We start from the raw sequence: 144,179 nt of genomic DNA, 5'->3' as shown, positions 1-144,179 counted from the left end.
GGCGTGGAAAGAAAAATGCCTGAGGATAGCTAGTGGTTATTGGTATGATGCAGTTTTGACAAAGTTCCCATGGTCATTTGAAGGTATAATGATAGATGTGAGTATTCAGATCAAATAAATTATTTTTTTATGCTTTGAAGAGAACAAACCATACCTGGAACAGTATGTTTTGTCCTGGCTATCACAGTGATGAGGAAAGTAGACAGCATTATGAATATTTGCATCTGTTAGAAGAACCTCATATTAAAAAAATATTCAAAAACATTTTTAACAAAAAATTTTAAACGTACAGCAATATTAAAATAAATTTTTAGTGAACCCCTTTAAACCCACCGGCTAGATTTTACCATTACTATTTTCCTTTGCTAGTTTTGTTGGATATCTGTCCATTAATCCATCTTTGACACAATTCAAAATGAATTGCAGGGATCGGTACCCTTCCCTCTTAACAACTTCACTATGCATATCAGTTAAGACTACACGACTTGTAAAAAAAAATAGTACACTACATGCTTACATTCTTTTCTTTTTATGTAAGCTTTGCAAACTATGATATGGATAAATTTTAAGTGCGGATTCACTGTCAAACCTCAGTTTGAAAAGCGTATACATCTCTGAACCCAAACTCCTGTATTTTGACCATTAATTATTTTATATGTGACTTGCTTCTTCTTTCTAAGAAATACCAGATTTCTGGCTTTCTGTGGTTTATTTTTTATTTGCTTCCTTTTCATCCCCAAAGAATAGTTCATAACTATACAAGAGATAGTAATTTAATTATTTACTCAGTTATGGCACCTGAAATAAACCTTGAAGTAAATGGTAGTCTTAAGATGTAAGTAAAGGATGTGATTGAGGAAGAAAGGGTAGACAGAGTGGCACAAGGTGGTCCAAGAGGCATTCCAGGTCAGACAGAATAGTGTGGTGGAAATACACATTTTGTGTGGACAGCTGACAGGAATCTGGCCTGAGGGAAGGGGACTGCTCCAACAGGGAGAGAGGAAGAGTGGACCACATTGGGAGGGATACGTTTAAAGATGTACAATGACTCAGTTTCCCAACTACACATAGTGTCTTCATGCCTCCGTTAGAAATAATACATTACTTCAGGGAGTAAGAACTAAACAGGAGAAAAGAACTGAATTTCCCCAAGAAGCAGGGCACTTAGAATACAGATAAAAAAAAGGACAGAGAAAAAAACTCACGTGATGAGAATTTTCAAAAATGTTAAAGGAACAGAAGGTAGAAAAAAACTGTAAATACTGAGAAAAAGAACAAAAATATCCTGGGCAGTGAAGAAGTATAATGCTGAAATTGAAAACAGAACATAATAGCAAAATCTACTGATTTTTGACCTCTTGTTACACATCAGAGATCATTTAACTGCTTACATGCTTCATTTTCTTAATCTTCATGATAAATTTAGGACATAGATACTAGTGTCTCCATTTTACAGGTGAATACATCATAAATCGAAGAAATCGAATGACTTGTTCAAAAACAAATAGCTTATGTGAGAGTCATGACTCACATTCTGGTCTGTGTGACTCAATGGTCCACCCTTTTATTACCCTAATTATATATTATATGATCATTTTTCTCCAGCAAAAGGAATAGTCTGTAAGCACGGAAGAGCACAAATACCACACTTGAAGAAGTAGAAGGTGTCTATCTTCCCTAGCATAACTTAATCCACTCCCAGGCTCTTTATCTAAATATTAGATGCATCCCCCAGTTTAGTTAGGTCCTATTAAATTGTATAAATAAAGGGTAACATCTATCTGCATAAGTCCACCACTCCATAAAGATGAGACAGCTGGGGTCTAGAGAAGCTGAACGTTTTATTTTTATATAAAATATTTTTCCTGAAATTAAGAAGAAATGATATTATGTATTCTACAGCTTAAATAATAGATACTGTAAAATAACTGTAAGCCTAATGTAGTATCACATTGTTAAAAATACTTTACCATCCACATGGCAACTGTAAGAATAAGAGAGGGGAAGAGATTTTCCCAAGATCCCACAGTGACTGCTTGGTTGATTTAGATCCAAAAAAAAACCAGGTCTTTTTATCCAAGTTTATGCCAGTCAATAAGCCATGTAATTATCTGAATGTCTTCTTGATCTCAGAGTAAAAACACAAGAAATGCTCCCACAGAATTTACTTTATTGACAAGCAAATCCAGGGAAATAGATATGTATTGAGCTACCCAAGAGCCAGGCAGAGTAGGTGTGTCTTATAAATTTAAAGGATCCATTAGAGAAAAACAGAAGTGAGAAAAGCAGCAGCTGGAAGTCAGCACAGACACTGCACAAAACTTCAGCATTTTCCTTGATGCTTTAGGTTGATCTTCCCACCACTTTTCCTACAAAAGAGAAAGATGAATGCATGGTCAGTGCAGTATCATCAGTATTCCTCACAAAGGTTGGAAAAAGGTTTGCTTTCCATAGTTCATGTAGTCATGTGATTCTACATTTCTCCACATTTACGACAAGGCAGAGGTCAATTAAATGTACTCAGAGAGGACATCTGGACAAATTACAAACAGCACGAAATGTAAACAAATTTCAGAGTTTTGCCCAGGCTTAGACCTTTTGGTTTCAAGTGTTCATTGTCTCAGAGTAAGTATGTACACAGCCGGAAAAGGCAAAAGTGACAGGAGAGATAATGGCAAAGATTCTAGTGTCATAGTTCTGATAGAAGCTGTAAGGAGTTGAACCAAGTGTTCAGGAATTTGGCATTTTATAGCAGATCATATATTCAGTTCTTCTCAGTAGTAGGCATCCATTAAATCAAATCTCATCTTACCCTACTGCTTTTCTTCTGGGAAAAGTTTGGTGTTAGTCAGATATGTTACATAAGCAAGAGGCACATATTTGTTATGTGTTGATTCACTATTTATTAATTTCACTCTGTATGCTTGGCTTTCTTATTATTAATAGGGAGTTATATAATACCCGTGCTTAGGAATTTTACAGCAAAGTTGAGGGTAATTAAGACATTCACAGAAGAAGCTCTAATACAAGGAAATGAAGACAGTGGTGAGGAAGTGAGACAACTTTTATCTGGCTTAAACAAAGGTTATAATTCCCTTGGTTATAGAGTAATCAATCAGACTAAAAGATGGACTGATTGGTTGGATAAATTTTTATTAATTATAAACTGATCTACTGGGACGGTCACAGTTTATTAGCTAAAATCTACAGCATCTGTTCTGTTCCTTATAAATGTGGAAATTCAATAAATATTGGTCCTTGGTAGAATCTTCCTAGTATACTAACTGTAAAGTTTGAATAGTCTGAATAATAAAGGATAATCTTTTACTCTATTCTTTCCTGAAAGGCTCTTTCCATTAAAATAAAAGAGAAGAATGGATGGAAATTGGTACCTTAGTAACATATAATTTGGTATAAAATGAAATGTCTGAAAATAATTTGGATAAAAGAATATTTTTATTGATGATAAGTTTTCTCCAAGCTTCTCATGTTTCTGATTTTGATGAATACTTACACCACCGCCTTACAGAAGGCACATTGATTGCCGTATGTCTGGCCATCAGAACCACAGTGGGGATTAGATTCCCGTGTGCAATAGACCTTGGGATCCCGGAACTCACCACAGTCAATCTACCAACACAAGCACAGTGACATTGACATTAATGCATTCTGTCTAAGGGACTGTCTCTTAGAACAGAAACTTTGGGTAAACTTACACACACACACACACACACACACACACACACCCATGATATAAAGCTTCCTGAAATAGAAAATAGCTTTCCTTATCTGCTTAACTAGAATTTATTAAATGTAACTGAGACTTTCCCTTTGAGACACAGGAAACCCATTCTGTAGTTATTATATTCAGGAGAAAGTTAATGGTGTACAGCAGATGCTTACTCATCATATAAGGAGTGAGGCAAATGCTATAGGTAGGACTTTTTGCTCCAACACTAAATTATTCTAAATGAGAATCGTTTTTGGGCTTTACATGCTGCTTGCTTTTTCTTTTCTTCCTTCTTCCCTCTTTTCTTCCTTCCTCCTTCCCTCCCTTCTTTCCTCTCTTTTACTGTATTAATTTAACTCTAATAGCACTCCTGCATTTCTATAAAGATATGGATGCTATTGCAAGGAACTCCTTGCAAGCAAAGAGTTCCCAGATGTTATCTGATGGCTTGTTAGTTTTCTCCATGGCTGCTACATCCATTTATTGTCTCTTGAAAATACCATTCTAATGTCTTTATTAGTACTTCCTCTATCTCAGAGTCTATTTGTGGAATTTGAACTTTTGTGCCTACTGTAAAAACACAGCAATGGCTATCTAAGCTGCTCTATTTAGAAGGATTCTGAGGTTGCATCCAGCCTTGATGAAAACATATGCTATGACTAATTAGTAAATCTTGTCATGAGTTCTATGGAAGGAATGGTGGTACCAATGCCACTAATATGTCTCCTTACTTATAGTGGTCTCTCAGAAGTAGCCTGGAGTTTTAAGATTCTTTTCAATTCAGTGTCAACTGAGTTAGTATTTGCTGTGCAAATGACATTTGACTCATTTTATTACAGGGTATGGGCAATATGTAATAGGTCAAACTGAGCTCTTCCAAATGTCAGCTGTGTGGAATGAAGTTACATTTATTTATTTATTTATTTATTTATTTATTTATTTATTTATTTATTTATAAGTAGGCTTCACACCCAGCTCAGAACACAACACCATGCTTGGACTCATGACCCTAAGATCAAGACCTCAGCTGAGATCAAAAGTCTGATACCTAACTGACTGAGCCACCTGGGCGCCCCTGAAATGAAGTAACATCTAAACATGAACACAGGGACCATCCTTTCCTCCATCTATCTTATGTTTATTAATGGATTCATAATATTTAAACTATTCTTATGTGGATTAGTTAAGTCTCACAATAACCCTGAGATATGCATTGAATAATGTTATGTTACCCAGTTTATGGATATGAATAGTGATCCTCAGGAAAATTATGTGGCTTACCAATGCCACATAACCAGGAGGCACTGAAATCAGTGCTTGGACATATTCCTTCTCATTGCTGATCCAAATTGCCAACAATCTGCTATGGCTGATTTCCAACACATCCTCATTGAGAGAAAAAAAGAACACCTGTCGCTAGGCAACCTTGACCACACTTACAGTCAAGATATACAGACTTTATTGAAGTACCTTATGAACGGAATGTAGGGGCAAGGTGAAATGAATCATTTGTTCAAGATATTATGTAAACAATTGTATATTGACAAACCTCTCTGAAGGTTTGCATGGAGAAATGCTCAGCAAAAGAATCACACAACTGAGTTTAAAAATATCACATATATCAGGTTTAAGGCATCTGAGACTATTAAATATAGATTTTTGTTGAAATTAGGCACTTGTACTGTTGATGTTGGGCAGTATGGTATTTATCAGAGATCTTAGGGCATGGTTGCATAGGAGATAGTTTCACCTTGAGTCCCACTTGCTCCCACAACTCTTAAAGAAAACGCTACCCTTTCTTAATACCTCCAGGAGAGTAATCTTCCCTGTAGGTCTCCAAATGGAAAAAAGGCTGGAAAATCTTTGGGGCATTATAAATCATAGGACACTTCCTTCTCAAAAGCTGTTTTGCATTTTACATTTAAGTCGTTGATGTACACATTTGCAACTGTGTGCTTGGGCCGAGAAAGAACTGTAAACCCCCGAATCATCATTAATATTTTCATTTATTCCACAAACAGCCAATGGGTAGCTAGTAATTTGGAGGACACAGTGCTGGGTGCTGATGATACAAAGAGGAATCAGTCACAAACACTCTCAGCAGCTCACCATCTCATCTGCATCAGGGAAGCAGAGACGACATAGATCATTATGGCACAGTGTGTGATAGATGCCACCGTGGGCCAGGCACAGGCAGTATGGAAGCTGAGGACAGCACATCTCAGTCGGAGGTATGTGTGTCTCTACTGTCAGGTCAGTGAGGTAAAGAAAAAAGAAAGTCTCTTACATGAGAGAGACGCCTCCTTAAGACACCTTTCCCTGGCAGTCGGCCCTCTGATCTTGCAATCCACCCTCTTTTGTCCTTTAGAAAGCAGATATGGAAGAGGCAGTTGGGGGCAAATACGGAGAGGCAGTTGGGAAGACACCGTGAGAGTGTCTAGACCCCACCTCCTTCCCCAAGGTCACTTTCCCCTTCCACTGCCCCCTGGAATTACTAGGAAGAATAAAAGGTTTCAACAATTAAAAGCAAATCAATCAAATGGCATATGAACACACTTCCTTAGAAAATAGACACACCTCACACTTTCAGATTGTAGTGGCTTCCAACCATCCCTGAACTGGAGCCAAAGGATCCCATTATAGGACTTGTTCTGCTGCTTGCCATTAACTAGTTGTGCCATCTTAGACAAAGTACTCAATATCTGTGCCTCAATTTTCTTCATTAAAAACTTGAAAAAAAAATAACAGTTTCTACGCTTCACTGCCAGAGTTGCTATGAGAATCCAAGGTGGTCATGTAAAAGTTGTAGAAAGTCAGGATAGAATATTTGAAATAGCCCTGGGCTAGGAGTGTGGAAAATAAGCTTCTTCTTGCAAGCCTGCCCTAACTCTGATGACAAATCCTTTGAAAACACTTTGTAAAGCTCCAGGTATTTGGAATATTGCTACTACAAATACTAACAGTGTATACTGTATCACAATATACAATTTCTGGAGCCCGTTATTTCTTATCCTATTTTAGTGAATTTTGGGATGTTTTTAAAATTGGTGATGGATTTAACAAGCACCTCCATTTATTTCCTTAGTTCAGCTTCCAGAGACTGCTTCTAGGCACTTGGGTGATCCCTTGTGGTTCTTCAAAACACTGTGCCCTCTAAAATTTGGAATAAAACGACACTTTAGTACCCGAATATGTTTTTTTGCTAATAGTGACTACCAAATCCTTTAACTTGTCTGGAAAATGAGCTCATATAGTTACTAAATCAACTAAAGAGTCAAGATTATTGATATTTTAGTCCAGCATTTTAGTTCTACAAATAAAGCCAGTAAAAATTTGCAAATACATACACAATCACACACACACACACACACACACACACACACACACACACCAGAGTGTAGGACTTCTTAAGCAAAAAAGTACTATAATGAAAACAGTTGTTTAAAATCAGCACATACAGCAGGGATTTTGAAACTTGGAGGAATTAGAAACAGAGAGCAGAATTCACTGCATTGGCTCAGGAAAGAAATGTTGAGGACGGTGTATTTCTGACAATGAGGAATTAGTCTGAGATTTTGATGGAGACTAAAGGGATAAAAGGTCTGGAACTCATCAGTATCATCTGGGAAAATACATGTTCTGAGAGAAAAAATCAAATACATAGAATTTTCTTGAAAATTCCCATAGTGAATACTTGGGAAGAAAACAGAAAAGACAATAAAGGGAATAGAAGAGAAATAGTTGGAGAGCCAGGGTATTGATGTAGTGTAGAAGTCAGGGGAGAGTTCCAAAAACATTTGGAGTGATCAATTATAGCACATAAAGAAATCATGAATAATGGCTATGTCCTGAAAGCAGCCTTTTTTTTTTTTTTTTTTTTTAAAGAGCACTTTTGGTGTGTGGAAGGAGTGTGAAGACAGGGGAAGCAGAAGCCAAGTCAGGGAGGGGTATGATAAAGAAAGGAGCTGATATATATGCATAGGGAGTATTTTTCAGTAAAGGCGAGAATAGGTGAAATATATAGGGCAACTTTAGTCAATGATTTCATTCACACTTCATATTAAATTATGCCAAACTATAACTCTTTATCTCTCCCTCCAAATTAGTTCTACATTTCGTTGTTTTTTTTTTTTTTCACTTCTTACCATAGCACCATTCTTCAGATTCTTCAACCTACCTCAGGTTAAAACACTGCCACTTCTTTCCCTTTGCAAGTATCACCCTTCATGTATTTCTTTACCCTACGTCCCTCTTCACCAATTCCAAATTTATGACCTGTCACCACCCTCAACGTTTCTTTCCTGAGCCAAGGTAGTGAATTATGCTCTCTGTTTCTAAGTCCTCCAAGTTCCCAAATCCCTGCTGCACGTGGAGACAAATTTGCTTATTTTAAATGACTGTTTTCATTATAGTACTTTTTTACTTAAGAAGCGAGGATAGTAAACGATAGCATGTATTTGTTTAGAAAATTATGCTGCTTGGGGCACCTGGGTGGCTCAGTCAGTTAAGCGTCCAACTCTTGATTTCGGCTCAGGTCACGATCTTGTGGTTCGTGAAATCGAGCCCGGAGTTGGGCTCTGCGCTGACGGCGTGGAGCCTGCTTGGGATTCTTTCTCTCTCCCTCTCTCTCTGCCCTCCTCCACCTCGTACTCTCTCAAAATAAATAAGCAAATAAACATTAAAAAAAAGAAAACTATGCATTCACATGTATGGCACAATGGCTTTCTACTGCTGATCAGAGGTAGTGCGCAGCTACAGAAGCTCACTCAATGTGGATGGAGTCTGGCATCCGAAGATGCTGACTGCACAGTTTTACTGCTGTTGGTAACTTGAAGGAGATAGGTCCTCTTTCTAAAGCCTGAGTTCTCCTATCCGTAGTTATAGATGCTGGTTAACACTGCCAAGTTGTATTTAGTTATTCTGTCAGTATCTTAACTGTAAATTAATGCAAGCTAATTAGGAAAAATGAACTGTCCCAAACATATTTTAGCCATAGACCATTGTTTTACTAACTATACTAATATTTACCATGCCTTTATCTTAACATACTAACAGAAATAGGGGCACTTGGGTGACTCAGGTGGTAAAGCATCTGACTTTGGCTCATGTCATGATCTCACGGTCTGTGAGTTTGAGCCCTGTGTCAGGCTCTGTGCTGACAGCTCAGAGCCTGGAGTCTGCTTTGGATTCTGTGTCTCCTTCTCTGTCTGTCTCTCTCTTGCTTGTGCTCTGTTTCTCTCACTCTCAAAAATAAATAAACATTAAAAATAATTTTAAAAATACTACCAGAAATAAATATATGTATCTTAAAATTATTGTAAAAAGGAAATGGTTGACGATTATTAGTTTTCAGCAGTTTGTTATGTTAATTTCAATCTGGAATATTCTTTTAAACAGATCCTTAAGATTATGTTCCTAAATACACAGCTTGGTAGGGAAATAAGAAAAATAAAACAATGCAGGGAGTAGTTCTAAAAGAAAAATCTATTCCATTAAAAAAACTATGCTTGGGGCGCCTGGGTGGCTTGGTCGGTTAAGCGTCTGACTTTAGCTCAGGTCATGATCTCACAGTCCGTGTGTTCAAGCCCCGCGTTGGGCTCTGTGCTGACAGCTCAGAGCCTGGAGCCTGTTTCAGATCCTGTGTCTCCCTGTCTCTCTGCCCCTCCCCTGTTCATGCTCTGTCTCTCTCTGTCTCAAAAATAAATAAACGTTAAAAAAAATAAAAAAAAAACTATTCTTATTTTGAGATTATGTCATTCAAGCACTTTGGTATGATACAATAATTTCTTTAATGAAGGCTGGTGAGGGCAAATAGTAGTTTTACTTTTAATTATTATTATTACTATATTATTTTTATGTTACTTAATGTTCCTACTTGGCAAATTAAAGAGCTGACAGCATATTAGTCATTTACATTTATGGGGAAAATTTTACAAGACTCTGAATTCCAAAAGTCCAGGAACATGCTTTTTGTTTAGTTTGAACACTCTCTTTGAAAGAATGTGGAACTTTTACAAGTCAATAATTTCAGCTGCTCACTCTAACTTCCCATCAGGTGCTCCATCATGGAGAGCTTTCTTGGCATCAGAAGAATGACTTTGATGTCAGAGAAAATCTTTCTCCCTTTGTACTGGCTAGATCAACTTGAGTAGGCATGCTCCTAAAGACAGTTTCAACTTCTGTCTGTTGATGGGACTGTCACCATCCTTCCAGCCACGCAGAAGAAAAACAGTAGCCTTCATAGGATTCAGATACCTAAGGCCAGAAGAGGCTTTAGAGATCATTGAATCCATATTTTCATTTTAGGGATGTGGAAACAGAGACAATGAGAAGGCAAGAGACAGCCTGTAAGTATTCGAACAAGGACTGGTCTATGTTGTCTCTAGTGTGTTTGAATGTTTGAAAGTCACTGCTTCCTAGCATCAGATAATTACCTAGAATGTAGATTCAAAACTCCCCAGCTGTGTGATTATTATTCAATAAGTCTGGCATGGTGTCTAGGGATTGGAATACTGAGGAAGCATCCCCCGTGATCCTCGGGGAAGCAGACTCTAAGATTTGGGTCCATCTAAAGGGATAGAATTAGTAAATTGCAGATTTTAAATGAGCCCTAGAAAACACTAAAAGTCCCATCTGGAATTCCAAGCTGAAAGAAGAGGAGCAACTTGTGTGTTAAGGAGAAAGCTGGAGTTAAATTTCATATATTTTAAACGTATGTATAATAGCCTTATCACATATCACTACCTAATGGGATATGAAATGTTTGTCTTGATCTGATGTCCTTTCTCTGTTTGTTGGTTTTGATATTTAACATAGACTGTGCTACCATATATATTTAAACATAAGAATAAATCAAATTTAGAATGTACGATTATGTATATAGCAATACAAACACGTGCACGTGCACTAGGACACAAGTGCATGTGTTTGTGCACACACACAAAGACACACACACACTGGCAGTTAATTGTAAGGCATCATCGATTGTAAGGCATGCATCAATTTCTGAGATGCTAAAATTTGAAATAAAAAAAAGTTTTATGCAAGTGGTAGGTATACCAGGGTTGGAAAATATTTTTCAGCTCCTTTGCTAACTCCAATCATTTGGCAGTGGTATCTGGAAACTTTGGACGCCAAGAGTTCTTGAGCACAACAAGGATAATCAAGAACCAAGGCCAAAAGTCACGTAAAAATGTTCAGTATAGACACAGGGACAGGATTGGCAGAGCGAATACTGATGATCTGTGTTGTCTTTTGGTAGAACAAGAAAACTGGAAAAAAGTTGGTGGATTAATCAGCCAAATCTTGAAGATAACTCGTGTCTGTTCCTATTTTTAACCCAAATTGTATTTCAGTTTGAGTGAATCAGTGTGTGTATCCTCAGTGCAAAACATTAAACAAGCTGCCTCCGCCGGCTGCCTTGCTTCCAAACAGAAAGTAGCAGCCTCTGTCCTAATAACTCCTTGATAAACTGGTAACGATTAATCGCTAAGTCATCCTTTTACCAAATGCTCCCACATAGTTTATTTAACTTAAATCTAACTCTATGAGGTGAATAATATTATCCCTTTTCTATAGTTGTGGAAATTACAGCTCAGAGAAGCTGAGTAACTTGCCCAAGATCACACAGTGAAACGAGTGATAGAAATCAGTGCTATCACAGATTCATCCTGTTTTTATTTATACTCATTTCACTTTAACAAAATCTGAGAATGGGCATTTAGGCTCTTTTAAGTGGAACACAGTATATTCGTAGAGATGCTACAGTTGAAAAAGGATTTGCTTCTGATTTCTGCATTCGGTCTGCTTGTTCATTGTTTCTGCTCTTTCACCCACAGGCAAACCTCTCTTTGGTTTGGGAATTCTAGCCAAACACCACCCACGTCTGAATAAAAGATAAAAAATATGTACTGACCTTTCCTTCTTGACTGAAGACACCTGAAAAAAAAAGCACAAAATCCAAACAAGGTAGTCTCTGAATGTGCAAAAAAGAGAGATTTGCAAAATTAGGACACGCCCAAGCCCAGCATGATTCTTGTTCTTGGTTCTTGGTCATCTCAACAAATCATGGCATGGTAGTGTTATTTTTTATATGTGTTCACTTCTTAGGGAGCAGTAGAAAGTTTGAAAGGGATATAAGCACACGTACTATGATGGGGTAATATTTTCTGGAGGTTGGGATGAGGCGAGAGGAAATAATTTAAGGGTCTGGAAATTCATGTGACAGCCCTGGTCGAGTCACTCATTTACTCTGGAAATGACCTTGTCATCTCTGGCTTCACTGGGTTGGAAGCTGGGTTGGAAAATTTCCTCTAACTTTGACATTCTAGGATTCAAGTGCGTGGAGTCCCTCCCCAAAGCCTTTGTTACAGGCAGTTGGGGAAGGCACTACATTTGTTTGTTCTTTGAGCCCCACATTGCACTTCTGCCCTTTATACTCAACCAGCTTTCAAGACTTGGCCCAAATATAGACTCTTAAGGACAAACTCATTCTCTTCTCTATGACTCATTCTCCTGCTACATCTTTCTAAATTCCTGAAAGAGAAAAAAAGTCCATAAATACAGTCTTGCTTCTCTCTCTCCCTCCACCTTTAAGATTATGTGTGTGAATTTTAGGTTGTGGCTAATTCGCTCAGTGGTTTAAAATACTGATATAAAAGTCTTAGGTTCAGTTCTGGTAGAAGCTGCTGCTGATTTCTGGCCATTTCTGTGGAACTTCTATGTCAACAACACTTCTCCCATGTAAGCCCAAGGCCACTTTGATGACAGAAAGTGGATGAGTAAGTGTGATCCTTCTCTAGCTCTGGTCAGCACAAGGCTTTTAAATTTAAAAGGAAGTTAATGAACATCTGCTGTAGTGATTACCAACCTTACTGCGGTAAGCTGTGTGGTGGGTTACTAGATGGTAGCTCCAATTGTGGTGAGCAGAGCATAATGTATGCGACTTGTTGAATCACTATGTTCTACACCTGTAACTAAAGTAACACTGTGTGCCCACTATATTCAATAAAAAAAGAGGATTTCTCTACTAAAAAAATAAGTAAAGCACAATTTCAACAACAAAAACAAAACAACAACAAAGTATAGATTCTAAGTATAATCATTTGAAAACTCCATTGTATAAGATCACATGGGGCCTGGAAGCCTATATTTTTATGACCAGTTCAAATGATTTTGATGACAATACATTGTTATAATTTTTCATCATTTCTCCACTGTACAGATCTTTAATCAGAAGAGGAGAGATTTCACCAAATGTCTCCCAGGTAGGAAATGTCAAGGCAGAAGCAGAATTAATATTTACAATGTCTGAGTCCAATCCAGTATTCTTATTATTAAACTTTAATAATGGCAATATTAATAGGCATTCGTCGAACTCTCACTATGCCCCACTCACTATGTTAAGGACTTCACATGCATTTTCTCATTTAAACCGCCATGTAGGGCCAGCCCTTTTACATTCTCATTTTATAGAAGGGGAAAATGACACACAGCAGTGTTATCACACAGCTGTAAAAAGGAAATGCCAAGACTGATCTTCATTTCCCTTGGCACATTAAGACTCTTAGGCCCAGTGCTTTCCCAAATACGGATAAGTCTGTGAGGGACTCAGTTTTGTGTTAGTGTTTGGTGTTGGCCAATCAGATCCAATGAGAATATCCATTAGCTTTTGTAAAGAGAAGCAATAAAAGGATATCAGTTAATTTCTGAAACTATCTTTGTAAGTAAATTTTAATGTAGTTATAGATCTATTTTTTATGTCACCTTAGCAGTTGACTGAACCACTCACTCAAGCTGTTTGGCTTACGTAGTCAAACTCACTCAATAGCATCACTGAAATCTTGTATCCAATTAAAAAAAAATATTTCTAAGTGTATTTATTTACATAAATATGACCAGTTCCCGGCAAACCATGACTTGTCCATCTGCTTAGTTTCAATGAAAAATTCTTGTTTTTTTACATGTTCAGCCATTTAAAATCTCTGATAGCAGCAAAATTCAACCACTTTTGTCACTGGAAAATGTTGTATCAGACATGGAAGTTCCCAGAACCCACACATTTCTAGTATTCTACAAAGGAGAGAAGATCTCAAAATGTTGGGCTATTTCTCCAGGTGACACAGGCCATTAGTGGCAGATTTGGGCCTAGGTGTTGGGTCTCGAGTCTCTAGCATGTGCTTTGTCCACTGTAACAGCAAAGAAGAGAATAATAAAGAAGGAAGTAAATAGGTACAGTGGCCCTGTTTGTGCACATGATCCCGTGATGAAAAATACCAGATTGAACTGTAATGACCCTGTAAACAGTCTGAATTGATAGAATATATGACCATTGCTCATTAAAGTGACAAAAGATAGTCCCCTGCCTGAAGGATTAATTAACTACCAGCCTATATGTTTCTGCATTTTAGGATTCATTCACTTTTCTGGAGCATTCTCTGAGTGGCCTTTTTCCTCCTGGCTTCAATTTCAGTTATTTGCAGTCCAGTTATAAGAATAATAAGGACAGGAAATCTTCCTTTTGTCTCAGAAGCCAAACTAATAGTTACAACGATTACTCATCCTCCAGACTAGTTCTGTGGAACAAATATCAACTGTAATGTCTAGGAGTCTTGGATTCAAATTCTAAATTCTACTTACTAGTTACAAGTCCTTTGGCAATTTTCTTAAGTTCTTTGTGCCATGTTCTTCTTTTTATATATAGAATATAGATACCTTGCCATGTGTATTGGAGATAATGCATAAAAGCCCTTAGTACATGCCTGGAATATGGTATATGCTCAACACAAAAGTTATGTTTATCATTACTATCACCATTTTCATTATCACAATCATTATCATTTTTATGATCTCAGAATTTTCTAAATATCAAAATCGTGAGAATTGTGAAATATGGTAGAGAAATACACTTATTTCCAGTTAAGTATAAATACTGGATTATAATTTTAAGAAAAAAAAACTCACCTGAGAAAATGCTGAAAAGAGCCAGAGACAGGAGCAGAAAGACACTCAATAATTTCATGGTGCCAGTTAGCTCACTCAGGTCAAGAGTGCTTTGTCCAGCTCAGGTTCTGTGTCAAGACACTTCCCAGAGCACTAAAACACACAATGAGACATATATATATATAGAGAGAGACGATCAAGGGAGTTGGGATCTCCACCTTCTTTATAAATCACATTCTAAAACCACATGCAAATCTGTAAAGTTTAGGCATTTATTGGGACCTCTTACCAACTTAAAGAAAGGCTTCATGCTCTCCATCATGCTTAAAAATTAGAACAATTATGTGACTCGCACCTTGGGTCTTATTAATAATTGAGGATGTCATTTTCCACCTGTAGCCTACGTTTTCCTAACAACCAATATATCCTCCCTGCTCTTCCCTCTAAGGTTTTGCTGTATTAAAGGGATGATTCACTGGTGGAGCCCGCTTGATGCCTAGGTCTCTTTCAGACAGGTCCTGCATGTCTGTGGTCCAGATGAGTAACTACCAGGGAATGGAATCTTGGGTGTAACTTGAATTTTCAAAGTCCACATCATCCAAGGTGTACCCCAGAGAAATAGGTATCCTACACTGTCACCAGGACTACATATGAAAAAGCACTTTCTGGGGAGGGATCAGCTTGTTAATTTTTAAAATAATTGCCGTTGTCAAATGCCAGTGAGTTTTAATTCTGAAGTCAAATGAAGAAGGGAGTCCATCAATGTATGTTTTTTATTTGCAAAAACTATGTTTGGAACCACTGGTGATGTATGGAAGTGTTGAATCACTATATTGTACACCTGAAACTAATAATTATACTGTATGTTAACTAACTGGAATTTAAACAAAAAACTTAAAATGTTTTTTTTAAGTTACCCAATCGAGAAATATTTGAAATACAGTATATTAAATATTTCCCTTTTCTCTGTAAAGTAAAAAAAGAATGGTCATACTAAAGCTTTTTGTTTTAACTCCTTGAAAATACACTGTCCATATACATAGACCCATTGACTATCATGGCCAATTTAATTGCAAGAGAGATCAAAGAGTTGGATGCCATAGCTTTCTTTATGGGAATAACAACAAAAATAAACAATGGGTATAATGATAATGAGAAAGTTTCAAATCATAAACAGCTACTTAAAATATCATGAAGAAAAGTACAACAATTTAAAGTGTTGGAAGAACATGCCGAATGTGCCCAGTTTAAACACTCCTTTGTGGAATCTAAAAACAAAACAAATGAACAAACAAACAAAAAGCAGAATTAAGTCTATAAATGCAGAAAACAAATTGACAGTTGCCAGCCAGAAAGAGTGTGGGTAGTTGAACAAAATGGGTGAAGGCAAGTGGGAAATACAGGCTTCCAATTATGGGATGAATAAGTCACAAGAATAAAAGGCAGAGGGAATAGAGTCAATGACATTGTAACAGCATGGTATGGTAACAGTTGCTAGGTTGGTGGAGAGGACAGCGTAAGGTATAGAGAAACTGAGTCATTATGTTGTACACCTAAAACTAAGTAACACTGTGTGTTGGCTATAATCAAATAAAAAAATAAAAATAAAAAATAAACACAGGTGACTGATTTGTTGGTTCTATAAATAACTTAAAATCATACTTCTAAACAATGGAATTCCTTTTATAGTAATAGCTTTGAGAAAAATATACAGAATTCAGGGTTGCCTGGGTGGCTCAGTCAGTTAAGCTCCTGACTCTTGGTTTCTGCTCAGGTCATGATCTCATGGTTTGCACGTTTGAGCCCCACATCGGGCTCCATGCTGATGGTGTGCAGCCTGCTAGGGATTCTCTCTCACCCTCTCTCTCTCTGCCCCTCCCCTGCTCTCTCTCTCTCTCTCTCTCTCTCGCTCAAAATAAATAAATAAACTTAAAAAAAGAAGAAAGCAAAGAAAATACATATGTAGTTCACAAATTGTTCCTTTTATTTCAGGATATTTGTTTTCTTTTGGAGAGAACATATTTTTAGGAATTTTAATTTGATTAATCTCATAATTTAGGATGCATTTTCTGTCTTTGGAAACGGTCAATATATTGTATTGAATTTGGTAATCAGGTAAGATATTGCTGTTTAATCAAAAGTGAAGCAAAAGAACAAAATAACAAAAATAAGAATTATTTGCTTTTAACTGCTTCCCTGACAGTTTTGAAAGACGTGAATTTCACGGGTGGAGGAAATGGGGAGTGAGGAGTACGGATAGGAAAGAGAGGAAAGGAAGAAGAGGGAACGAAAGGCATGTGTTGGGCAAGCATTCAGTATTTTCATTCTAAGGAGTGTGGTGTAACACACACATAGACATATACATGCTCCCATACACATAATCTTAAAGTCTTTTACAGAAAGTTATAGGTCAGATGTCAGACACTAAAAATTTCAAAGGCAACCAATGAAGAACCTTAAAAACTATATTTAAATTTTTCTTGAATGCTTTATGGGAGGAAATTTCCTGGTATCTACAGTACTTCCAAATATCCTTAGCAATTAATAAGCGCTCAGAAAATGTTTGTTTTATAACTGAGATGGAAACACCTTTCATTGGCAAAACAAGTGTATTCTGCTATTATTGTGAAATGAAGAAAAGAACAATAGAAATAAGAACATTTCATTCTTTGACATAGAAACCTTAGCTTATGTACAATTGGATCCACTCTACTGAGTATATTAGGTGCAAACTTCTTTATTGTGTTATCAGAAAACAATAAAACATAGATTTTTATAATTAATTATGACCTTAAAGGACATTTACCTCAATCTCTCACTCACTACACTCACTACAAAATATAAGCTAAAGTTCTCCTAAGAAAAGTACCTGGTACTTTTATACTTACTGTTCTGTGCTGGATAAGAAAGAACATAGACTTTGATTCCAGATAGACTCAAAGAATTCATTCCACTTCTGCCATGAACTGTATGATATGAGGGTTGTTCATTAGTTTTTCCAAATCTTAATATTCGTAATAAGGTGGATTTCTGGGTTCTTTACATGCATGTTATACTTATTTCCTTAACTTCCTCAGCTCCTCCTTTAGTGTTTTATCAAAATTTTGCATTCGGCCTCAAAATTATTTAGGTTTGAGTATGACATCACATTAGTGATCCCTATCAACTTTATATCAGCTATAAATCTAGTAAAAGTCTTCTTGATCATCATCAACATCACTGACAAATGTTGAACAAAACAGGGTTGAAGATATCTCATCAAGTTATCTCCAAGGTTACTCTACTGAAATCAATGTTCACATTTTTTGGCATGGTATCAAGCTCCCACCCTTGTGAAACACGACGAGGCATATTGGACATGACTTGCTTTGAAAGAATCTATGCACACTCCTGACTACCCTCACCTTCTTTATTAAGTGCTCATATTATCATATTTCCTGTTCCTCCCCATCATAGACTCAGCACCCCTTTCAAAATAAGTTCTTCATAGTTTCTCATTTATTTCCATTACACTTGTATTTTCCTAACTTACATCATGATGTTGCTTTTGCTTGGGATGTTCTTTTCTTTAATTGCTTCATGCCTAAATTCTACATGCCTATATTCTACATATCACACAATGAGAAGTGCAAGTTATATTACACTGCACAGAACATTTCTTAATCCTCTAAGGTAGACATCTTAAACCGGTAGCATGAAGATCAACTCTGATTTATTGATGCATTTCATTTGACCCACACAATGGTTTAAAAAAATTAAAAGAGTCCATAACTTTAAAATTTTGAATATTTAACAAAATGTAAAACAGAAGATTGTCTCAAACTTTTTTTGGACCCCTCATTGCCAGGGTGAAAGTTAAGCTGAAGTTTAGGGTAAGGGCTTCATTTAAATGTGTCATTGGTTCACTCATTCGTCTTGTTTGTTGCTGGCCCTAGCAAGCATTCTGAGTTTGAGAATCTTGTGCTTTGACAGTAATTCTACTTATTCTTTTTAATTCTTTTGATATGTATCTTTACTTTTTTTGTAAAACTGTGTTACTTTGTAAAATTATGCCCATCTGACATCTATTTGTTTGTCTAGATCTATTTTACTAATATTTTATCCTCCAAATCTCTGTCTTGTATTTAGCATTTATTCCACATTTATTCAAAAAGCAAAGAAGAATTTTTAAATGTTTATTTATTTTTGAGAAAGAGAGAGAGACAGAGACAGAGTGAGACGGGGTGAGGGGCAGAGAGAGAGGGAGTCACTGAATCTGAAGCAGGCTCCAGGTTCTGAGCTGTCAGCAAAGAGCCTGATGTGGGGCTTGAACCCACAGACTGTGAGATCATGACCTGAGCTGAAGTCAGACACAACCGATTGAGCCATCAATCCAACAAAGAAGATTTTTACAAAATAAGCACTATATGTTCACCAGAGATCACTAGTTACCATTGTAAGGCAACATTTCTCAAAATCTATCCTCTTCCTTCCTTTACACATGTAGATGTTTGCTCTCTAGTTTTCTACCATTCCTTTCATTTTGTTGGTTTCCTACAGATATATTTCAACAGGACTGTAATGTCATTTACAATCCCCTATATACTTACTTACCTGCTTTCTATTGAGAAAGAGGAACTAGGTCCTAATACTCGCTCTCATGCAAGAACACATGGACCGCCGATCAAAAACTGGGAGTCAGATTTTGCAACCAGCAGATCATTGAGTGGCAATTCTCTCTCTATTCAATTCATATAACTTTCACCATTCACTGCCTTTGCTCCACCAACCACACTCCCTTCATATCCCATTTCATTGTGATCAAGGCTACCTACATTTCCTTATATTACTCTTGCCACAATGGAAATCGAACTAAGTCATAAAGTAAGGACTTTTGCAAGTTAACTGATGTTATGAATCTTAACACAGTATTAAGAAAATTTCTATTTCATTCAAAGATTTCTGTCTTCCTAATTTTCTTTCTTTTTTATGTTTTTGTGTATTTCTTCATGAATTCACAGTTTTTGCAGTTGAATTTTGCACGTGTGTTTTCTTACTAAGCCTCCCCAAACCTCTTTTTTTACATTTAAGTGTTGCAGCTCCATATCAATTCAGATAAGATTCAAGAAGACGTGACCACAGCATAACTTTAGGAGCACCAGGAAAGGGCGACATTGTTCCTTAGGAGTCCAAAAACAAACAAACAAACAAAAAAAACAAAAGAAGTTCAGAATAACCTCATTTTCTTCTTTGACAAGGTAACTAGACTGGTAGATTTCAGGTATAGAATAGACACAATGGGTTGAACAGTCTCTCGTGCTGTAATTGTGAAAGTATAAAGATACAGGAGTGGACTACTGTAACTGGTTCAACAACTGAACACAAAGGTGCTGATGGATGAATTCACACACCTGGGAAGAACACACTACTGTCCCAGTCAGTACTTTAGAAACTGACACAGCGGACACACAGAAAGCACGCTTTAAATAGGAAATGATCTCCATGTTATCCTCTCCTTTTGTGGTTCATTTCCTTGACTCCTATCGAGAGCATTTCATCTCGCTCATTTTGGCCAGTCATCACAGCATCACCTTGGGTGATTGCATCAAGTTTATCAGTTCGAGCGCTCAAGGTGACACGGCTGGAGTCCACACGGCTGGTCATTCATCTCTCTCTTAGAACCTCTATACACCTGTTCCCCAGAAATCAGTACTGGATTGCTCTTCTATGCTATTTACTGAGGAGTGTTGTTCTGTAGCTTTTTCTACAACACAAGATTATAACAATCTTGAAAGCAAGATGGGGGTTTATCTTATTTTGTTTTAAATTCTCCTACAGATATTTTCATATTTACTTACATTCTTTACTTATTAATCTTTTGGCCATCTTATCTAAGCTGCCTCCTAACCTTCTATGCCCCTCTTTGAAGTTGACATTTCTCAGTGGTTTCTGGAGGTTTGTGTGGCTTTCCTTCCTCCGCCTCCCAATGGCAATCTGGTACGTGCAACGTTGGGCCATCCCTGTACTCCAAGAGCTCACAGTTTTGCAAGTCAGATACATATAACACAATTCAAATTTCATTTGGAAACAGTTTAGTTTTTGAAGTGCTATGAGTGCATAAGGATCCAGTTAATTTTTCTAAGTATCATCAGAGAAGGTCTCATTTAAAGAGGATAATCTGCACAACCATGAGTCTTGAAGGATAAATAAGAGTTCTGTGGTTAAGTGAGGCTGGTTGGTAGTGGAGGGGGCATGCTGGAGAAAAGGAGGACACACAGGTATGGATACAACTGAACTAAAAGGCAGGCAAATAGACATGGATGTGGGAAGACAATGGACTGTATGAACACTGAATAGCTCTGCAGGCTGAAGCATGGTCTACCTGGTCAGGATGGTTGAAGGGCACTGATGAGGGGACAGGACCAAGTAGTTCCTGGAATGTCATGGTGTTTTTGGAGTGTGCAGTGGCCCAAGGTGATTCAGAGCTAGCTCTGAATCAGATGGCAATAAAAATTCTTGCTGGCATACTTACTTTTCCTACCATCCTAAATTGAAACATTTCTTTTTTTTTTAATTTTTTTTTTCAACGTTTATTTATTTTTGGGACAGAGAGAGGCAGAGCATGAACGGGCGAGGGGCAGAGAGAGAGGGAGACACAGAATCAGAAACAGGCTCCAGGCTCTGAGCCATCAGCCCAGAGCCCGACGCGGGCTCGAACTCACGGACCGCGAGATCGTGACCTGGCTGAAGTCGGACGCTTAACCGACTGCGCCACCCAGGCGCCCCCTAAATTGAAACATTTCTTCGCCCTCTGGAAAACATGATGGGAAACAAGCTAGGGTGAGTTGCACATTGGTAACAATGGAAAAAAGGAAATCATTTCAGCCCAACTAAATGTCTGGCTGTGACTGTTCCCTTTGAAGCTTAATTATAACTGTCAGAAGCAGCTTCTTAAATGTTTGCCAACATACTACAATATGAGGGGAAAATTCGCCAAAGTCTTAAAATGACAAGGAAGCAGTATTGCCCAGGTCAGGTGATTTAGTTCAAACAAATCATTATTTGGTTTGCCCTAAATTTTGGGGAAATGCCTCTGCAAGAATGTTTATTTCTAAGTTCAACAATCCCATTATTTCTGCTATACACGTTGTCTTCCAGGCCTATCAGCTCCGGGCAGGCGGGGCCGGGGCGAACTACCTCAGGGAAAAATAAATGGGAGTGCCTCCTCATTGCTTAACAAAGTTTAGCCAATAAAATTAAATTTGCGTTAGCTTGGGATTCACTGTTCTTCGGTGATCTGGCATACCTTATGTCTCAATTTCATCTTCTAGTTTCCTTGCCGAAGGTCAGAGGCTGAAAACACTAAAATCCCAAGTTATCTTCATTTTTCTCTTCCTATATTAAAAAAAAATGTTTATTTATTCTTGAGAGAGAGAGAGAGCATGCAGGGGAGGGTCAGGGAGAGAGGGAGCAGAGAATCTGAGTTAGGCTCTGCACTGATAGCAGCAAGCCCAATGAGGGGCTTGAACTCAATGACTACGAGATCGAGATCAGGACCTGAACCAACGTCAGGCACTTAACTGACCGAGCCCCCAGGTGTCCCATCGTCCCTCTCTTCCTAAACTTCTGACCACTAATATTTTCTCTTTCTAAAACACATTGTTGCTCCTTCTGCCTCTCAGAATCTGGCTCAACTTTGCTGACTAAGCTGAGGTAAAGCCTATTATAAAATGTTTTCCTCAGTTGCCTGAGAAGGAATCAGTCTTTCTCTTCTAACTTATAGTAAAATTTAAACATTTTATTTATAATAAAAACAGCATTTTATCTTTCATGACATATAGCACATGGGTATATTATGAGTATGTATCTACTTCATTATTACTTAAAATACTATATGGCCTTTTCAGGGTGGAGATTTATTTGACATTTGACAGTCAAAAATAGTGGGAGCTATAACTAAGAGTTTAATAATAGAGGGGCACCTGGGTGGCTCAGTCGGTTAAGAGTCTGACTTCAGCTCAGGTCATAATCTCACTGTTGGTGAGTTTGAGCCCTGTGTCGGGCTCTGTGCTGACAGCTCAGAGCCTGGAGCCTGCTTCCAATTCTGTGCCCCTCTCTCTTACTCCTCATGCTCTGGCTCTCTCAGTCTCTCAAAAATATATAAACATTAAAAAAAGAGTTTAATAACAGTAAGAAAGATAGGAGATGCTAAATAACTAAGTTGGGTGGAAGAATCAATGTTTGCATGAGTGAGTTTTCAAAAGCTAGATTTATTTATCTGGTTATGTTTCATATATGTATGTATGACTTGGGCTCATTGCCTGAGTATAAGAGAAACAATCCTGTATCTATCAGATAGTACAACCCAGTAACTCCCTTATGTAGGTAAATTTTGCACCATACCTTTTATTACAAATTGTTTTAAGATAATCCCAGTTGATACAACAAATTACTTCTACGTATAATAACTTACACAAGATACACAAGATACAACAAAGATACAACAAAGATAATCCCAGTTGATACAACAAATTACTTCTACGTACAATAACTTACACAAGAAGAAGTTACCGTCTCTGATATGTAGAGAGTTTTTCTCCAAGCAGTATTGAAAGACCCAGTCTCCTTTCATTTTGAGCTTCCGCATGTGGCTCAAATTTGCTATGCTCATTTGCATCGAGGTAGTTGGAAGAAGAAGAATATCGTGAAGCTGTTCACACATGATTCTTCACCAACTTGGCTTAAAAGTGAAACACAACACACACTCATCCTTGTTGAGAATTAGTCACATTGATCACAGCTATATGCAATGGGGGTAGAAAAATCACTTTGCTTGTTGGGCCTTCTCTTCCCAGCACTGATTCTATATTCTATCAGTGGAGCATGAATTTTATAGACAATTAGCCCCCAGGGCCACCAGATACCATGCACACCCCTTTTCCCACTCTTAGGACATACTCACTTGATTCCTCATAAGAGACAATCTAAAGTGTTATCCAGTCATTGCAACCAGCAAACAGTTCTGACTTCTGAGAGAAGCTCCCTACGGAGACCTGTACCTTATGAAGTGTGCTGCCAGCCCTCATCTCCTCTCCCATACTAACACGTAACAGAGGAGCTTGAACACGGTCACCACAAGTCAGGCTCCCAGTGAAAAAAAGAGTGACGAGATACTACATGACCATCACTGGCACACAGCATTGATAAAATCTGCCTACCTGGACCAATGAAGTCTCCTGTTTGTAGTGGGGCACATTCTTTGATGATACTCTGACTCTGTTATTTGAAAAAATGCCCCTTTTCCTAGTTCTTGGCAGTTCCTGGCTCTGCCTTCTAATAGGATCTTACTGGCCTTTGTTTCATCAAGGACCAATCTAAGATGGAGTTTGGGAAACATGTTTACCTTTGGAGCTACATTACTTTAAAATCTACTTCTTCATGGTCAAGTTCAGGGGCTTAAACTTTATTTAAGCTAAGTGGTTCTTTTAACTTGACTTATGGTTTCTCTGGCAATACAAATCCTCAAACTTTAGATGTTTCCTAAACTATTTCCTTTAAATTGCTTCCATTTTGGGGCCTGCGTTCAAAGTTCTTACCTATAGCCATAATTCTAAGGCCTACATTATGTCTTTATTTTATTTTATTTTATTTTAGTTTAGTTTAGTTTAGTTTATTTAAGTTTATTTATTTATTTTGAGAGACAAGAGAGCAAGCAGGGGAGGGGCAGGGACAGAGGGAAAGGGAGAATCCCAAGCAGGCTCCACGCTTGGTCAGCACAGAGCTGGAACTCACGAAACTGTGAGATCACGCCCTGAGCCAAAACCAAGAGTCAGATGCTTAACCAACCGAGCCACACAGTGCCCCTGTCTTTTCTTTCTTGATCTCCAGTCCCTGTCTCTACGTTTAAGGGTGGATAGCTTGTGACCATCTGAAGCAATAAGCTTAGGCCGGGAAGCAACATTTCTAATATGATCTTGGCAACAAACCTGAGTGACTTTATTCAATGGAGGAAATGCATGTGTCTTTTGTTACTAATGGGGCTTTTTCAGTCTGCTTCTTACCATGCAGGTGTTTAGAAGCAAACAGCTTTTCAATCTCCTCGGAAGCCTCACATTTCTGAGGGTTCTCTATGTTCCCTTTAATTTCTACTGGTAAGATTCCAAATACTTTTTTCAACTCATGTCTTTCTCATTATATGTTAAAATAAGAAAATAAAACTCAGAATATACTCTCACTGTGACTCTTTCTGATCTTTCCCCCTAGAATTACAGGCTCAGTAGGATAGCCTGGGATAGCCTGGGATAGCCTGGGATAGCTTTTGATTCATCATGGTGCGGCAGTCGTGACAGCCAGTCTCAAAAGTGTTCACACTCATTGAGGGGTAAGGCCCTTAGCCTGTCTCCTTCAGTCTGGGCAGGTTTGGGAGTCAGTCACTAGAGTATGCCAAAGTGAGACTATGTAAGCTACTAGATGTTATAGGTCATGTAAGTCCCCACAGTGTGCACCTGTCAAAACACCTGTTCTTAGGATGCTCCTTTTTGGTGTGCACTTTGAATAGATTTGAAGTGTGACTTTTGTTCAATAAAGTGTTATGCAGACTGATGCATAAAGAACCCAAAACATTTTTGAAGAAATTGAACAAGCCTAGAATGAAAGAGATAGTAAGAAATGTAGAGGCCATGTTTTGTGCCCTGCAATACAAAACATCTATGGGCAGGAGGCAGGCTGCGAAAACTACTTAGCTGTAAACACAGGCCATTTTTTACAGGAGTATGTGCTAGGCGTGGGGGAGCAGAGAAGATAACTCAGAGAATAATCAAGAGACCAGAGGACAGGGCAGAGAATTAATCCCAGGTAGCAGTGTGGGACCTTTATCAAAAACTAGCAACTTGTAGGGGCACCTGGGTGGCTCAGTTGGTTGAGTGTCTTACTCATGATTTCGGCTCAGGTCATGAGCTGACGGTTGTGGGATTAAGCCCCGCGTTGGAATTTAAGACACAAAACACACTGGGTGTGGAGCATGCTTGAGATTCTCTCTCTCCCCCTCTCTCTTTCTCCCCCTCTGTCCCTTCCTTGCTCCCTCTCACTCTCTCAAAAAAGAAAAAAGGAAAAGAAAAAGAAAAACTAGCAACTTGTGCCCAATTACTGGAGATTTATAATGAAGGAAGTGGCATGATGAAATTATATTTATATGGAATTATTCTGGCTGAACATATTGTGCTGATGTGTAATGTTGAATGTTGAATGCGTCCTGAAAGAGTGGAAGCAAGATGGTGATTAGAAGATTACTGTAATAATTCAAGTGAAAGAAGACAGTGGTTGCACTGAGGAATTAACAGGGAGGTGATGAAAAGTGGTTAGCTGTAGGATATATTTTGAAGATGGAGCCAAAGGACTTTGCTGACAGACTGCATGCTGGGTGTGAGAAAAAGAGTGCAGTCAAGTATGATTATAAGGTTTTTGGCTTAACGACTGGAAAAACTGGACTTGCCATTTTATGAGCTGGTGAGCAATGAGGAAGAAACAATGGTGGAGGGAAAGAATGTCAGGAGCTCAGTTTGGGACACAATAAGTTTGAGATTCTGACTAGATATTCAAATAAAAGTGCTGAGTGGGCTGTTGTATACAACAATCTAGATTTCAGGGAAGAGGTACAGATTGGGGGCACAAATCTAGTGTCAGGTGAGATCACTAAGGGAATAAGTATGGGGAAAAATCTAGTATGGGTTCAAAGGCTGAAACCCTGTAGGTGCCACCTGATGAAGGGACTCATGGAGACTGAACTGGAGCATCTTGGAAGTGTGATGGGGAAAAAAGTACTTTATAGAGGAGGGAGTGTTTCATTACATGAAATGCTGTTGATATATGTAAACTGAATCATGGAATGTTATTCAATCTTCAAAATGAAGCAGATCCTGCCATTTTCAACATGTTATAGCTGCCATTCTTCATATTGGTAATTCATGCCTTCTCTTTTTTTTGTTTTCAGTCAGTCAGACTAGAATTTTATCAGTTTTACTAATCTTCTCCAAGAACTAGGTTTTGGTTTTGCTGATCTTTCTGTACGATTTTCTGTTTTGTTTTTCTTTTCACTTCATTATCTTCTTTGCTATTTCTGACGTCCTCTGTTATGCTTACTTTTGTTTTGTTTCTTCCACTTTATTTAACTTCTCAAAGTGGAATTTGAAGTCACTGACTTTAGATCTTCTTTCTTTTAACAAAAGAAGAAAATGTTCAGAATCGGGTTGAGTGTTGTACCACAGTAACGGGCCAGAGTGCAATCTGCAGGTTGATGGTGGTCGGGGGCTAAGCAGGCCATTCAGAACTGATTCTACTTTCTCAAAGAGGAAGTTTCCTCATCTGAGAGCGAGGATGCTGAATGAGATTCACCTAGTGCTTTCTGACTTGATTTCAGCTTATATAGTTTTGACATACTTGGTGTTTTTCAAATCGTTATGTATAGCTTCACATTGCTTTTGTAACGTGACTTTTGTAACATTTTCATCTTCTTGTAATTATACTAGTATATTTATTATAATGATTGCTATTTGAGGTATTCCTGTCATCTTAACTATTTGCATTTGAAAAAGCAGATTTGGTGTTCTGGATGTCACAGACGAATGATTTGAGTTTGAGTATCTGAGACAGGATAGCTGAGAGCTCAGAGCACATTTCAGAACACAATACTTGTGAAAATGTGAGAAAAATAGGACAGTTGCTTTTGTGTCTCTTCTTCTCTATAAAGTAAGGTATTCCTATGCATTCACCTTTCTTTATGCATTCATTCAAAAAAGCACAAAAAATAAAAAACACAGGAAACAACAGTATTGGCTAGGATGTGGAGAAAAGGGAACCCTCTTGCGCTGTTGGTGGGAATGCAAACTGGTGCAGCCTCTCTGGAAAACAGCATGGAGTTTCTTCAAAAAATTAAAAATAGACCTACCCTATGACCCAGCAGTAGCACTGCTAGGAATTTACCCAGGGGATACAGGAGTACTGATACTTAGGGGCACTTGTACCCCAATGTTTATAGCAGCACTCTCAACAATAGCCAAATTATGGAAAGAGCCTAAATGTCCATCAACTGATGAATGGATAAAGAAATTGTGGTTTATATACACAATGGAGTACTACGTGGCAATGAGAAAGAATGAAATATGGCCCTTTGTAGCAACGTGGATGGAACTGGAGAGTGTGATGCTAAGTGAAATAAGCCATACAGAGAAAGACAGATACCATATGGTTTCACTCTTGTGTGGATCCTGAGAAACTAAACAGGAACCCATGGGGGAGGGGAAGGAAAAAAAAAAGAGAGGTTAGAGTGGGAGAGAGCCAAAGCATAAGAGACTGTTAAAAACTGAGAACAAACTGAGAGAGGGGACGGTGGGTGATGGGTATTGAGGAGGGCACCTTTTGGGATGAGCACTGGGTGTTGTATGGAAACCAATTTGACAATAAACTTCATATATTGAAAAAACAAAACAAAACAAAAAAACCTGAGAACAAACTAAGGGCTGATGGGGGGGGGTGGGAGGGAGGGGAGGGTGGGTGATGGGTATTGAAGAGGGCATCTTTTGGGATGAGCACTGGGTGTTGTATGGAAACCAATTTGACAATAAACTTCATATATCAAAAAAAAATTAAAAATAAAATTATTCTATGATCCAGTCATCATACTACTGGGTATTTGCCCCCAAAATACAAAAACACTGATTCAAAGGGATACATGCACCCTTATGTTTATTGCAGCATTATTTGCAACAGCCAAACTATGGAAACATCCAAATGTCCATCAATAGATGAATGGATAAAGAGGATGTGGTATATATATATATATATATATATATATATATATATATATATAATGACATATTTTTAGGTCATAAAAACAATGAAATCCTGCCATTTGCAATAACATGGATGGAGCTACAGAGCATAAAGCTAAGCAAAATAAGTCAGCCAGAGAGCTACAAATACCAGATGTTTCACTCATATGTGGAATTTAAGAAACAAAACAAACAAGCAGAGAAAAAAAAGAGAGAGACAAACCAAGAAACAGACTCTTGACTAAAGAGAACAAACTGATGGTTACAAGAGGGGAGGTGGGTGAGGGGATGGGTGAAATAGGTAATGGGAATTAAAGAATATACTTATAATGATAAAAAAAATTAAATTAGAAAACGCACATTCGTTGTGTTGTCTCACTTTGAGTCTCACAATCTGTGGGGGTACTTATCGATAGGTGAGCTGCTATCTCGTTTTACACATGCTGTAACCATGTGCAATGCCTGACTAGCAAGATTGTAAGTAGCTTCATAACAGATATGAAACAGCCAGGATTTCCTAGAATTAGCCCAAAGGGCACTACATTGACACAGTATCACCTTGTGTAGAATTCTTATGTGGAAGACATATGAATTATGTGAAGACAAAATATGTAGTCACTTAACAAATGTGTTAGGAGGGTATGGTAGATACCTCCATGAAGGGTACACTGACTTTTCCCCTTACTCGGGAGTTATTCTAAAAGAGTGAACTCTGCACAACTTCACTGAAAATAAGACACAAAATTTCTGCTTGACTCATTAGGATGAAACCCTGAAATATGGGGCCTTTCCTCTCCTAAAACTTAGTCACGATGCTAACAAGTCATAATTTCCCTTGGCATGCTGACGTAGGAGGAGGTTGAGTAAATGTGTAATCATTGGAGCTAAGTTATGATTACATACACACACCTTAAGAGCAGTTTCCTCTCTCAATGTCAGAAAGTGTTTGGCAAACTAAGGAAAGCCCTCGCCACAGCAATGTACCTATTCCTGCCTTACTTTTGGTCATACACATATTTCTTTTTTATTTCTTAAATGTTTATTTATTTTGAGAGAGAGAGTATGTGTGTGAGTTGGAGGAGGGGCAGAGAGAGAGAGAGAGAGAGAGAGAGAGAGAGAGAGAGAGAGAGAGAGAGAGAGAGGTGAGAGAGAGAATCCCAAGCAGGCTCCGTGCTGTCAGCATGGAACCCCATATGGGGCTCTATCTCACAAACCGTGAGAACATGACCTGAGCTGAAATCAAGAGTTGGACACTTAACCGCCTAAGCCACACAGGCACCCTTTGGTCATACAGGTATTTCAACAACACCAAAAAGTTAAGAATTGTTTAGCTATGTTAACGTATAAATACCTTCTGCTTTATAGTCCCAGGGGCTTCTAAGCTATATTATATCACAACCTAAACCCCTCTTGATTGCTACTGAATCTGCCTCTTTTCCATGTCTTTTTATTTGATTAGCAGTACCTTTATAGATGAGTGTTCATCTCAAACTTATATTTGTTTTATACCTCTATACTAGCTAGTCATTATGATGGCATATTATTCCTTAGTAATCATCTCTAAGAAAGGAGGAATCATAAATCATGAAGTTTGCAAAGGTCTGATTTCAAAGATATTTTTTATTTTTTAATTTTTAATTTTTTCAAAGATCTGATAGTAATCATATAGATGTTGAATAGGTCACACAATGCAGAACATTTTTGAATATGTAAGTATTCTATAACTTTTAAATCAATTCCAAATACTTAATTGCTTTCTTAATTTTATAATCATTCCTTGATAATTATTTCTATTTCTATCATTTTCTGAATCCTGCCAGTAAGGGCCCGATCTGCTTACAAGCAAGTTTTAGGAAAGTTGAAACCTTCAAAATATAAAGTAGAAGTTCTCCATCTACCAAAAGAGCAGATAATCTGAGGAAGTTCCTCCTTCCTACTCCTATTGTTAGGCAACTGCCATCATAACAAGGTGAGATGAAGCACAGAGGCAATCTGAGAAGATTTTGCCATGTCTTAGTTTAAAACATACTATGAAAATGTTTTAGAGCCAGACATCATATTGTTAGTTACAGCTTCACTGGGGTGATAGATCTCAGGTGGTTAAGTCCTTTTCATTTATTTCTTCATTCGTTTGTTGAATAAACACCTACATTAGGCCAGGCATTAGAGTAGGTATAGGGAATATTACAATAAACAGTGATATAAAATGTCCCTGCTCTCCTGAAGCTCATGGTCTAGTTATGGGAAAAGAGGTTAGTAAAAATTATCCTTGTGATATGATGGGTACAATAAACAGGTTAGACAACAGAAACATCCATGAAGAAAAGGAAGCCTGAGGAAAGCTTCTTACCGCCTTTTCTTCCCCATAGCTACAAGCAAAAATATTATAACCTGCTATTTTATTTCCCAGATTTAGCTTGCATCCTATACTTTTTTCTTCTGGGAACCAGACTGTGATTCACAGGTTTCTGCTTCCCCTGAATACTACCCAAGGTATGACATCAACCCTAGCTTAACAGCAGGCACAAGGAGATTCTTCTCCCACCCAGCTTCTCATGAGAACCTGCCTCTGGGGAGCTGGTTTGCGACAGGAAGAATTGGATAGCAACAGAATCTGTCCTCCTCAGGTCACTGATCAAACTCTGTTCTGTACTCAGTTGTCCTAAGTTTTGTCTCATGTGGTGCAGTTGCATGCATAGAGAAGATAAACATAATTTCTAACGGCTGAGAAACATTTTAGATATACAAAGCTTGCACCTGGCTGCAATCTTCCCACAGCCTCTGTAAGAGCAGTCATTAAACCTTTACTTGACAATTAAGACGGGGACTTTACTCCTTTGCAGCGAAGCCCATTCCTTTGTTAGATTACACAGTTAGACAAAGCCTCCCTAATTTTAATTGAGACCTGTCTTTCTAATGATTCAATTACCCTAATTTTCTACCTTGAAGCCACACAGATCACAGTGTATCTCTCTGTCCCTTGATAGGATCTCTCCCTCTTTTCCTTTCTCTCTCCCATATCCTTTCTTTGTTTATTTCTTTCCTTCCTAAACATATCTCATGCTCTCTATCAATATTCTCTCCCATGAGCTAAATGTCTGCAGTTTTGCCTTTTATTTTTAAAATTATTTTATTTTTAAGATTTTATTTTTTTAAAGTAATCTCTACATCCAGCACAGGGCTCAAACTTACAACCCCGAGGTCAGGAGTCACATGCTCTACCTACTGAGCCAGCCAGGCATCCGTGCAGTTTTGCCTTTTAAAAATGGAATAATTTTTAGCACTTTCATTATTTCGATCAAGTTTTTCTATACAATTTCCAATGTCCCATATTTTTCATTAAGTTTTCTACCTATACAGGTGCACACACACATACATAATATTCCTGTATATATAATCCTATATCTATTATGAAATATATGATATTCCAGAAGCCACTTCATCAAAATAGAATTTAGCAGGGGTAACTTCTGGCCACGCCCGCACTCCAGCTGACCCCACGGGAAGCAGATGAATGAAATGGCTAACTCCCCAAATTGTGAAAATAGCAAATTGTTATTGCTTTAAAATGCTCAGTTTTGGAATATTTGCCATTCAGCAGTAGATAAACAAAGCAGGGTGGCACAGCAAAACCAGACCACAGAATTGCCTTCTTCTGAATTTTAACAAATGAACCGCAAAAACAAGAAGTGTGTCAAAATTTCATGTCAGCGTGTTAAAAAAAAGAATGCTTGGGGACCAGGTCTTGAAGTACATTGCAAAATTTGAAAATAAGAAAAGAAGAACAACCTGAGATGTCAAAGCTTAAGTCTTAAGTTGAAACTTACCCTCAGAAGCAGAAATTATAAGATTACAAATTTCTCCACAATTTCTATTGAAAAGACTATTTGAAGAGTAGGAAGAGGGTTTTTTTTTTTAAAACTGTTTTCCTCTTTTGATAGATTGGATAGGTGAGGAAAAAATGAAAAAAGATGCTATGAGATGAAGGATGAAAAAATCCAATTTTAAAAAGTAGATTCACTCATCTCTGATGGAAACTTACACTCCAAATTCCCACATCCAAAAGGGGAAATAAATGAATCAATACAAAGCTATTCTTTCCATGTATATAAGATAAATTGCCACTCATGTCAACTGAAAAAGAGAAGAGACAGCAGAGAGGGCCTAATTCTTCCAGCAAAGGCCCTATTCTTTCCAGCTGAGCTCTCCCTATTTAATCACAAACTTCTCACCACAGGAAAAAAGGAGAGAGAAATAAAATAAGCCCTTATTTGATAGATCAAATGGCAAGGCAATAAAGCTGCATTTAGTAGTATACAGATGATTAAGGAAAATTAATTCACTCTATGTCAAAGAGAAGTATGGCTAGAGCTGTACATTTTGAGGTTGAAATTAAAATGGGAAAGCTGAAAGGTATGGCAGTCCCTGATCATAACATAGCCAAAGAAAAATTAAGGAGAGCTGTGTTATATGAAAGAAACATGATGATGACTGTCTGAAAATAAATATAATCCAAGGAAACAAATTACGTTTGTCTTCAGAACTTCACCTTAGTAAAAGAACAGGACTTATTATAACATAAGATCAAAAGCTAGATAAGGAAAATGCAACTGAAATGTAAAGAAAAATGGAGGTAATGTATAACTTATTAGCCTTTTGATAACTTCTTCCTTTATTTTGCACATTTTTCTATTGGGATGTTGTGTTTTTCTTATCATCTATAGGAGTTCTTCATGTATTTCTAAGAGCCTCTTGTTGGATACATGTATTGGAAACATTTTCTCCTAGTAGATGGTTTACCTTTTACTTTACTAATCTTACTAATTTAATTTACTAATTTGCTAAAATTTTGATGAATTTTAATTTTAATATTGCACAGTTTACCATATTTTTATTTACACTTCATGCCTTTTTTTGCTAGTTTAAGCAATATCTGTATTCTCTAAATTCATGAAAGTCTATTTCCTTCTAAAAGATTTTCTGAATTGTTTTTTTTGAATATCAATTCAAATTGACATTGTTGAGTCAAGATTCACTTTCTCCCATGTGCATATCCAGTTGATTCAGTATAATTTAATAAAGAGAACATGCTTTCAAAATTCTACTACTACTAGGATCTTTTTGTCATAAATCTAATGACCATACATGTGTGTATCTGCTTCTGGACTCTCAGTTCCATTCCACTGGTCTATTTGTCTATCTTTGCAGCAGTATATTTTCTTTATTATTATTGGTTGAGAATAAATCTTATTACCTGGTCATGTGAATCCTCCACCTTTGTTCTTCCTCAAGATTATCTTCTTTATTCCTATTACATTTTCATACAAATTTGAAAATAAAATTGTTGTTCTCTCAAAAAACAAAAAACCAACACTCCAGCTACCAAAACAAAAACAAAAACAAAAAAATAATTCCTGCCACATTTTTGAGTCAGATTATACTGAATCTATAAAACAATTTAGAGTGAATGTATTTCTTTATAATATTGAATTTTTAAATTGATGAATGGGTATGTACTTCCATTTCTTTGGGATTTCTTTACAATCTTTGATTAATATTTTATAATATTCAAGGTATAGATTATACATACCTTTTGTTAGAGTTTTTTTTCCTTATACATTTGTTATTTTGATATTCTTGGAAGTAGTATCTTTAAATAAGTTTCACTTTAATGTACTTATTGCACCCATTTAGATATAATTTCTTCTTCTTCAATGGCATATTGACCTACTATTCAGTACATTCTCACTTCAAAAGTAGCATGTGTAGTGTGATCCTATTTTTATTTCTATCACAGTCATTAAGAGAGAAAGAGGAGGAGTTCAGAAAAGATTTTAATGTAAAATCAGTGACAGTAAGTCTCGATTGTAATGTTTTGCTTGCTTTTACTTTTTTAAATTAAAATGTATTTTTCTGTATTTCTGAATTCTTTCTGAAGAGTACATATTACTATCACAAAGCAAAATAATTTTAAATTACAAATTAAAAATTTCAATTAAAGAAAATGAACCAGGGTGTAGATTGGTCTTGTAGTTTGCATGGTATTTCAATGAATCTCTTTGGCTGCCTACACATACCCATACTCCAAGAAATTCCTAATTTTTGTTTGGAAAATATATGATAAACAATTTACTCAAGTTTGTGCCTTTGAGTTGATTAACTTTCTTTGGATAAAAAAAATCTAATCAGAAAAACAAAAGAACTCCACAGAATTCTAAGAGTAATATTTAGATAGATACAACATTTAGATACAACATTAGATACAACATTCGATACAACATTTCCCAACTCTCTCATCCATAGAGAGAGCTCTTCATGCACTGTGATAGGAGATTTCACCTTCCTGGGGGAAAAATAGGACAGTAACATCAGAAATTGCTGAAATCCTTTTTCATCTCAAGTTCTTCCCCTTCATTAGGTTCATAAACAGGGATTCACATGCAGGCAGTGAAGGAGATCTCTCTTGCTTCTACCCGAGGTCTTGCCCCCATTTGTTAACTCACCTGGTCATCCCTATTTAAACATTTTGGAGCTTCACTTCTCCTCAAAATCAGGTGTGTGCTGTTAATATGATCAGTTTAAATGATGATAAATCTGTAGCTCATAGAGCATTAGAACTTGTCCCAAATCACATGGTTGGTATGCGAGGAGTCCTCTGTAGGGCTGGTCAGTTATTGGTCTAAATGGCAGTGCTTTACTGCCACCTTCTGGGTAAATAGGGTTTGTTGCAAGTCCTAAGTGTTCCTTATGGCTAAAGTTAGGCTTTAGGCAGTGCCTGTAGCAGATGAAACAAATATCTTACAAGTCATACTAAGATGTTTTTTTTCTATTATAACTCACAGGAGAGAATTGTTTTTAACAGGTCAGGTTTAAATGATTATAGAATGGAGGCAGGATTATAGTTGAGACAAGAGAATGGAGGTAATTCCAGGAGCCAATGAAATTAAGATGTCTAATATCTGATACTAAGTATATGGGTACAGTCTTATGTGAATATACAAGTTATGAGTGTATAGACAGTAGAATAATTGCAGATGTGAGTGGGATCATCAAGCAGAGCAAGATGGGGAAAGGGAAGATAGCAATGACAAAAACCTGGGACTGATAAATAATTAGAGAATACAAAGTAAAGGGAATGTGACGGCGGGAGTTCAAAATTGAAAACAGGTGCCGGAACTAGGAGTACTACCGGGAAGCTCCCTTAATGTTGGCAGTGAGAGCATGTGTACGACAACGACTAGGTTTTAGAGACAGCACTGAAAGGAGGGGAGTCCTGAATTTGGATAAATATGCTGCCCTCCTTTCTTTCTTTGGAGATGTCTACTGTCAAGTAACAGAAAAAATATCAAGTAACAGAAAAAATATACACAGTACTGCTGTGTATTGAACATTGAAGTAAATATTTTATTATCCACTGAAAAATTTTGTATTATTACAGAAAACGAGTCTAATCCTTTAGAATTCTTAGAAAAAGGAGAATAATGACAACTAAGTACATTGACTAAGCTACTCTAGACTTCAGAAGGTGTCAGAGGAAAACCTAAGTCTCATGACATGATAAAGATGAAGCTGACTTCTACCTTCAGATAATATATAGTAAGAGAAACCAGATATACCTCCTTCTTGGAAAGACAACAAAAAATCAGACAAAATATATGAAACAATGACACTAGACATCAGGCGCTGAAGGATGCCAAATCCTGAGAGATGGGAAATGAACATGGTGAGCTCTATGATTGGCCTTGATTTCAGCATTGTGGGAGATTCCCAGGAAAGGAAAGAGGATCCCAGAAGGAGCAAGTAGATTCCCTGAATTGAGGAGACAGAGCTGAGAGGAGAGAGACCAATGTGGCCATAGTTTGCAGGACGACAGCATGAAAGAGCTGGACAGAAAGCTCAGCATATCACTGATCAATGCCTGTGCGTGAGGAAAATACATAAAGCCAGGAAAGAACCACTAGAGAGGATTAGAGGTAACAAAGCCCAGATCTCATATAGGGTAATAGTGGCTGTTCCTGTTAGCCATACTAGAAAACTTATAATTCAGGGAACATTGATTAGAGTACCCAACAGGAGCTTGCTTCAATAATGACCAACAATTAGCCACTTAGTGAATACTGTACTGGTCCCACCTAACAACTCTTAAAAATAATATTCCAGGGGATCAGACTGTTTCCAAGTAATTGATCTGTGTCTCAGAACAAAACTCAAGATTATTTCTATAAAAATCAAAATATTTGGAGTCAAACAAGATAAAATTCATAAAATTATGCATTCATAAATTCATTCATAAATGTGCATATCCTAAGATATCATCCATAATGAAAAGAAAATCGACCATCCCAGAATTGACACAGATGTTAGAATTAGCATTCATAAAAATAGTTATTATAATTATATTCCATATGTCAAAATGTTAGAAACATGAAAGGTAAATCAAACTTGTAGAGATGAAAATTAAAATGTTTGAGATGAAAAATCTACTGCATGGTGTTCATGGCCAATCATTACAGAAGAAAAGATTTGTGAACATGAAGTCAAGGCAATAGCATTAGAATACAATCCTCCTCAGAGTTCTCAGTGCTCCTGCATGACCTAGGACTTAGAGCGGTGGAAATGGACATACATAAAGATAGAGTCTATTTCATTTCCCCCAGAGCAATTTGCTTTTCATATTCTAGACCAAAGGTGATTTTTTCCTTTTTACTGGAGCCCTGTGTCTACCTTGTAATTAGCATAGTAGTTAAGGTCAAAGAGCTAACAGAACAGATAAACACTGACCACAGTCATACAAGGATATTCAGAGGCAGAAGAGATGATCTTCCCAAGTCAGCAGGGAGCAAGCTGGCTGAGGGGAAGAGAGCATATTAGCGTATGTTAATCTTCTCTCCATATTAGGAATGAATATATACACAGAAGAAATAGAGCCCAGAGAAGAACATGTCCCAATAGGTTTCAGAGGTTAAAATGTGTCAAGAGAATTTTAAAAAACCACTGGAACATTCATGGATGCCACTGATGTAGGCCTCCTTCTATGGAGAAAAGTGGGGCCAGTGGAAAGGTTGGGTCTTGCAGAGTCAAACCAGATGTGTGTAAATGTCTCTGTTTCAAAACTGAGTCTAAAAGTGAAGTTGTTTAACAAGGAGTTTGCAGCAAGTGGGCAAGAGGAATGGCCAGGAAGAGCACGATGCTCCATAGTTCCTAGTAGTTGTTTTTTTAAGAAATGCTATAGGAATATGGAAGAAATTTCTGTTGTGTTCCTTGGAACACAACTTGGAGCCTTTATATAGATTCCTTCGCCGTTCACAGTATCAAGAAGCTGATGAATCCCACTGTTTGGTTTTGACCTTTGGCTCAAATGTTCATTTTATTCTATTTCTGAGAATTGAGACACAGATCTGAGGACCAAGTTAAATCAGACTTTCAGAAAAGTTCATTTATTAGAATATGGAAGGCAGTGCATCAATGAGGAAAGAAGTCTAAGGAAGGAATCTTTAGTTATCTGATACAAGCACAGCAGGGGCAGGTCTCTGTCACTATCAAATGCAAGGAAGGGTTGTCATGATAGAGAAAAAAAGATATCTTCTTTGACATCCAAGTTCACTCAGCTAGCATTTTCCATCATTTTGAAACCTAATCTTCCCATGAGATTTCCTAAAGGCAACAATCAGAATCAACATTGCATTAATAAAAAGTCAGACCTACAAAAACTTTTTAAAATTATTTTATCTACCATCCTTATTTTATATTTAAGGAAACTAAGAGCCAGAGCATAAAGGGAATTGACTACATACAAAAACTAGGTTATTGGATTTTCCTTTCCAGTTATCCTTCCGTGATTCTAAGATGCCATGGAAGATGTTATGGGCTATGCTGCAAACTCTTTGAAAATAAGGTATTTGGGGTTCCTGGGAGGCTCAGTTGGTTGAGAATCCAACTACTGATTTTGGTTCAGGTCATGATCCCAGGATCGTGGGATCAAGTCCTGCTTCGGGCTCTGTGCTGAGCATGAAGCCTACTTAATATTCTCTCTCTCTCTCTCTCTCTCTCTCTCTCTCTCTCTGTCTGTCTCTCTCTCCCTCTGCCCCTCTCCCCTGCTTACTCTCTCTCTCTCTCAAAAGAAAGAAAGAAAGAAAGAAAGAAAGAAAGAAAGAAAGAAAGAAAGAAAGAAAGAAAATAAATAAATTAGTCAGGCCTGAGCTTGTGATCTATAAGGCGTATCAGTCCTCATCTTTTTCTATTAACACCCTCACACTTTGGCCCAATTCCTCATTAGTCAGGATGATGTGGAATTTACACATTCCTGACACTGATCCTTGTATAAAATTACAAAATGCTTGTTGGCATTGTGATGCCATGAGGAGCATTTTAGTCCCTGTGAACTGCACTGGCTTAAGCAGAGGTCAAACCTGAAGGTGTGGTTTTGTGAGATCTCAGTGTCTAATCACTGATAATCATGTCCCATAAATCCAAAAACCTAAACAGGGGCTCTTAGCAAAAAGACCCAAACCTTGCAGTCACCTCATCATAGCTCAGAGTTTCAGACACATAAAAGATTGAAGGTATCTTAGAGAAGGCAAACCGGAATTTCAAACCAAAGAATTTCAGGACTCAAAGGAATAACCAAAGCTTCATGTAGCATAGGGGATTTGATCCATCACTTGGCATATGGGAATGTGAGGGCTCAGACAGAAGGCCCTGAAACACCACAGAGTACACTGAGTCTGCTTTCTACCCCAGTGGGCTTTATATTACCACATGCTCTTATGACTGGGGACTGATTATTATCTCTGCAAACTGGAGCAAATTCCTGGCTTCAAGGCTGATACACTTGGCAGAAGAGGTACATGGTAACTGTGGTGGACTAAGTTTGTCTTCCTTCTCTTCTTTCCCAAATAGTACTCACATGCTCTCGACACACAAGATGCAGGGGTTTTCATAGGTTACAAAATTAGTGCCACAGATGGGTTGATATAAACCAGGGCAGGGGTTCACTGTTCCAGTGAACCAACTCAAGTTTACTTTCTTATATGGACATTTCACCTGAAATTGATTTGAAAAGAATGACATTAGAATCACACAAACAGGTAGGTCACATCTGGACTTGATTAGGAAAATCTAAACATAGTTAGCATCCTATCACAGTCACACAAAGCTCTTACAGCTGTCCCTTCACAAAGCAGTGGAGGCCAAACCTAAATTTATCCTGTCTGACAACCACAACACCTTCATTGTGAGGACCTCCTGATGGTAACGGGGTACAGAGGCCTGCTACACTATGGTGGGAAAAAGAAGAGTAGATGCATTTGTGAAATTTAGCTTCTCTCTCAATCTCCTTCATTCCCAGAGTATTAGACATGGGAAAAGTCTTAGAGATTTCTGGGCCAAGTGGGCAAAAAACCCTGAAAGCTCATAATTGGAAAGAAATGCTTCACTGACATTCATAGGCTTCAATTTAAAATATTTATCATATTTTATCCACTCTCAAAATCCCCAAGTCAACTCTCTTCTTGAAGTTGTGAAATGTGAAAGCATTTAGCATAATGCCCTGATTTTTTAGGGAAAACTAAAAACAAAAGAAGGGACATGTCTCATCAGGGATGAAAACCCACATCCAGTCACAATGCTGGTGTCAGTGGCAGCTTGAAGATGTGACTCTGTTTGCTGGAACTTGAGGAGATGGTCTCAGGGGCTCTATGAGTGTCATAGAAAGATTGGTAATGTGCCTCTGATACAAGGTGGGAGAGAGTTTCGGCTGAGTAGAGAAAGAGGGATCATATTTGAGCTTAGAAACTCTTTTCCATCTTCCTTATCCAACACCACCACCATGGCCAGGCCACCATCATCTGCCTCCTGTATGTCTGTCACCCAGCTAATCCCTCCACTTCCTCTATCCCCTAGCAATTGTTGGTAGTCATTTTCTAGGCACTATGGAGGGCTATCTGGTGTCCAAATGACCAAATCTCATCTTGGTTCCCAGTTTGGATCACTCTACTTGGGGCTCATGTATCTACAGTGTACCTGCCATGTTCATGTGAGTGGACTTTGGAGAACATCACAGATGACCTTCCTGAAGTAAGATTCTAAAACAGCAAACCCAAAGAAAACTCAAATTAGAATCTCAATCCTGAGAAATATAGTGAAAGATTACCTTAACAGCTCCATGTGGTGGCCACCAGTGTCGAGGTTCTAAAACCAAGACATAAATGAAAATAGTTGCAGAGTGTAATACCTGGTAAACCATAGCTTAATCTGTTGGCAGAATTAAAGAATTCTAATTTATTACCAAGAAAGCTTGCAATAACAGAAAACCTTTTTTAAAATTTTATTTTATTTATTTATTTATAATTTTTTTAGATGTATTTATTTTGAGAAACAGAGAGAGAGAGAGAGAGAGAGAGAGAGAGAGAGAATCCCAAGCAGGCTCCACACTGTCAGCACAGAGCCTGACACAGCTCCTGAACTTACAGACTGTGAGATCATGAGCCAAAATCAAGGGTGGGACACTCAACTGACTGAGCCACCCAGGCACCCCCAAACTGTTTTATTTACACATGCATTCATTTTTTTCCCTCAAAAAGTGTGGAATAACTCTTCTACTCCTGATGGATAAGTAGCAAGCAATCACTGGTCTCATATATGTTGCCAGTCTAGTATAACAAGTAAATTTTTGATTAACCTGTAGTTAGCCTGGGCTTGAGAGGATTCAGAACAGGCAGCCAAAAAGAAAAGACATTAAGAAATGTTAGTACTTTAAAGAGGCCTTTAGCTAATCCCCATATTTTACAGAGAGAGGAAAGACAGTTGCTACTGCCCAGGATTTCATGGTAGATGGGTAAAAAATCAAGTTCTTCAGTCCTTAAGGCTAGGTCTCTCTAAAACTCCCCACAGGACTCTTTTATAAAGGAGGACAAAAAAGGTAATGATCTACTGAAATTCATGGCAAAGCATTTTCAAAAGTTTTGCATTTTTGAGATGTGGGCATATTGCCAATCACTTTCACATTCTACCTTGAATTGCCCAAGCCCCCTGGTCCCCATAAATTAGGTTTCATAATCTGCACTAATAGATGGGGAAACAAAGGCCCTTGCACATTGGCTCGGAGTCTTTTATTTGTGGACCAATTGCATAGTCTCTCTCTATAGATACAGATATACAGATATAGTAAAATGATACTCCTACACAAATAAAAACAAAATAATTCTAAAGCATTCTTTCAGATTACAGTGTCAAAGCTCACAAATCAACTTTACATAAATGCCAGAACCAGCCAAATTACTCACCAGAAGGTAATGCCCCATGTATCAGGATGAAGAACAAAAGCGAGCAGAATACTGGATGACATTTGGTCATTTTTCCTCCTGGTGCATATGTCCTTAGAGTGATGCTCTGAGATATTGCCTTGGGATGTTCCCCTCTAGTATAATCACTAAAGCAGAGGTATTCAAGATATTAAGACCATCTTTAGGGTGAATATCCATCTCCAGCCTGCCCACTGTAACCTCTGTATACCACACTTGGAAAGCCTATTATTTCACTCTTCCCCAAGAACAAATGCTCAGGAAAATGCTAAAATCGGCTGGTCATAAACAAACGTCTAGAACTCAGTGACATACCTGTGACTACTTAGAAGACAGAAGTCAATCAGAGGTTACTCTTTGGGCATAATTATATTATTTTAGTATGGAGGTATTTTAAGTGTCTTTAAAAGGCAACCCCTTACCTGAAGATTAACCCAAATTTGTTCTTTGAGGGGATACAAAGAAAATGAGGCCACTAGAAGCTTCCAGAAAATAAGAGCTTCTCAACAGGGGAAGCAGGTCCGTACTTGCTCATGAAGCTGAGACTGTCTCTTTGGAGTAAGGCAAAGGTTGTAATATTCCAGACTTACTTGGCTGTGCTAGAATCTTCTGGTGTGGAATGCTCAGCTCTCCTGGAGCACTCTGAGAGAGTGCACAGGGAGAAATACCATTCCACACTATCTCATGGGGGCCCCAAAGTTATTTTCATTTAGACATCCAGAAAGGGAGAAATCACTGAGCAAATCCTCCTGTGGGAGGATCCCTTTCTGACGCTAGAGAATGGTATACAGTTTCCAGGCCTGCGCAAGGACCACATTGAATCCCCCTATCTTCCTAATCCTACGGAGGTGACCTGATCCTCCCTATGCCATCAGGCCTTTTTCTCTGCTTTGTAGCATATGTGAATAGGCAACTGACATAAACCATTTGCAATATGCTGTGGTGTGATAGGTGTTATGTGAGACATGGTAATGTCCCTAGGGTACTCTACTTCCCAAGACGGTTGGAGGTGCTTGGCACAATGTCCAGGGCTTCCTACCCTGCCTGCTCCTGAGACAATGGGAGCTCCTGTGCTTTTTGCTAAGCACACCCCATCTCTTCCAGACATCTTCCCTGGATTCCTTTGGGAATGGAGCTGCAACAATGAAAGATCTAGCTGCAGTAAAGCAGGATGCCAGATGCCCACTCCCCCTACCACACACACGTCCCCTTCTTTGACCCACCTTGGAAAGAAGAGAAAGGAAGAGAGACGTGGCATGTTCTCTGTGGTTCTTGCCTCTTTTATGAAGCAGGTATCAGGGCCTCAGGAGGGGGTGGAATAGCTATGTAAGAGAGAGAGGTCACTGAGGCATTGTGTGCTGGGAGGAGCAGCCCCTGGAGGCCCAATATTCAGGGTAAATCAAAGTCAAACCTCAGCAGGAGGCATTGGGTAAGGAAGCACGGAGCTGCCTAGAGGACTTGAGGGTGGGGACAGATCACTGGACAGGGAAGCCTGTGGCAGGCAATCTAAAGGGGCAATGGCATGAAGAAACACATCACGGTAGAGGAGAGCGCAGCAGAAAAAGCAGAGTATGTTCCACAAGAATTAGTACCTTTGGCCAGCATGCAAAACGTGGAAAGAGCTGAGTAAGGAAGGACATTGGTGATGAATGAGGTCTCTAGACACCATTTGCAGTGAGTCCTGCCTGGTTCTTAAAGTAATCCACAGCCTTTGCAGCTTTGTAACATGGAAGATATGTTGTCATAACCGAGTTTCCTCCTGTTGTCTGAATGCCCTGTGTTCATCTTCCTTTCTGTAAAGAACAATTGTTCTTTTTAAAAAATTTTTAATGTTTTATTATTTGTTTTTGAGAGAGAGAGAGAGGGACACAGAGCACAAGTGAGGGAGCGGCAGAGAGAGAGGGAGACAGAATCTGAAGCAGGCTCCAGGCTCTGAGCTGTCAGCACAGAGCCTGAAGAGGGCTTGAACCCACGGACCGTGATCTCATGACCTGAACTGAAGTCAGAAACTTAACCGACTGAGACACCCAGGCGCTTGAAGAAGGAAAGATATGTCAACTTTAGAAAATTGGAAAAATAGAAATTTAAAAAAAAGAAATAAGAAGACATGAAATCTCAAAACCCAGGCATAACTGTTAAACATATACTGAATTATATTGTTCCAGTTGTTAAAAATCAAACTTTTGTAGAACTGTATATTGTTTTCTGTCCTTTTCACTTAGAAATGTACTGTGACATTTTCTTGATCTTCAAATATAATCATATAGAATATGAATTTAGAGGCCTGGTGCCATATTTTGTCACACATTTGGATTTTTATTATATTAATATTTTTCTGGGCACCTGGGTGGCTTAGTTGGCTAAGCATCTGAGTTTGGCTCAGGACATGATCTCACAGTTATTGAGTTTGAGCCCCACAAAATCGGGTGAGCTTGAGCACTACTTCGAGTGAGCCCTGTTTCTCTCTCTCTCCCCCTCTCTCTCTCTGCCCCTCATGGGACTCTCTTTCTTTCTTCCCCTCTCTCTCTGCCCCTCGCTCACTTGCTCCCTCCCTCTCTCTCAAAAAGAAATTCTTCCCTTGTTGCTCAGTTAGGTTGATTCCACTTTTCAGTATTATTACCATGCTAGAACAAATTTTTATTTACCTCACTTAATGTGCTTTTTATTAAATAATTTTAATAAGTGCCAAAAACAAACCTACTGGAAACTTCCAGAAGGACCTGAGTCACCTAGAATATGAAAGCGGTGGTTTTCACCCAATTAGTGGGCTCCATGCTTGTAATCTAACATGGAGCATTTTGAAAATACAAGGCCACCTTACTAAGTGAATCATTTGTCCCCCAGTTCAGAGAGGTAGAGGGACTCCATTGCATAGAAAGGATTGCAGAGGAAATAAAACATCATAGGAAAGAAATAAGCCTAAAAGAGCTTTAGCTTTTCCAAACTCCCCCAAATTCCAGTTGAACTAATAGTATTGGGTGAGGAGAATACATAAGATTAAGGGATCACATCCCCGTCAGAAAATCCTTAGTCTATGACTTCCTCATCATCTGTCATATCCCTGGCTTAATCCTAAATTATTTTTTAATGTTTTTATTTTATTTTTGAGAGAGAAAAAGAGAGAGAGACAGAGCACAAGCAGGGGAGGGGCAGACACAGAATCCAAAACAGTTTTGCTCCAAGTTGCAAAACTACCTCCTGTCATAAAGATATGAGTTTATTTTTCCCTTAGATAAAGCCAATGAGCTAACACAGATGGCCTGTAATTTCCCCCTACCCTCCTCTAGTACTTTTTCACTAGCTCACCCAGACCTTAAAAATCCTCCTTCTTGTATTTCAACCCCGCTGAGTTCATTCTGAGCTCTGGCCTCTCTTACCTATTGCAACTGCATTGAATAAAGCCTTCCTTGCCTATTTAACTTTGTCTGATGTAGTTTTCGTTTTGACAGGACCATCCCACATGCCCAGTAAAATGAGTTTTCTTGTCTCTTTCATTTGGGCACAATTACTGTTTTGCGGCTATTTCCTATTAAGACCAATCCTCGACCTTGTGTAGTTCAAGTGTCAATCTCCCTACCTTGAAGACATGCAAATACTCCAGTGTAAAACGGAAGCACTCACTTCTTGTTAACCTTACTTCTTTCCTTAATTGCCCATTTATTTACTCTTCTCTGGCATTCAGAAGTCTGCCCTGAGCTACCCACTCACTGGTCTGCTGGTCCCTGTTGGCAGCTTCTAGCAGCTACTGCCTGTCCTCTAGGACTAACCAACAGGTGGAATTGAGTCAGGCCACGCTTCCTTTTTATTTGCCCTAATCCTTTGTTGTCCCTAAAATCCCTCCCCTGGCTGTACAGATGTACGTGAATTTCTTTACTAACAGGTTGGAGAAAGGAAAATCTTTAAAGGGAATTACCGAGAAGGGGGAAAGCTAAAATGCTATAACATAGAGATGAGATTCCTCAGAGACAAGAAGGAAAATAACTAAGAAGTCCTGAAGGCAAGGCCCTGATGGTGAGCTCCCCCATTGTCTCATCTGATTCCTCTTCCCTCAGGCTTTTCAAAGACTGATTTGCTTTTCTCCATTTCTCTTTGAGGCAGCAAATCCTGCCCACAATATCTTATGGAATATTTGGAAGAGAGGCTCTGACAATTGAAATTGTGAAGGCCCAGGTTAAGTGTGGGCCCTTAGGGTCAACTCTCCTTTGCAATGTTCTGATCAGTGTGAGTTGAAGATATCCCTCTTCCTTTTCAGTGTTGCACCTAACACATACACAGACACACATACACAGACGCAGATTTATGTTTGACAAAATTAAGTGTTAATTCTCAGATGGTACAGTACAGTAGAAGTTTTCAAATTACGAATTGTGACCCTTTCGTGGGCTGTGAAACTTATTTTGTTGCCATCACTATTTTTTAAATAAAATATAGTAAAAAAGAGTAAATAGAATAAAATAAAAATGACAATGCAACTTCAATAGTGTGTGTGTGTGTGTTTCTAGGTGGTGAGATAACATATTTTGTTCACTGTGGGTCACATTCAATAAAGTTTCAAAGCCTCTACGATACACCTACAAGTAAGGAAACAAAAATTTGCTATTTGCAAGCTGTGTACCTCTTGCAAGGAGAAAACAAGTTTTTTGGGTTTTTTTCTTCATATTTTCTGCCAAAAGCATAATATAGTGCTTTGCTCTTATTGGAATAGTAATTCAACAAGCATTTCTTATGTCCCTACTTTGAACCCTTCTCTCTTCCTCTTCATAGTTAACTGGAAAATCAGAGGCACCTAAGCTTATGTTTATTGAAGAACTGAATGAAAACTTGGGCTAGTTGCAACATACCGTACTACCCCCAAGAATCAATCTAACTTATACCAACATTTGAAAAAACCAAAGTGTTGTGGTGAGTGTTTCAAATGACACACTGATGTTATGAAAAGTCTAAGTGTAAAGTCTAACGCAGTTGGCATAAGAGGAAAACAGCAGATGGGCAATCGTAATTCAAAATGTGTCATGAGAATAGGTTTTCAAATCAAGTGTTACTAGCTAGTAATGCTAGATAAATATATTTATACTTGTTTTAAGGCACAGGATATGTTCCATCTTGGTAATTTTTTCCTTAATATACATATTTAGTAATATAAAATTTACCCTAACTACTGCCGTAGGGAGAATTTCACAAATAATATTATTCTCTTTTCTTTTCATTTACTTCAAAATGCTTCTAGTTTCTCATTTGATTTCTTCTTTGACTCAGGGCTTATTTATTGGTGTGATGTTTATTTTCCAAATACTGGGGATTTTCCAGAGACTTTTTTTATTTTTTTGTTTTCTTATTCAATTCAGATGTGGTCAGAGGACAAATACCATTGTGACTTGAATCCTTTTAAATATATTGAAATTTGTTTTACAGACAAGAAAGTGGTCTTTCTTGGTAAGTATTTCTTGTTTACTTGAGAAGAAGGTTCACACTGCTCTTGTTGGGGGCAGTGTTCTCGGGTCACGTGGTTGTCAATCAGGCCACATGGTTGATTGTATTACTCAATTCTGCTGCACAATTGTTGATATTCTACTTACTTGTTTTATTAATTTTTGAGAGATGGATATTGAAATCTCTGATCATAATCATGGATTTGTTTATTTTTCCGTGCACTTATATTCATTTTTGATTTGAAAATCTTGAGTGAGTTTCATTAACATGTAAGATTTTTGTATCTTCTTAATTAATTGAGAATTTTATCATTATAAAATATAACTCTCATCCTTTGAATAAGCCTTTCCTCTAAAATCTATTTTGTTTATGTCAATAATGCTACTCCAGCTTTCTTTTGACTAATGTTAACATGGTAATCCTTTTATTTTTCTCCTATTTGTGCTTTTATTTTTAAAGTGTATTTCTTACAAACACACTTACTTTTTTAAAAATCCAGTCTGCAATCTCTTCCTTTAATTAGTGTTTAGACCATTCATATTTAATATGATAATTGATATACTTACTATAACAGTTAATTTTATATGTCAACTTGGCTAGGCCACAGTGCCCAGATATTTGGTCAGACACCAGTTGAGATATCACTGTGAAGGCATTTTTTCTGCTATGATCAATATTTAAATCAGATCTCATTGTTATTATTGTTGTCTGTAGTTAAATTATTTATTATTATAAGGTCAGCATCTATGTACCCATCATTCTAGTGACGAGCTAGAACGGCCATCATCCTAAAAGCCTCCCACATGTTATTGCCAGCTATACACCGAATATTTGTGTCCCCAGTAAATTTATATGTTGAAGCCTAATCCCCAATGTGATGGTATTAAGAGGTAGGACTTTTAGGAGGTGATTAGGTCATGAAGGCAGAGCCCAGAGAGCTCCCTTGCACCTTGGTCTTAGACTTGCCAGACTCCAGAACTGTGAGAAATAAACGTTTGCTGTTTAAGCCTCCCAGTTTATGGTATTTTTGCTATAGGAGCCCAAACAGACTGAGGCACTGCCTAACTACAGCCCCCTCTCACAGACTCTATTCTGACTTCTGTGTTAATCACTCACTTGCATTTTTAATAGTTTTACTACCTATATATGCCTCCCCAGAGAGAGATATTTTAACCTTTGGGATTTCCTCTTTGGTGAGGTGTCTAAACCTGTAGACTCTGAGTGAAGCATAGTATTTTCTGTAATGTGGGTGGGCCTCCTGTGATCACTTGAAGGCCTTAAAAGAAAAAGCCTGAGATCTCTTAGGGAAGGAGCATTCTGCCTCTCGACTTCCTTTAGAATTGAGCTGCAACATCAATACTTCCCCTGGGTCACCAGTCTGCTGACCTACTGTGCAAATTTCACACTTTCTATAATCACATGGACCAATTACTTAAAATAAATCTTTTTCTTTCTCTCTTGTCTCTGTCTCTTTCTCTGTCTCTGTCTCCCTGTCTGTCTGTCTCTCTCTCTCCACACACACACACACACACACACACACACACACACACACAGAGTTGGTTTTGTTTTTCTGAAGAATCCCTAACTAACACAATTACCTTGAGTCTGCCATCCTGCTACTTGCTTTCTATTAGTCCAATCTGTTTTTCCTCTTTACCTCTTTTCTTTGTCTCTCTTGCACAAATATAGTATTTTTTTTCATTATTCCATTTTATCTTCATTGTTGGCATATTTAGTGTTGCTTTAGGATTTATAATATACATTCTTAACTTTTCACAGTGTACCTTTAAGTGGTATTATATCATTTAACTCAACACAGAATCTTATAATAGAATACTTTCATTTCTTCTCTCTGTGTTTATGCTGTCATGCATTTTATTTTCACATATGAAAAATGAAAATAAAGTTCTGGCAACCTAGCTGCTATGGATGAAATTGTGTCCCCTCCAAATTCAAATGTGAAAACATTAACCATCAGTGTGACTGTATTTGGAGATAGGGTTTTAGGAGGTAATTAATGTTAAATGAGGTCATAAGGGTCAGGTCTTCCTTTCAGTTTTTACTGAACCTTTAATGATTCTTGATTATAGTCTTTTTTCATTGCATAGTAATCAACTCTTCAAAAGATTGTCTCTGACTAGTCTACAAACTCCTTACTGACATGAAATCTTTGCCCATTTGTATTGCCTCTCCCTACACAACACACTGCTTGACCCATAGTGATCTTTCTATATGTGTTGTTAAAAAACACACACAAATCTCCACAAAATAGCTGGCAAGCATTTAACCAGACTTTACTACAAAAGCAAATTGTATTGGACTGATGAACTTATAGGGCATAACTTTGTTCCTATTTGCAGATGTACTGTTAGAAAATTCTTCTCTTTATGTAAGCAAAATATCTGTCTTTGCATATTATGTTAATGACATGACTCCTTTCTAAGGAGCCCCAGAAATGAGAACGTTCTGATCTCTCTTGTGATAGTCCTGCATATGTCCTCATCTTTCCTAGTTACCTTGAACTTTCCTTGGGCCTTTTAAAGACTTCAACAACAGTTTAATCAAATTCTATTATTTTTAGTCTCTTCCCAACATGACCAACAAAATGCCTTCCTTTGTGGATTCCCACCTGTGACTGAATCCTCTTTAAATAATGGTATCTAACATCTAATGTTATTCCTGGTCTGATTAGTTGATAGTATTATGGATTCTTACTCTATCTTCCTCCAAAGCTGAACTTTCCACTTTTCATTAGTGTTGCTAAAGGTGCTAGTGTTAAGACTAATGGTCAGATCTGCCCCTTGACCCATGTTTACTTAAAAATTGTGAGTTTTTGTAAAATGGGATGCTATGAACAGATTTCTCTCCCATTAGTGTGTATATAATCTCTCCAGCTCCCAACTTGAGTAGAAATAGAAGAAATCTTTCCTTGTCACTTATTGAGAGAAATGACCACAGACATTTTCCTTAAGAGACTACAGTTGCATCCAAAGACATGCCTGAAAGCTTTCTGCTAAAAATCTTTTATTGAAGAATCAAATCCATATATTTGCCCCACAGCCATCTGAGAGTGATTGGTTCTCTATGTGGAATCTGCCAAAGGGAACTTGGTGCCCTTGAGCATCAGGGAGACTCAGCACTGTCCATACTTTGCCAAAAAAAGTGTACCACGTCTCTTCCTACAAGAGAAATCATTTTTTTTTAAGGGAAGGCTTTGGAGATCTTAAATTGAAACTTTTATATTCTAAAATCAAGCCAGCCAAATGAGCACAGAGCATGAAAGGTGAGCAATTAGTAACTGAGATCCAGCAAGGGGGAAAAAGGAATTCAGTGTGCTAGTGAAAGCCAGTGTTAGGAGCCAAAAAAGTCTTTAAATATCTCTTGCTATTTGCCATTCAGTAATACTATGATGTTGATAAAGTCTCCTTTTCGAGCTTCATTTTCTTCCTACTATCCACTATCGTTCTTTCTCTTGCCTCTTTCTCTTTATTTTTGCTTCTTTTTGTAAAATATTATAATTATCAGCAAGCTATACTGATACACTTCATAGCAGTGTAGACACTCATACACTTCATAGGAGCAGCAAGCTTATCAAGTAGCTAAGATGGTTTCAAGCTCTGCAGGAGAGGCCATTACTGCAAATAATATGTTAAATTCAGCACTTACACAACTTCATTGCAAAATAAGCATTTGTTAGAATATTCTTGTCCATCAGATCCGCAGAGAGGGAAATATTCCATAGTACAGATGGCAGAATAATTGGTGCACTCAATTTGCTCCAGTCCAAAAAAAGAAAAAAAAAAAAAAGAAAGAACAATTTTGAATTGTTAAATCACAGAAAATGAGCTTTTTAAAGGTCTTGAGAGGTCATTTAGTTCCAAATCTCACTCGTAAAAAGACAAACCCTCTTCAGTTTACAAAATCTGACCCAAAATGGTGGCACTCTCATCACAGAAAGAGATGGCTTAGCCTGAGATTACGGCTTCCCTCTCCCTCATTCTCCTCAGGGAACTGATGAATAGAATACATCTTCTATCTTGTACTTAGTTTTTGAACCAGTCTTCTCCTTACCATGCTGTCATCCATTTTATCCACGTCCTCATGGTCTTGCCTGCATAGTCACAGTTGCCTGCCAGTTTGTTGCCCTAAACCTACCTTCATCTGAGATTTCAATCACCCTCCACACTGACGCCAGAGTGATCTTTCAAAAAACAAAATCAGTTTTTGTTTTTTGATTACTTAACCGATTCCCCGTCAACAGAAAGTCCCCTCATGAGCCTGGCTTATCTCTCTTATCCTCTGCCTCTTACTCTAGCTAAACGTAACAACTGAATTCCCGGAGTGTTTCCTGCTCCTATACATCCCTGTGCCCTTGCTTAAGGTGTTTTTCCTATCTTGCATCACCTTACCCCTTTCTCCATCAGACTGACTCCTAAGACTCTTAGTCCTTAAAAGTCAGTTTAACTACTTTTTTAACAGTTTCATGATGATATTTCTCTCCCTCACCCATCAAATTGGTGTAGATGCCCCTCCTTAAAATATTTACTACCTCAATCCCATGTGTATAATTCTCTTGTCATGTTTCAAACTCTATTAAAATTATTTTAATATTTTAACCCACTCACATAGCTCTTTAGCCCTGAATTGTCTTTACACGTGTTCTTGAGTTTTTTGGTCTATACATAGTCATAGACAGTTTCTAGAATACCTATTTTAAAATTTTCATAAAGTGAGAATTATAACATTTTATACTGAGCATAAATGAAATTTCTGTGTATACTTACACATTTATTATCATGAAGTTTTCTGAGTTGAAATCGTTTATTTCTGAAAGAAAAGATTTTATTGAATGGGTAATGCATTACTTGATATTTCACAATCTATAGAGTAAAATACAGACATATGTTATTCTATGTTGTCTAACCTGTACTAAGAATGACGAGTTCTGGTTAAATTCTACTCTAGTCGGCTAATACTGACCGTTAACATCTTTGATGGGTGATCATTTTGTAAACAAATAAAAGTATGAGAAAATACAATCAGCACTAAGAGGAGATTGGGCATTTAAAAAATGAATATCCACATGAAAATCAAAGGTGTAATATAGTGTGAAAACATTTTTTTTTTTGCAGTTAAGAAAAAGAAAATATGTTCAAATCCATCTCTGGCACTCACAGTCTGTGTAATTTTGTTATAGTCACTTCCTCTTTGTATTAGATTCCTGTTTCCTAAAAAGAGGTTAGGTGATGCTATAATCAATAAGATCTCATCAGTCTTTAATCTCTTGTGTTTTTTTTTTTCAGCACATGAGTTTGCGTATCCTGAGAGACTTTATTCTGAATAACACTTGTTATTATACTTGACTATAAATTTTAAGAAGGGTTAGAAAAGAAGGGGAAGATGATAAGAAGGAAGAAGAGCTCATTTCTGTATTAGCTGCAGAACTAAGGTTTGATATGTTTTATCACAGTGAACCCTAAACACCATTATAATTTCTATCTTACAGGGACTCTTGGGTGGCTCAGTCGGTTAAGTGTCTGACTCTTGATTTTGGCTCAGGTCATGAACTCATGGTTTGTGGGATGGAGCCCTGGATTGGGCTCTGCTCTGACAGGGCAAAGCCTTCTTGGGATTCTCTCTCTCCCTCTCCCAATGCCCCTCCCCCACTGATGCTTTAAATAAATAAATAAATAAATAAATAAATAAATAAATAAATAAGCTTTAAAAAATAATTTATATCTTACAAATGAGGATAGTGAAGTATGTAGTGGGTTGGGTATTTGTCTGATGTCACATATTTACTAAGTGCAATCTGGATTCTAATCCAGATGTGTGACACCAAAGCCCATGATTTAACCAGTAGTCATAAAGTGGTGAATTCAAATTTATGGAATGGCTAGTAATAATGTTTCTTTCATTTGCCTAGAGGCTGAGATGTTGTTCATAGTGAGGACTTCTTGTGTAATTTGTGGGTCTGCTGGTGGGGATTCCAACTATCCATTTGTATTTTTAATCTCTTCCTTAGACTTTTCCAGATAATTCTAAGAAGGAACATGGATTTTCTCTGGGTTATAAAAGATAGATCAAATTCTTATAATAGTACCCATGGCAAACAGCCTAAATAGAGAGAGTTGTCTTCTGAGCTCTCATTATACAATAAGAAAGATATAAACAGAAGATTATGGAACTTCAACCAAGATACATTTTCTGCCTGAGACTCAGTTTCCTCAAATGTAATGTGAAAATAAAAATGTCTCTATGTAACAGCTAATGCCTGAAGGATAGTGTATAATGTGAATGAGAATTTGGCTGGATAGCAAAGAAATATATATATCCTTAGAGATATTTATTTATTTATTAATTTATTTACTTACTTATTTATTTTTATTTTAACAAAGCAATGACCAAAGGGTATTGGAGGAGTGTGACAAAAGGTAGGATTTATTAAACCATGTTGTTAGAAACCAAGTAGATTTTAGCCAATGTGGACTTTGTAATCTTTAAAAAAAGAGGGGCTCCAAACTGGGTATTATACTTACTGGTTCAGTTGGCAAAACATGCATTCATTACTGTAAGTTTTATGATCTATGCCACATATTGGTTTCCACTCCTTTGAGCATGTAATCCCAGAGCCTTTTCTGTTGTATTGTGAGCAGTTCACCTATAATTAGAATAAAAAATAATGGCCTACGTTGTTTTCCTTCAATTCTATAACCATTCTTCTATCAAGCTGGGAAGAAAGAGAAGAGAGTGAAAAGAGTACCATAGCCTGTTCAACTTTTTAGCAAATATGTCTAGAAGACCTTGTATGGTCCAGGCGCTGTGCTACACAACTAGGCCAGACCTGAAATAATCTGTAAATAAAATGATAATTAACAGGTTAAGAAGGAAATGTTAATCTCTCCTTTTAGAGAGAGACAGCTCTGCTGACAGCTCAGAGCCTGAAGCCTCCTTCAGGTTCTGTGTCTCCCTCTCTCTGCCCCTCCCTCACTCATGCTGTCTCTCTCTCTCTCTCTCTCAAAAAAATAAATAAATATTAAAAAAAAATTTTTTTAAAGCTACCTAAGGTAAAAGTTTCCTTAATCTGCTGTTCCTCATTTGCAAAGAGATTCCTTTTGCAGCCTTTAAAGAAAAAAACACCAGGGCGCCTGGGTGGCTTGGTCGGTTAAGCGTCCGACTTCGGCTCAGGTCATGATCTCACCGTCCGTGAGTTCGAGCCCCACGTTGGGCTCTGTGCTGACAGCTCAGAGCCTGGAGCCTGTTTCAGATTCTGTATATCCCTCTCTCTCTGCCCCTCCCCTGTTCATGCTCTGTCTCTCTCTGTCTCAAAAATAAATAAATGTTAAAAAAAAAAAAAAAGAAAGAAAGAAACACCACCAGAAGAAGTGGAGTTAGGACTGGTTTTACCTCCCTAGGAATTAGTTCCATCCACAGTGATCCAGGTTAGCTACTTTCACAGCTCCATTTACGAATTAGCTCTGATTTTATTTTTACAAAGGCCCCACAGAAAGGGGCTATACTCACCTCTATGATCCCCAGAAGAGTGTGGCATGGGACGCATTTGAACAGAAGGAAGTGGAGAAAGAGCAAATTCCATAGTTAGAAATGCAAGGTTGAATTCACTGTCTACAGTAACTAAAACCCATTTCTAACATCCCTTGCCCCCATCAGACCTAAGAGGTCACTTCTTTACTTACGGCCAGTTCAGGATGAAGCCAGAAATGTATGCAATTCTGACTTAAAAAATAAATAAATAAACATGGGGGAAATTTCTGGCCATTGGAGAAAAGGCTGTCATAGGTATCTAGGAATTCCTGTGAGCATGTCAAGGGTAGGGGTTGGTTACCATCTCAAAGTTGTGTAAATTGTTTCTGAAAGGGCAATTCAGAAGCCTGACATCTTGATCAGCAACTGAGCAGGCTGCCCATAGTCCTTTTATTCTTTTTTTTTTTTTTAAGTCAAGTATGATTGACACGCAATGTTACATTAATTCCAGGTGTACAACACAGTGATTTGACAAGTCTATACACTATGCTGGGCTCACCACAAATGTAGCTACCATCTGTCACCTTACAACCCTATTAGAGTGCCATTGCCTATATTCCCTATGCTGTACCTTTTATTCCCATGGCAATCTTTTTATTCTTCTTCTCAGTCTCTCTTCCTCTTCTGGAAGGTCTGACCCCCACCCCCTCTTTGTTAATCAGAACAATCCAGATAGTTAACTTCTAAATTTTCCTCTGACTTTAACATCCTATAATTACTGGAGGTTGAACAAATTGCAGCTAACACATGGGTATGGATACTAAAAGGAGTCCCAACTCACCAGGAGGAGAGGCAGCCCACGTGGTGGCTGCCAGAGTGATGATGGCAAAAGCGATGATGCTCTTCATCATGATGATGAGTGAGGGTGGCAGAGATATGCTGCTCTGAGACAGGAAGTCCAGAGAAAGAGAGAGAAAGCAGTCTGCCAAATACATACATACACGTATATATAGACACACATGCATAAGGCAGGGTCCCACCTTCGTTAAAAATCGACCTTTTCAGTGGTGATTGGTTGCTAACCCAAGCTAGGGTATTAACTTCACAAACTTCCTTATTATCTTGAATTGTAGCCAGTGGAAATAGTTATACCCTGAAACTCACCTACCAGAAGCTCTCTTGCATAATAATCCTCTGGTCTCTTAGCAAATACAACAGCATGGCTATATTTAAGAACACATAAAGGGGCGCCTGGGTGGCGCAGTCGGTTAAGCGTCCGACTTCAGCCAGGTCACGATCTCACGGTCTGTGAGTTCAAGCCCCGCGTCGGGCTCTGGGCTGATGGCTCAGAGCCTGGAGCCTGTTTCCGATTCTGTGTCTCCCTCTCTCTCTGCCCCTCCTCCGTTCATGTTCTGTCTCTCTCTGTCCCAAAAATAAATAAACGTTGAAAAAAAAATTAAAAAAAAAAACACATAAAAATCACAGGTGTAGTAAAGAGAAAAAAAGATTAAGATGGTATGCGTAAAGGGTTTTAAGGTGATATCAAATGTAGGAAAGTTGAAACAGAAAACAGAAGCAATGAGGACATTTCTTGTTGTACAGTGGTACATGAATACTTAGCGCTGTAATACCTTGCTTTTCTAGAGTAGGAAGACAATTTCGATATTCTATGAAGGCTTGTTAAGTGATTGTAACAAACTTGTGAAATATGCAGTATTATTGCTACTTAGCAGATGGGACAACAAATACAGAAAGATTAAGTGCTTTCTATTTAGTCATAGAGTTAATAGTTGTAAGAGCCAGTCCTCCAGAATCCTAGACTTATGCTTCTATTCTGTATTTTTTTATTCATATATGCTATGTCAATAGCAACAATGATTGTTTATAATGAAAATCCAGATTTTAGCATAGAGTGTCATGCTTCTTAAGATTACAAATACGATATTCTGCTTAACACAGTCTCTGGTGCCCCTATCTATATATGTCTGATAACAAACCTTTTTTTTTTTTCCCAATAATATAGGCCTAATGATTTCCAAGTGCTTAGATGTGGTCATCAACATCAGCTGTCCAGAAGATAAATTTACTGTGGAGTTAAGACAGAGATAATTCCGAAAGGACAAACTCAAAGATTGGAGGAATTAAGAAAATTGCCCAAAGTAGACAGCTAATGAGTAATAGAATCTTGATCCAAAACTAGTTCTTCCAATTTCAGAACTTACGATCTCCCACTTTTCATCTCCAATATCACTTTTTTTTCTCAGAAATAATTCTATAATTTTGGTTTCTCCTATTGTGAAATTTGAGTACTTACACCTCACCCATATTTCAATGCTTCTTCACCATTTGAAATATGTATACTATAATGAAATGTGCTCCAGAAACTCTTCTTAATGGGGTAAATGATCTTCTTCCCAAGTTATAGTGGAACATCTGATTAGAGTCACAAGTTCTAAGTAGATAACAGAAATGAGAACCATGGCTCAGTGATATGCTGGATCTGGCAAGGCCAAGGGCAAGCATTTAGGCCTGTGACTTTCAAACTCTTCATTACTGTTATTTAATTAAGAAATGGAACTTTACATTTCTTTCTAAATGTAATTTTATGAGGTAAGCAACAAATGAAACAGTTTTAAAAAGGCAGTCACTTAAATAGAAGCAAGACAGGATTCAAGAGCCCCTGCTTTTCCACCACATACTATAAGGCTCCATGCAAATCCATTTGAAAACTGACCTAGAAAACACACACAAAAGGAAGTGAGGCCCTGGGAGGGAGAATATCTTGTCCAAGACCATGCAGTGAAATAAATCCCTAGATTCTAGCACAGGATTTATTCTGCTAATGCCGTAACTTCTCAAACCATCACACAGCCCTGGGTCAGCATGGGGTTTCTGTCCCGACTTGGTATCCCAGAGAAGGTGAGGAAGTATTTGCTGCCTGGGTCCTGCACTCAATTCTCTACTGCTATCTGGACATCACCATCCTGGCATCCCATAGGATCTTCTAGTTCAATATGTTCCTAGCAAACTTTGTTGCTAAATCTCATTTTTAGTGGCTTCTCTCCAGTTTCACTCTGCTAATATCTGCCAGTAGCAACCCAATCCAGGAAAACTTAGAGGAGTCTTCGTTTCTTCTGATTTTCATACTCACAGCCAATCTCTCACCAACTAGGCTTTAATTTGTGTGTGTGTGTGTTTCTCTCCAGAAAGAATATAAGGGTTTTTGTTTGTTTGATGTTTTTTTTAAAATTCAGAGTTCAAGAATAATACCTCCTAAATCTACTTCCCATATTCCTTCCTTTCTGGAAATTCCCACAGGAATGACAGAGAAATTAACCCTGTCAACAAATTCTACCAACACTACATTTTTCTTCCTTTTGCCATCTACTCAGTAACTATCTAAAGATTTAAAATGAGTGTGTAGGATTGTGTAAAATTCAGCATCATCACAATACATTGCCCAAATCAAAAGTTGTCCCAAAGCGACTTCAAATCCATACCAACTTCTGTTACCAGTTCCTCTACAGGTTCAAGATCTTGTTTCAAAAATAATTGATTGGCTGTGATTCAAGGGAAGCAAGCCCTTGATGTGGATATGAATCCCACATGAAGTCCTGGCAACCCTCAATAAGATCCACACATAGTAGGTGTGAGCTTTGATCAATAATGTAGATGTACAAAATTATCTATTCCTTCTTTTTCTCTAAATAAAATTATAAAATTTCTCTAAATAAACTGATTCCAAGTCCTCTGTTCTGCTGGGTTTTGGGGACATTTGGTCTCATTCATTATTGGGGTTTATGAGGATCTGAGCTGTTTAGCAGGTGCCCAGAAAATCAGAAGAGGCCCTCTGATCTCTAGACAGTCATGGTGGCTGCCTGCATCTTGATGGTCCAGTCCAGACATAAATGGTTCCCTTCCCTGAGGTTGTTCCCTGATTCTGTGCCACTCATGGGACAGAGTGATTTTCGATTGAGATTGAGAACTGTTGACTCCAGGGTTCAGCAGACACCTTTTACAGTCAAGCATCAGCAGTCTTTTGCTGTTTGAGGATGCTGCCAGGCAGCAGTGTTAGGCAGTGTCAGAACTTGGTCGCTTTCATTTCTCTTGAAAATTTTACTATTTGGGTTACTTCCCAAAGCACTCAAGCCATGAAGGATAATTTCTTGCCTATTATTTATGCTTTTGTCCAGTGTAGCTGAAATAAACTACACACTGTTTTCTTAGAGCTTTGTGATAGAGGGGAAGGAAAGATACAAAAAAAAAACCCAAAAAAACAAAAAAAACAAAAAAAACCTAGTTAACAGCTTTTGACTATTGCTCTTATTGTAGATGTTGTGTTATTATTTCTTCTTTGACTTGACATACTGACATTAAAATGACTATCAATGTTTGTTTTCTCTGGAATATCTTGTGCTTCTGGGTAAGTGCTAATTGGGCTATATAGCTCCACCAGCAAATCTTCAGTGGGCGCTTATAACTGGAAATCACTCAGCTGTCTACTCCTCTTTTGAATGCATAGGAACAACTTCTGGGTGGAGAAGGATGTGGCATTTCCTGCTTGATTTATTAATGTCTGTCCTGTGATCAAAGGCTGTGACTTACGCAAATATCCCCTGTGAACACACCTTGTCCATAACTCACTTGTAGAGACCGTGGCAAGTTCTGTCCTCAGAACAGAAGTTCTGGCAACTTTCACACTTAAAATTCCAGGCACAAAATTGATCCAGAGGTGAGAATATAATAGTTGAAAACTTCTTACTTTATTACTGCTTCCAAGACTTCTTTCATGTAAGTCAAGCCACTGGAATTCACTTTTCATCACTAATCCCATTACTATGTGCTAAAAAATCAGCACATGTACTCTCTGTCCTGCCACACACTCCCTAGATTTGGAATTGAATTATTCCACACATAAACAGAGGTGACCATTTCTTTAGGACATGAGCAATATTCTGGATCACTAGATGAAAAATCCATTCCTTTTTATCTGAAAACATAATCAGATAATGTTATTTGTATGAAGAGCATGGAACTAGGGTTCATGAAGCCAGAGGGAATGGTATAAGGAACATGAGATTAAAAACCACTTAGCTGAATTTGTATTTCTGATTTTGGGTAAGCTCAGAAAATCACTTCCCCCCTCTGGGTTTCAGGATTCCCATATCTGAAACATGTTGGATAAGTCATCTCTAGTTTTTCTCTAACTCTGTCAATCTGAGATTTTATCAACCTTAAATACAATAATCTTTTGCTGATTGAGACCTTATCAGTACATATTACATATTTAGCTGATAACAAAATTAGTTGGTTGAAAGTACAATGTCAATTACAACAGTACACTTCACAACATATTTTCTGGGCTCATGCTACTCTTTGCATTCCTCTTCAGCTGCAGCTTTTGCTAATATTTCTGAGAAACGCCTCATGAATCTATCTAGCCTACAGGGGTAGTGGGGAGGGAGATACATCTTATAAGTTCATATTTTCAAGTAACTAGTTTGTTTTCAGCTATTAGTGTCAGCAATTTTTTATTTGTACCAGGAAGAGTTTCGAGTTAATCTTGGGGGCTAGAGAAGCCACTTACAGGTTTTAAGAATAATACCGTCAGATTTGGATTTCAGAGCATTACCCTGCCTACAGTAAAGAATTTGATGGAAGGGAGAAGGCTGTAGAGGGAGATCATTTATAAGAATGATATGGCCAGTCATGAAGGGATTGACTATGGCTTGAACTGGAGTTTATTGGATGCAGTGATTGACTCTATGGAGGATGAAAAGGAGAGGAGAAGATAGAAGACAATGTCTAGAGTTCAGGTTTGTCTCGTTTTGCTTTGTTCTGGTACAGTGTGGCTGCTTCATAGGAGTCTTCAAAAATTTAAACTGGGGAATTAAACAGATCTGTGTTTGGAAGAGGTCATTTGGAGTTTTTCATTTTTTTTTTAAAGTTTATTTATTTATTTATTTTGAGTGAGAAACAGTGCACACACAAGCCGGGAGGGGCAGAAAGAGAAGAGAGAGAGAGAATCCCAAGCAGTCTCTGTGCTAACAGTGATCCCATGGGGCTCCATCCCATGAACCATGAGATCATGACCTGAGCGGAAACCAAGGGTCGGATGCTTAACAGACTGAGCCACCCAGGTGCCCTTGGAGTTTTTTCTTTGTTTGTTTGTTTGTTTGTTTGTTTGTTTTAAGAGAGAGCTGTAAAGGAGGGAAACAAACAAGTCTGTTGAAAGGCCATTGGAAAATTCTGTTGGAGAAAAAAAGAGGGTCTAAAATTCATTAAAAAATATTACAAGTACTGTAACAGATTAGAATGGCAAAAGTACATTGTTTTCTGATAGCTTCGTGATACAGGAGAAGCAAAGATATAATGAAAAGTAGTTAATAGCATAGAATGACTTGGAGGAAGACAGCACATTATCCCTCAAAATAATCTGGAAGGAGCTCTATGGTCACATGAAATTTCCATTAAGGATGACAAATATTTTGTTTGATTTCTTTCCTGGGACTAATCCTCATATGACAAAGTCCTTGCCTCTGTTCTCTCCTCATGCTCAAAGAATGATTTATAGTCACATGTTATTTAGATAGAACTTTCATTTCAATACTGGAAAGAAAAAGGGACTTATGTGCCACAATGGCATCAAAGAAAGAACAGGAATGTCTTGCTATGTTTTTTTTTTTTCCAGGAAGAAAACAGATACCCTCATCATTATAAAGACCACAGGACATATTGACTTCATTTACCATTATCTCTGTGTAAAATATGATATTGTCTTTGGTCAAAGTCAACCAAGAAGGCCACAAAGAATATTGGATTGGGGTACAAATGTGAGTCTTGCCATGTGCTTTTTTCAGTTCCAAGCACATATTAAATGTTTAGAAATGTCAACATTTATTATTTCTCTTATTTTATTCTATTATTATATTTCTATTTTATTTTCTATTATCATGGAGTGAGAAGTGTGGTTGGTGTTTAAAAGTACAGAAGGGGGCAAAGAGAAGACAAACATGTTACAAAGAAGAGGGACAACTGACAGATTCCTACCTATTAGTGAGTTCCAGCCCACGGGTCAAACCTGGTTCACCACCTATTTTTATAAATATACATGGAACACAGCCACGTATATTTATTTACATAATGTAAATTCATTTATTCACACAACAACAGCATAGAGTGGTGGTGACAGAAACTATTTATCCCACAAAGCCTAAAATATTTACTATCTGGCTGTTTACAGAAAAATTTTCCCTACCCATAGTGTAGGTAAGTATTCTCCTTGGGTGTTTGTGTAGCCTTGAGAGAAAGAGGAAGATCTCAGGTGAGTCCCTTACATGAGAAAATAAAGGAGTTGACAGTGGTAGATGTATGAAAACCCATATTCTGAAAATGGAATCTGAAAGAGCATCAGTTATAGAGAAATGCATAAGTCTGTGAGAGTGACCAAGAAGAGGTGATATAAATAGTTTTGTTTTTTTTTTAGTTCCAACACAGGATCATTTGTCACGTCCTGGTCTACAATTTTAGAGCTGGTTTGTGTAACCTCAGTGAGATGGGTCCAGTTTTCATCTGCCTACCATCCATCAAGACATAACTCAAGAAGCAACTCAAAAATTAGTTTACTTGATTATTAATGCAGCTATTTTGTTGTGACCGTTGTGACACAGATGACATTTTATATTCACCTCTAGTTTGTGTCCCCCCACCAAAAAAATCAACTTTCAGCTTTGTTTTAAATTCCAAGTAACATGTTCAACACATTCACACTCAACCCCAATCCCTGCAACTCAGTCCACTCTCTATTTTTCTTGGTACCCATCCCATTCCTGACATCTGCACCCCCCACTTTACTCTTGACCTTCCCTGGGTCCCTGAGCCTTTTTCCATCTCCCTGTTTAATCCCACTCCAGACCATCTTATCCTCCACTCCATCCTATTCCTAAACCACATTTGCCCTGGTGCTCAGAATGACTATCAAGGATTGGTTAAGTCTTAAACATGGGTAACAAAGTTTTTGTGCATATTAGCTAATAATGATAATCATAATAGAAAAAATAATGAAAGTTGAATATTTGTAAACGGTTTATTGTTTATATTTCAAATGTTCAAAGTGACATAAAAAAGCAACTACTTCTCAAAAAACAATATGTCTTGGCCATGAAAATAGAGTTTCTGGATTTCCGAGAACTACCCACTTAGGAGATACAATCTCATGTTAAAGAATCTCTAACCCATCCCTTATATCCTGGAATTGCCAAAGAAAATAGCAACATTGTTTTCTCACTTTTTTTTCTTTCCAGAAATGACAGTATTTTCATGCTTGAAAAAAAAAAAAGGATTTATAACCTTTTTTTTTTTTCTGTTACCTTAATAATAACATAAGGGGAAAAACAGCATAGAATTGATTTTTCACGCAGTTACAAAGGACAATGATTACAAAATCCTAACTGTAATTGCCCTAGCAACAACTTATCTAAGAGAAAAGGGCAGAGGAAAAAAACAAAGTTAACTCCCCAAATCCAAGTAGACCTACCATTCTGGGTACAGTTCTTCAGCTGAGAACAACTTCAACCATGATGGATTCTCCATAGCTTTTTCCCTCTAGGATGTGTTTATCCAATCTAGGTGCTGTCACAGGACGTCAGTATCAAGATGCTGAACGTGACAGAGTTTCAGCGCTGAGGCAGGAGCTTACAAGTTGTTCCATCCCACCCCTACCTCGCACTTGTATTCCCTGGTTAATTTCTCAAGTGCATTAGCTCACTGTCTCATTTGGTGGCCTCTAGCTACATGTAGCACTTGAAATGTGGTTGGTCCAAACAGGTATGCTGTGAATATAAAATATCAATGACCTGCTAAAATGAAAGTGTATATTGACTATATTTTGAAATAATAAGAGTTTTGACATACTGGGTTCTAAATAAAATACATTATTGGGGCGCCTGGGTGGCGCAGTCGGTTAAGCGTCCGACTTCAGCCAGGTCACGATCTCACGGTCCGTGAGTTCGAGCCCCACGTCAGGCTCTGGGCTGATGGCTCAGAGCCTGGAGCCTGTTTCCAATTCTGTGTCTCCCTCTCTCTCTGCCCCTCCCCCGTTCATGCTCTGTCTCTCTCTGTCCCAAAAATAAATAAACGTTGAAAAAAAAATTAAAAAAACATTATTAAAGTTGATTTTACCCATTTCTTTACCTACTAGAAAATTTGAGATTACATGTGACTTGAATTCTTTTTCTATTGGATTGTGCTGCTCTAGAGATTTGCAACACACTGGTAATTCTCATCTGCTTAGTCTTCTCCCAGACTGTGATATAGGAAATGGTCAATAGGCAACACGACCGAATCTGAGAAACTACTGGTTTGTGTCTTTGGATGGTATCTGTGTCACAGAGGTAGTTACGCTCTGCATGGAAATACGGAAGTTACATAGGAGAGCTGGTAAAGTGACAGATACGGAAGGTGATTCATAGCTGGTTTGGCTTTATACAGCTCTTGAATGCCTGGATCCCATACCTCCTTACCTCTCTTCTAGACATTTCTTCCTAACTAGGACAGCAACTTGAAACTGAAAAAAAAGTGAGCATTTTGTGTCCACCAATAGCTTAGCAAGACAAAAGGGTAGTTTTCAGCTTCTGTAAAGCCTGTAAATCCAGGCAGTGATGAAGAAATCCCAGAAATAGTGTTCTGCTGGGTTTACTTTTATTGAACAAGTAGTTGAACAGACAGCATTGTGATCAGGAGATTTTCAAGCACGGACAGATGGAGATATCTCTGTGCCCTTGGATCACAGATTCTAGGAGGAAAGAGATGGGAAAGACTGAAAGTCAGTGAGTCCATTCCCCCAACAGCACTGTATCATTTTCTATAGTAAATAAGAAGCTCTGAAGAATTCTTTGTATATACAGATGGTGAGAGGCGATTCAGAATTAGGGCATATATTTTCCCTCATGGCTTTCACCAATTCTTCCATCATTTGTCCTGGAAGAGAAGATGGATAGTTTAGGTGCTAGAAACTCAGAGATATAATAGAGATGTGGGCTATACATTTATAGTTATGTTGTAGTTAGAGAAATCCACAGATCACTGCATTCTGCCACGAACTCACCATTTAAAATCACTTCCACATTTATTCAATTGATTCAATGAGTACTGGACACCTAGTACATACTACCTGTTGAGACAGACACAAATACGAACTCTGTGCTTGATTACATGTGGTCCTCATGGTAATGAAAAGAGGTAGGTGTCATTAACATCGTTTCACAGAGCAGGGAACTGAGCTCCAGAGAAGGCTAGTGACTTGCCAAGGTCTCACATTTGGTCAGACCTTAAATCCAATTCCTCCAACACTGATGCTTTACTATTATAGCTTCTTTGGGTTGTAAGAATTTAATCATCTCTCTGATTTTTAGAAGAAGGCAAGGGCCTCAGGAAGTTTTCTTCCATATTCCTGTGTGTTATCAGCTAGTACCACCTGGAGCACCAGGAGCACTGTTGTTCCAAACCTAAACCTCCAGTTTAGTCCTCACATCCACCCCAGGAGATTTACTTTGGTTTGAAAGTGGAAATCTATGGTCTCATTACATCTTTGAAAATCTTTGTCAGGAAATTTCCTTTCAAGGTAGCTAATTTTTATTTAATTGAGATATGTAATCCCTTTTCTAGAGCTCCTGGTTTTCAGAATCTCCTGATAACCAAGGGATAGTAGCAGAGCATAAGCTCTGAAGTCAGAAGACCTATACCAGACCCAAAATGTAATATTGAATAATTCTGGTAATTGCAGGATCTTCCCTGGGCTGATTTTCTATAAAATCGGAAAGATAATAATCCCTGTCCTAATCACAGGCCTACTGTGAAGATGCACACAAGGGAAGAGCACATAAAATTCTGAGTTACATAAATCATAGTAGTTATCGTACAATAGAAAATACTTCTTAGATATTAAATGTAAGTATGCGTTCTAGGATCCTTGGTCTGTTATTGCAGGAAAGTTGTGATCTGGCGTTTAATTCATTCTTCAGACTCCAGACTGTCTTATAGAATCTTTCTATACAGGAACAAAGTTCAGGCAATAGGTTTCGACCTCCAGGACACGCATCATCATAGTCATCAGAGCAATGCTGGGCCATCACCCACCTGTACCACCTTGGTGTATCCAAGATCACACCACGAATCCTACAGAGGGAACTGAACCCATGTTCGGGACATCTTTTGTTCTAATGATTTATTCCATCATCTAACACCATAAATAAGTCCTGTTGTTAATAATGTCTGTTACATAATTCTAGTGGAAAGAACACACCCAAAAATGAAAGGAAGGCACTCTCTTACAAAACCTTTTATAATGCTTAGCCCTGGCAAGATTCTTCCTTATTTGAATAAATACATCTTATCAGTATTTCCTATGGCAAATTCCTCATAAAGTACTTTTTGTCAACTTGTCTACATGAGATAACAGCATGATATGGTCGGAGGTGTGGTCTTTAGGATTCACATAAAGAGTATTTTTACATCCCTGCCCTGAGTTATATGTAACAGGGTATGTTTGTGAGATGGGAGGGGATAGTATATTCTGTCAATAAGGAACAAACCACTAATTATTTAAATGTAATAGTTAAAAAAGAATTTATATGTAATAAGACAGCAAACACAATAATAGGAGTAGAGCAAAAGTTTATACCTTTTCTTTATGGATGTGTAGAATCCAGAGAAAAGAGATGACCGTCAAGCACACACGAGGAAAAAGGAAGGTCTCCTGATTTCACCGCTATACTCTGCCCACTCTACCTGGCCTTCTAGCCGCTAACGTAAAACCCAAAACACTTAGCTTACGCCTCTTATTTTTCCAGTTTGCCATGTCAAGGCTCACTGAGTAGTTCTTTTGAACATGGTCTCATCTAGTGTTGCTTCAGAGCCCCAAATCTGGCAGAGAGGTTTCCAATTCCATTATTGCCAAAGCTTTTTACGGCAGTGGAGTGGCATGAAACCAGTTGTGAATAATAAGAAATATTTTTTTAGTAAATGTAATTGATTAAAATATTTTGTTTTATTGAATACAAATATATATTTTAACATCAAATGTAAATTTATTAAGCTATAATTCGTTAATATTATTAAAAATACATAAGCACTCTACCAGGGTCTGTTCCTCTAAGTTTATACTATGGACTCTTTGTCTAAGTTCATACTTAGACAAATGTCCCCTGACGGGACATTGCTTATAAACAATCTCTTAATGATCCCAGTAAACAGTAAATATTTTAAAATATTAACTATTATATTATTATCCCTGCATATTTCAGTAATTACTTAATTATCTTCACAAGGAAGACGTGACCAGTTCTGGGGTCACGTGACCCAGTGTCACTTCCCTAGCCGAGAAACGTCCATCAGCCAGTGGAAGACACAGAAGCAGAACCAATTGGCTCTGACACTGTAATCATGAATATGGTGTACTTACAGATGCTGGCACATCAAGAGGTGTTGTTCCTGGGGTGCTGTTCTCTTCACACCTCCCTTCACTGCGTATGTGTGTGTTAGTCTGGCGTATTCTAAAACAGAACAGAGGAAATTTAAAGGCTGGAAAAACTCACAGTTATAATGAGAAAACAACAAGGATCAATGTGGGTGACATCTGGGCATCACACCAGAACTGAAATTAAAGGTAGGACCTGGGATCTGAATTCAACTATTATCCAGTAGGGATCACCCAGGTTCAGTCCTCTCTTCAGATTCAGCTCCAAATTCATTCCCCAGTCCTAGATCCATTCCATCGCATTTCAATCCACCTATCTACTTATGAAATTGTTCAACGTTGGAAATAAACCTGGAAACTATCTAGTCCAAAGCCATTATTTTACAGGTGGGAAAACTAGATAATGTGGGATTACAAAATATAATACATATATATAATAAAATATGTAAAATATACTAAATATAGAATATAGATTTTATAAAATATAACAATACATAATCAGTTTGAATTTTATTGCTGGAAAAAATCTTAAAAGGTATGAAATTTTAATGCCTCTCTTAAGAAATATCATACATTAAACATCTACTCGTTTGCCTCTGTGATGAGAAACTCACTATCTATCAAGATAATTTGCCTTGTCTTTGGACATTGCTCAAGTCGAAATGGCTTCCCTCTAACTTCCTCTGAGAACACAGAAACCAGTACTATTCTCTCTTGCTTGGATAGCCTGGATCTTCTCTCCATAATATATATTTCCAGTTCCCTTAGGTAAAAAATCCATCCTGAGGCATGCTTTATTAATATTTTTACCATTGAAGTGTGTGACTCAATGTTCCCTTGACTAGAGTATCACTTGTTATGGGTTTATACAGTTAATGGAATGACTAAAGAACACTGGGTGGATAATTTAGGCTCTGACCTTTACAATAATGGGAAGTTGAAAATTTTCTGGGCTGAAGAGAAGGCATATATAAAACAAATTCCTGAATGGTTGCATTCATTTCTTGAATGGAGATTTCTTAATTCTTAAAACTCTGTAAGATCCATGGATGGATTTCAAGAGATTTATGTGCCCATAGATAATAAACACACAAATTATTATTTTTTTTTAATTTTTCAACGTTTTTTTATTTATTTTTGGGACAGAGAGAGACAGAGCATGAACGGGGGAGGGGCAGAGAGAGAGGGAGACACAGAATCGGAAACAGGCTCCAGGCTCCGAGCCATCAGCCCAGAGCCTGACGCGGGGCTCGAACTCACGGACCGCGAGATCATGACCTGGCTGAAGTCGGACGCTTAACCGACTGCGCCACCCAGGCGCCCCTAAACACACAAATTATTAATGTTGCTTCATTTTTTTTTCTTTGCTGGAAAGAGGTAACTTTCTCCATATCGACAAAGAAATTTTTGATCCCCAAATGTTTAAAGAACTACCACCTTGGATACAGCAGTAGTGTAGTGGAAAGAAAAGAAAACTGTATTTAGATCTAAACCAACAAGGTTAAAATCCTGTTTGATCTACTTCCTAGCTTTGTGACTTTAAACAAATTACCTAGACTCTCTGAGCCTCAGAGTCATCCTCTGTACAATATAGTGAGGATTCAGTGAGAGGATTAAAGTGCAAGTGCTTTACCTACAGATGTGAGAACACATAAAACAGTCTTCAGATGTTATTCTAAGTGTATGAACTGCAGAGTGTACCATCCTCACATTCTGACCTTTGCTTATAGTGTCCTCAGAAGACTAGAACATACATGGACTACAGTGTAAATCTAGGTGGGGTGAGGCAGGATGGAAAAGTCAAGATTTGTCACCATGCTTTCACTTCGAGCTGGCCCAATGGAGGCTGGGAACGGAGGGGAGGGTAAGACAGTATTTGAGCAGAAAAGCAACAGAGCTAAAACCAATGATGACAGTATTAAAACAAATCCCTTATATTTAATTTCAAATAAAAATGGCAATTTTTCTTAACAACCTAGTGAAGTCAGCTGGCTCAGAGAACAGTGTGCACTTCTCCAGTGGAAAAACTGAATCTCAGAATGATAATATGCCCAAGATGCACAAATCTGAGAGCCCACAGCAAGTCTGCCATTTGTTCCCAGTTGCTTTCTCTTGCATGACACCACTTCTTCACCAAGAAGACCTGGAGAGGATCTGAAATACCTGGCTATCAGGTAGTCAACAGGCCCAGTAGAGATTATAGGCTGGGCTGACTCAACACAGCAATAATTCTCAACTTTTTCCTTTTTATATAGTGGGTGGACGATGTTCACATTTTCCTGAGTATACATGGGCTAATAGAGACTTTCTCTAATTGTTATAACCCCACCACTTTTCCTTTCTCTTCTACTCAGTAAAGTATGTAAGCAATTTAGCCAAAAGGATAATCTTCAGTCTTCTCTATTTTTTTTTTAATTATTTTTTTAACATTTATTTATTTTTGAGACAGAGAGAGACAGAGCATGAACGGGGGAGGGGCAGAGAGAGAGGGAGACACAGAATCGGAAACAGGCTCCAGGCTCCGAGCCATCAGCCCAGAGCCTGACGCGGGGCTCGAACTCACAGACCGCGAGATCGTGACCTGGCTGAAGTTGGACGCTTAACCGACTGCGCCACCCAGGCGCCCCAGTCTTCTCTATTTTATATATGAATAAGATCATCCACAAATTTTGAATTTTTAACTGTTATGGTTAGTAAATTGGTACAACACACCTCAAATTGCTATCAGTGCAGTACTGTGGGTCAATACCACAGTCAAGAACCTCTACCCTTGAAGATATAATAGTGCAACTTGTAGACTTACAGGTTTTCATGACAGAGCATGCAGGGATTGTTGTATGTCTGGCCATCATCACCACAGACAGGATGTAAATTCTTTGGGCAAAGGTAACCCATCTTGGGTAATACTCGGTAGTGTTTGCACATCTCAGAATCCTGAGCAAGCAAAACATAAATCAGATTTTGTCAATGGCACTCAAGAGGGATGGGCTTGGAAAAACCTTTTGATTTCCTCAGTCACATCTGAATAAAAGATTAGTAAAGGAACTGTAACATAGGTCATAGACACTATTTAAAAATCAACCAACCCACTTCTAAATAACTCATGATTCAAAGTAATGTAGAAGTGTTTTGAACTGAATGATGACAAAACTACCAGATGTCAAATCACAGCAGCTAAAGCAGTGATATGGGGACAGTTGTAACAATTTTATAATTGACAAAGAAGAAAGTTTTAAGATCAGTGACCCAAACTTCCATGTCGAGAAGCTAGCAAATAATAAACAAACTAAACTCAAAGAAAATAGAAGAAAACAATAATACAGAAGAGAAATTAATGAAATAGAAAACAGAACAAAGCCAACCACTGGTTGTTTAAAAAGATTAATAAATTGATGAACAATTTGCAAAATTAATAAAAATCAAGAAATATACATTAGCAATATTAAAAATAAAAAGGGGGTTTCACTAGATATAGATATTAAAGCATGATGTGGATATGTTACAGCTATATGCCAATAAACATGACAACTGAGATGAAACTAATAAATTCCTTGAAAACCACTCTTTGAAACAGACTGAAAAGAGAAAATTTAATAGTATCATATCTGTAGCCATTCATACAGAAATACTTGTTTGCTAGTATAGTTGTTTAGATAAATAATTAAAACATCCAAATGGACTGCCTTAGATTATGATGAGTTCCATATTAATAGATAATCAGGGAGAATTTAGACAAGCACCGTCTATGAATCACTGACAAAGGCAGGACTGAACCACATATATCCTTAGTATTTTTTCATGTATCTGCTGCTACAAGGTTCAAAACTACTAGGATAAAGCATTATACAGAAACAACAAAGACAGGCTGCTTCTCTTTTTTCTTCTTTTTATACATTAAAAAAAATTTTTTTTTAATGTTCATTTATTTTTGAGAGAGACAGAATGCAAGCAGGCGAGGGGCAGAGAGAGAGGGAGACACAGAATCTAAAGGAGGCTCCAAGCTCTGAGCTGTCAGCACAGAGCCCGACATGGGGCTTGAACTCACAAACCACGAGATCGTGACCTGAGCCAAAGTCGGATGCTTAACTGACTGAGCAACCCAGGCATCCCTGCTTCTCTTTTTTCTTATGTACTACAACAACTCTGAACCAAGTATGGTTGATTCTACCTTCAGAGCAGACCCAGGATCCAACCACCTCTCATGACTTCTACCACCACTGCAGTGGTATAAACTACCATCATCTCTTCCATTGATCACTGCTATGACTAACCAGCTGTCCAGATTTTGCTCTTGCCTCCCTGTAGTTTATTTTCAATATATTATGCAAAGTTATTCTTTTAAAAAATAAATCAGATCACATCACTCCGCTTTATAAAACCTTGGTTCAGAATGATAGTCAGTGTCTTTATTTTTTAAATATTTTTTAATGTTTTATTTATTTTTGAGACACAGAAAGAGCATGAGTGGGAAGGGGCAGAGAGAGAGGGAGACACAGAATTTGAAGCAGGCTTTAGGCTCCAAGCTGTCAGCACAGAGCCCGACACAGGGCTCGAACTCATGGACCATGAGATCATGACCTGAGCCCAAGTCTGAAGCCCAACCAACTGAGCCACCCAGTATCTTTACTGAGGGGCCCCTCAGTATCTTTAGTCTGGTCTACAAAATCCTATATAATATGGCCTTCTGTTACTTTAATGACCTCCTCTTCTATGGCTCTCTTTGAGGTTACTCTATTTCAGCTACACTGGATTCTTTGCTGTCTTTAACCCCTTCCTTGGAGCTTTGCTATTCTTTTCTTGGAATGCTGTCTTCTCACTTACATGTATGGAATCAATCCCATTAGGCATTGGTGTAAATGTCACCTCAGAGTGCTTTCCTGTACAGGCTACTTAAAATTGTATCCCCCCCTTACTCCGATCCCAGTATTTGCTACATCGTTATTTTATTTTATTATCCCCTTGGATTTACACTTTATTAATTCGTGTTATCGATTACCTATGTTCTTCAAATATAAACTCCATGAGTGTAGACAGTTTCATCTGCTGTGTTTATGGCTATCATTCTCATACACATAAATAATGCTTGGAAAATGTGGGTGTTCAATAAACATTTGTCGAATGAATGGATGGATGATGAAATGAATAATGGATATGGTTCTCATCTCCAAGGAAAAGCTCAGCTCAAAATGAGATTGTACATTAGGAAGAACCTTGATGAGGCTTCTGGTCTGCTGGCAATATCTCATTTCTTGACCTAGGTGCTATTATCACAGGTGTGGTCCCTTTGTGATATTTCATGTAGCTGTACACTCATGAAAAGCATACTTCTTCTATATGACTATTATACTTCAGTAAAATGTTTTAAAAAAAAAAAAAAGAACAGATTTTATTATTCCCAGTAGCCAAGATACAGAAACAACCTAAATGCCCATCAGTGGATGAGTGGATAAAGAATATGTGTTATAGGAATGCCTGGGTGGCTCAGTGGTTAAGCGTCCGACTTCAGCTCATGTCATGATCTTTCAGTTTGTGAGTTTGAGCCCCGCATTGGGCTCTGTGCTGACAGTGCAGAGCCTGGAGCACGCTTTAGATGCTGTGTGTGTGTTTCTCTCTGCTCTTCCCTCCCTCATTCTCGGTCTCTTTCAAGAATAAATAAACATTAAAAAAAATTTTTAAAAAAAGAATATGTGTTATATACACACCCATACACATCCACACACACCCACGCCACTGGAAAGAAGGAATTCCTACCATTTATGACAACTTAGATGAATCTTTAAGGCATAATGCTAGAGTCAGGCAGAGAAAGACAAATACTCTATGATATCACTTATATGTGGAAACCAAAAATTCAAAGTCAGAAACAGAGTACAGAATGATGGTTACCAGGGAAATAGGATTGGGGGAAATGGGAGATACTGGCCAAAGGGTACAAATATTCAGCTATAAGATAAATAAATTCTGGGGGTGTGATATACAGCATGGTGATTATAGCTAATAATGCTGTATTATATACTTGAAAGTTGGTAAGTGAAAAATCTTAAATGTTCTCAACACACACAAAAATGGTAATTATGTGAGATGATGGCAATGTTTGCTAACACTACGGTGGTATCATTTTGAAACAAAGAAGTGTACTAAATCAACACACTGTACCTCTTAAATTCACACAATGTTATATGTCAATTATATCTCAATAAAGCTGGGGAAAAAAAGAACAGATTTGTGAATAGTTTATCTTCATGCTTCTGGGATTCCTAGCGAAGTGTCTAATTTACTAGAAATATGTCATTACTATGTATTTCACTAGTGCAACTCATCTATTATCCTACTTAAATTGGGCAAATAATAAGATAAAATTCATGTTTGATACTTTTCTTTCTTTTTTTCTTGGTCATCGGACTAGGTGCTAAAGTCTCACTTTTAGGGGCCAATTTGATATTCTACTTCATGAGTATACTTCATGTTCTCTTACCCCCCTTTCCTCCTTTCTAGTCCCCACCTTGACAAAGCTCTAAAAAAGCAAACAGTGGAGCGCTTGGTTGGCTCAGTTCATTAAGCGTCCAGCTTCGACTCAGGTCATGATCACATGGTTCATGAATTTGAGCCTGACATTGGGCTCTCTGCTGCCAGAGCAGAGTCCACTTCAGATCCTCTGTCTCCCTCTCTCTCAGCCCCTCTCCCACTCGCACTCTCTCTCTCAGGCTAATTTACACTAAGGTATACATTACTGATGGCCTTCAACTTGTATTTTGAAGAAGCAAGTTTTAACCACTGTGAATTGCTAACTGGTGGAATTTCACAAGTTTGAACATGCTCAGCACACCTCTCTGGGCTATTGGGAGGAGGGCTGGTTTGGGGATGGGGAGCAAAAGGAAGCTGGATGAGGAGTCTTTCTGGTCTGCTAAAATTATTTATTGGACCACATGAGCAATAAGTCACATTCATGTTTTAAAATGTTGAAAACGTACTAAATTGGCTTGGAGCAGGACTAATAATCTAAAAGTGCACAGAATAATATGCCCAGTCATCCCAGAACTCTCACTGAGCATGAAGTACAGACAAAGGATTTGGAGTTACACTGGATTAGCCTTTCCAAGGCCTTTCCATAGAAATGAAGTTCATGGAGAGCGAGTGGCAACACGCCCCAAGCATAGGTGCTTTAAGTTAATGAGTAGCTTTTCTGAAGCAGCCATTCTTACCAGAGAAGAACTGGAGGAAGCTGGGCTGTTTTTCTCTGCAGAAGATCTAATGTGGGATGACTTTTCTCGAATTCTTGCCCTTTCCAAAGCTTCTTTTTGACTATAGAAGAAGACAGAAAGTAGTTTAAAGGTATAGCCACAAAGACTACCTCCTATAACTTCCAGGGGGATGTTAAGTAACCCTGAATAAAATGTGATATAGAACATTCAACCAGAGGATGATGTAAAGAAAGGTACACAAAGGCGAACTGGTTTAGAGTGCTCATCACTTAATCGACATATAACCTTGGACAAGTTGCTTCAATTCCTTGAGATTAGCTTTCCTAGAACATAAAAAGAGGGTAGTATTGATGATTCTTATCTCCAGGAACATACTACAAAGAGCTAAAAAAAAAATACTGATTATTATTGTCATGTTCACACAGTGTTTTTCATAGTCATGCTCATTAATCTCTATCATGTCCATTGTCCCCAAATATGGTTGTTTGTCAAAATAACCTAGAAACCCTTTCTAAAAAACAAGTTCCTTAGCTCTGAATTTTCTGACAATATATTTTGGGGTGTAAAAATCTATATTTCTTAAAAAGAAAGACTTCTCTGATGAGTCTGATCTAGTCACGGAACAAAGATTTGGAACAATTTCTTGTAGCTATGATCCTGAGAGTTGAAAAAAATTTTTCTTTTGAGTGACACAGTTAGTAAATATCATAGTTAGAATTTACACCTGGATTTCCTGTCTCCAAGTCCAAGTGTTCTTTCTCCTATACCAGGTGTTCTCAACTTTTAAGGGCCTTGAATCTAAAGACTTATTTTAAGGATTCCATTGATTTGTGTGCACACATTTATTTAACCAGCAGCTCCTAAAAATGCAATTTCCACATATCCTATCTCCATGCTTTAATAAAAACTCCTTTTTGCATTGAAAAATATAAAAATAAAAATAAAAATGCAATTGCCCCACTGAAGAGGGTAACAGGATCCTCTTACTCACATGATAGTTCTGCACATGTAGCACTTGTTTTTGTATAACTTTCCATCAGCACCTCGCACGGGGTCATTCTCTCGCGTGCACATGAGCTCATCATTCCTCACGTACTCCCGAAAGTTACTGCACTCATCCTAGAAAATGAGAAAGGGCAAGTGAACAGGATTTTCCCCCTTCTTGGCTTGGTGGCTTTCTCAAACTTGATTTCAGAAAGTCTTTTCTTAGCTCTGAGTTCAGACTCAGTGCACTTCCCCTGACAATGTAGGCCAAGGAGCACCCAGACTTTAAACTTTCCATCCCCCACTTCATTCTGAATCTCTCTGCACTGGTCCCAAAAATGCAGGGGGGTAATTCTTGACAGATATCCCTGTCTCCATACCCTTTCCTTCCTTGCTTCCTTTCTTCCTTTCTCTCATTTTCCACATGAGGTGTACTCTTGACCCAAGGACAATATCACAGGAATCTAATGCTACAAATGTGATTATTATTGCAAAGGACTGAACATGTCTTCTTTGCATTGAAAAGTAAATAGAAAAGGCAGCATCACACATACACACTATTGAGTCATTGATGCTCAGAAAGCCATCTGGAGGAAACAGAAAAAAGAGATCAAGGAGAGAAGCTGAAGAGGAAGCTTTGAAATTAGTTTATATTACCTGAATTGTAAAAATCAATGTCAACAAACTACCTGAAACCTCATTTCACATTTAGTGTCAGAGATAAGCATGCAGTTGAGGTTGTAAAGATTTTTATACTCTATTTTTCAATCCCTATTTCTCCCAAAGAGGAGAGAATAAAGCAATAGTGGACACACACTGCAGGAGAATTCTCTACAAAATTGAGAAAAATGTTAAACCTTAAGGACAGAAAAAAATGTTGTTATAACCAAAATGCAAATATTAGCAGAGTCTCTTTTCTTTGAAGCAAAACATTAGCATTTTTATTATCAAAAAACTGGAGAAAGTAAGATGCTGAGGATAGATGGCAAAATAGTCATCTTCATATCTGTTAAGAAATAATCTTTGTGGGGTGCCTACGTGGTTCCGTGGGTTGAGTGTCCAACGTGAGCTCACAGTTTGTGAGTTCTCAGCCCAGCATCGGGCTCTCTGCTGTCAGTGTGGAGCCTGCTTTGGATCCTCTGTCCTCCTCTCTCTGTTCTGTCCCTCCCCTGCTCGTGCTCTATCTTTCAGAAATAAATAAACATTAAGAAAAAATAACCTTTGCGTCATTTGAGGGCTTGGTGTTTGAGTTTTCTTCATTGTTCTTTTTTCTTTCATTAGCTTCTCGCTCACTGCAGAATAAAAAAGCCTAGATCATTTTTTTTATAGGGTTATTAGTGAGTTTTTTAAACTAAGTATTTCTCTAATTCTAAACCTTAGCAAATCTAACACCATTTTCTTGTATCTAAAAAATATCTAATATCTATCTATCTATATATTTACTAATGAGTCCTAATTGTTGGAATTGTCATAATTCATTTGTGGCAATGTTATCAACTTTCATAAATTCAGCTACTATGCTGTCACCCGAATGATATATGCTCCTAGAAGGCCATTGCATGTTTTCCTTAGTAAAATATTTGTATGGCCCTCATGTGGTGTGATGTTTCATTTCTCTTTTTTCTTTTTCATATTAAATTAGAACTGAACTCTCCAATATTCATTTTCATTACATAGTTATATTGCTTTAAAGTTTATAAATGTTTAAAAAATATTATCTCCTTGAATCCCCACAGAAAGTCTATTATGTAGTAATTTCTTCCTTTATATATAAGAGGAAGTGAAACACTGCAGAGTGAACTGGCATGTCCCGTGTTCCTCAGCTCCTGAAAGTCCGTGATTTTGGCACACTTTACAACAGCTGTCTCCCTGTCCCAGATGCTCCAGGTACAATTATGCTTCTCATTATCAAAATGAAAATTTCTTATGAGAGTGTTCTAGAAGCTTACTGTCCTCTTCTAAAGTGAAGGCCTACTATATTTTTAATGTGTGATGCCCAGGGTCTTAACTTGTAAATTAAAAAGAATTATCTCTAGGGCACCTGGGTGGCTCAGTCACTGGTTGAGTGTCGGACTTAGGGTCAGGTCATGACCTCATGATTTGTGGGTTCGAGCCCCACATTGGGCTCTCCAGTGTCAGAGCAGAGCCCGCTTCAGATCTTCTGACCCCCTCTCTTTCTGCACTTCCCTGACTCACTCTCTCTCTCTCAAAAATAAATATTAAAAAAGAGACAAAAAAAATTACAAAAAAATAACTATCTCCTCACAAATGAGCACAACGTGCCAAAGTGATTGATAAACCTCTTCACGTACAAGACGCTCTGACACATAGCACACTTGTTGACGTGCATCTTGCCATCGGGGCCTCGAACAGGGTTATTTTCTCTTGTGCAGATAAGCTTTCTCTCTTTCACCATGTTCCGGAATTCATGGCATCGATCCTGAGGAAAAAAGAGATGTTACCATGATAGTCTGATCTCTAAAACTTAAAAAAAAATTTTCTAATGTTTATTCATTTTTGAGAGATGGAGAGAGACAGAGCACAATCAGGGTAGGGGCAGAGAGAGAGGGAGACACAGAATCCAAAGCAGGTTCCAGGCTCTGAGCTGTCAGCACAGAGCCAGATGCAGGGCTCGAACTCACAAACCGTGAAATCATGACCTGAGCCAAAGTCGAACGCTCAACCGACTAAGCCACCCAGGCGCCCCTGATCTCTAAAACTTTAAGTGTAACTTGCGAGATATAAACTTATAATACTTAAGGGGGGAAATAAAAATCTAGAGACAACAAAATGTTGGAGATGGAATGTGTTTCAAAGGAACTTTATTCAATATCTGCTTATGAAGTTAGAATCCTCTCCATAGCATCCCAGTGGAATTTTACTACTGTGTCAGGCAGCCTGTAGTGTGTTAACACAATTTGCAGCAGGCTGAGTGCTACACCTGTCTCCCTGCACCTCTACGTAATACTCCACACATACAAAAGCCCTGGAATGAACTGAAAGAAGCTCTCTTGGCAAAAATCAAGTCTGTATTATCATATGCCAGGCATTTTGTTGTGTGCTCTAGTGGATTTCCTTTGGTTGTCATAAAAAAACCTAGAAGATAAACATTCATTATCCTCATTTTACAGATGAGAAAATAAGGCTCAAAGTGATGAAGTAATTAAAGTCAACATTGGAATCGTGTTCAGAAATCTGTTAACAAGCTTTCCCGTCTTCTGGGCTTTCACCTGGCAGAGAATAAAACTCCTAAGCCCTTGTAAGAAGGTAATGTGGCTTTGTACATTCATTGAAAAATAAGAACCTTAAAAAAAAGGCAATGGAACGGAGTCCAAAGGATCTGGAAATTTTTGGACATCTACAGAAATTTGTAAGTTCAAAGAGCCAAAGTAGAGATATGGGAAGATGCCCTTGAAAGACACCGCTAGTAACCTAGATGATAGTTAACCTTCTTTCTTTAAAGTGTGATACCCATGAACAACTCCAGAACTACTTTTTAAAAAAAATTCTTTTTTCAACGTTTTTTATTTATTTTTGGGACAGACAGAGACAGAGCATGAATGGGGGAGGGGCAGAGAGAGAGGGAGACACAGAATTGGAAACAGGCTCCAGGCTCCGAGCCATCAGCCCAGAGCCCGACGCGGGGCTCGAACTCACGGACCGCGAGATCGTGACCTGGCTGAAGTCGGCGCTTAACCGACTGCGCCACCCAGGCACCCCTCCAGAACTACTTTTAATTGCAGCAGTAAAAAAGTCCTCTGGAATTGAATACTTGATCCAAATACTAAATATCTCACAGCCATCATTTTTGGGAGTTGCTGGAATTATTTCCTTTTCCATACACTCCAAATGCCACACACTTATATGTTTATGATAGCACCATATTGCAATCTTTGCTTTATGGGTGCAATCTCCGGCTTTTCTATTTATTACCTCTGTGTAGTTAACTTCCCTTGAGTTTTTCTCAACTGAAAAATTGCAACAGTACCGCCTACTGCATTGATTTTGGGAAGGCTTGTTTATTAGTTTTTTTAAGGAGGTATAACTGACGTACAATATTATACTAGTTTCAGGTATACAACATAGTGATTTGGCACTTGCATACTTTGCAAAATGGTCATCACAATAAATCTAGTTACCATCTGTTACCATATAAAGTTAATACATTGTTACTGACTATAACTCCCATGTGTACTTTATATCCCCATGACATTTATTCTAGAACCAAAAGTTTCTACTGGGCTGGTTTATATGATGATGCATGTGTTCTGTGAAAAATTTTACTTTGCATTTGTAGGTAAGACCATAGTTCTCTTTTTGCCACAAAACACACACAGACAATGTCTGGATATTTTTTCATATATGAATGTAGAGAGTATTTTTTGTTTGAAATTTCTAAAATAGATAATTAAAAAAAGAAAAACATTGACCAGGATTACAAATAGAATAGATGGCCCAAAGAGATCATTTAGAGTTGGATAACAAAATCTTTTCTCAAGCCCATTCATTTACCAAAATGCATATGCCCAACATATTTTTAAAAAATGAAAATTACTATTCATGGCTCATTTTGTAAGTCAGTATAGACCTAATGAAAAGTTCCCTCATTAATGGGAAAACTTCCCTGGGGAAACTTCACAATTTCTCTTTTCTAATTGGAGTCCATAGATGGATTGGAGGAGATTGTGCTGTGTCACAGTCTATGTGTTAGTATTATAAAGCACTGAACATTGTTTTTTCTATTATTTTTTTAATGTTTATTTTTGAGAGAGAGAGACAGAGAGACAGAGACAGAGACAGAGACATGGGGCGCAAACTCACAAAACAGGAGATCATGACCTGAGTTGAAATAAAGAGTCTGATGCTTAACCGACTGAGACACCCCATTGCTCCTTGAACATTATTTTTAAAGCCCAAATTGGGGGCACATGTGTGGCTCAGTTGGTTAAGGATCTGATTTTGGCTCAGGTCATGATCTCACGGTTTGTGGGTTTGAGCCCTGCAGTGGGCTCTGTGCTGACAGCTCAGAGCCTGGAGTCTGCTTCAGACTTCAGTGAGTCTGGGTCTCCCTCTTTCTCTGCCCCTCCCCCACTAGCACTCTCTTTCTCTCTCTCTCTCTCTCTCTCTCTCTCTCTCTCTCAAAAATGAGTAAACATTAAAAAAATTAAAAAAAAAATTTAAAGCCCAAATTGAATACAAGATGACACTGGACCACCAAGTCAAGAATTTATCATCAGAGCTCCAAGTTTTTGATATTTGCTTTCTTGTTTGTAATTTTGGTGTCTGTTTGCTTAATTGTTTGTTTATTTGTTTGTTTTAAAACCTCAGAGAAGAAATCCCCTTGATAACAACCAAAACTTGACACTTGTCACTGGTCCTGCAAACAGGTGGTTAAGTGCATCAGAGTTGCTTTTAGGGCACTGGTTCACATGCTATTTCTTTGCCACATCTGGCCATGGTTTCCTGTTTATCATTATGCCCACAATGAGTGGGTTCAGTTGGCATTCCATCAATATTTGTTGAAAGAATTAACCTTACAATCAAGCATCCAGCTTTAAGTGTTAGTATGTCTAACACACACTACCTGGTTTTCATTGCTGTTTTCCCCTGTGTTTCTCATGTTGTCCTCCTCTTTCTTTTTTTTTTCAGCTGCTTCCCTTTCCCTTGAAGAAAAAAATGGGGGAAAAAACAAAAACAAAAACATTTCAGCAGAGTGAACAAACACCTCATTAGTAATAAGATCAGTTTTATTTTTTTCATTAAAAAACATTTTTTTAATGTTTATTTATTTTTGAGCAAGAGAGATAAACAGAGCATGAGTGGAGAAGGAGCAGAAAGAGAGAGTCATGGAACACGAAGCAGGCTTCAGGCCCTGAGTTGTTAGCACAGAGCCTGATGCAGGCCTCGAACTTATGAGACACAAAATCATTACTTGAGCCAAAGTCAGATGCTTAACTGACTAAGCCACCCAGGCGCCCTGATCTGTTTTAAAAAAAAAGTCATTTTCTCAAACTGATGAGAAAGGAGAAACGGTTATTATACTGTAATATTCACAATTAAAGCCCCATTTTTGGAAAATACTCACAGTTTGTCCTTACACATGGCACATTTATTGCCGTGTGTTTTGCCATCTGGACCCCGAACAGGGTCACTTTCTCGGGTGCAGATAAGTTGTCCATTTTTCATTTGGCTTCTAAACTCGTCACACGTATCCTAAAAATAAGGAAAGATGATATTGGAAATGACTATTTTCACGTAGTATTTGATTGGGCTTGAAAGTCTGAAGATTTTGACTCAAGAGTCAGGAAGCCACTTAACCTTGCTGGGAGGCAATATAAATGACCTACAAACACGACCAGATTCTAATTCCTGGAACCTATAAATATGCTACCTTACATGGCAAGGAAAAATTAAGGTGGAAGATAGAATTAAGATTGCTAATCAGCAGACCTTAAAATGGTGACAGATTATCCTAAATTATCTGTGTGGCTCAGAGTGATCACAAAGGTTCTCAGGAGTGAAAGAGGGAGGCAGGGAAGTCAATATCAGAGTGAGGCCGCGTGAAAATGATTCAAGTGGACACCGCTCCGTTTAAAGGTGGCCATGAGCCAATGCAGGAAGCCTCCAGAAGTTAGAAAAGGCAACGAAACAGATCTTCTCTACAGCCTCCACAAAGAAACGCAGCCCTACTGACACCTTAGTTTTAACACAGTGTGAGATCCTCTTAGGACTTCTGAACTCCAGAAATATAAGATAATGCATCTGTGCTGTTTCAAGCCACTGTCGATAGCAATTTGTTACAGCAGCTGAGCCTCATTCTCCCCATCTATAAAATAAGGTTAAAAAAATGTATTTGATCAGGTTGTTGAGAGAATTAAATAAACTACGATTTATAAGAGTGCTTTGTAATCTGTTAGACTGAAAGATTTCCGTTTGGCATGAAATTTCCACACTGAACAAGTTATCAGCAATACTGACGTTTATGATGGCTTCTGACCTTCTTAGGGCAAAGATCTTAGTTGGCAACATTGACATTCCCTTTCTGTACTTTTGATAGCCAAGTGTTGACTTACAGAAAGACCATTTTTATCAAAATCTAGTTAGTGACTCACCTTTTCTGATGCTGATTGAGTCTCATTTGATCTATAGTCAGAGTGCTTATTTTCCTCTGCTTCTCTTTCTCTGAAAGAGACAAGAGTCAATAGTCATCCTGTTAGTAGAAACTCAGGTTTGGAAGGAGCCTTAGAGTTCATATCCTACATTTCCTTCACAGAGAATCTCTGTGCATCCTCAAAGCTGAGAGTCAGCTTGGTTATTAAGAAGCTTCCTCATCACAGGGTCTATAGGGTAGGTAGGTATTCTAGGTAGACAAACTCAAGTAATTTCAAAGTCTCCTTTATTTGTGTCCAAATTTACCTTTAACTTTCGTCCTTTGGTCTTCACAATCCCAGGACAACACAGAACGAGTTTGCTGAACCCATTAGCTCTTCTCGATATTAACTCATCAGATAGTTAGAGGCAAGTTTCAAGTCTCAGGACCAGTGTCCTCATCTTTTCATGCTACGTCGTGGTTTTTAATACCTCACCAATTCACCAGTCTAGTGCCTTGACTTGTAGATCAACCCATTAGGGTATTAGTTTTTAAAGTATGGAACCCAAGATAGAAAGAAGATAAGTAATCTAGAAAATACCTTAGGATCATGTTTTTTTTTTTTTAAACTCTTTTCTGATAAAATATTTATGCCAGTGGTCTCTAAGTTTTCATGCACATTAAGAAACACCTGTGAAATTTTAAAAAATCCAGATCCACTGACTATCCCAACAGGTTTACTGACAAGATCTAGACTGGGACTCTGTAGCCTGATTTTCAACAAGCCAGGTCATTCTGATGCAGTTGGCTCAAGATCTAGTACATTTACTTTTCTTTCCAAGTTTCATTTGGTGTTGTACACAAAACAACATGTGTATGTATGTAAATAACATATATACATATATATATATATATATATTCTTTTTAGGGAGTTCCCTTTGCATGTATAAGAAATAGGGAAGTGGCAATAAAATAGATCCTGAAGATTCAAACAAATATAAAGTCATGAAATTTTAATCAAGTACTATTGGATGAAGAGGGTACTGTAATGATTCAGTTTAATGCCACTCGAGGGATAATCATGGCTCTGATCAAAAGCCTCCAGTGACCTCTGATCACACATGGAATAAAATCCAATATCCTTCTCTTGGCCTAAAAAAGCCTTATTTAATGTCCCCATATTCATTTTCTGCAATCTTCTATGCAATAATTTTGAGACATGCTGACCTCCTTTCTGTTTTTCAGCTTGGTAATTTTACATCTTGAAAAGTTTTCACTGGTTCTTGCTCTGCCTGAAACTTTCTTCCTCTAGATGTCCACATGGTTCACTTCACTTACTCTTTACGGGTGTCCCTCACACATCAGGCTTTCCCTGAACACCATAAATAAAGCAGCAACTGCAATCCCCTTATGTTGCCTTACTCTGCTTTATTTTCCATATTGCCATCTAGCCCTGTGCTATGTAGTTATTTGTTTATTTATTTATAACTTGTCTGTTCTATATTACATTATAATTACATGGCAGGAACTTTGTCTTGTTCACATGAAGAATGCTTGTCCATGACCAGTGCCTGTTACAATGCAGACAGTCAAAAACCATTCATTGTCAGATGAGTGATTTCTAAAGATTGTAAAAAATATTCCATCTATGTTGTGTTTTGTTAAATACTCCAGATGAGTATCTTATAATATAGATAACAATGATTACATTGGCAAAATTTTATCTTATACATTTTTTGCATTGGAGAATCGTCATTTGTTCCTTAACAAAATTATCTATTAATATATGTGGCAAAAAGAAGCAAAGTCCTAAGTGAAATGCTCTCTCAGTTATGTTAGTCATATCTGCAAAGTAGAAGTTGTGCAAAAGGACAACACAGTGTAGTGCAGGAAATCGTAACATTAGTTATTATTTACTACTATTCATGCTGATGCCTATTATTTACTGGACACTACTGATGGCATTAATAGTGACAATTCACATTTATTGAATGCCTTCTTTGTGCAAGGCACTGTGTAGAGAGTTTTACCTGGTTCTTTTCATTTACCTTTCAAAACAAACACTAGTGGCTATGATGATTATTGTTGCCTCTACCACCGTTATAAATATGAGCAGATGGAAGCCTAGGAAAGTGGAATAACCTGTCCAGAACATGAAGCTGAAATTATCTGATGCTAAAACCCTAGCACTGCTCTACTCTACTGCCCTGCTTCTACTGACAAATTTTCATAATGTGAATAAATATTAGGCTAGTACTCAGAGGAACTGGATTCTGATTTCGGCTCTGAAGTCACTTCCCCATGAGACCCTGAAGTTAAAAAAATTTCAGGGGTGCCTGGGTGGCTCAGTCGGTTAAGCGTCTGACTCTCGGTTTCGGCTCAGGTGATGATCTCATGGTTTCGTGAGTTCAAGCCCCGCATTAGGCTCTGTGCTGATGGTGCAGAGCCTGCTTGGGAGTCTCTCTCTCTCTCTCTCTCTCTCTCTCTCTCTCTCTCTCTCTCTCTCCCTTTCTCTCCCAGCCCCGCTCTGTCTGTCCCCTACTCACACTGTCTCTGTCTCTCTCAAAATAAAAAAGTTAAAAAAAGAAAAATTTCAGTTTTTCTCATCTGTAAAATGCAACATTTGAACTAATCAGATTTTCTCACATGGTCTACACTATCACAAGACAGTAATTTCTTTTCAAGGAGAAAGGTGAAAAAGATGTATGTGTGGAGAAGCATTAAATACTTATTAAATTCATATCAATTAAGTGTCATAATTAATATCATTATGATATATGCATCAAATTTTAAAACTATGAGTACGTATCAAGGTCACCCAGAAAACTATCTCCGTGTACAAGGGTGGTTATGCTCCTTGACCCAGTAACACAAATCAAGAGTGGCTGAGTTGGATCAGAAAGCACTCCAATTCAGTACACTCACCATGGGAAAACACACAGAAGAAACACTCTGGATTATGCAATAAATGTGTTCCACACACACGGCAAGAAACAATCCTCTTAAACTATGCTGGTCAACTATTCCAAATGACCTTCGTGAACTCTCCACAGGACTTAGGCATTATATGTTCTAAAGAGAAGTGCTCTATCATGATGGCAATTGCAGGTCACAGAATTATGAGAGAAAACAGACTAGGAATCAGACAATGATTAGTTGCCATTGCTAATGCTCACTGTTTCTCATGGGATATAAGGGAAAGAGATAATACTTGGGAATTAACAAAAATAATTTTTCAGGAGGGAGCTATAAGTAAATGAGAAATAGCTAGTCATTCAGGAGGAACTGGGGACTATCTTTGAGACTGCCAGCTGTAAGAAGTACTTACAGTATCTCCTTGCACATGGTACATTTATTGTTGTATGACTTGCCATCAGCGTCACGTACAGGATCACGCTCCCGAGTACAGGTGAGTTTTCCGTTTTGCATCTTTCCCCGAAACTCTGCACATTGGTCCTGAAAAAGGAGAGGAGAGTAGGTCTCTTGGATTACTTGGTTTGTTGCATTGTTAAGTTCATTAAACGATTTGAGTTTCTGTTATTACAATGTCCAGCACTGCTATCTACAGAGAAAGAGGGACTGGAATCACCCATATTCTCAGAGGTCAGTTGTCATAGTTAATGATGTTGCTTCTAAGGTTCTACACAAGGAAATTATAAAGCTGGCTGGGATTTAATAGCACAGATGAAGGGTCAGCAAACTATAGCCTATAAGACTAATCTATCCAGCTGTTCTTATATATGGGGGTTTTACAAATCAAAACTTGAAACACACCCTCAACTCATTCATTTAGATATATTTATGGCTGCTTTCCCACAATGTCAGAATGGAATAGGAGAAACAGAGTCCATATGACTCACAATGCCTAAAATATTTGCTATCTGGCCTTTTACAGAAGAAAAAAAAAAAAAGCTGACCTCTGGTGTAGACAGAAGGGAGAAAGAATTGCTGGAAGAAAGTACAAAGTTATACAAAATGCTAAGGAAGACAGGCTCAAGACAACTGTAGAGAAGACAAACAGGGGACTTTTGAGTGCTCATTCTTGAGAGTGAGGATGTAGCCTCCTTAAGGAGAAAAGATAGAAAAACAGAATAGCCAGAATTTATCAAAGACGTATGTCAGGCCTGTGTCAGATCTGGAAGCAAAGAGAGGATCTTGATATCCTGAGGTCATAAGAAGTGAAATCAAGCAGCTGTAATCTTATGCAGTAGTGTTCACAGGCCCAAGGACTGGGTTTATAGGCAACACTGTCATTCTGACTCTTAAAAATGTCTCAGCAAATGTGCTAAAAACTTGCCTAAATTATTTTATTTTGTCCCTGTAAGAGTACTGCTAGATAAGAGAAGCTAGAGTTCAGCGACATGAAGTAATTTATTCAATGCTGCATAATGGGTTGCAGGGTCTACCCCAAACTATGTGGTTCTGAAAACCATGCTCTTTCACCATATTATGCTGCCTTGGATCAACAGAAAAGTGCCCTGAAAAAGTGAGCCTATTGAAGGAAAGAGAATAATAGAAGAAAATAAAGAGCATGTGATGCTGCTGAGGAATATCTCCATGTTTATACCACCTAACACTCTTATGATCAATTAATGGCCTGAGAGCTACACTATATAAAAAGGGGTCAGGAGACTGGGATGAGGTCATCATGTTAATTATTTCCAGGGTTAAAGAAATCAAAACGAGCCATAGAGAGACTAAAATTTGCTGAGATATTACCCTGCAGTTTCAAGGGGAAACTCCTCTGTCCTTCAGAGAATGCTTTCAAACTCAGCCTGACATTCATTCCCCTTTATGCCAGGCTCTGCCATGGTGCTCTTGTCAGATACTTGCGTCCACCCTGGTCGTGGAAATTAGAGGTCCTCTCACCTGCTCTTTCCCTCCTCCGCCACCACCACCATGGGAACTATGCCCCGCAGCGTTTCTCTGATCTTCCTCTTCTTTTCTCTTTCTTTCTTCATCTTCTTTCTGGCTGGAAATTAGAAAGGGGGAAGTACGGAATAACAGATTACAGAGAGCGGAGCCCATTTCTGTGAGTTGCTCATCGTGTGACCCAAATAGATTTGTACAGAATCCACCAGCATTTACTGAACATCCACTATGTTGCAGGCCCTCCTTTGAAAATAGAAAGACGAATTACATGGAGTCCTTCTGCCTAGAAGAGCTCTCACTACTGTAGAGGAAAACCAACATGTACACAAACACAAGCAAGGCCACGTGAGCAGTTTACTACCACTTCCTAAACGCTCACTGTGACTCTCCAGCTGGATTCTTCTCAAACACCTCATATTCAAGAGGTCCAACAAGAACTACCTCCTCCACCAAATGTGTCCTTGCTCCTGGATTCTCTACCTTTCATGAAGAAGAAAACACTAGAGCCATCTCTGTCCCCTTCCCCACAGCCCCCATGGCTGTTGACACTGTGACACTGTTTTCACATCTCCCATGTTGATCCATTCACCTTCCCTCTTATTCCTCTGGCTCTGATGAGATCTAGTGGCTCCTGGATTCCTGCAAACCCCTACCATCACCAGTAGCATTCTGAATCTTAGTCTTTTCCTTCTCTTCCCCCCCCCCTTTTTATTGTTGATGTATGAATCTTCCCAAAGGAACCATATTTATGCCACTTACTCTCTTACCCCAAAAATGTTAGCAGCTTCCCACTATGTATAGCATTAACTTCAAAATCCTTGATCTGGCATTCAAAGCCAGCAAAGTGGCTAAGTTCTAACTAAACTACATGACTTGCTCTTTGTTGTTCAGATTACTGTTTTCTTAATTTCAGAGCTTTACCCATGCTGTTGCCTTCTGCCCCTCTCATTCCTTCCTGTACAGTTCATATCTTATCCAAATTATAAAGACCAGTTCTATTCCCCCATAAAACTTCCTATTAACTCTCTCTTCCCTGAAGTACCAGAATACACTGTACACATCATTTTTCATTTAGCAGTTTCTCCCTCATATTTTATTAACTTGTACCCATGTCTAATCTTTAGTCAACTATATGATTTCTGAGATTATTTAGTCCATCTATGAACAATCATTATTCACATTGTACATTGTAGATAATAAATGGCTATTAAATGAGTTAAATATTTTATGTGTACTTCTGAGCTTTGTATAAAGAATTTATTTTCATTCTGTGAAAAATGTGATATTTTAAAAAATGTAGGTAGAAGAGTTAGACTGATAGCAAAATATGTGTATTATATTCCCAGTGGTAATTATAATCTAGAGAAGGGATCCATTTGACAGCAAAGGACCTAAAATTTTACCAAGAAAGATGTCGTGATCTATTAATAGGTAGGCTCTACCCCAGAACTAAGAGAGAATATAACAACCTAGATATATTGTCTATATCTAGAATTGTAAATCTTGGCCTTTATAGAGGAAGATTTGCCTAAAAATGCTCTACAGATAATGATTTGCTCCTTTTATATGTGAAGAAAGGACAAACACAATGTATATTATTATCCTGGCTCTTTGCCTTCCACCATATCTGCCAGCTCACAGCAGGGGCTTCATTTGTGTACTCACAAGACAGCTTTACACATGGCACACTTGTTGCCGTGGGTCTTGCCATCTGGGCCACGCACGGGATCGTTTTCTCGTGTGCAGAAAAGATTTCCATTTTGCAAAAGGCTCCGAAATTCACTACATGTATCCTAAAGGAGGAGAAAGGGCAAGAGTAGGGGTATTTTCTTACAAATTACTTTGTTGGGTTCCTACTAAGTGCTTCCTAGAAACAACAAAAAATGACCTATAGATATATTTTTTCCTGGCGATTGAATTTTTCAATCAATTCCTACTAAACACATACGATTTATTTATTTTTTTCTTTCTTTTTCTTCAATATATGAAGTTTATTGTCAAATTGGTTTCCATACAACACCCAGTGCTCATTCCAAAAGGTGCCCTCCTCAATACCCATCACCCACCCTCCCCTAAACACACACAATTTAAAAAGAGGTTTCTCTTCCTTTTTCCTTGAGGTGTAACCCCCAAATCCAGACTGAATCTGCAATCACACATAAGACTGGTTTTGATGGGGGCAAGGAAATGACCACAAATTTGAAAAAATATACTTGGAATCAGTCTTTTTGAAGCCAAGAAAATGTTATCCTAGATTATCCTAGTGTACCCAATGTACTATTTTTATTTTCCCCCAAATGCTGTCACCAGAAATAAAGGTAAAGCAAGGAAAACAACTGATTTCACCAAATGTGGTCATCGAAAACTACATGGTGGGTTAGGAGTAATGCTAGATTTGGTGTCCAGAGGTCTAGGTTTCAATTCTTTTGTTTCCATTTTTTTTTTTTTTTTTTTTTTTTTTTTTTTCTTTTTTTTTTCAACATTTATTTTTGGGACAGAGAGAGACAGAGCATGAACGGGGGAGGGGCAGAGAGAGGGAGACACAGAATCGGAAACAGGCTCCAGGCTCCGAGCCATCAGCCCAGAGCCCGACGCGGGGCTCGAACTCCCGGACCATGAGATCGTGACCTGGCTGAAGTCGGACGCTTAACCGACTGCGCCACCCAGGCGTCCCTTTTGTTTCCATTTTTTAACTGTGAGTACTTTGAAATATGATGTGGATTCAGATACCAATTGTCCCACTGCCTTTGTAAGCAAGTTCTTCCTTCTCTCTGCATTTTAAACCTTCATTTAAAACTTGGGAATGAAGTAAATCATATGTTTGTCAACTATGGCCTGTAAGCAAAATCTGGCCCACCACCTCCTTAAATAAATAAAGTTTTATTCGAACATAGCCATGCCCATTTGTCTGCATATCATCTACGGCTGCTTTACAGCTACAACAGCAGAGTTGTGACAGAGACTGGATGGCCACAACCTAAAATATCTACTATTTGATCCTTAAAGAAAATTGTATCAATTCCTAGACTCGATGAACCTTGAGTTCTCTGACACAGGCTTTCAGTAATTGCATGTTATTTTTACAGAAAAACTATAAAACCTCATCTTTTAGTGTGGTATTAAACTTCCAGGACAACTACCTTTTCAGCTTCTCTCTTAGCTTTTGCTTTGGATTCAGCTTCTTCTTTTTCTTTTGCTTCTTGCTGGCTGCAGGAGGGGGAGGGAGAAGAATCATTCCTAGTACCCAGTACATGTTATCCTAAATGGGAACTCTCTCTAGATAGAAATATCCCATTACCTCCATACCTCTACCAACTTAGCTTGGGAGTAGGAGAGTAAACACACACCTGTCCATATTGTTTTCTGTGTTTAATGTTGCTTAAAGAATAAGACACACATGTCATAGCAAACCAGTAAGCAAATTTACCACTACATTTTTCTGGAAAATAAAGATATGGTTCTTCTCCCCAGAAAGCAATGAGGATGCTTGAAAATATTTACTAGATGTTGGCAAATGTTCCATTTGTTAGCACCTAAGGATCACATCTTTGGATTATTAATGGTAGTATGTAAGCAGAGAACAGATTTCTCAGTCCTTGTATGCCATTAACTCTGGGGGACTTTGCCCTTAGCACATAGTACTCCCTGGAACAATTCAAGTACAGTTTAGAACACTGAGAACACCTCAAAGAAATGTGCTAAGGATATGGCTTTTTAATTGTAAATCCTTGAAAATAATGCAAAGATAGCTTCCATATCTACCTCCTAGAGAAAACCTTCAAAATCACCTCCCTTGCCTGTCCCAGGCCTATCTTCTCTCACACTCAGCAGCAGTGGCTGTGGTTCTACTCACAAAAAGGCCTCACACATGGAGCATGTATTGCCATGCATTTTTCCATCTGGGCCCTCAATGGGGTCGTTCTCTCTGGTGCAGGGAAGTCGTCCATTTCTCACATAGTTACGGTATTCACTGCACAGCTCCTGCCAAGTGAGGGTGGATTTAAGAATCCGGTAACTAAATATTGGAAAACTTCCTCTACATTACCCCTATAAAACCTATGATACAACGCCCCCAAACATAGCAGATACATAAAAACGGTGATATAGAAGGTCAACATTAGCCAAGATGTTTTTTAGGGACTTTTTAAGGTCACGTATTATCTGGAGTATAAGATTACTATTACTTAGTTCATTAGAAAACCTTCAATTCAACTCAAATATTATTCTGGGCTAGATACTGTGAGATACATAAAGAAGAATTGAGCAGGGGTGCCTCAGTGGCTCAGTCAGTTGAGACTCTTGATTTCTGCTCAGGTCATGATCCCATGGTCATGGGATCAAGCCCCACATCATGCTCCATGTCGAGCATGGAACCCGCTTAAGATTCTCTTTCTCTCTCTCTCTGCCCCTCTTCTCCACTTGCACTCTCTCTCTCTAAAAAAATACAAATAAGAAAGAAAGAAAGAAAGAAAGAAAGAAAGAAAGAAAGAAAGAAAGAAAGAAAGAGAAGTAAAGAAAGAAAGAAAGAATTATCTATTGTTCTTTTTGTAAAAAATTTGTGGTTGGCAGAACAACAGTTCCCATCCCTCCTATTTGTCCAAGTCCTAACACCCAGAGCCTGTGATCATATTACCTTACAGGGCAAAAGGAACTTTGCAGGTGTAATTAAGTTAAGAACCTTGAGATGGGGAGATTCTCTTGGATTATCCTGGTATGTCCAATGTAACTGTAAGGGTCAGTCCTTAACAATAGGAAGAGTGAGACAGGAGAGATGGAGAGGGAAATACAACTGTAGAACAACAGTCAGAGATGTGATGTTGTTGGCTTTGAAGATAATGGAAGGGACATGGACCGCTTCTAGAAGTAAGAAAAGGCAAAGAGACAAATTCTCCCCTAGAGATTCCAGAAAGGAACAGAGCCCTACCAGCCCTTTGATTTAGTTCACTGAGACCCAGGTCAGACTTCTAATGTAAAGAACCAAAGACAGTAAGTTTGTTTTGCTTTAGGCCACCAGATTTGTGATAATCTGTTAGAGCAATCATAAAAAGCAAATACAGAGTGTTTAGAGTCTTTGAAGAAAATGCATAGAACCATCCATAACTTGGAATAAAAAGAATGAGATAATTGAGAAATAAAGGAAAATTTCTGGCATAATAGATGATAGAGCTATTAAGTATATTGTATAAATGGGGAAAATCTTTGGAGAGCAGCTAATACTTATTCCGAGCCATGGAAAGTGGCCAGAATTTTGACAGATAGAAGACAAGGACAATCATATCTGAGTATGAGGAAAACCATATAGAAAGTAAAGTTCATTGTGTGTATAATATTGAAGACTTAAGACATGTGCTGTTATATATGGGTAAGTTCCTTGGGACTTCATAAAAATTATATACATAAATATAGTTTATTATTTTATAAGTGAAGAAACTAAGATGCAAAAATGTTAACTGTCTGCCTTATTGGTAGGGAGACAGCCAGTATTTGAGCCCTGACAGTCTCAGCCCAGGTCTTTAACCACAATGTGACTGAGTCCATGAGATGGGATACCTTGAATTAATGCTTGGGATGTCCGAGAAACAACAAGGTGGCCAGTAGGGCTGGCACAAGGGCAGCAATGGGTAGAAAATAGGAAATGAGGCCTGAGAGGTGGCAGAGGTCAGATCACGGGTGGGATTATAAGCCACTAAGAGGGCCTTGGTTCTTACTCTGAGTAAGTTAGAAGCCATGGGTGGCACAGATTGCCTTATGTTTTGCAAAACTGCTTTGGTTTTGGAGTTAAGGGTAGATTGTAGGAAATAAAGATGAGAGCAGAGAGAACACTAAGGAGTGAGGTCTTCCAAATTAGAAAAGGACACAGGAGAGGAACAATGAAGATCTTAGACACATCCTGTAAAAATGATACAAATGGTGATAAAGTGCAAAATCTAAGGCGCATCATGGGCGTTCAAGCCAGAACGTGTGGTCCAATTGTAGCTCTCAAATTTTTAACTATATATATTTCCCAACTTCTTATCTGAGCCTCTGAGTCCTCTTCTATAAAATACAGATAACAATCACATACTTTGAATGGTTACTACAAAGATCAGACATAAAACTGTTATATCACATGACATATGCCAGCAACTAAATAATTAATAGTCATCACCATCATCATCATCATTACGTGAGAATGTAAACCCAAGGCTCAAAAATGCTGTTAAGTAATTTTCCCAAAATCTCACAGATAATTAATTGGGATTAAAATTTAGGTTTTATTTGTTTTGTTTTGTTTTTTGTTTTATTTATTTTGAACTAAACATGCTTATATAAAAAGATATGGAGAAAACTTTGAAATCTGCCTCTATTGATTTGCATTCATACAAGATAGCAATCTGTATATGCTTCTTTTTTGGGATACTACAATTCACATGGTAAGTGGAGAAAATGGTGATTGACTTCTTCTCAAATGCACAAGCAACTAAATCATACTTGGAGTGAATAAACTGAATAGGAAGAAGGGATCTCCTTATACACGAGAATCCAATACATGTCCTCAGTCCGAGAAGTTACTAAGGACATGGGATAAGGAGGTGGGAGCAGGAGGCTTGCCTGGAGAGAATGGAACAGTTATGTGGCTCTGATGGCCTGAAACAACTACCTGGACTGCTTCTCTCTTCACTTTCTCAGCTCCTACTTTCTCCTTTCCTTCCTTGCTATTATTTTGCTTCTCTTCTTCTTCAAGTTTGCTGCAATCAAAAATAAAGAAGATACAAGCTAAGTACAGTTTTCGATTCTCTTTGGTAATGTATTTTAAAAAGGAATGAGGATCTTCGAGACAAGGTCAGATTCACTCTTCGGTACAAATTTATCCAGTCTAAGAGGTGCTATTACTTTGCAGACAATAATAATAAAAAATAAATAATTCAGTAGTTTACAATTCTCCTTAAAACAATAAAACTAGCATTTTTTTTTTTATCAGTATGTGACCCTCATGTAGTCTTTTTCTATCAGTCAGTGACTTTAATGATCTGACTTTAGGCAAGCCACATTGCCTTGATTTTTCTAAACTGTGCAACTTTTCCTGTGTAAATAACAACCATATCAATGATCAAAGCAGAGGTGATACCAAGTCAGATGATGGGCCCTAGTCAAAATAAACCACGTTTCACTATAAAATTAAAACTTTAGATATTATTTTAAGGGCATTAATATTCAAGTTGAATTCACGTTTTAAAGTATAATAATGATCCAAGCCCAAGAAAATTCGACAACTAACATTTTGAGGTTGATCAAGAGCCTAAGCTTCTGGCATTCTTGCCATGTTCTACTGATACACAGCTTATCAAAGCTTGAAAATCTGTAGCATGGATCACATTATATCTGGTCATCTCCACAGAATGAACAAATGGAGCAAGTAAGAGAAGACCCTTGATTTCCTGAATCTGAGCCCATCGCCTGCCCTACTGGCCTAGTGTGTCAACCTTTCCTTTAAGGAGCTATGTGCATATACCTGAGATTGGGCGAGGACATGCAAAAAGTTACAAGACAGAAATCAACTTTGCACCTCTTTCAACAGATACTATTTAAACATTTTCCTCAGGGCTCCTGGGTGGCTCAGTCGGTTGAGCTTCCGACTTTGGCTCAGGTCATGATCTCACGGTCTGTGAGTTGGAGCCCCGCATCGGGCTCTGTGCTGACAGCTCCGAGCCTGGAGCCTGCTTCGGATTCTGTGTCTCCCTCTCTCTCTGACTCTCCCCCGTTCATGCTCTGTCTCTCTCTGTCTCAAAAATAAATAAACATTAAAAAAAATAATAAAAAAAATTTAAACATTTTCCTCAACATTTACTTTAGCGTGAGACTCTGTAGAGGACTAAGAATCTAAGGAGGAGGAGAACCAGAGGAGGTAATAATCAATTTCTCCTATACTGTTCCACACAATGGAGCTCAGGTCCGACTCACCAAAACAACAGCAAAAAAAGTCCCTGGACCTGGCTTCACAAGAAGACATTTCAATAAACACCTATTACATGGCCCTGCCTATTAGGGGTTTTACTCTCTACACTAAACCACTTATCAAAGTATTTATCTCACCTGGGCATGGTAATGTTCCTAAAAGGATAAATGTAATTCTCTCTATTCCATTTCTCATTCAGATTATTCTAACAGTTCTTGCACACCGGCCTCATAGATCTCTGTTCAACTGGTTCTTCCTTAGCCAATATTTGAATATATTCACAGAATCATAAAATGTCAGAGGTGGGAGAGAGACCAATGATATCACTGCATCCAGATCATCAAACTTCTGCTCCCTCTTTGTTATGAATGATGATTATCAAGTGTTACAAACATACCAGCACTAAATTAAAACTTTCCCATGACTTACCTAGAGGATAGAAAGAGAACTGAAAAGAGAATCACATTGTCACTGTGTGATTCAATATTACTTCCTGCCTTGTCCATGTGCTTTTCAGCTTACCTAGCACACAACCCATGGCATATATTCTACACATTTCTTTTTTTTTTTTTTAATTTTTTTCAACGTTTATTTATTTTTGGGACAGAGAGAGACAGAGGCAGAGAGAGAGGGAGACACAGAATCGGAAACAGGCTCCAGGCTCTGAGCCATCAGCCCAGAACCTGACGCGGGGCTCGAACTCACGGACCGCGAGATCGTGACCTGGCTGAAGTCGGACGCTTAACCGACTGCGCCACCCAGGCGCCCCATATATTCTACACATTTCTAAAGAAACTGAGACTCAGACGTGATGGATAATAAAGAGATTCAGTAGAACAGATGAGCACAGGTACTCACAATAGACTTGCACACATGGAGCACTTGTTTCCATGCATTTTGCCATCTGGGCCACGGACAGGGTCATTCTCCTTGGTGCATATAAGCGTCCCATTCCTCACCTGGTTCTGAAATTCACTGCAGAGCTCCTGGAAAATATTTTCTCAGAATGATTTCTTACCCTGACTATTCCTTTGCCTATTCTGAGGAATAAGTGATGCAGAGTAAGAAGAAAAAGAAAAAGTGATTACGTGTAGCAGTAAATCAGTAAGTATTTACAAAACTTCCATCACGGACTCAGCATTGTCCTGGCACCAGAGCAGGTCTGGAAATATTTAACATCATCATTCCCCTGAGACTGCTTACAATCTAGGTGCAGAAGAAGGCTGACAAAATTGGTAGAGAACAATATAAATTGCATATGTTTGTGTTGTGTTACATATCAAAGTCTATAAATTATATAACTGAATGATCAAAGGTGAAGGGGTTCAATGGACCTAGAAGAAGAGGTTTCTTGGAGGAACTGAGAATACTGGTCAGCCTTCACAAAAAAGAAGGAAATCCTGCCATTTACAACTACTTGGATGAAACTAGAGGGAACTCTGCTAAGTGAAATAAGTGAGGTAGACAAAAAATACTGTATGATCTCACTCATATGTGTAATCTAAAAAAGCTGAACTCATAGAAACAGAAAGTAGAACGTACTTTCCGGGGGCTGGGTGGAAATAGGGAGATGTTGGTTAAAGGTTATAAACTTCCATTTAAAGATGAATTAAGTTCTGGAGATCTAACGTAGAGTGTGGTAATTACAGTTAACGATACAATAGTATGCAATACAGTATACTTGGAAGTTGCTAAGAGACTATTCCTAAATGTTCTCACCACAAAAAAAGAAATGTATTTGTGTAATTATGTGATGTGATGGAAGTGTTAGGTAATGCTATGGGAGTATTATTTTATAATATATAAGCGTGCCAAATCAACACGATAGACACCTTAAACTTATACAACATGATATGTCAATTAAATCTTAATAAAGCTGGAAAAAATTAAAATAAGAATATAGTCTCCAAAAATTATTGGTAAACCTCAATTTGTCTTTAGAAAGCCGAGAAAGAAAAGAAAATGATGCCCAAACTAAGAAATAAAGACATATTTCAAAAAAAGATATGGAGGAGAGAACAAGTATGATCCCTTGGAGAAACTGACACCTTTCTGGGAGTCACTTGATAAAGCAGAGGGATGCAGATTTCATACAGGAGAGGTACAAGAGAAGCAGAGAGAAGGAAAAATGGTTTAGGACCATTTGGAAAATCTAAGATGACTTAGCAGCTGATCAGATATTATGGATAAAACAAGTGTTCAGTTTAAAATAAAAAGATGGCTCCAACTAACAGAAAGAAAGTTAATGAGCAAGTGAGTCAGTTTAAAGGTCAACTTTTAAACTGTGTCAACTTTCCCCAAATAAACAGTAGGCTTACACTTTGCAGCTGTTAGGAAATAAAACACATAAAGGTAAATCCTGTTTATGGCCATTATATGAGAGTATTTCAATATCATATATGGACAGATTTTATTGTGCTGCTTATAAAATTATAAAATTAATCATGTACAGTAGATTAAGAATAATTAGAAAGTCAAAGGATTTAATAATTATTAACTAGGATGAGAATATCAGTACTTTCTCCATGTTTAGAGGGTGAGAAAGATAAAATATGATAATATATGTGTACTTTGTTTTATAAATTGGACTAATGAAAGCAATAGGGACATTGAACTGTGTATTTGAAATAATAGAGGTTGGAATGATGTAAACTGAAATTAGTAAATTGTAAAATTTGATATTAATAATCTGTGCCTGACAACAGAAATCTAAGAAAAGCCAAATATGGAGAATATACCTTACCAAGTAAGTTAACCCTCTACTTTTTATAAAATGAAACTCAAAATTTGAATTATCATGCAATATAATTGATACTCTGGAAACTTCCAATCAAGACCTTTTTTTCAGGGTTTTTGTTGTTGTTCATTTCAGGCACGACAATTGAAAAGGAAAACATTTCTGCTAATGAGATATCTAGAATGTTTTAAGGAGAAAAAAATGTCAAGGCATAGCATTAGCAGTCCTGAGAAAATTACCTTTGTAGCTTCTCTTTTAGTCTTTGTTCTTCTTCTTTCTTCTTGCTGACTGTAAGGAGCAGGGGAAGAAAAAGAGAGAAAAAGAAGAAATAGGTCTTAACAGAGTAGATTCTTAACGTGCACAGGTTGATCATCCGTTGCTTTAACAGGTCTCAAACACCCCCAAAGATCCACTCATAGCAGTTTGTCATTTTAGTGGATAATAAACTGAAATGATTCACTTTACCTCAAGATAATAGTCTGTAAGAAAAAGTCCCTTCATGAGTAAAACCCATTTAGCTCCTCAGCAAAGGCTGAATATTTCCTGTTTACGGATTCTTTTGCATCTGTGATAACTCCTACTTTGGTAATATTTGGTTTCTTTGGGGCAGTCAAGCATGGTTAAGGGGACAGACTCTGGAGTCAAACTGCAGAAGGATCACAAGAAATGTCTGACCCTCTCTGTGCCTTCCTCATTTTTAAATGGGGAAGGGGAAGGGAGGGATAAGAGAAGTAGCAATGAAATTAGTTTTATAGGATTGTTGTGAGTGTTAAATGAGTTAATACATGTAAAACAAGTAGAATAAGTATTCGGTACATGATAAAGTGATTGTCAAAAGCAATCGGTGTCATCATCACTGTAATTATTATTACAAGTCAATCCTCCCAAAACAGGCATATGATGGAAATAAAGTGGGGGTGATGGATCTTAACCATTCTGGATAACTAACAGGGCTGCCAACTGAGTTCAGCATAATTGAATCTACAGCACAATTTAATCCTGGTGTACAGACGGAAAAAAAATTAAACAATATGTAAGAAGTTTTAATTTTAAAATGCAAAAATGTTTTAGATAATATGTAAAAATTAGGTTATGTTTCAATCAACATAAGGCTTGCTCCCATTGATCAAATTAAACTTCCTTAAAAGGTGAAAAGACAGTTTGCATTTGGTATGAATGTGTGCAAGACGAGACCATGGAGGGAAGAAGGATTCGCAAAAAAGGCAACAGCCTTTGCTAACATACCCATAAAATATGAGGTAATAAATAAAACTTTATTTCTTTTTGATAAGGAATTAAAAAAAAATTTTTTTAATGTTCTTGTTTATTTTTGAGACAGAGAGAGAGAGAGCATGAGCAGAGGAGGGGCAGAGAGAGAGGGAGACACAGAATCCGAAGCAGGCTCCAGGCTCTGAGCCGTCAGCAGGGCTCAAACCCACACACCTGAGATTATGACCTGAGATCATGACCTGAGCTGAAGTCGGACGCCCAACCGACTGAGCCACCCAGGCGCCCCTTGATAAGGAATTTTTATAGGGATGGGAGAAAAGTACTAAAATAGTTCCAAAATTATGAGATTTCTCATACTTTTTTATATGGAAACTGACCTAAACTTTGCCATGAGTCTAAGTTGACTAAAATATTTAAGAAGCATTTTCTTTCCATCCTGGGAAATCATCAGAGGAAGCAGCAGAGCTGACCACTAGGTGGCAGAATTCCTTCCTCATCACTGAAAGACTGATGTACAGACACAGAAAAACAGACTGAAACAAGCCTAAATTCAGGCAAATATAATTACTAGAAGTTGATAATGGCATTGCTAAATGATTATCTTCTATCTATACCATAGGGTGAGAAACATCATTTTCTTCATTTTTTTTTCCTGCACTAATGTTTCTAACTTTCCCAACTCCTCTGGGCCTTTATTTTGTCATCTATAACTTGTGATAATGTAAGAAAGATCTATTTCATGTTTTTCTTGAAGATCAAATGAGATTAGGCAGCAAAGCTTTTTGCAAATATTTGTCGATGATATGCATTAAATAAATGTTGGTTATAATGATTATATGTTCATCATCTTGACTTCCATCTAAGAGGTTTTTAATGTTTCCGTGCCCAACCACTATGGGACAAATATTGTTCTCTACCGGGAAAGACTGAATGAATCCTTTCAGAGATTCTGAGTTGATAGCAAATCAATTGGAGTGTTTCTTGGGACAAAGATCAAAGCCTTAAGGAATATCATAGACTCTTTTTTTGTGAAAATACATCATGCCATTTATTCTACAGTTACCCTTTAGTACCCTGTAAACAAGGATCCAACTTCCACTGTTCCTAAAACAGGCTTCACCTATTTCAAATATTACAAAGTTCATCTTTGTGTTGCACTCAAATCTGTGTCCCTATAGCTCTCATCCATTTTAACTCTACTTCTTAAGATCACACAGAATGAGTAAGAAGAAAGGTAGTAAACTAAAACAAACACTCTCCTAAAACCTGCTATGCACCATAATGATATTTTATATGTAATCTCATCCATTTCCTATTTTAGCTGATAATCCTTCAAGTAACGAAAAAGCAATTAGTATGGTTACCACAGAGTATTCTCTTCTCTGAATCAAAGATTTTGAGTTCTCTCTAAAATCTTTTTATATCACAATCATCATCATCTGAAAGCTCTCCACTTGCTTTTAGGTTTTGTATTTTAATGTGTGTGTGTGTGTGTGTGTGTGTGTTTAGTTCATTTAAATGTGACACCCCAAAATGACTGCTGTACTGAAGAGAAAAATGCATTATTCACAACTGATTATTCACAAATGTTTGAAAACTTCGCTCGGTTCCTTCTCCCCCACCATCAGCAGTCCTGAGCTTTACTCACAAGAAGGCCTCACACATGGAACAGGTGTTGCCATGCACTTTCCCATCTGGGCCCTTGATGGGGTCGTTCTCTCTGGTGCAGAGAAGTTGTCCATTCTTCCTTAATTTGCGGTATTCGCTGCACAATTCCTGTGAAATTGAGGAAGGAAGTTCGAGGTCTTGAACATAGGTTGGATCAGACTGGCAAAACAGCTGCATTTTTTCTCAAATGGGGATCAGCAAGTGACTTATTTTAGAATAGGTCTTAGAAGACATGACTATTTTTTAAGGATGAAAGTTATAAACACTTAACCTAGAAATAGTCACATATGCACGTGTGTATATGCTCACATGTAAACAAACACAAACTGTACAAACGTTTCCTACAGCTTCAGGGGATTTATGAGTTTCCTGAATGCCATCTATGGAGCCCAGGTCCACATGCCTCTGACTTTTGGAAAAGTTTCCCTCACCTCAAAGGAAGTTGTGTTCTTAGATTGTCTCTTATTTCTTGACTCACTTTCCTTCTTTTTCTTTTCTTCTTCTGCTTGACTAAAAGAGAATATAGAAAGAGATCAGTAAGGATCATAGAATGCCCAAATTGAAAGTGATCTCAAATATCAGTTAATCATTGTAGTTAACATTTAGTAAGTTCTTACTATGTACCTAACCTCGTGCTCATACCATGAAATCTTCTCAACTGCATGTTGTAAAACTTCTATTACGACCCCACAGGTAAGAAAACTGACAGACAGAATGGATCACTGCCCCAAGGACACTTGCAGTTTTCCAATCTTCCAGTACTCACAACTTTCAATACTCAGTATGTCTCATTACTATCTAGCTTTGCTTTAATCTGCCAGTAAATTCTCTACTTACATCATCTGTGAAACCCCACATAGGTCATTCTACCCCTGAAGTCCTCAAACTGTTAGAAAGTTGCTCTTGGCATTGAGCTGGACCCCTTCCAGAGTTTCGACTCATTGTTCCCACTTTCATCCATACAGACAGCCTACAGTGTTGATTCCACATTTAAAAACAAAAGATACTTGGGTATTTCAAGGCCATAACTCTCCCCTTGCTAAGTATGCCATGTCTTAACAGTCCTCAGGGGACATGGTTTGTATTCATTTCCTCTAAATATGTTTTTGCTTTTCTGCTGAAGCGGAGCTCTCACAAAGGAACACAAAGTTAATCTGGACTCAGTGCTTACATTTTCTAGAATCCCTTCCATAACAACAACAATTGTCTATTGAAGAGAGAGATGTTGAACATATAGCCACACATATCAATTTACAGCTATGCTAATTGTGGTTAGTGCTATAAAGGAAAGTCCTCGTCACCAAGATGGAACAATTGAGGGGTTAGGGGCATGGAGTAGGCTTCACCATGATTGTTTCAGCTGACAAGTCCACACATGGAGGGGTTCACTGTGCCAGATGCTCATCTTTCCTATTCCAAGTCGTTCCGCCAGGTCCTGTGTATGGACTAATGTACCATTTTGCATACTGATATGTTTGCTTTGTGATTTGTTGTGTGATTTTAGATGACTTCACAACCTGCTCTGTAGGGGTGAGATCCTTGTTTTACATCCTGTACACTTCCAGAGGAACTCAACCAGTGATTGATACGCAGGAATTATTCTTTGGAGTTGGTTAGGAGTGACATCACCATGATGGCACCATAGGTGGTTCCTAACTTCCCTCCCCCTCACGAGAACAACCGACCTCTATTCAAGAACACGACATGACTGAGAGAATCCTACAACACAGGGGTGAGGCTGAAGCACACACTGGACCTCAGAGACCAAGACAGACTGCATTAAAAGGGTAAGAGAAGGAGCTACACGTGGACCTCTCTGCCTCTCTCTGAGGACAGAACAGGAATTATTCTCTGATAATTATGACATTGTGCAAAACTGCCACTGACAAGAAATAAAACACAACTTAATTTTTAAGAAGTAAATACAACAAAGCTAACATTAAAAAATTTAAAAAATGAAGCAGAAAGGACAAAAGTCTCCCTCATTTTTCCAGCTACAGAGCTACTCACAAGAACACCTCACACATGGAGCAGGTGTTGCCATGCATTTTCCCATCCGGGCCCTGGATAGGGTCGTTCTCTCTGGTGCAGGGGAGTCTTCCATTCCTCACAAGCTTACGGTATTCACTGCACAGCTCCTGCCAAAACAGAGAAAGCAAGTTGGGGATACTTGCTTTTATGCCTATTCCAAGCAGAATCCTGGAACATCTACGGTGGCAGAAACTAGTGTTATGTTTCTTTGATTCCAGGATTTCAGCTGTGTTTCTCTCACATGTAAAATTCAGTTCAACAAACAAAACTCATCATTTGCTAAGAGATGGGAACAAGTAGAACATAATAGGATGTCAAAATATAATAAATGAGGTGGGCAAGTAAACTCCATTTTAATCTAAATGGAATAAAATAAGTGCAAACATGTAGGTACAAGAAAATCTGAGAATGCAGAGGTTGAGGCCATGAGATCTGATTGTGAAAAGCAGAGAAGATGTCATGGGACAGGAATAATTTGTATGAGGCTGAAGAGCAAACAGGATTTTGTGGGTAAGAAGACAGTTGGGGAATATGAATACTAGATTGTTAAAACAAATTGAGAAACAAAGTTGTAAACTACACGGGCATATAGCAGAACGTGAATTTCTAAATGAAGGTAAGAAGCCAAATAAAATAGTTAAGGAGGTTGAGATGTATGTTGCAGTTAATGATGAGCCATTTGTGAGCTTTAAGCAGATTAATATTTTGAAACTTCAGTTGTGTTAGGGAGGATAGTTGGATAAGGGAAAGACTAAAACCTAGAGGGAGAAGTAGGAGACTTTCATCATCTAAACAATAGGCGATGGGGGGCCTGGGTGGCCCAGTCAGCTGAGCGTACAACTCCTGATTTTGGCTCAGGTCATGATCCCAGGGCTGTGGGATCAAGCCCTGCATCAGGCTCTGTGCTGAGGTGGGGGGCTTACTTGGGATTCCCTCTCTCCCCTTCTCCCTGCCCCTCCACCACTTGTATGCTCTCTCTCAAATACACACACACACACACACACACACACACACACACAACCCAAGGGAAAAAAACCCCAAAACAATGCGTGATAATAACTTAATAAAAGGCTATGGAAACAAATATTATAACATTTCAGGGATAAAAATCAGGCTTTCTGTGTGCAGAATGAAGGTATTTTTATCCCAACTCAGATGTGAAATTTCCAAAACTCGCAGGTAGAAAATATACACGTAGAGTCTCTGGAAAGTGGTTTGCCAAAGCTAGCACAGTCTGTACTGGTGAAACCAGTACTAGAAGTCAGTTTTTTCAGACTTCAAAGAAGTTATTCTTATTGTACAGGATTAGTCTCTGAAGCAGTGAGAATGGATCAAGCACCCATAGCAGTCATCTCAATGTCATCTCCAGAGGAAAGGGTTAAGATTTCCTGGGAATTTTTGCAGGACAATTTTCTACCCTACAGACTCTGAAATATGTTCAAATTATAGTGCCCAGTAGGACTCATTGGGTGGGTTCCACTCACTGCGTATGAAGGTGCTTTTCCAGATTCTCTTTTACTTCGTGCTTCATCTTCAGCCTTTTCCTTTTCTTTAGCTTCTGCTTGGCTGAATGAGAGAAAACGAGAAGAATCCATAGGACCAAAAACAGGCAATTATTTGTCCACATTCCTGCATTGATAATTTCTCCTCCGTCTTTAGGAAGAGCAGTTTTGGCCTTTTATCGCTAAACCAATGAGAAACAACAAAATAGCCTCCAGTATGGTAAGACACCATAACTTCTTCATAGTTTTTGCTTAACATTGAAAGAAATATAGTGATTGTGGATTTGGAAAACTTGCTTTCTGTAAATTACCTTTCTTGCCTGAGGTCAGAAAAGAAATGTCATCAATGTCCACAGAGGAGGTATCAAAACTGGTACCATAGTGACAGTATACCTGGAGGCTGAAAGTGGCCTTTACAAGCACATTGGCTGGTTCCCTTGTTTCACAGTGAGGCAGAGACAGTTTTGGCTATACTCTTAGGACAGGACTACAACTAAACAAGTTCTCTCCTCTTAAGTCTATAGTCTATCCATCACATCGTGCACACCCTAGCTTTATTAATTCACCTTACATGTATTGCTTACTCATGGCTGTGTTATCTAAAAACAAAATATAGGGTGGTGGGAAAAGGCCAATAATTTTCTTACATTGATAAACCAAATGAGCTTACATTTGCTTGGCACAATGGAATTGCATAGTATGTACAGCTAACTGATGGCATTTCAATTACACAAGGCTGTCAATCAAAACAAAAGACCATAGATTTGAAATGTAAATCAACTACTTAATCTGAGCTCAATCAAATAAACTGGGAGCAATTCCAAATTTTGAAAGCAAACTGTCAATTCTAACTTATCAAGAAATGTCACATTATATATAGTAATATTTAATTTTATAAGGGTTCATGGTTGTTTCATGGGTAATACTAACTCTAATAATCACTTTCTGCTTTAGGTGTTCACTTTGGGCCCTAACATCTCCAGAGGATAAGATGCCACAAACTTGTACAACAGGTTCACATATGATGCTTCAGCAGTGGGAAGAATCTGATATTTGCACAAGCTCATGGTTGTCAGGATGTTCCAGTGGTAAGAGAATGAATGTCGGGGAAACAGACATATTGGAATAAATAGTTCCCAGTTTTATTGGCTTTATTGCTAACATTCTATGTAAGTATTCAACTTATTCAACTCCTTTCCCTATTTTGAGTCACAGCTTCCCCATCTATGAAAGTAGCTAGTTCTATTAGACCATCTGTAAGTTCCCTTCTCTCTTTGGTGTTCTTTTAGACACTTTGACATTCTATACTCACTAGAAGGCTTGACACATGGAACACAGGTTTCCATGCATTTTCCCATCTGGACCACGAATAGGGTCATTTTCTCTGGTACAGAAAAGTATTCCATCCTTTGCATGATGCTGATATTCACTGCAGAGTTTCTAAATAATGAAAATGAGACACTTTAGATATAGTTCTCTATTCTGTTTATACATTTTAGATACTGTGGAGGATTTGAGTGACAGGAGACTGAAATTAGAGAAATTATAGAAAAAATAAGTAAAGAAAGGGAGGGAAGAATTGAGGAAGAAAGGAAGGGAGGGAGGAAGGGAGGGAGGGAGGAAGGAGAGAGTGAAGGAAGGAAGGTAAGGAAGAGAAAGAAGGAAGAAACTGGAAATGAAAGATAAAAGGATAGTTTTGATTTGAGAACTAAAATTAAAGGATTGTGGGAAAGAAATCAGTTGAAGATGAGGGCTAGACAAAAAGATGAGTTACATGAAGTCAGAAGGGGACTAATGAGGTAGGCTGTTTTATGAAACTGTGAAACTGCACACTAGAGAAGGTGGGCTAACTCACTGTTAGAAACAACTTAAATAGAGTTTCTTCATGGAGTGAAATGGCCCAAATATCCTCCAGGATACCTTCAAATGTTGGCTTGTCATACTACCACTGGATTGTGCCAATATTTCTGACTCTATGAACACAATGTAGAAGATGAACTGAATCTTGAGGACTGAGGGAGATGTTGGCTACAGACATAGAGACTAGGCAGAATGCTAATACCCTCACATAAAGGAAATCTATTAGAGATATGAGCTAAGTCAGTAGCAGGAGAAAAAAAAAACAACAGATGCCTGGTTAAGATATGTTTAGAAAGTAGAATGTGGTATGATTTTAAAGGGAGCATATTAAAATGTTACCCTGAAGACCTCCAAACAACTACCACACATATCAAACTTTGAATTCAGATAGTGCTTTGATATATTACCTTTATTTAGGAACTATTTTACAATATGACTTGATTAATTTTCTCCAAATAGAGCTAAAAATTGTAATGCCATAATTATTCTTATAAATCTTATGAATTAATAACTATAAATCACTTTCCAGAAGATCCATCAGTAATGGAGGAAAAATGAACCAACATCGAAAAGGCTTTCTAGAGTAAAATGTAAACACACACACACACACACACACACACACACACCCCACAAAAGTCAAAACAAGGTGATCAAACTAATCATCACCTCAATTTCTCTTTTAACTTTAACTTTTTCTTTAGCCTTCCTTAGGTTTTCATGTGCTTTATTTTTTTCGTCTGAAAAACGCCGTTTCCTAGAGAAAAACAACACAAAATAAATGTATACAGATGCTTCAAATCTTTATGTTACAAAATAGTCATTTAGGTGAAGGTGGGAAAACAGCCACATGTTCATGAGTTCTAATACAAACATTTTCCAATCATCTTAAAGCTCCTAATTAGATTGAAATCTTCACTCTTTACCTCCCAAATCCCTTTCATTTTGCTTTCATGTATCCACTGCAGTGATCTTTTTTGTCATCTTCCTTTCTTTAAAATCCCCTTAGCTTAAATTCTACCTTCACTGAGAAGACATCCCAGATCTCAAAGTGGAAATGGGTTGTATATCTGTCACTGTATTTTCATACCTGAATATTCTCTTATAGGATAGTTCTCACTCTGTCTTGAAATGTGTGTGTTTGCGAAGGCACTTATTTGTACTCTTTAACTTTAAGCTTCTTGAGAGCAGGGACCTTCACTTGTACGTTCGTTCAACATTTGGCCAGTAACAATTTTTTTGTCAAGTACAGGCCAAACCCTCGGGCATATACTACAGCAACATACAAAACAGACACATACCCTGTGTTCTTGGAATTTAGAACCCAGTAGAAAAGACTAACAGTCAACAAATAGTCATAGGAATAATTACACAATTACCAGCTGTGATGATTGTTAGGAAATAAAATTAAGAGTTACAAGGATTGATTTCAATTAGGAATTTCAGGAGTCTTATCCAAAGAAGGATAATCTTGAAATGCAATCCACAGAGGGGGAGGCACTAGCTGGCCAAGACTGAGACAGACTTGCTGGAGGACAGCATAAAAAAAAAGAGCTTGGAAAGATCAAGGATATGAATGAGTGACAAGACCTTGTCTGAGACATCTTCATAAATGCCATGATTTCTATGTTGTGGGATTTGCCCTTCCCCAAGGTCAGATGCCCGAGATGAAAAGATAAAGTTAATCTCATTCACATGTGAACCTCAAGTTTTTGTGGGTGTCAACATCTGTCTATCACAATGGGATAATTACTGAAGGAAAAGAGTCAAAGTCTTGGTACCTGCTTTTACCCTCATTCTGTATTATGAGTAGCTCATAAAAAGGCTTACAAAAGTGGTGGGAGGAAATATTAAGAAGTATGTTGTAATCCAGTCTTCTAACTGGAAAATCGAATCCATCTGTACTCAGAAACAGACATACATCATGAGGATCTATTTACTAGGTGATATCATGTTTTGCAGAGGGCAGAAAACTGCTCAAAAAATTCTAAACAACAAAGCTGTACCTCAACATCGTGCTTATTCACTGTGCCAATCAATCTCCACTTCACGCGCCATTCACTCCAAAGAAACTGCATCTATACTCACAACATTTCAGCACACAGGGCACATTTGTTGCCATGCATCCTGCCATCAGGGCCACGAACTGGGTCACTCTCCCGTGTACAGTAAAGTCTTCCATTCTTCACTTGGGTTTCAAATTCCTTACAAAAATCCTTCAAAAAGATAACTAATTACACTTAGCACTTTTCTATTCTTTAACACAGAAAATGTATACCATGGATTTATAGTCACAGAATGTCAGGTGTAGAAGATGTTGGTAAACATGTAACATATTAATGAAGATTAGTAAGAAATAGTAATTATGTCATGACATTACTTGGTACCTGTATCTACTATTTGGTTTATTAAAAGGTAAAGAGCATTATAAAGAATAAGGCTGAGCATTTATTTCGTAAAACGAGATAGCTCTTGTTAACTTCCAAGTCTATGAAAAAAGGATTATAAAAAAAAAAAAAGATCTTTCAACTAGTCCCAACAAAGACACAACAAAACGCAGCTGCCAAGACAAAAGCAAAAATTTGTCAACAAGCAGAACAGAGAATCTGTGAGATGTGATGCTTAAACACTATTTAATATGGACTGAATCAAGAACAATCCAATATGGCTTGCAAGGAAATAAGGTGGCATCCAATGACATTACACTTTCTTTCATTTGTTCTCTCTGTGAATCTGTGGCCTCCTTTACTGATGTTCATTTTTATGGGCTCTGCTTCCTTTATTGATATCTATTTCTAATACAGTAGATAGAAAGCACAGAAAATGAATCTAATTTTCACTCACTTCCCACTGTAGAGAGAGGGAAAACATCAAGACTAATATTTATTTAAAAAACCTTAAAAGGTTGTGACTTCCCCAAATGTTCCAAGAAAGGTTTGTACCCAGATTTCCCAATGCTTTAGTTCAGTGGTTTCAGGTTTTTCTCTCTGTTTGGAAATCCTACTATTAGATGAAGGCTAAACTTTATATCTATGTCTATATTTCTATCTATACCTCCCCTAAATTGCTCTAGACTTAGGGATCTCTCATGTCAACAAACATGTTTTGTGATGGTGTATATTACTATATAACCTACAAGAAATGCTTTTCAAAGGTTTTTTTCAACTGTGTGACCCTCATTTTCCCATTTCAGCCAAGAAAACATGAGCATAAAGAATGTGGTTTGAAGTCTGAAGACCTGAGCAGCTAGATTGCCTTTAACTCCCTGGGAGATCACAGCAAAGCCCCATCACCTTAGAGACCTCAATCTCACCTACCTACACAATGAGGCTTTTGGAATCGATGCTCTTTAGGACTTTTTCTAGATCTAGTATTCTCAATTTTTAAAAAAGAACTCCTATTTCATGAGGACACTTTAAAAAAGGACTCTAATTGACTCCTAATAAGAAGATACTTGTTTTTGGAGGAGCAGTGGGTGTGCTCCAAACTTCCTGGTTATAATAATCTAGGAATAAAGACATAGAAGACAATCACCTGATAATCACAGCATAGTAACAAAATTACTGTTCAATGGTTCCCATAAGAGAAACAATGATAATTTCAGTTTATAAGTTGTGATTCATCTAAGGAGATTCTGAAGAAATACTTTTGTGAGCAAACCACTGACAGGTTAATTATGGGGCAGTTATTGAGCCATCACTATAAAGCATCCCCATTCAATATAATCATGTCCCGTGACCCCACCAAAACAATGACCCCAGCTACAGAGAAAAAGAGGGAAAAATAGCCAAGACATGATAAAAGACAATGGAAAAGATCTGTGTTTCTGAAGTAATAAAATGCTCGATATTACAAGATGACCCAACATTTTTGACTGAAATTTAACCACCAAAAGAAGTGCTTTTCAAATCTTAGTGAGTATTCAACAAATTACTGACAACTCTGAATGCTCCACTTTTCTTCATTTAAACTCTCAACATTCTATTTAGGGTGGAAAATATGCTTCACTGAATAGTATTATGAGGTGGAAGCTTAGCCCAGGTCCACCAAAAACTGGACCTATGACCATCATAGGAAAACATTTGCCCCTCATCCACAAAAATAGTATACTTGTGATGCCTCTCCCGATCTGATGGGGAACCCCAAATGTGGGGTGAAAGAATTCACCCAAGGCAGAACAAAAGAGATACAAGTTTATTGAATACATCACAAGGGTGGGGGACAGGAGAGCAAAGGAGAGGCTATCTGCCAGGAGGCAGTGGGGACTGTATTTAAAGAGGGAAAGTGAGGAGGTATGGGAATGTTTGGAATTTTCCTTTTTTGGTAAGAGTGCCTCGCTGTAAGTAGCCCATTTGTTAGTTAGGACTTGTGGATATTTTGAGCTGGGTTGCCCCAGGGGCCTGTCTGTATTCAGCCAGGGGTTAATGTGGGTCCTTCGGCCTTGATCAAATTTCATTGCTCAAGCCTATTGTCTAAAAGCAGCCTCTAAACTTTTATTAGCATGAAAAGGTACAGAGTGTGTAATCACATTCCAACAACAAAGTAAAAATTGACATTTATCCAACCTCCTTAATTTGGAACAAAGACATTGAGGTTCAGAGAGAAGAGATGACTTGGTCAGTTTCACAGAGCCAGAGCATAACAGAACTATGGCTAAAACTTAGGTGTTCTGACTTCTCAACAAAAAGTTAGTCATTTAGCAACATAATTACTGTCACTGTCATTGAAAGTACGGTTTAATAACTGGTGATTTAGGAAATCAAGTTGTACGATCTACAATGCTTATTCAATTACGAAAGGAATAATTTTTGTATACTAGGTTCAACAATAAAATCATACAATAATTTGAAAAAACTTAAAGGGTACTTTAAAAACCCTTAAAGGGTACTTTAAAAACCCTAACAAAAAGTTAGTCATTTAGCAACATAATTACTATCACTGTCATTGAAAGTACGGTTTAATAACTGGTGATTTAGGAAATCAAGTTGTATGATCTACAATGCTTATTCAATTACGAAAGGAATAATTTTTGTATACTAGGTTAAACAATAAAATCATACAATAATTTGAAAAAACTTAAAGGGTACTTTAAAAACCACAATCTCGGAGTGCTTGGGTGGGTCAGTTAAGTATCTGACTCTTGATTTCAGCTTAGCTCATGATCTCACAGTTTGTGAGACTGAGCCCCACATTGGGCTCTGTTCTGAAAGCATGGAGCCTGCTTGGGATTCTCTGTCTCTTTCCTGCTCTGTTCCTCCTCTGCTAACACTCTCTCTCAAAATAAATAAATAAACTTAAAAAAATAAAATAAAAATAAAACTTACAATCTCAATATTTGTGTGGGGTTTTTTTTTGTTTAAACAGAAGCAATACTTTTATAAACATAGGCCTCATTGAATGTAATAACCATAACGGAAAAATAACTCCAATTTGTATCAGTGGGATCATATATAAAATACACCAGTGATATACTGTTTAAAAAACTCTAACTGGGTGTTGTATGGAAACCAATTTGACAATAAACTTCATATATTGCAAAAAAAAAATAAAAAATAAAAATAAATAAAATAAAAATAAAAAACTCTAGACTTATTTAGAAGTTATTCTGTCTATATTTATGTTGCATTAAAAAAATTTATTCAAAGCAAAATTAATCTACACTAAACCAGAGAGAAGTCTGGGGGAAATTAAGTAGAACTTAATTTGCATGTTTTCTTTTTTTTTTCTTTCTTTTTTAAATTTTTTTTATTTTTTTAACGTTTATTTATTTTTGAGACAGAGAGAGACAGAGCATGAACAGGGGAGGGACAGAGAGAGAGGGAGACACAGAATCGGAAGCAGGCTCCAGGCTCTGAGCCATCAGCCCAGAGCCCGACGTGGGGCTCGAACTCACGGACCTCGAGATCGTGACCTGAGCTGAAGTCGGATGCTTAACTGACTGAGCCAACCAGTCTCCCCAAATTTGCATATTTTCTGACTTACATTCTTTCTCTCTTTTTTTCTTTTTTTTTAAATTTTTTTTCAACGTTTTTTATTTATTTTGGGACAGAGAGAGACAGAGCATGAACGGGGGAGGGGCAGAGAGAGAGGGAGACACAGAATCGGAAACAGGCTCCAGGCTCCGAGCCATCAGCCCAGAGCCTGACGCGGGGCTTGAACTCATGGACCGCGAGATCGTGACCTGGCTGAAGTCGGACGCTTAACCGACTGCGCCACCCAGGCGCCCCTCTCTCTTTTTTTCTTAAGCAAGGAGGGAAACTGCTTGAACTTTAGGTGTGGAAATGCTATTTTAAAATTGAATCTAATGATTAATATACTAGGAATAGTGAATGTGGTAAAGTTTGAAATTAAGGGAAACAATTTATTGTAAAAATTAAGGACAATGACATTATTGAATTACCTCAAAGTGTCACACCTAAGTTTGTTAATATTTTGGCCACAAGAACCAAATTATGTTGGTGAGTAATTTACCTCTTCAGCACTTCGTTGAATTCTGGTTTCACCTTCTTTCTTGGCATTTTCTTGAGCTTCTTTTAAGCTGTTAAGAAAGAAAACAGTTGGTCAGTTTATGGCTCAATCATATTTTCAGCATCCCTGTGCTAGGTACTTTCACATCCTTGGCCGTAACTGGTTAAACCGATCCATTTACATGAGACAAGCTTTTCCCTGTCTTGATTGAGCCAGAAAATTGCCAAAGATAAGGAAGGGTGTGAAACTGACTCACTGACAGTCAATTAGAAGCTTTGTTCTGTAAAAGTAGATGGGTGTGGCTCCTTGATTGACAAACATAAGATTGTTAGGAAAATCCACTTTAACAGGCAGAACTAAGAGCTTTAATACAATGCTGTGACTACAGTGAAACCAAACTAAGCATTTAAAGTATTGCCATCCACGCCCTTATGTAAACCTTTTCTATACCTTGTAAAGTATTTGTTTGCCTTCATGTAAAAGCACCTCTGTTAAAAAAAAAAAAGCTACATTGAACTGAGCTTCTAAGTCCTCTCATATCTATTACCTACTTGCAGTCTCACCCTGGAGATGGGCATTATTAGTTCTACAGAGGAGAAAACCAAGAGTTAGAGAGGTCAAATTCTCTTTTTTAGCTAGTGCATGAAAAGAAACAGAAACTCACAGAACTGAGGCAGGCTGGAACACTAAAATTACCTGCCTCCTAGATAAGAAAGTGGAAATTAGGCTTATTTCCTGTCTGGAAACCGGTTATAATCACTATTTTGCAAACCTGATAGGATGTGCCCCTGAATTCTATAAGAGCACACTGTAATTTTCAAAGGCAGGTGTGAAGTTTATTAATCTCTTAAATCTATTGAGGTAAATGGAACATTTTAAAGCTTGCTGACATATAGAGAGTCCATACCTTGTTTAACAGCCAGAATATTCAAAAGACTCACTGGATGGTCTTCATATCCCAGCCTCAGTACTCACAACAATGTCAGACACTCAGAAAAAGATAACCCAATTCTTCCCTTTCATAAAGTTCCACCTTTTATTTTAATAATGAATTCAGCCACATGACATTGTTATTATTATCATCTTAAATTAGACTTACTTTCAGTAAGAGTCTCTATACATATTCAAATGAAACAATGCATGTCAAATGACTGACCTAGATTATTCCATATGAAACTGCTTTCTAAATTTTAAAATATTGTGCCTTATAAAACATGGTGCATTGTCTTGTTATAATTAAGCAAATTAAGAGTACTGAATTTAATAACGTAATCATCTCATCCACTTCTTTTAAGAAACACTAGCAGATGACTAATCAAAAAGAAAAGCCACTCAGAGAGCAAGGACTATTTCACCTTATGAAGACAAAGAATTATATGCTTCATGAAAAGGACCGTATCTCTCTGTGGAGTGGTTCTCAACACAGCAACCAAATGCATCCTCACCAAGTCCACCTACGTGCCCTGCTTGGGGATGACGATACTTACAAAATCTCAGCACACATCGCACATTTATTGCCATGTGTTTTTCCATCAGGTCCAAGGACAGGATCATTTTCCCTTGTGCATCCAAGTCTTCCATCTTTCACATAAGGCCGAAAAGCACTACATACATCCTGAAGAACAGGGAAAGGAACTTGACATTCACCATACTGATTGTAATGCCTTCCACACTGTTTTCAGAATTTTTATAATTCTTACACTTCTCTGCCCAATGCACAGAGCCACCTGGAGCAGTGCCAGAGGCCTACAAGTGGCTTAGTAAGTACTGCATTAATCATGTGGTTTAGTATGGTGCCCATTTACCTATTCATTTACTATTAAACACAGATACCCTAGTATGTGCTAGAACCAAGGTAGAACACGGTCCTTGCACTCAACTTGCTCATGATCTACTGGGGGACACAAAGAGACACTTAAAATATGATGTGTGGGGCACCTGCATGGCTCGGTTGGTTAAGCGTCTGACTTCAGCTCAGGTCATATCTCATCAATTCATGAGTTTGAGCACCTGATTGGGCTCTGGGCTGCCAATGCAGAGCCTGCTTGGGATTCTCTCTCCCTCTCTCTGCCCCTCCCCTACTCGTGCTTTCTCTCTCTCAAAATAAATAAATAAACTTGAAAATTTTACATGATGTGCTAAATGTCTTGGTAGGTGCTCTACGAGCATAGAAAGGGCACCAAACCTTGACTTGGGCAAAACATTCAGCTAGAAAAAGTCAAACATGACATGTCTGAGATACTTCTTTCTTTCTCCTATCATCACAAGTGCATAGAATTTTAGCCTAGAGAAAAGCCATTTAATACAAATCTCACTTTTAGATATGGTAACACTGGTACAGTGTGGGTAAGTAATTTGCCCAAGATCTCCCGACAGCAAGTGACAGTGCTAGGGTTTCAATTCAGGTTAAGAGCCTGATGCATAATGCCCTTTCAACTACAAATGTAGTTTTGTTTTGATTGGCTGATTGATTGACTGATTGATTGATTTCTCTTTTCCATAGAAAGCAGAAAGAGAGCTGAAAGGTCTCACTACCAAAATAAGCGGTTCCAGTTTCAGGAACTATCAATTGCTTTTCATCTAAATGAGCCGTGTTTAAATGAGCAGAAGTTGCCTCCTTCCTCACACCCCACCCAAGAAGGAAGAGGAGAGCATCTTTTCTCCCTCTGGTCAGCCTCCCAAGGGTTTCCATCATTTTGACACTTGTCCTCACCTGCTCTGGATTACTGGTCTCACATTCCCCTTCACTTTTTATGCCAACTTGGGACCTGGTTTTGCTGGAATAGAAAGTTAGTAGACACAGAAGTTTAGCATCACAGAACATCTTACCATTCAAAAAATAACTTATTTTCATTGTATTACGATTCTCTTTTACCCTTGAAAACAGATGTCACACTGCATTCTTTTCCTGACTTACTCTTTATAATGAGAGCCTGTGTTTATACCTTGGAGTCAAAGAAATAGAATCACGTTGGAGGGCTAATAAGATTCAGACCTGAAAATATGATTTCCAGAATTTTCCTTCCTGTGTCTAGAGGGGATCCATAACAGGAGAGAGGGAAAAACTACACCTTGTAACTAGATATGCCCCCAAAAAACTATGCTGCTGTCATTGATGGTTTTTTTTAAATATACAAATTCAAGTTTATTGGATGTAACTTGCTAGTATACTATTCTTTGTTTGGTTGATGCTAATATTTTAGTTATCATGGAAAGTACCTAAAGTCCTAAGAATTTTATTCGGTCTAATAGACCTTTAAACCATATCTGAAAACAGAACCATAAATGTAAAAAACACTTTCTACTTTATAAAAAGATAAAAACCACCGCATTTCTGTAACAATAAAAGACCAATATAAGGAGAAAAATGAAGTCATTAAAAGCGATAAGAAAAAAGTTATATCAAAAGATATCATCTGAGGGGAAAAAAAAATCGAATCCTAATGTTATTGCAGAGTCTTCTAGCAGACAGAGCTAAGACAGAAAAACAATGAGTAGTATGGCTATCACTGTATTATAAAAGAAGAATACCAGGAATCAGGAGAGAGAAATTTACACCTAAAACAGAGAGTTAAAGAATCTATCACAGGATCCCCACATAAAGCACAGTAGTCATTAACTGTTCAGTGTGCTCATAATAGTATTACAAAATGCATATCTAACAAAGCCTGTCTGTTCTCCCTAATGTTTATTTGTGTTTTCATTTATGTTGGCCACTGGTGAGAGTTGAAGGCATAATTTCAGAGTGCATCTCTGAAAATGGAGTAATGTGAGGCACCAGAGTGATTTAATTCAGTTGTGTTTTGGTAAAGATACTAATTACAAGGAAAGATAAAGCTTGCAGAAGCTTGAAGACCGAATATTTATTATATCCTTTACTAGCCTCAAGCACTGGTTCTTAACACTTTTGCAAAAACAAGAGTAGACAATTCAAGACTGAGGGCACAAACCAGAACCTGAAAAGCAGGTATGCCATCTTGTTGATTGAAGACAACTGATAACCAAACTAGCACTGAGGGTGGAGAAAGAATCAAAGAGGGACAAAATATTGGACAGTGAGATGCTTTAGCTATGTGACAAAGGTCAAATAAATGGAAAGAAGTTCAATATTAAAAGTTCGAATTAATCTACTCTAATATTATAAATTACAGAGCATTTAATAAAAAAATACTTTGATGATTAAATAATTCTCTGTGAGAAAAGATACACTCCTAGACACATAGAAATAGATAGGTGTCTGTATGTATATGTATGTGTATGTATGTGCATATACATACATGTGTACTTATCTGTGCATGTACCTAGATATATCAGATGTCTACTTCACAGAGACACTGATAACTATTTGATAAATTACACACAAAAGTGCTTTGTAAAATATAAAGTGTGACACAACATATTTTTTCCCTAAGAATATAGTAAAAGGAGGGGCACTTGGGTGGCTCAGTCAGTTAAGTGTCCAACTACGGCTCAGGTCATGATCTCACAGTTTGTGGGTTCGAGCCCCACGTCGGGCTCTGTGCTGACAGCTCGGAGCCTGGAGCCTGTTTTGGATTCTGTGTGTGTGTCTCTCTCTGCCCCCACCCCACTCATACTCTGCCTCTCTCTGTCTCTCAAAAATTAATAAACATTAAAAAAATTAAAAAATTAAAAAAAAATAGTAAAAGGAGTGGTCCTAATAATTTATGTATGGCTGACTCCCACAAAATGAACTGATATTTTAAAGACTATAAGAAAAAAATGTGTCCTGTAATTATTCGGAGAGCGTGCATTAGGGAGAAAGTCTGCTGCAGATACTCACGCATTCTCAGCACACAGCATACATTTGTTACTGTATGTTTTCCCATCAGTGCCACAAACAGCTGCATAATCCAGAGTACAGATAAAACCCCCATTTCTTTCTCCTTTTCTGAAATCATCGCAATTCAACTGCAAGAGACATTATCAAGGAATATCAAAATACAAGAGATAAAATATTCCTTAGGTACATAAATGAGTTAATATTTTAAACCCACAGCAATATAACTACACTGAAGAACAAAACAGGTTTAGGAGACTATAGTACACTAAAAAAGTCATGGATAATAAAACATGGTCCAAGAACAGAGATACAATTAGATTTCAGGAGAAAGAATTTCTATGTGATTTCAGTAGGGCAAGTGAGGCACCTCTGTGAAATTTAGTTTCCTGTTTGTCTGTCAAATCCTGCCTGTCTTCTCTACAGAGTAGTAATGAGGCCCAGTAGATAATGGATATGAAAACTCTCTGTAACTATAGGTTGTAACAAAGTTTTTATTATTACAGATGAGGATAGTGATCAGAAGCCAGATTGCTGGGTTCATAATTCTAACTCTCCCACATACTGGATTTGTGATTTGGGAGTTACTTAACCCCTCTGGGCTGTAGTGTTCTTACTTGCAAAACGTGTACAATATTACTAACTTCTTAGGATTATAAAGAGGTTTCAATGTATGAATACATGCCCAGCACTTAGAATAGTGCATGGCATTTCGTAACCATTGACTGTTGTTGTTTTGTTGTTATTTTAAACATTTTCCCCACAGACAGTCAGGCCAATAAGACTAAACAACCTTATTTGGATGACGGAACAAATGCCCAAATCTCAGCTCTAGTGATATGACATGTACTTAGGGACACAGCTGTGCAGGGAGAGAGCAACAGCTTGAGGTGATACCTGGAGACCAGCGTTTGAACCTCAGACCTGCCACCCACTCACTTCACCTCTTTGAACCTCGCTTTCCTCCTTGCCTGACAAATGGAAATTCACACCCTGTCCATATTACAGATTTATGCTGGGGATCAAGTGAACACTTGAGAAACCTTATTTGGCAACCCTATTGTGACATGAGTTAACTAAAGAAGACCTCAAGTTAACTTGCATTTAATTTCTATCTAAAAGCAAATAATAACACTAGGTATTTTTTCAGTTATCAGAGGGCAACATAAATTGTTGATGTTATTGTCATAACAAAAATATTTTAAACGTAAATGCGGAAAACTTACAATGTATAGACCTGTGACCTAGTATGTCACACAATACAAAGAATAAAAGTACAATGGATACAAATATATAATGAATTTGTGAACCAAAGGTGGCATTGAGGACTTCGGAAAGACAATAAAAAAGGAAAAAGAATGTAGAATAGTAAAGAAAAGCTATGGGACATGCCCAACTATTCATGTCATATGTTTAGGAAGAAGTTAAAATAGAGGCAAAACAGGGTAAATAATGGCTCTATGTGTTATTTCACTTGTTCGGTTGTTCATTTGTTCATTTGCATTCTGATGAGAAGACAAAGACCATAAATACAATCATTTTAAATTATAATAAAAGCTATGAAAAATAAACTGAACAATACCCACAATAGTGGCGATTTTAAATACAGTGTCGAGAATGGTCTCTCTGTAAAGGTAACATTTGAAGTGAGATGGGATTAATGAGAAGGAGCCAGCCACTGAAGATCTGAGGGAAGACTATTTCAGGCATAGAGAAACTACAATTGCAAAGGATTTGTGATAGGAACTAGATTGTCCTGTTTAAGAGGCACCAAGAAATGTGGCTGAAGTAGAAGGAAAAAGCAGGAGAGCTGCTGGCTTTCTCTCTAAGGTCATTTCTGGAGAAACGACAGAAGCATGGGTGATAGGGATTGATTTTATTAACTTGGGACAATCACTGTGATTCCCCTTCGCCAGCAAAAGCAGAGGCAGCATACTAGGTCACAGGTGTTGGCAGGGTGATGACAGGGCAGATCAAGAGCCCAGCTGTGAGGTGATGAGAACAGGTGCAGGTAGTTACTACTCCACTTCCTCCTCCCCCTCCAAACTCCAAGGGCTGGGAGATCACAACCTATAGAGAACACCTCTTCCTATTACTAACAGATTCTGAGAGTGGACAGATGGATTTCTAACCTGTGGAGTAGGGAACAAACTGGAGGAGCAACACTGATTCCAGAACATTCTGATCTGGGCTTCATCCCTTTTCCTATCCTTACACTCAACAGGAGAGGCAGAGCCTGAAGTGTGGCCTTAAACACCATCTCACTCACTGTAGCAGAAAAAGTAACTAAAGCTATCATGGAATCTTAAGAGTAAAAATATTTTGTATACATGAGGAGCAAAACAAGGTAAAAGAAATATGGTAATGTGAGCAATATTCAGTATCAGTTGAAGCAGAATTATTGGAATGCATAGAAAAATAATTTATCAAGAGTGTAACTATGCTTTAGAGAGATAAAACATCTTCAACGTGAAACAGGAAAAAAGTTATAATGGGAAAAAACTGGAAGTTTTAGATATGGAAATATTTAAACGGCAATAAATAAAACAATATAAAGAATAAAAGAAGGATAGGTGCACATACCTAATGAATTTTTGAACCAGACAATCAGATCAAGAAACTCTTATAAAAGGCAATGATAAAGGAAAACAAAATTTAAAATAAAAAATTTAAAGAACATGGTGAATAGAATTAGAAATCCCCCAAAGGAGGCAAACATATATAGACAATAATATTTGAAGAAATAGGGAACATTTCTAGAACTAATGAAAACTGAAAAAACAAAAGAAAGAGAAATAGACATACCAAATCAAAAATAGCATCTGGTCAATAACAAATTGGGGGAGGTTTAGGGAATTTTAAGCAAACCAGACTAGCCTAACATATGTTAGGGGAGAAAATACAGATATTGACAATAAACAAAGATGTTAGCAATAGTGATAAATAATTATAAATATGGATATTTGGTTAAGGGTAGTCATAATAAGAACAAAAATAGATATGCGACCTTTAACTCATCATCACACAAAAGCTGGAAAGAAGAGACTACTTTTAAAATATGTTTTTATTAAAGTCTGGTAACTGAAACTATGAAACATTAGGAGAACCAAGTCCTAGAAAAACAGAAATAACAAACTGTAAATGGGCTAAACACACAAGTTAAAATATAATTTGTTATTGGATTTTAAAAATTAGGATCAAATCAGGTATGGATGATAAGAGAAAAGTTAACATTAAAAAACACACAGATACTAAAACAACAGGATAAGAAAGGATACAAGGTAAAAATGAATAAGAGAGCAAATGCAGTAATATTAATATGAAAAATATAGAATTCAGTTCAAAATGCATCATAAGTGGCAAAGAAGGACTCTATATAAAGTAAAAGAAAAAGCAGAACATGAAGACATAGTAATCACTGAGTATTCATTCAGTTAATTAAACAGGCTTTAACTATGTCAAACTACTACCATCAGAATGTGACAGAATTAGATAACCAGGGGGCGCCTGGGTGGCTCAGTTGGTTGAACATTCAACCCTTGATTTTGGCTCAGGTCATGATGTCACAGTTCATGAGATCACGCCCTGCGTCGGGCTCTGGGCTGAAAGCATGGAGCCTGCTTGGGATTTTCTTCCTCCCTCTCTCTGTCTCTCTTTGTCTCTCTTTCTCTCTCTCTCAAAAATAAACTAAAAAAAAAAAAAAAAAAAAAAAAAAAAGAATTAGATAGGGGTGCCTGGGTGGCTCAGTCAAGTGACTTCAGCTCAGGTCATGATCTCACTGTTCATAGGTTCAAGCCCTGCATTGGCCTCTGTGCTGACAGCTTGGAACCTGGAGCTTGGGTTCCAAGCTGGAACTTGCTTGGGTTTCTGTGTCTCCCTCTCTCTCTGCCCACCCCCCCCCCTTAAGTCTCTCTCTCTTAAAAATAAATAAATATTTTAAAAAATTAAAAAAAAAAGAATTAGATAAATCAGTAGCTGGAGTTACAGACTTTAGCATGCGCTTCTCAGAAATTGATAGATCAAGAGTAAAAAGTTAAGATGCTTAAGCCATTAAATTTTGATAGAAAACTACATCCATGACACAGAAAATAAACACTTTTTCCAAGACATAAGAAACATTTATAAAAGTTGAATACTTATTAGGTCACTAAAAAAGTGTTAGGAAATTCCAAAGGATCAATGTCATATGATCTATGTTCTCTGACCAAAATTCAATAAAATCAAAGTTAATTTAAAATAGGCAAAAATCAAATAACCAAATCAATAATATAAAGAATGTATTACTGAATAACTTTGCAAGGGAGGAAAATTAAAGAATGTTTGGCAAAGAATGACAAATGGAAACACTTGAAGTACCAATCTTCAGATAATCATTAACATCTTTAAGTACCCTGGTCATAGAATTTTAAAAGTTAAAAATTTTAAATGAGGTATTGTGCAATCCATTATAAGATGTGCAGGAGAACGAGATTAAAGAAACAAGACTGAGTGACACAGATAACATAAACAATAGAGAAGATAAAAACAGCTGGTAAGATAGATTTCTAGTACAATTGATATGAGAAAGAGAAGATGGAAATAAAAAATACAAGCAATGACCATTGAAAATAACTGTGTAAATGTGAGATATACATACAATAAAAGCATATTAGGAGTATTCATATGCTAAAACATCTGAAAACAAAAATGGAGATATGGCTTAAAAAAAAGTCTCCATTGTTTAATAAAAAAGAGTCTCCATTGTTTAATAAGAAAAGTTGAACAGACCAAAAGCATTAATCCAACTGATATACTGGTCTGAGATAATCCCTCCCCAAAATGCCACAGTCCTAATAGCCTTAAAATCCATTTTTCTAAAGTTTCAAATTAAGAGGAAAACTTATACTGAATAATAATAATTTATGTTATTCCAAAAATTGAGAAAGCGTGTAAACTGAAAAACAATTACAGTTTTACTGAGGTTTTACTTAACATGAAATTCATGAATTTTAAGTGTACAATTCAATGATTTTGGGTTAATTTATGGAGTTTTACAACCATCACCATAACTCAGTTTTAGAATATGTCTGTCACCCCAAGGGGCTTCCACTATGACCACCAACAGTTAATCCCAGTTCCCAGCTCTAACCTTAGGCAACCACAGAATTTTCTGACTATAAATTTACCTTTCCTCTATACTTCTTATAAATGGAATCATAAATATGCAATTGTTTGACTCTGGCTTTCACTTTGCCTAATGTTTTTGAGGTTCATCCATATCATAACTTTCTTTTTATTTCAGAATAATATTTCATTCTATAAATGTAGCTCATTTTGTTCCATTACCAGTGGACTTTCAGACACTTAGATCATTTCTAGTTTGGGATTATTAAAAAGAATGCTGTTATGAACATTCACATGCATGGCATATGTATGGACATATGTTATCACATCAGTGGGACAGATTCCTAGGACCAAACTTGCTAGGTCATATGGTCAATTGATGTTTCACCTAAGAAAGTGACCACGTCTTTTCTAGAGTAGTGGCATTTTTCGCCCCCCTTAGGGAACTAGAGGCAGATAGAGGGGGAGGGAGAGAGAATTTTAAATAGGCTCCACACTCAGCGTGCAGCCCCACTTGGGGCTCGATCCCACGATCCTGAGATTATGACCTGAGTCGAAATCAAGAGTCAGACGCTAAACCCACTGAGCCACCCAGGTGCCCCCAGTGTAGCTGCATTCTCGAGTACTCTTACCAGAAATCTGCAAGTGTTCCAGTTTCTCCACAACCTTAAAAACATTTTGGGTTGTTTTTTTTTTTTTGTCTTTATGATTATAGCCATTGTAGTGGGTGTGTAATGGCACCTCATTGTGGTTTTAATGTGCATTTCCCTACATAATAGCAATGTAAAACATCTTTTTAAGTGTGCACTAGCCATTAAGATGTTTTTAGTGTAACAGCTCTTTTTAATTGAATTGTCTTCTTATGTCTGAGCTGTAAGCGGTCCTTATATATTGCAGATAGAAGTCTTTTACCCAATATATGAATATATGAAAATCAGAAATTTTCTCCCAGTCCATAGTTGCTTTTCTGTTGTTTCAAGGATTTCATTTGAAGCCCAAATGTTTGTATAGGCATACTTTGGAGACATGGCAGGATTGGTTCCAGACCACCACCATAAAGCAAATACTGCAATAAGGCAAGTCAAATGAATTTTTTGGTTTCCCAGTACCTGCAAAAGTTATGCTTACACTATGCTAGTGTTTTAAGTGTGAAATAGCATTACGTCTAAAAAACACCATGTACATACCTTAATTAAAGGATAGGTTTTTTTTTGGCTAAAAAATGCTAATCATCGTCTCAATTTTCAGTGAGTCTTCATCTTTTTGCTAGTTGAGAGTCTTGTCTCAGTACCAATGGCTGCTGATAATCAAGGTGGTGGTTGTTGAAAGCTGGTGTGGCTGTTGCAATTTCTTAAAATAAGACAACGAGGAAGTGTGCCATATCGATGAGCTCTTCCTGTCGTGAATGATTTCTCTGTGGCATGCAATGCCATTTGGACTTCTTTCAAAATTGGAGGCAGTCCTCTCAAACCCTGCCACTGCTTTATCAACTAAATTTATGGAATATTCTAAGTCCTTTGTTGTCATTTCAACAATCCTCACAGCGTCTTCACCAGGAGTAGATTCCAGCTCAGATTACTTTCTTTGCTCATCCATGAGAAGTGACTCCTCATCCGTTCAAGTTTCATCACAAGATTGTAGAAATTTAGTCAGATCTCAGCCTCCACTTTTAATTCTAGTTCTCTTGCTCTTTCCATCCCATCTATAGTTGCTGCCTCTGCTGAAGTCTTAAACCCTTGAAAGTTGTCCATGGAGGTTCTCAACTCCTGTTAATATTGATACTGTATTTTGACCTCTTTCCATGAATCATGAATGTTCATGAATGTCAATTTCTACCAATGAAAAAGCCTGCCACAGGATTTTGGTAGGGAAGATGTTGAATTTATAGATTACTTTTGGGAGAATTGTCATCTTGATAATAATTTCTCGATTGTTCATCATTAGTATACAGAAATAAAATTGAATTTGCATTATTTATTTGCATGCTGAAATCTTGCTAAACTCATTTATTAGTTCTAGTTTATTTTCTTTTGGGAGTTTCTATATATAGTATCATGTCCCTACAATGAAAAAAAAATTGTTTTTTTTCCCAAGCAGAATGTCTTTAATTAACTAAAATATTTTGCCTTAATATATTGGCTATACCCTCCAGCTCAATGTTGAATAGAAGTGGTGTGTTGAATAAGAGCGGTAAGAACAACCATCTTTGCTTTCTTCTCAATCTCTTTGGCCTCTAATCATTAAGTATGATTTTAGTTATAGATTTATCATAGATGTCCTTTATCAGCTGAGAAAGTTTTTGTCTATTGGTAGGTGTGTGTGTATGTGTGTGTGTGTGAAAGAGAGTGTGTTTATCTTGAATGAGTGTGGAATTTTGTTAAATGCCTTTCTGCATCTATTAAAATAATCGTGTACTTTTGCCTTTATCAATGTGGTGTAATAGATTTTCTGTTGTTAAACCAATCTTGCATTCCTAGAGTAATTCCTACTTGGTCATGGTTTTATCTTTTTTATGTTGTGGATTCTGTTTGCTAATATTTTGTTAAATATTTTTCCATGTACGTTTATAAGTAATATTTGCCAGTAGTTTTTTCTGTAGTTGTGTTATCTTCCTTTGTTTTTTAAAAACTTTTTAATAATGTTTATTATTTATTTTTGATAGACTGGAGGAGCGGCAGAGAGAGAGGAAGACACAGACTCTGAAGCAGGATCCATGATCTGAGCTGTCAGCACAGAATCTGATGCAGGGCTCGAACCCTACAAACTGAGATATGACCTGAGCTCAAGTTGGATGCTTAACCGACTGAGCCACCCACATGCTCCACTTCTTTGGATTTTGTATCAAAATAATACTGGCTGGTGTTACTTCTTCTACTTCCTGAATGAGTCTATAAAATATTGATACTGTTTCTTCTTTCATTATTTGCTGGGGATCACCACTAAAGTCTGAACTTTTCTTTGATTTAATCACAGATTCAATTTTTTTGCTTGCTATACATGTATTTTGATGTTCTAATTTTGGGGTAAGTTTTTAATAATTCATTTATTTCTAGGATTTTTTCCATTTCATGTCAGTTGTCTACTTTTTTGTGGCACAAATTTATTCATAATACTCTACTATAATTCTTATAATTTCTCCAGGGCATATATTGATATCCCAAATTGCATTCCTGATTTTAGTAAGTATTGTCTTCTCTCTCTCTCTCTCTCTCTCTCTCTCTCTCTCTGTCTCTCTTTAGGTCAATTTATTTAAAGAGTTGTCTCAAGGAACCAATATTTGGTTTATTAACTTTTCCTATTGTTTTAATAAAGTTTTGTATTTTATAGATTTCTGCTCTAGTCTTTATTATATCCTTCCTTCTGCTTGGTTGAGATTTAGCTTGCTCTTCTTTTTCTAAGCTTCTTAATGCGGAAGTTAAGATGATTAACTTGTGAACTTTCTTCTCTGATTTATGCATTTAGAGCTCTATAGAATGCTTTAGCTAAATGCCTAAGTTTCGAATTGCTATGTTTTTAAAAATTTTATTCAATTCAAATGGTGTTCTAGTATCTGTCACGAGTGTTTCTTTTATCCATCAATTTTTTAGGAGTATGCTGCTTAACATGCAAATATTTGGGAATTTCCAGAATTTCTTTCTCTTGATGGTTTTGTATTCAATTCTATTTTTCAGAAAACATACTTTGTATGATTTTAATTCTTTTAAATTTATTGAGATATGGGCTCCTAGGTGGCTCAGTTGGTAGAACACCCAACTCTTGATCTCTGCTCAGGTCATGATCCCAGGGTTGTGGGATCAGCCCTGCACTGGGCTCTGCACTGAGCATGAAGCTTGCTTAAGATTCTCTCTCTCTCCCTCTCCTCCTTCTCCCCGACTTACACTCTCTCTCACTCTCTCTCAAAAAAATAATAGATTTATTGAGATAGATATCTTATAGAATGTTCCATTGTTTCTTAAAAAGAATGTACCTTCTGCAATCATTGGGGAAATACTCCCTATATTTCAGTTAGTTCATAGTGTTGTTCAAGTATTCTATATCTTTGATGGTATTTTCTCTAGTTGGCTCTTTCAACTTTTAAAAGTAGAGTATTAAAATTTCTGACTATTATTGTTGAATTGTCTCTTTACTTATAGCATATTTAGTTTCATACATTTCGAGCTTCTGTGAGTAAGAGCAGTTATAATTGTTATATCTCCTGATGTATTAATACTTTTAAAATTATAAAATGTCCTGGGGTACCTAGGTGGCTCAGTTGGTTGAGTGTCTGACTTCAGCTCAGGTCATGATCTCACAGTTCGTGAATGTGAGCCTTGCATCGGGCTCGCTGTTTTCAGCACAGAGCCTGCAGAACCCACTTTGGATTCTTTGTCATCCTTTCTCTCTCTGCCTGCCCATGCTCTCTCTCTCAAAAATAAAAATAAAAACATTAAAAAAATAAAATTATAAAAGGTCCCTATTTGTCTCCAATAATATTTGACTTAATGTCTATTTTGTTTGATAGTAGTATAGCAAATCCTGCTCTTTAGTATTATACTTGTCATGGTATCACTCTTCATTTCAGACTCCTGTGTCTGTAGATCTAAGGAGTATCTATTGGAGATAGTTATAGTAGCTTTTTGTTAATTAAACAACAGTCTCTGACTTTTGATCAGAATGTTTAAATCATTTACATTTAGTATAATTATTGATATAGTTGTATTTATATTTGCTATGTTTCTGCTTGTTTTCAATATACTCTTACCCTTTTTACTTCTCTGTTCTTCCACTACTGCCTTCTTTTGGGTTAAATATTTCTAGTATGTCTTTTTAATACTTCTGTTGATTTTACATATTTATTATATATATCATTTTATTGCTGCTTATTCTAGTGATTATCATATTCACCCCAGTTTATCCCAATCTATTACAGATTAATATTTAATTCTGGTAAAATATAGACATTTTGCCCCTATATAGCTCCATTTCCTTTATTCCCCTTTGTACTATGGTTATCTTAAATATTTTATCTATACACCCAATAAAACAGCATTATAGTTAATGCTTTATAAAATACTATATTGTTAAAAGAAACTAGGTAAAAATAAGGGAAATATATTTATAAAGTAGTTCATTTTAACCCATGTGTTTACCATTTCTGGTTCTTTTCACTTCTTTCTATAAATCCAAGTTACCATCTGGAAGTCATTTCCTTTCATCTAAAAGACTACCCTATTATTACTTGTAAAACAGGTCTGAAGGCAATAAATTTTCTCCAATTTCACTTATTTGGAAATGTCTTTATTTGACTTAATTTTTATTGGTTAATTTTGGTGAATATAGAATATGGATAAACATTTTTTTTCTTTCAGTACTTTGAGCATGTCATACCATTGTGTTCTGGCCTTCATTATTCTAGATGAGAAGCCAGTCATTAATTGAAACCATTATATACAATGTGTCATTTTCTTTTTCCACTTAAAATTTTTTCTCTTGATTTCAGCATTTTAATCATGATAGGCCTAGGTGTTGATCTCTTTGTATTCATACTATTTGGGACTTGTTGCAATTACTGAATGTGAAGAGTAAGTTTTTAAAAATCAAACTTGATACATTTTAGGCCATTATTCCTTCATATAATTGTTCTGTTTATTTGATCTTTTTTATTTTTGGTATTTCTATTGCACATGTATTGACATGCTTACTACCTCAGGGACTCTTTGTGTCCATTTTTAACCAATATTTTTTCTACTTCCATTGTTAATTTTTATTTATCTTTCTACAAGTTTACTAATTGTTTTTTATGCAGCCTCAGAGCTTCTTTTGAGCCTCTCTACTGAGTTTTTTGTGTGTTATGCTATCGACTCCAGAATTTCTATTTGAGATATTTATCTTTGTCTATCTCCATCTCTATTCTATTTACTGAAAATGTGCATTTATTTATTCTTTGTTATTATACTTTCCTTTAATTATTTAAATAGTATTTGAAGTATTTAAACACTTTTAAAATAGCTGCTTCAAGCCTTTGTCTGCAAAATCTAACCCCCAGAGGCATTCAGATAGTTTCCATTGGCTTTTTTTCCCCCTGAGTAGGGGTCATACATTCCAGTTACTATTTTCATATTTCATAATTTTTGTTGATGGCTAGACATTTGGATAATGATTTCACTATAAAGAATATTTTTGCTGTTGTGTTGCGTATTTGCATCTTCGGCTGGGCTAACTCTCTGATTTCTTGCTGTCCCACAATGTACAGTTGTTGATACATCTGCTAAAAAAATGTTTATAGTTTTTATTTTTTTAAGATTGGGTCTTTAGGTTTTTCTTTCCATATCTCTATAGCTTAGCAGATGGCCAATGATTAGACACAGTTTGTGCTCAAACATCTCAAGCTAGTAAGGCTTCCATCCCCTACAGATAGGCCTGTGTATATTGAGGAGGACATTCAAAGTTCAGAATACATTTACATCTACCTCGGCATTTGCTTTCCACTGGGATTTTTTCATGTGTGTTTTCTAAGTGCTTGTGCACAATATTATGGCCAACGAAGACTTTGTGAATTGCTTGGTCTTTCTTTACTCTCTGCTGCCTATGTATGAAGACCCAGCCAGAAATATGCTTGCCTCAACCATGTTACCACTTCAGGCCATTGTCTTTACTCTGGGTGAAGATCATGACATCTACTGAAAACACCTCTGGATATAATTGTTGCCCACTGCTCTAAATTACTTCAATAAGACAGTGCAGTTGCTGACCCTCATAGTCTGCCCAACTGGTGGACATTCTATACCAACCCAACAACAAGAGTGAGATGGGAGTTTCCTAAAGAAGAACATCACAGGCTCCCATTGTTCTAAATCAAAGTTCAGCAGTTTTTCAAGCATAAATGCTTATCAGATTGACATAGGCTACTGGTCAATTTCCAGATGCTATGAGGGTTGTTTTGGTCAGTTTTGTCTAGATTTATAGTTGGTTTTTGGGGAAAGGATTCGCTAACCTTGTTATTCAGCTATAGCCTTAAGTGCCACTTCTCAGGGTAATTTGATATTGATTTCAAAACCAGATAAGAATAATTAAAAAGAGAAAAGTATACACTCATTTTACTTAGGAAAATAGTTTCAAATTTTCTAAATAAAATACTAACTATAATTCAACAGTGTATTAAAAATATTAAAAATATATTAAGGTTAGTATGATTTACCCTAAGAAAATATGAATAGTTTAACATTAGCAAATTTATCAAGAAATTTATTACATTAATAGACTGAAAAAGGAAAGTTAGAAAATTATTTCAATAGTTGCAGAAAAGGCATTTGACAATGATCAAAACAGATTTAGAATATTAAGAGCAGAAAGAAATTTTTCTAAACCTGGTATAGTTTATTTAAAAAACACCTACAGTAAACATACTTAGTGGAGAAACTTTAGATATATTCCTTTTAATATATGAAGAGAGGGCAATTTGATGTTCATTATTATCACTACTATTTAACTTTTGAATTCTAGATCCTGGCCAATGATACAAGAAAAGAAAAAGAAATAAAGGAGTGATGAAATGCAAAAGGAAGTTATGAAACACCTACTATCTCTTATTATGCAGATAATGTGATGAACTACCAAGAAAAAATGATAAAATTAATAGATAAACTATCAGAATTAACAGAAGATGCCATAAAGCTATTCAGTGTAAGATTAACCTGTAGAAATCAAAAGAATTTTTCTATACCAGCAATAACCAGAAAGAAATACCATAAATAAAATACCAATCAAAATAGCAATAAAGTTACAAGTTTTGTAGGTATTAGCAAAAATCATAAAAATCTCTGTGGAGAATATAGATTTCATGAAGTACACAGAAATTATTATGAAGTAATGATAAGGTATTCTGTGCTCTTGAGTTGGTCAAGTTACTACTATAAAAAGTCAATTTTAGGGGCATCTGGGTGGCTCAGTCGGTTAAGCGTCCAGCTTCTGCTCAGGTCATGATCTTGTGGTTTGTGAGTGCAAGCCCCACCCCAGGCTCTGTGTTGACAGCTCAGAGCCTGGAGCCTGTTTCAGATTCTGTGTCTCCCTCTCTCTGCCCATCCCCCACTCACACTCTGTCTCTCTCTTAAAAATAAATAAACATTTAAAAAAAGTCAATTTACTCAAATTAATTTATAAATTCTTCGTATCCCTAATTACTTTGGGTTCCCAAACTCAAGTTAGATTTTTTCATAAACTGAATAAACTGTTTATTTGTAATATAGGGGGGAAATATAGGTCTATACATAGGTCAGTCAACTTTGAAAAAGATGAATTAAGAAAGGGGACCTGCCTTATTAGTTATTAAAGCAATGAACTCATCTAGGAACTCAGGAACACATACATACACACATATGAACTTAATATCCTACACAGTTGGCAACCTAAATCATAAATAAATGAATCAATCAATTAAAAAATAAAGTCTCTACACAGACCAAATACATTAAAGATTATGAGGAATTAGATGAGGGTGGTAGAAATGAAAATGGTCAAAAGGAGTCATACTTGGGATATACTTTGGAGGCAACACCAATGACAGTTGTAGATGGACTGGATATTAGAGTTGGAAAGTGAAAAAATGACATACTAGTGAAGTAGAAATTGATGATGCAAGAGAGAAAGGATTTCTGTAGGAGGAAAATTCTTGAACTGGAAGAGCACCTTATTCTGAAAGTGAGTGTCAGGGTTGATTTTTGATGGGAGGAATCTAAGCACAAAAAGTGGGTAGATTTTTCTCTCTTATAGCAGACAGAAAGTAACAACAAAAACAGTGTAATTACATGAACTGATTCAAACACAAATAAGTAAAAATCTAAACAGAAATTATCTGAAAGGCCCAGAGACAAATATGAACTACCTTAATTTACAAGTACTTTCCTCGGTGGGAAAAAAGTAACCATAAGAACTTAAGAGGTAAAAATTATAACTCAGGCATAAAATGATAACAGAAAGGTATAATGTCTTCAAATTCCAAAATTTTATTTCTTAAAAATCCTACTTGATTAAAATTCAGCAAATATATGCCTACATGTGAAAACATCTGACTAGCAATATTTAGAAATAGTTTTGTTAAAATTGGTATGTTTGTATAATTCATTTTTTGGTTTGTATTTCCTTGTATTTTATATTTTAAAACATCACTCATTAGTTTCTCATGAAGGAGAAAGATGGGGAAGAGAAGGTGGAGGAGAGTAGATCTTACTGAAGGAGCCTCTCTCTAAATGTGACCAGTAAGGGCAGAATTGGAACTTACCAGTAAACCTTTCTGATCTCCACAGACTTTACAGAGCACAGAAGCAGCTCGCTTTTGCTCAGATAAAGGATTTTCAGGGATTGACCAATTGAGTGGTGACTGTGTTATTGTTTTGGAAGTGAGATTGGTTGAGTTCAAGCAAAGAATTTGGTTGACTAGATTTACTGTGGAGGCTAAGATTCTCAGACAGACCTGAGTAACGTTGACAGGGAAAATTTTAGCTCGGTTAGCCCAGGGATGTTACAGCAATTTGGGTGTGCCTCCCCTGACTGATCATTTTAATTATGTGTCAGGGACAGGAGTGGAGGAGAAAGAAGATGTTGGAAAAGAAGCTACAGAGGAGATCTATAGTGATATGAGTTGTCAGGATTCCTAGTGGTAACCCCAGCTTTTCAATAACTTACTGTGACACAGTGTACCCTAGAAATTTCCCTTAATCTGGGTCTAGAATTCTTATTTTTTTGTAGAAATACAAAAATTGTGTATACATAAAAAAAAAAGTGAAATCATTGTGTGGTGGCTGGAAGCTGTATGGTTTCATTTTATTTGATTTTTTATCAAAAAAAATTTTTTTTTTAACCACAGAGCAATTTTCTCAAACAAATATTAGCCTGTATTCCAATCTACAAAATAGATACAAACAAGCAACTTTAGTTGAGTTAGGGAAACTACAGGTATCAGAAAGGACATGAGTAGGAAATAAAAGAAGGAAAGAAAAAACAAAGAAAAGGAATCAGATGACTGCTAACACATGTTAAACCTTGTACTTGGCTTTTTAAACTTAGTTTCTCATTTGGTCCACATTCCATTTCACAGACGAAAAAACTGAGACGCAGAGACACATAAATTGTCCAAGTGACATAGACAATAAATAAGAGTTCTGAGATTTGAACTTAGTTCTAATAGTTCCATGAAGGCTCTTGGTGAAGCCGAGACAGGACAGGAGGAATGAGAAATGGCTATGGAAGGCAGACATCACACTCACTTACTCCACCTCTTAGCGTCTGTCAGTGCCCAAAATGTTTTCTGAGAGTTAGGTCATGGGTTGGGCATAGGGACAAGCTGTACCAGATAGTTAGCCCACCCCTGGACTAAGCCATGTTCCCTCCCTTCCTAAGTAGTTGGCTTCACAACAGGTATGACCTAGTAATTAGGAAATAAACAAATAGTTTTAAATAGTCAAACATAATCTTGAAAGTAAATATGACAAGTTGACTTCAAATAATCTCACCGTTTCTGGGGCAGCAGCCTGAGAGGCTCTTGTTAAATGCCTAGCCCTCTTCTGGGATTTTGCTTGTTTTTCCCTGGAAGAGAGCAAGGAAGAACATAGCTTGCTTAGATATGTTTTCCCAATTTGGGGGATAATAGCATACATGTCAAACTTAATTTTGACTCTTACCCTGAGCTCAATCAGGTATATCGGAAGTGAGGTACACGCAGAAATGAGCCAAGGTACCATAAATGTCTCCTCAGTACTGAAAAATATCTCAGATATGGTTCCACAGAAGGCAAGAATCTTTACCTTTAACTGCATAATGACTACTCCCCCACCCCTTTCAGTGCTTTCAACATCTAGGTGGTCACCAACTCTAAAAGCCATCTCTGCCATTGTTGGAATAGTCTCTTTGAAAGACCATGCTCACACTGAACCACAATCTGTTTGTTTCTGGTTCTACACTCTAAGGTCCCACAGAGAAAATTCAGAAATTTGAGGATAGCTTTTATGCCTTGCATAGTTTCCTTTCCAGATTAAGAAACCGTGTTTATTCCGACATAATTTAAGTAAGTGATAAAAATAATAATTGAGTGAATGACTTCAAAGAGATAAACTGCCTTGTATGTCTCAAGGCATTCTACTTTTGTTCTAAATTATTTTTCAGTAAATGTACTAGGTTCATAGTTTCAGTCTCCTGTCAAGACAATCCTATGTAACAAGGAGGAAGCTTTGTAGTAACTAATACAACTGCTAGTTTACATTCAGGTTTCAAGAGAATAATTTGCCATAGGTCTCCCCCCATCCCCACCTAAATCTTGATCTTTTTCCTTCATCTTCCCACAGTTTCTTCACTAGCAGCAGCATGTGTGATCATGGCTTCATTATCCCAATATTATTGACTATGTCAAATTAAATCCCCTGAGATTTAATTAGCATTTAAAAAGCTAATTATACCATAATTATCTTAAATGGATCAGCTTAGTGTTGGCTTAGTATCAGTGTTGAAGTTTTGATGGTGGTCAGAAATTAAAGATGACCTCCCTATTCAAAAACAAAATAGAACACTTTGATTTGAGGATTTTCTATTGATAACAAGCCTTCTTCCACCTTTGGGTGTCATCAAAGAGAAGGAAGTCAAGTTAAGAAGCATTACATAGATGTTGGTAAACTTTCAGGACACTCACCCTTTCTGAGCTGCCAGGATGTAGAAAATAAAATTAATTCTTTAGACCTTCTCATCCTAGTGTAATCCTAGGTGTCTACAGACACTGGCAGCTCACAGGGTCAGGGTGCAAGATGTGTCCTGCTTAAAGCCTTCTACTGTTTGGCTGCCAAAAGGACAGCTTGGCATCATTCCCAGGGCGGAGGGGGGGGGGTGGGGAGGGGGGTGGTGGTGGTGGTGGCTTTTCTCAGTCCTGAGGGTACCACGGAGTCAGGGCTTAACACAACTAAGAATTCTTTTTTCCCAGAGTCAGGAAACTCAAATTGGAACTATATCCTCAAAAGACTATTAAGTGCTACATAAGGTATTAACCCTCTACCCTCTGGAATGTTTTAGAATACCATTTGAGCGATTTAAAAATCTTTCCAGGAGGCACCTGGGCAGCTAAGTCAGTTAAGGGTCCAACTCTTGATTTCAGCTCAGGTCATGATCTCGAGGTTACTGAGATCAAGCTCCACGCAGGGCTCTGTACTAACCGTATGGAGCCTGATTGGGACTCTCTCTCCCTCTTTCTCTGCCCCTCTTCCGTTCCCTAGCATGCTCTCTCTCTCAATCAATCAATCAATCAATCAATAAAAGTTAAAAAAAAATCTTTCCAGGTAGGAGGTACTTATCCAACTTCTGCTAAGCATTTTTATTTAACCATTTAGATTTAGAAAAGTACATTTGATGGGATATAAAAAGAATACATTTACTATTTCAGAGAATAGCTGGTAACTCAAACACTCAAAAGAACGAGAACTTTTACTCACAGTATCATTTTGCATGTGGCACACCTGCTGATGAATGCTATTCCATCCGGGCTTTGAAAAAGTTTTTTATCTTGGGAACAAAATAATTTTCCATTTTTCATCAATGCCCGATATTCATTGCATGTTTCCTAAGGAAAAGATTTAAAGAACTGTGTTTACTGAAGCTCATAAAACCAAGGCTTTACCTTCTAAGAACTTCCTTGAGCAATATTATTTAATGACCACTACCTGCTTTCTATCGAAGCCAATCACTCAATTGACACAAATAACATGAATTCAAATAATGACTGGATTGTCCCTTGGGGATTGAAAATCCACTTAATAAGCATTCATCTAAAACAATGAGTAAAATGGAAAGACCTGACCTCATATTCCAAGGCTGTCATTCCCAAGCCCAATAGCCTTCTCAAATTAAGTTCTCAATGGCTAACTTACCCTATCTGTAAAAACAGGATATAATTTCATACGTTTCATGTCTTGTGAACATTAAATATTATAAGTATGTGAAACATTCAAAGGTGCTTGATACATAGTAAATAATCAATAATCACATTCCTCTCCTCTCTTCCTCCTCCTTTATTATTATTGTTGCTATTATTATTATTATTGGAATATGATGCATATAAGATACTCAGCACACAGTAGGTCAATAATAATTGCTGTCAAAAGGAACATGAAAAGACTACTGAAAAGGTTAATTCAATATATTTCATGGAAGGCTTTCTGTATGTCACTATTTTCTAGGAACTTAAAATCAATGGTGCATTTGCACTATCTCATACAGTACTAATTTAATATGTCATACTTGCTATCAGTTTAGAAAATCCACTAGGTATTTAGAGCAAGCCTTTAGAATGTAAGTTCTGTGGGGTTTTTATTTTGTTTTGATTTTGCCAAAAAAAATACTGCCTCAACATGTTTACATAAGAAAAAAAATTAAATGATGCTTTTGTGTCCAACTCTGACAAATACAACCTCTTCAAAAGAAGTGATCATAGAATTCTGTCCAGCCTCCTATATCTTTATAATAATCATTCAATCAGTTAACAAAAAGTCATTACAATATTAATATACTTTGCTAAGTGCCATGTATATAGCTAGGTGCATGGATAGAGCAATGAGGCAGGAGCATCCTTGCCTGAATTGTGCTTACCATCTAATGGATACTAATGGATAATGATGTACTTCACCTAGCTTCTTTAACATGGGAGGCAGTTGGTAGCACTAGCAGAATAATTAATGGAGAAGAGGAATAAATAAATAATATCAGAGACAAGCCCTGGGAAATTTTGCTAATGGTGACCTACTAAAATACCTCAGAAAATGATTATCACCACCCAGTGATGTTATCTGAGTAGCACAGTAATAATTTCTGGCAACTGACTGATGACTGGGCTGCTTGAGCTCTGTGTAGTCTCTGATTCTATAGTATCTTTTTTTTTAAAGTTTATTTATTTATTTTGAGAGAGAGAGAGAGAGAGAGAGAGAGAGAGAGAGAGAGTGTGCATGAGCAGGGGAGGGGTAGAGGGAGAGGGAGACAGAACCCCAAGCAGGCTCTGTGAGCCTCACAAACTGTGAGATCATGACCTGAGCCGAAACCAAGAGTCTGACGCTTAACGAACTAAGCCACCCAGGAGCCTCTGATTCTACAGTATCTTATGCCAACATGGAAAGTTACTGCTTAGCTTGCCAGACATAACTGATTCTAAAAATGCAAAATTCTAGATGCAACTTTGTCATAGAGAGAAGAGCTTGGTATTTTTTGTGATAGAAACATATCCCTTGTGAGTTAAGATAGAACTCAATGCTGTTTTTCTGAGTTGTGAAATAATCCAATGGATTCTCTTGGCAAACAGAAAAAAGGCCATAAAAATTAAAAGCAGGAGGTGGGTTTTTCCCTGGAAAAAACAGCCTTTGGCTTGTTTTCATTTTGTTTTGTTTTGCTATTGTTGTTGTTCATGTCTTCTCCACATGTCTCAGAAAAACTAAAGCCCTCCAGGGCCAAGCTCTTTCCTTTACTGGCTCTGACATAGCTCATTGTCTTCTACTGTCTCTCCTCCAACATCATAATACAATCCACCAGGAGCTGGCATCACCTCCATTCTGTGTTAGGGCACTAACAAGGTGCTTTTGACTATAATAACCCTTCTGTGATAACAAATTTAAATGTATGGTAAAGATCCTTGCAGATGACTACACTCATTTTCTGTGCTGTTCCGGGTCATGTTTATAACATTCAACATGCTTTTCTGGAGCTGTCAAGAACTCAAGCTACTGAATTTGGAAAATAAAAATTCCAGGACCATAAGAAACATTAAATCAATACTTCTCATTTCTGACAAAATATACAAAGATTGCTATCAGAAATATTTCCAGAGACATAATTATTTCTTTGTGTTCTTCTTGCCTATGCCAACATAAAGGGTGGCTAAATTTATTTTTAAAAGAAATAGAGTTTGTACAAAGTCCCAGTTGCAAAATTGCCTGGATGGCTCAGTCGGTTAAGCGTCCGACTTCAGCTCAGGTCATGATCTCACAGTTAGTGGGTTTGAGCCTCGCATTCAGCTCTGTGCTGACAGCTCAGAGCCTGGAGCCTGCTTCAGATTCTGTGTCTCCCTCTCTCTCTGCCCTTCCCCTGCTCATGCTCTGTCTGTCTCTCTCTCTCCTTCAAAAATAAAAACATTTAAAAATTTTTTAAAAAATAGAAATATCTATCAGAAGTCACCACCCATTATCATAGAGTCTGAAAAAGCAAATTATGGCTTCATGCACAGTGATATTTATACAATACTCTTCTTTTTGCCAGTATAAAACATGCAAGTGAGCATGCTCTCTGACTCCTTCAAATCCAAGTTTTTTCTACTCTACTCTACTACCCTACTTATTCCATAGAGGTTTCTGAGCCTCTCCTCAGACAGCAAACTTAGATGAAATAATAGAGACTATGGTGAAATTTTCTACCGGGGGTGCCTGGGTGGCTTAGTCAGTTAAGTGTCTCATTCTTGATTTTGGCTCAGGTCATGACGTCACGGTTGGTGAGACAGAGCCCTGAGTCAGGCTTTGGACTTCAGATCTTTGTTTTAATGCTGTCTTTTTAGAGAAAACTTCTTGACTATCCTAAGAAGAACTGATACTACCTCCATCCCCAGAAATTCCTACCTTCCATCCTACTTCATTTTTCTTGTGACACTAATCATTATTTAATGTGCTATACATTTTATTAATGGACTCATTAACTTGTCTGTTTTTCTCCACTAAGATGCAAGTTCCACAAGGGCCAGGTTCCTGTCTGTTTCCTTACTTTCCAATATCTCCAACATCTCAAACAGGGTCTGACAAATGGTAGATGCTGAGTAAATATTAACTGAATGAAATACATACACTGACATACATATACAAATATATACTAGGTACAGACAACCCCTTTATACGCAATAATCACAAGAGCACTCACTTCAGCTTTCTATGTATGTTGTTACTTTTTCAGGTGTTAAACTGAACAATACTAATTCACTGGTATGTTTATGGAGTTTTTTTAAAGTTTATTTATTTGGAGAGAGACAGAGAGAAGACGCGGGGGGGGGGTGGTGCGGGGGGTCGGCACGCAGAGAGACAATCGCAAGCAGGCTCTGTGCTGTGAACACAGACCTCAACCTGGGGCTCGAACTCACAAACTGTGAGATCATGACCTGAACCGAAACCAGCAGTCAGAAGCTTACCAACTGAGCCACCCAGGTGCCCCTGTTTATGGAATTTTGAAGCACTCCTTTAGCATGGTAGATTGCCTCTTGCAGACATCCATCATCATTTGTACATTGATATGCGTGTCTGTGTGTGTGTGTGTGCATCTGTATGATTCATGTCTTCCTTCATAAAGACTTGTTTCTGTTTTTAACAAAAGCTATTAGTACCTATCAGTATAATATGTCTGTAGTATTAACGTGAAGGTGTTGGCCACAGATCATTTTTCTTTAGAGATCTTGGAATGGATTCAATGAACAGAAAAAGCAGGACTAACCTGATTTTCACCCTCACTGGCAGCATCTGGGACAAAAATATAGAAACCAAAGTTAAGGGAATGTAAACTATTCAATAAACAAACAATTCACTCAGTGCAGTGTCTTGCTTATTTTAATGGCAATATGTTATAAAACCACAAATTGTTTTTGAACACATTAAAATTTACGATGGCAAATAAAATGAAGGCACTGCACCAAGAAATCAGCACGTACACTCACAGAGGTCCAGTCACTCATAAAAGTCTAAATTACTTTGGAAAATAATACTCATATACTTTCTTACCCCCTCAAAATATCTGATTTCAAAAAGATCCTTTCACAGAAAAGTATGAGAGACCTCTCTTAAAATTATAATGTAACAAATACCAAGTATATCACAGCAATTATAATTTAAAAGTATAGTGTAGCGTAAAGTTTATATCATATATACACATAAAATTAAATTTTCTGAATTCTGGCAACTCTGCATCCTTATTACAGCCACAAGGATTAGAGATTTGACAAAAATTAAGAATAATTAAAATCCCAGGCTATTATACTCTCTTATTAACAGACTCCAGCGCCCCCCTTTTTTAATGTTTATTTTTTGAAAGAGAGTCAGAGGGCGAGCGGGGGAGGGGCAGAGAGAGAGGGAGACACAGAATCTGAAGCAGGCTCCAGGCTCTGAGCTGTCAGCACAGAGCCGGGTGCGAGGCTTGAATCCACAGACAGCAAGATCATGACCTGAGCCAAAGTAGGTTGCTTACCCAAATGAGACACCCAGGTGCCCCAACAGACTCCCTTTTGTACCTCCACACTTACTTTAGAAAAGTGGCATCATTTATGTATAATAATCTCCAGACTCTTCGTCTCTTAGATTTTCTTTTAAAAAATGCAAATGCTTCAGAGAAGATTGAGCCTAGGCAATTCATGTTTCCTTCGAATTCAAATAGCAAGTGCAAAAACTTACCTTTCACTTCTTATAAAAGTCTCTTACCCTTTAGGAGAGATGCTCTCAGTCCATTTAGGATTTGGTAATACAAAAATAAAATATACTAGAAGGCACTGCTACTTTAAAATAGGAATAGATGATTGAATTTGATTTTTAATTGTTTATATATAGTACTATATATATATATGAAATATACATCTACATTTTAAATATATACTACATACATAATTCCTATCAGTATGAATTGATGTAGTTGGTTACGGGAAGATGAAGAAGAATCTATTAGCTTTTCAGAACTAATAAAGAATTAATAGAAGGATTTCTCATTGGTAAAAATTCAGATTATGTCAAACTACTTGCCATTTCTAAAGATAACAACATAGTTATTTATTAAGCCACATATGTAATCCTTCAAAACTCTGTCTGGCAAGATATTTCAAGATTATACATACACACATACAAACACACATTTTAGGAGTAGGGGGAGGGAGACAAGTCCCTGCCTAGGGCTTTACCATGTGTGGCAAGAGGCTTAGATTACATGCAAATTGCTCACCTTGTATAAGGCAAAGAGCCAGGGTCAGAAGCATTGGCACTGTGGCTATCTTCATGTTGAAGATGATGTAAGTTGGTTACAAGTCTGCTCCGTGCATTGCTCACCAGCTGGTGCTCTAAGACTGAACCCGTGGAGATGCAGCCTACTTTTTATATATACTGGCAAATACTGGTGACACCCACAACAACAAGCAACATTATAAAACCAGTTGTTCAAGGTCGTGCTAGACTTAATACACCACATCAATTTAGTTTCCATCCTTTAGCATCCTGTCAAGGGAGCAGATTTGAACCAATAATGTTTATTTCTACAGTTCTAATATGTTTTCGTGATACCTCCCCCAAAAAGCGATAGATTGAGTCCAAGAATGTCATTAAAGTTTAATACTCCACGGTTATTAGTATCTAAGAACTGAATTCTTCACCAAGACCAGACACATTACTTTTCAGACAAACATGTTTCTAACTGGGCTCCCTTCATAAGTGGGAGGGGAGGGAAAAAGACAGATGGATTACCCTACTAGTCAGAGACTTACAGATTCCCACATCTGGAGAAAGTTGCCTGTAGTGAGAGAAGCTGTTGCTTCCATCCGCAGATGTTTTGAAGTGTCTCAATTCAGTGCCATGGACTCATGTACAAGTTAGAATTAACAACCCACAGAGCTAACCCAGCAAGATTCTAACACTGAGTACATGGGAAAGCTGAAATTCAGAAAAGGAACACTGACTTTCCCCAGAACACACAGTTTAGAAGGAAGACTCAAGGGTGGTACTTGAAGAAGACCACAAGTTCAACACTTTTTTCATGGCTTCCATCACGCATTAGTAAAGGCAGAAACTGTGTGAAATCAAAGCTTGCACATAACTACTTTTAAAAATTCTCAACCTGAAGGACATTTTACATTCTAAGGTCTCACTGTTTGGTCTAACCAAACATCGTAATCATAAACATTAGGGTCTCCAGCTTTAAGTTTCCACAACCCATCACTCCCCAAATGACTGTTTTAAAAACTTGTCTCAACCAATTTTCTCCTAAATTTAGTTTACTCCTATGTTGACTCATTATTTAGTCTCCCAAGGAGGAAAGAAAGAATAAAGTATTTAAAAATACCAATATATCAATGTAACATTTTTCTAGAGATAGTATCTTCTCCTTAGTTCCTTCTTCCATTTTACAAGTAATGCCTTTTGTCTACCTGCTTACTCTACTCCAGTAGTTCAAGAAAGCACCTGAAAAATTATGTAAAAATGGTTGAAGCCAGAGCCCAACGGTTTGATTCCAGTACTCCAAAGGGTCTCTACATTCATAGAGGGAAAGTTTTAAACTTTATGGGATCAAAACCCTTTTAAAGGTTCTTCCAGAAAACTGATCTAAGGCTAGCCAATTTGAGAATGATGTCAATATTCTGGATACCATCAAAGCCAGAGTATTTCCTTTTCTTTTGTTTTTTAATGAAATAACTTATTTCCTATAAAAGTATAATCATTGGTTTCAAGGTCTGTGCTTTGTTTCTTCCAATAGTTTGGTAAAATGAGTGTCTACTTAAAGCAAATTCAAACTGCATTACTGTTATAGATTAGAAAATTGATATCCATCATGGCGTAATCGAAAGAGAATGGAACAGAGAGTCAGGAAATTTGTTTCTATTCCTGTCTTTGCAACCTCACAGCGTAATGGAAATGAACTTGGCTTTGACGTATCATAGACGTGGGTCCAAATCTTGACTCATTGGTTACTAGCTATGTTGCCTTGGGCAAATCACTTATTTTCTCTCGGCCTCAGTTTCCCAATATGCAAAACAGGGGTAATAAAATTGCAGTATACAATTGTTGTAAGAGTTAGAGGAAATTCTTGTGTGTGTGTGTGTGTGTGTGTGTGTGTAAGGCTTAGAATAATTTTGAGTATAGTGATAAGTCTTATAGTTAATTATAGTTGGTTTTGCATTTTTATGTTATTATAATGGTGTAGGTGTATAGTTAATGTCAAAGATCCCAAGAAAAGTCAATATCACTTGGACATGGACCTCAACAATAGATTTAAGTTTACTCATCATGGAATAACACCCCCAACACGTTCTGAACTAAGATTAAAAAGTCAAGATATAAGTTCTCCTTTTCATTTTATTATATTCTTTCTTTTTTTTTAAGTTTTATTTTAGACAGAGGAAGCATGCACACATGCACAAGTTCCAGCAGGGAAAGGACAGAGGAAAGAGAGAGAACCTTAAGTAGGCTCCATACTTGGTGTGCGAGCCTGACATGGGGCTCGATTCCACAACCCTGGGATCATGACCTGAGCTGAAATCAAGAGTTGGACCTTCAACCAACCGAGCCACCCAGGCATCCCCATTTTATTGTGTCCTAAACCACAATACCTAAAACAAATCAGACCATTTGCTGTTTAAAACTTGTCAAAGTCATTGCAAGATTTCAGTCACCATTGATTCCTTAGCTTTTTCTGTACAAGTGTCTTCTAAATATTGACACACCAGTACCAATTTTTTATTTTTTATCTGCTCTGTCAGATCATATGAAATGGGACCCAACAATACACTCTATTACTGGTGATAAGGAAGTTTAATGTCTTAAAGTAGAATTGGTGACTGTGTAATATGCTCTAATGAACCCCAAACCTAGCCCAAATGGATAGTATTCCCAGGAGTGGAAGTAGTGTGAAGGCAGAACAAAAGAACCAAAAAATTATTGCATCTCTAAAGAATCTCTGCTATGAGGAAAGGTTGAGGAGTTGGTTTCCTTCTTACTGGAAAAGTGCTCCTCAATGACACCCAGTACGTATGAAATGATGAATAAGAAGTTTGGAATGGATAGCCTCTTCTATGAGGAGAGGGAGCCAAAAGATTCAATGAGCACTCCCAATATTGGAAGGAAAACCAGTTGCCTCTTGACATCAGGGCTTTTTCTCCATTTCATTTCAGGAATGTTCTAAATCCAGAGGTGATTCATCACATACTCTGTTAGTTACTCCATGTTTCTGACAACCACAACATTTAAATTCAAATGAATGGGATTGAAGTTTTAGAAAAATGGGGTTTGGGTTATGAGAGTACTTTTGTGTGTGAGTGTGGTTCTGAAAACTGTTTTTCTTTATTGTTAATTTACAATGTACCATGAAAACCTCTTCCATGCACATGAGTGAAAATGTCCTACTGACAGAGAACACTGCAGTTGGATCAAAAGGCTGCTGACAACAAGAGTGCCAGCTAAAGCAAGGTATCAGCTGAAGGTTAAAGCTAAAGTTTAGCTAATGCTAAAGCCAAGTGTCAGCTTAAGGTTAAAGCACATAGCATGGCAAATGCCTGCCAGGGAAAGCAGAGTCAGCAATATTTTCATCGGAGAAATCAGAATTTAAGACCAAAGGCATTAGAGATATGGGATATCATGTAAGCCCACTTGGCCCCTACCTCCACCCGTGACTTTCCTGACACCCATGGTCCCCTTGGCGAGAATGGATCCCATACATCTCTTTGCATCCAATGTAAACCACCCATTTTCTGTTTTTTCCTTTGCTCTTCCTGAGCCCTTGACGTATCTCCACGTTCTCTCATCATCTCCTCACACTGCC

The 144,179-nt window shown here is 37.6% G+C and overlaps 3 protein-coding genes, 1 long non-coding RNA gene and 1 pseudogene across 6 annotated transcripts; 1 reads left to right on the top strand and 4 right to left on the bottom strand.

Annotated features, from left to right (window-relative positions):
- Positions 1 to 2,150: 2,150 nt before the first annotated feature.
- SPINK6 (serine peptidase inhibitor Kazal type 6) lies at positions 2,151 to 14,805 on the bottom strand. Its single transcript, XM_023255739.2, has 4 exons — positions 14,693 to 14,805; positions 11,646 to 11,668; positions 3,515 to 3,630; positions 2,151 to 2,369 (listed from the first exon to the last, which is right to left on the bottom strand). Exons 1-4 carry the CDS (start codon positions 14,748 to 14,750, stop codon positions 2,324 to 2,326), a joined length of 243 nt encoding a protein of 80 aa, XP_023111507.1. The 5' UTR covers positions 14,751 to 14,805; the 3' UTR covers positions 2,151 to 2,323.
- Positions 14,806 to 38,855: 24,050 nt separating this feature from the next.
- Positions 38,856 to 41,898, bottom strand: SPINK14 (serine peptidase inhibitor Kazal type 14 (putative)). The gene is made up of 3 exons (XM_045033745.1): positions 41,760 to 41,898; positions 40,628 to 40,665; positions 38,856 to 39,579 (listed from the first exon to the last, which is right to left on the bottom strand). Exons 1-3 carry the CDS (start codon positions 41,827 to 41,829, stop codon positions 39,379 to 39,381), a joined length of 309 nt encoding a protein of 102 aa, XP_044889680.1. The 5' UTR covers positions 41,830 to 41,898; the 3' UTR covers positions 38,856 to 39,378.
- Positions 41,899 to 64,369: 22,471 nt separating this feature from the next.
- SPINK5 (serine peptidase inhibitor Kazal type 5) lies at positions 64,370 to 140,752 on the bottom strand. Of its 2 annotated transcripts, XM_019834057.2 has the most exons (33): positions 140,598 to 140,752; positions 139,110 to 139,135; positions 135,092 to 135,219; positions 133,133 to 133,205; positions 117,546 to 117,673; positions 115,458 to 115,521; positions 114,232 to 114,359; positions 112,748 to 112,814; positions 108,365 to 108,492; positions 106,946 to 107,033; positions 105,732 to 105,859; positions 104,402 to 104,483; positions 102,897 to 103,024; positions 101,318 to 101,396; positions 100,867 to 100,994; positions 98,228 to 98,276; positions 96,110 to 96,237; positions 93,956 to 94,043; positions 91,169 to 91,296; positions 90,456 to 90,522; positions 88,981 to 89,108; positions 87,313 to 87,415; positions 85,772 to 85,899; positions 82,466 to 82,535; positions 81,439 to 81,566; positions 80,938 to 81,016; positions 77,666 to 77,793; positions 76,573 to 76,645; positions 75,361 to 75,488; positions 74,370 to 74,469; positions 69,971 to 70,101; positions 67,153 to 67,243; positions 64,370 to 64,670 (listed from the first exon to the last, which is right to left on the bottom strand). In XM_019834057.2, the coding sequence occupies exons 1-33, from the start codon at positions 140,650 to 140,652 to the stop codon at positions 64,662 to 64,664; spliced, it is 3,186 nt and encodes a 1,061-aa protein (XP_019689616.2). In that variant the 5' UTR covers positions 140,653 to 140,752; the 3' UTR covers positions 64,370 to 64,661. The 2 variants fall into 2 exon arrangements, with proteins under 2 accessions (XP_019689616.2, XP_019689625.2); XM_019834066.2 differs by lacking the exon at positions 139,110 to 139,135 and having other exon boundaries at positions 140,598 to 140,714.
- LOC109501357 lies at positions 104,478 to 110,207 on the top strand. Of its 2 annotated transcripts, XR_006600087.1 has the most exons (3): positions 104,478 to 104,639; positions 105,374 to 105,507; positions 109,470 to 110,207. It is a non-coding gene; the product is annotated as an uncharacterized LOC109501357 (long non-coding RNA). The 2 variants fall into 2 exon arrangements; XR_002159346.2 differs by lacking the exon at positions 109,470 to 110,207 and having other exon boundaries at positions 105,374 to 105,564.
- Positions 140,753 to 142,900: 2,148 nt separating the features above from the next.
- The window catches only part of LOC101094900, a 1,759-nt pseudogene continuing 480 nt past the window's right edge, over positions 142,901 to 144,179 (bottom strand).

The sequence above is a fragment of the Felis catus genome, chromosome A1 (genome assembly GCF_018350175.1).
Source record: "Felis catus isolate Fca126 chromosome A1, F.catus_Fca126_mat1.0, whole genome shotgun sequence".
In the NCBI taxonomy this organism is placed as follows: Eukaryota; Metazoa; Chordata; class Mammalia; order Carnivora; family Felidae; genus Felis; species Felis catus.
The sequence above is the reverse complement of the archived record's forward strand: the minus strand, read 5'-3'. Positions and strand labels throughout refer to the sequence as shown.

Excerpts from the sequence above, each read along its gene's own strand:
- SPINK14 (XM_045033745.1), bottom strand. The coding sequence starts at position 41,829 with ATGACCAAATGTCATCCAGTATTCTGCTCGCTTTTGTTCTTCATCCTG. Across the intron at positions 40,666-41,759 it reads ACATGGGGCATTACCTTCTG|AACCTCGACACTGGTGGCCA; the intron begins GTGAGTAATTTG and ends TCTTGGTTTTAG. Across the intron at positions 39,580-40,627 it reads CACCACATGGAGCTGTTAAG|TCCAGATGTGACCTACCTGT; the intron begins GTAATCTTTCAC and ends TTCCTAATCAAG.
- SPINK5 (XM_019834057.2), bottom strand. The coding sequence starts at position 140,652 with ATGAAGATAGCCACAGTGCCAATGCTTCTGACCCTGGCTCTTTGCCTT. Across the intron at positions 100,995-101,317 it reads AGAACACAACTTCCTTTGAG|GAATTGTGCAGCGAATACCG; the intron begins GTGAGGGAAACT and ends TCAATTTCACAG. Across the intron at positions 82,536-85,771 it reads ACCATGTGCAAGGAGATACT|AGAAAGAGAAGCAGAGGAAA; the intron begins GTAAGTACTTCT and ends TGTCTCTTTCAG.
- SPINK6 (XM_023255739.2), bottom strand. The coding sequence starts at position 14,750 with ATGAAATTATTGAGTGTCTTTCTGCTCCTGTCTCTGGCTCTTTTCAGC. Across the intron at positions 3,631-11,645 it reads TCTTCAGTCAAGAAGGAAAG|ATTGACTGTGGTGAGTTCCG; the intron begins GTCAGTACATAT and ends TTGTGTTGGTAG. Across the intron at positions 2,370-3,514 it reads GCCTTCTGTAAGGCGGTGGT|GAAAAGTGGTGGGAAGATCA; the intron begins GTAAGTATTCAT and ends TCTCTTTTGTAG.